Source organism: Bacillus rossius, chromosome 1, assembly GCF_032445375.1.
Source record: "Bacillus rossius redtenbacheri isolate Brsri chromosome 1, Brsri_v3, whole genome shotgun sequence".
Lineage (NCBI taxonomy): Eukaryota > Metazoa > Arthropoda > Insecta > Phasmatodea > Bacillidae > Bacillus > Bacillus rossius.
Genome location: NC_086330.1, coordinates 376596747 through 376710977, shown reverse-complemented (window position 1 = coordinate 376710977; position 114231 = coordinate 376596747). Strand labels below are relative to the sequence as shown.

Genomic DNA, 114231 nt, shown 5'->3' with positions numbered 1-114231 from the left:
GTAATGATCTTATTTGGGTAACAAACAGCTATTGGTGTGGCTGTTCCTCCGTTCTCTACTCCTCCCTACAAATACAACCAATGTAAACAGCTATTGGATGTTGGGCTGTTACATGACGAGTACGTTTCCCCGCTATTTTTACGATTACGTGTCATCAATGTAAGCAAAAACATTGCGTGGTGTGTTAAGTGTTAATTGTATTGTTTTTAAAGATGTCCAGGTTTAACCCCTCTTGGTTAGATGGCAAACTTTTTCAAAATTGGCAGTCGTGGTTACGTCGTGTTGATGGAAAAGAGAACAGCGCTCGTTGCATATTGTGCCGGAAAAATTTTTCGTTGAGTACAATGGGAAGGTAAGCCATCAGAAGTCACGAAGAAGGAAAATACCACAAGCAGTTGCTTACGGAACGTGTGAGGTCAGCGAGCATTACGACATTCCTACCCCAGCCAGAAATAGTACAACAGACTGTCGACGTGCGTAACCTGCGGGACACAATTAGGCCTAGGCCTATGTCCCACATCTCCAAATGTGACCGAAAACCCTTCCCCTGGTACAAGTAAGGATGGACAGATTAGTAAACTAGGTTTTCGTTCAGACACTGACGTAAAAAGTGCAGAAATTCTTTGTGCATTGCATGTTGTAGCGAAAGGTTATAGCTTCAATAGTCAAAAAGGTATAAACACCCTTTTCGCAAAAATGTTTCCTGACAGTCAAGTTGCCAAAGAATTTCATTTGAGTGCTACCAAAACTGCATATTTGATTTGTTATGGTTTGGCACCATATTTTTATCACAAACTTAGTGACAAAGTGCGATTTGCTACACAGATCGTGGTACAGTAGGCGCATTATATCTAGAAGCCTGAGTGACCATTACGGCCAGGGCAAGGAGGCGCTTGGAGGGGGTTAACCTTGTGACTGCGCATGCGCAGAGTGCTTGCAAGGGGCTTGATCACATGACTGCGCATGCGCAGAGCGCTTGGGTTAGACTCATACTATCGGACCAGTGTAGTTTCTGTGCATGATTCAGCCAGATTGGACTGTCCTATTTTGTTTGCGCTTAGAGTAATCTGAATTCGCTACATTATGTGCTTTTGGTGTTGTGATTAATTTATATTAAAAATAATTTTACTGTAATCGGTCCGGACTTTAATACACTTTGTCTTATAATTATTGTTACTAGTGTTAATTTCGTCTTGTGAATACGTGTGTTATGAAATACTTTCGAGTGCATGGTTAAATTAATTAATTTGTTGTGGGTTTTGTTATCACAATGCCACCGATATTATCGACAGTGAAGGAAAAGAAACTGTATTCGCAAGCCCGTGAAATAATTTATAATATATTGTCATTTATGGAGAATGAAGCTAAAACTAAGAACCATCTATTCCAAAAGAAAAGGCACAGTTGAGGACAGCTGCAGCTAGTGCGTGTCTCGTAGCGCAGTGCAGAAAATAAAAGTAGAAGCAAAAAAGTTGAGCATCGAAGGATGTTCTTTTGTTACACCTGATAAGAAGAGACAGAAGACATGTAAATAAGACCTAGGTAATTTTGACCAAGCAGTACTTCGCAGAACTGTATATAATTTTGATGTAACTGAAAAATGTGTCCCCACAGTGGAAAAAATATGAATAAAACTGCAACAGGACATTAATTTCCAAGGTTGCAATGCAACTTTATGGAAAATTTAAAAAAAGTTTGGTTTTCGGTGGCGAATAACTAAGTCGCAACGTCTCATTTTGATTGAAAAATATTTGAGAAATATACGACATTTCAGAAACGAAAATCATAATATTGTGTACATAGACGAGTCTTATGTTTTGTCGCCCAATGTACAACAGAAATCCTGGAGTGATGACTCGATCCACGGCCTGTTGACACCTGTTTCTAAAGGACAAAGACTAATAATGGTTCATGCTGGCGGTGAAAATGGTTTTGTCCCTAATGCCTTAGCGATGTGGAAATCTCAACAGGCTACAGGAGACTACCATCACAACATGAATCAACAAAACTACGAAAAGTGGGTAAAAGAAAAACTTATACCCAATATTCCTGCTAATACTGTTGTTGTTTTAGACAATGCACTGTATCACAATGTCAAGATAAATAAGTCGCCAACATCTAACTCGACTAAACACGACATGCAACAATGGTTGCGAGAGCATGGTATTCCTTTTGCAGATGACATGCTCAAGCCAACACTTTATGCAATTATTAAGTAGCATAAGCTGAAGCAAACACTTTATTCTGTAGATGAAATTTTGAAATGTTACGGGCATACAACACTGCGTTTGCCACCATATCACCCTGACTTAAATCCCATCGAAAATATATGGGCAAAAGTGAAAGGCAAAGTTGCATCACACAATGTAACGTGTAATTTACAGGACGTAAAACAGCTCTGTGAAGAAACATTTAATAGTATGGGGGCAGACGACTGGATACCATACTGCGAGCACGTGAAAAAACTTGAAAACGAGTACTACGACCGGGATGCACATTTCGACATAGAAATTGATCCCATTATTATTAACCTAGGAGGTGTGGACAGTGACAGCGGCAGTGATAGTAGTGATGACGACTGTAATAAGGGTTATTCAAGCGGCGAAATGGAAGGCATCGCTCCATTGCCAGCGAGCAGCGAATAGGTCAGGTGAGAAGTCAATGTTTTTAGTTACAATATAGATTCAATGGTTGCCTCCCCACCTTGTTCCCTCCCTCCTACTGTAAATCTGTGACGTGTCCCAAGCTTTTAGATATCCTGCGCCTACTGTATGTTTCGATGAATCCTCCAATCGCATTGCAAAGCAGCAACAGATGGACATTGCAGTGTGCTTATGGGATGTAAATTGAAACAAGGTTATTACTAGATACTGGAACTCCTCATTTTTGGGTCACTCTACTGCTGCTGATCTTATGGTAGGATTTAAAGAAGGTCTTGAAAATATTGAATTATCTAAGATTATACAAGTATTTATGGATGGGCCCAATATGAATTGGTCATTCCTAAAAGAGTTGAAAGCTGAAATGAAGTGCTTTGAAGAGGATCCAGAGATGTTGGATTTAGGTTCTTGTGACCTCCATGTTATTCATGGTACCTATCAATCAGGCTGTCGCAAAGCAGGTTGGGATGTAATGTTATTTTTGAAGTCCTTGTACAATGTTTTTATGGATTCGCCTGCACGTCGATCTGATTTCACACGAACTACTGGCTGTAGTTTACTTCCTCGCAAATTCTGTAACTGCAGCTGGTTAGATATTGTGCCAGTTTGCGAGACAGTTATCAAAATGTTTCCGCACATCACGACTCTTTTTCAAGTCTTCTGAGTTACCTGCAACATTTTCTGTCCAGAAAGTTAAGGAATGCTTACTGAACCCACTTCTTCTTGCTAAGCTTCACTTGTTTTTGACAACAGCATACACGTTGGAGCCATTTTTAAAAAAATTTCAGACTTGTAAACCAATGGTACCATTTTTACATGAAGCTGTAGAAGATTTGCTGATGATATTGATGGGGCGATTTATTAAATCAGACATTTTAAAATGTGCTACCACTGCATACAAGCTGACACAGGTTGATTTAGAAGATGTAAATAATGGAATCAAATTGTCAAATTTGAATATTGGTTTGGCTGCAAAGCACGAATTGAATGTTTCTCGTGTAAATGCACTACAGAAATAAAAATTCCGGCTACAATGCAAAACGTTCATGGTTTTTACTGTAAAAAAAATTGTGGAGCGAAGTCCTATCAAGTATAAAATGGTAAAATCGGCTTCTTGTTTGGATCCAAGGAAATTGATTAGTAAACTAGAAGAATGCAGGTCAGACATGGATACTTGTCTTCAAATGCTTGTGTCTGCCAAGCATACCACTGCACTTCAATCAGAACGAGCTAGTCTGCAGTTCACTAAATTTAATTGTGAGGTAGAACAAGATAAACTTAAATCATTTAATATAGAGAAACACAGCTTGGGTACATTTTATGCCGAACTTTTAAGTGACAAAGATGCGTTTAGAGATATATGGACTGTGGTTAAGATTTTGTTAATACTCTCCCATGGCAATGCCTTTGCAGAGTCAGGATTTTCTGTTAATAAAGACATGCTTGTCGAACATCTACACGAAGAGTCACTGATTGCCTTGAGAAGAGTATATGATGGTATATGTGATGCTGGTGGGGAAGAAGCTGTGCATGTTGACCAAACAATGGTTAGTTATGCCAGAGGATCTTGTTCTAAATATAGGAGTGCCCTGGAGAAAAAAAGGGAAAAAGATGAGAAATTAGGTGTAGAGAAGGTTACTAAAAAAGAAAAGAAACGAAAGTCAGAAGAACTAAAACAACTGCAAATCAAAAAATCTAATTTAGAAAAATAAAAAAGTTAAAAGCATGAAATGCAATATCTATGATTTAATGTTTGTACATAAATTTTTTACCCTTCAGATTTCAAGTTAAATCTGTGTATAATTTTGAGTGTGGGTGTGAATTCTCGGTTGAATACACAGTGCTGTTACTGGATAATAATCCGTGTGAGTACATACCTGTATCATATTAAGAGCAATAGTTACAATCTAACAAATTATTTTCATATTTAGTCGACTAGCACCAATTTGTTATATTGCCTAGGCTTGTTAAGTTTGTAAATACAGTAAAAGTCCGTTATAACGTAAATTTATAACGGCGCCAAAAGTTTATGTTATAGCGAATTTTCGTTATAGCCAAAATTTAAAAAAAAATCTTATTTTTGTAGCATTTTTAAAATATATTATATTCTCGCTTGTTTTCACTACGGAAATTCACAACAAAAGTAAAGGAAATATACATAAAACTTACTAAAATAACATTTTTAAGCTATATCAGCACTTCCCGACTGCGAAATGAGACCGCGTGGCCGTGATAAGGCCGTCACGCACAGCTGTTTGTTTACATGGCGACGGGCGGGCGAGGTCACGCAAGGTCATGCCGGCCGCTTCCTGCCGCTTTGACCACAGCTTGTTTGGTGGAGACATGTGCACTAAGCTGATGATATCGGGTGCATATTTGCGGAGTTTTGAATACTTGCTAACAATATATAAACTCAAAGATGTAGTGAAATTTGTTTTAAGATTTGTCACATTATTACTCACGTTGACACCTATAAAAAATGTCAAACACAAAAATTTTTTTTTTTTTTAAAAAATCTCAAATTACGTTGGACAACCATACAAATTATATAAAATAATTTTTCCAACAATTGGTCAGTAACACAAAAATAATCACTCGTACAGACCCTTGGAAAATAACACAAAATTAAAAATCATTTTAAAAAACAAATCAATTTTCGTTTGCCTTGATTTCACTAGACTTTCGGACAAAATAAATGACTGGACCTCTTGGAAGTTCATCAAATCTTTCGTCGAAGCATTTGTATGCTGATAAAAATGACTGATTGTGTCAAGTGCCTCCATCATTGACATTTTCAATGGAACAGATACGTCACTCGTCGTCATCATCATCTTCAGACGCCGCTTCGTTTTGATTAGAAGAGACGAGCTCGACAAGTTCCATGATTGTCAACTCCCCGCACACGTCAATATTATCATCAGCCGTGGCAAAGTCGTGGGACGTGCATGGCACATGTAGTTGTTCAGCAACGGTAGGCCAAGTCGGTGTGATTCTAAATAAGTAATGCTCGCAGCGGGGCCCTAACGCTTTCATCGCCGCGAGGCAAGCTATGCTTGCTGTGGGGCCTTACCTTGTGCGGTGTTGCCAAGACGGCCACATCATGCGCGTTGTTTCATTTGCCGGACGCGTGGAATTGTGGAAAGCTGTTTCTCATTTATTAAGGAAATTGTAGATGTTTTCTCATTGTTTTAGAGCAAAATTACAGGTGTGTAATCTATCACTATAGCGAAAATGAGCCCACGCTGCATTCGTTATTTCTGAAATTTTTATCCTATGCAGCATATGCAAAACTGATGGTGCCAATGGCAATTATCGTTATAGCGGACCTTACGTTATAGACCGTATTCGCTACAACGGACTTTCACTGTATATTTAGAGGGTTGTTGTTCATTGAACGTGCTGTGTATCATTATCAAAATGGTTGTCGAGATATGTAATAGTTATATAATAGTTTATGATATACCTAAGTCCTTTTTGTTAGAGAGAGCAAGAGAAAACAGGGAAAACTAAGGGAAATCGGGTGGAAGAAGTGTGTGGGAACCCTGTATTTGTTAGTGGGCTTACTGGAATAGGAGAGTAGAAAATTGTCAGGTGAAGTAAAAAAAAATTTGCCAGTGGGTAACACCATTATATTTACTAGAAAAAATAAGTTTAGTACGTACAATAATGAAATAGTAGTACAAAATCCCATAATGTGGGAATTCTCTAAAACATTATTGATAATTAACAAGCAGTATTCATTGGTTTTGTATGTTTTATGCATTCATTCATATTTATAAACCAAAAATTAGTGCAACTGAATTTTTAGGGGTGGGGGTTAAATTAATAAAAATTATAACCAAAGCACCATTTAAGTTTAATTGAAAATCTACCTTTTTATTTTACCATAAATTAGCTCAAAAATCATTGGGTGTACCAAACTTCAAATTGTAGAAGTAAATGTACAAAACCTTCAAGTGTTTATTGTCATTGCAAAACTCAAGCAAGCAATGAAAACAAAAAGAAATCCAAGTCGGGTGTGTTCGTTACGCCGGAACCAACACACCGTTCGCAAGGGCAGCCTGGCGTGCGGCTAACTTCTCTTTTCTCTTCTGCTTCTTCCTCAGCTTCCTTAGCCTCGCAGCCCTGATGGACTTCAGACTCGCGGCGGGGTTCGTCTTGGTCGCTAGTCGCGGGGTCCTCCTCGGCTCGAGGAACCGGAACCGCCCGCGCGGAGCGTCCGTCGCGCTCTGGGCCCGCTGCCTGGCCCAGCCGTTCGCCACGGGCTGGAACGTCCGCCGGAACAGGTGCTGGTGGTACTTGCCCCCCCACCAGCTCACGTCCGTGTCGCAGTCCTCGAACTTGTGGCCCCGCCTGGTGCAGTGCGGGCAGTTCTGCTCGCCGTCTGGCTTCAGCTGTTCCGCCGGGTGGTCGCCGAGGTTCGCCAGAACCTCCCGCGTCTGCAACCAAGCAACACTTCAGAAACAGCCACTTACAACCGTGGTGCACTTTTACTTTTGTCGACCGACGACATATTCATGTAATTAGTGTTGAAGAAATTGCTTTTCTTGGTTTACAAGACAAACGCTCTCTGCACGTATTAAGCCTGAAGCTGCCAAGTACTTGCTCACACGACAGATTGTCTTGTGGGACAGTTCACCTGCCCTCTCTGTGCGTAGACAACCTCAATGGCATTTGAGTAACACCCAACACGATGCAAACACACAATCAGGAGAACACTGGCTATTTTATTCTTTCATCACGAGCGTGTACAAAGAGAAACAGATCAGTGGGCGATATCCCCCCCCCCCACCCAAAAAAAAAATCTTTATAAAAAAATAGATGTCCCACCCCTTAAAGTGTAATTTTCATGCTTCTTGGTGAAATATTGCACAAATAACATTAAAAATGAGGAATTTTACCATATACACATGACTTTGAACAAAAACTCATCTACATGACATTTTTTGCACAAAACAACTCTACACTCCTCTACCATCCCACTAAACAGAATTTTGTTATGGAAAGAAATTGAAAGCAAACTGCAGGCAAAGTGGTTCTATCTCCCCCTTCTCCCGGGAATGAAATTCTGTCTTCCGTTGCCTATTCACTAAAGCCCAATTAAAATAGTATGTTAACGCACAAATATCTGCGATGCCCACGAATGAACGCACCGTGTGGTGGTAGCAGCGCCACACCTCCGGACACAGCTCGCTGGCGTGCTCCTCCGAACTACAGTGGTCGCACCGCACGTTGCGAGTTCTGCAGGCGCGGCAACCACTCTTGTTGAAGCTAAAGCAACACGCACCACACTGGAAAGAAAAGAAAAAAAAACAAACAAAAATTAGAAATGCCTCGTAAAAATACGTCAATGTGTCGTCCGAACAGCGACAATCTGGTATCAGCTAGACATCTGCGAATTGTGATTTTTCCTTTTGAATCGAATTCCAAAAAAATTCACGAGTTTCGAATTTTTTTTAAATCGAATTTGATGATATAAATAGAAAATTGAAAAAAAAATAAAAAAAAATATTAAAAAAGCGGGAAAGTGAAAATAAAGGGAAGACCATAAAAAGTATCACAGTTTACCATATTAAGCATGTTTGATTTTCCAGGATAAAAATATTAACAAAAATATCACAGCATAAGGAAGTTGTACAAAAAAAATAACAAATTTACCTTTTTTATCACTTAAGCATCGCACATTTTATTCTAAAATCAAGTTTGAAAATTAGGGGTGAGACTGTGGGTGCTACTATTATGGGGAAAAAAAAAAAAAAAAAAAAACCACATGTAAAGTAATCCATAAAAACAAAACCTATTCATGGAAAGTACGTTTATTTAAAAAAATAAAAAGTAGACTTTGCGAGAGCATGCCAAATAATTTAAATCAATGAGTGATGCAATAAAACCATTTTATTCAACGTAAAAAAAAAAAAAAAGAAACCTGTAACAAGAACGTGATTTGTAACTATACGCATAACCAGGGCTGCCACTCTGATATTCATGAAAAACCTAGATAACCTACAAAAAAAACCCAGACACATGGGTAAAAAACCCTGATGCGTCTAAAATGCTATTGTTGAAAATCGATCGCTGCAAAATAGCCAGAAAATAACACATCTGCTTTTGCAATCTTTTCTATCAACCGATGATTCTCTTACTTTGAAGATTGTCTAATTTAATATTCGACTTAGCTTCTTGAAAAACTAGTTTTGTGTTTATATGTATTTTTGTGTGCGAAAAGCATAGACTTGTTTGCATTTTTCAAACAGATATTGCAACAGATACAGTAGCTACTACCTTTATTATTGGTATCCTCACGGAGCCAATTCTTCAGATCTTTATCTTGTAACCATTCTTGTTTAAATTGTTGGCTGTACCACTTTTTTTTTTGCTGGTGGTGAATTCAAGTCGCACATGATGGAAATTGTATGATTGTAAATGCCAGAACACTTCAGAAAACAGCTTATTTTAGGTTATGCAGAGACCATAGAACTGTAATAAATAACAAAACACTACCTTGTGGCTGTAGTGTGAGCCATACAGCCATAAAACCTAGCATTAACTAATGACAAACAATTATTGATACATGATTTGACCAAACTGTAACGCCAAAAATTACCATAAATTGTTTTACGTATAAAAATAATTAAAATTATTAAAAAAACCTAGAATTGTTGGAATTCATTATTTGAAAACCTAGAAACCCAAACACCATCGGAAAAACCCAGATCTGGGTGGAAAAACCCATGAGTTGCAGCCCTGCGCATAACGATCGTTCCTGACACAGCGCGTGCGTGCATGCAGTCTGCGAGCTATCGATATCGATCTTCGACTACGTGCGCGCACTCTATACTGGAATATAGGAATCAACACAACCAAACTGGCGCTGCTTACGTTTTATAAGCTGTATAAAGCGACTCCCGAGACGTTAAAGATTAAGTTTATAACTTCTAAAACCGTTTTTAAAACACGATTTACACATCAGATTACTTTGTAATAGGATTAATTAAGTTAGTATGCAGTTTTATCAGAACAAACGGTGTAAACTGCGTAAAGCAATAGGCGCGTTGTAAACAACGGGAATTTATTGCATTACATCAAATGAGGTTAAAACGGTACAGAAATAAAATGGTTCAAATAACAGGAAAACGTAAATAACGGTAACATAAATAAGGGGTTTCGCTGTATAATTTTTGTAAGTGAAAGATGGCGGGGGGGATGTCTTATATTAGTGTATCCGGGCCAGCTTTTGCAAGTCGAATTATTGTAAAATGAATTCGATTCGAATTGACGAATTGAATATCAAAAAATTTGAACTCGAATTCGGAAATTTCGAATATTCGCAGAACCCTAGTATCAGCTAGATATCATGCTTTCATTGTTCAGCATATGTCCAGGGTCTCCTGTCGGGTCTCCTGTAATGCAAACATATATTGTATCAACTCTCTCAGGCAATATCTGTAGATAATAATATAATGTATCTGGGTGGAATATAAATATGCAACTGTGTCCCACTTTATTGCGGCCTGACCCTGATACAACTGACTTTTACTTATAAACTCAATAAATATATTTCTCCTGGCCATGAAGTCAAACATAAATAAAACCTATTGAAAGAAGCAAAGCAATTTAGTTAAGGTTTTTAATACCCAAAACACAAAGCAAAGTCAGTAAATCCAAATAACCTACCATGTAAATTCAACGTTAATTTGTACTTGTAAATTTGCTTAATTCTGTAACTGACGTAAACTTGTGAAATACTTCTGTCACTAACTACACTAACAGCGCTCTCCATTGGTTCTACGGTGCACTACACCTTGATGATCGTGTCACTGAGGTAAACATCAGAAAACTTCTGCGAGCACCTTATAAAAATCAACTAATGAAGCTCTATCTTTCGACTTTTCTACAAACTGTTCTAAGCTGAGAAGACTCCTAAAACTTTAAATTAAGATTCTTTTTATATATGTTGCCCCAACCTACACTCATTACCTGTGAAAATCTCATGAACACTTGACCAGTAGTTTTGGAGATTGGCTTTGCTACCGCAATGGGAGTTGAAGTGTTTTTCGAAGTTCAGGGCGCCACCACATGTTGCATGTGATTCCCGAAGAAAGGGGCTGACCTTGGCACACACGCCGTTGGGGCAGCGCGAGTATTCGTGCGTGCGCTCGCTGCACAAGCAGCAGGCCCTCACACGCTCGGGGTCGGGGCAGCGCGCGGCCGGGTGACCTCGCTGTCGGCAGTTGCTGCAGCGCACACGCCTGGCCAGCCAGCCCAGGGAGAGGGGGTGCACGTCCGCGAGGCTGGTCGCCCAGCGCAGCCTGTCTTCTGCAAGCACACACAGCGCAGTCTCCAACACATCTACTGTCACAGTCACAATTATTTAGCTCGACACATTCATTGGTTTACCATGCAATATTTAGTAGAAAAATAACACTGTTTATAATTTTATTGTTTGTGTTTTGCAGAATAGCTTTGAGACTTAAATTCAGTGTGGCTTGTAACAACCCAGATTACAGCCTTCCTCATGCAGTCCAGTAATAATCATTGGTTATCAAATTTTTTTTTGTCAAATTTCAGGTTAGATTTAAAAAAAAAAAAATTTCCTTTCAGAAGTCATCGTGAACGTAATTCTCCGGGTTAATGTTTTTAATTTTAAAATTCATTAGTTTATTTTCAAGCATTTTTTTTTGCCGTCTTCTTTGTGTGGGAATACCAAAGAAAACTTAATATACGAGATGTGATCAAAAATTACTATGAATTATTTTATTACGAACTAAGTAAAAAAAATTATCTCCTTCAAAACTCTCTCCTTGGCTAGACTCGAGGATTACTAAAAGAAAAGACTAAATCGGGCTACAGAACTTCAGCACTTAGTAAATCCTCAATGTTTTTTAACTAAAATTTTAACATAATCAACTAGAGCAATTACTTTACAAACTAACTGTGTTATTTTTCCTACACAGGCATTTATCCATCGGCACTTAAAGTAAATTTACTACATGTGGTTCTTCAATATCTTAATAGAAGCGTGGAAAAATTAATATGTAAAATTTGCACCATACACCACATACTTCATACTTAAAGATGCCATCTCACATGAATGTTGATTTTTTTTTTACTACAAGAATTTCTGACAGGAATATGAATTAGTCTTTAATCTCGGGTTGCGTGTCACTTTGGCTGATGATTCTGCACCTCTTAAAACTTGCAAACTATCAAAGCTTGTGATTGTTACATATTACCAAACCCCATTAACATTTGCAATGAAGCGGCTAGTATAAGACTGCAATCCGTTAAACCTCTGCTATATTTGTGATGACACAGCAAAACCACTGGTCTATACTATTCCAATCCTCCATCATTCAAATGAACAGTAATAATGAAAATTATGTTGAATAAATAGTGCAAATGCCAATGCTGTACTAAAATTACGTATGTGAACAATAGTATCAATAGGAGGTGTAGCAGAAATCTTTCCAATATTTGTTATGATTTTTGAGTGCATAGTGTCTTCTATAATACTAATTGCCATGTGGTCAAAAGTTGATGTTATTTTTGTTGCATTTTGTCTGGGATCTTGTATGTTGTACTATCGCTATGATACAAAGACCCAATACGTAAATAGCACATTTTAAAGAAAAGTTTCACTATCTTGTGCATGCCTTGCATAATGCAGCTGCCTTCTGTCAGTGAACTTTCCACGACTACTCTGCGTTTATGTGGAACACGTGCTGTTGCGAATGTAACTTAGGGCTACTGTAGCCAAGGTTTTTAAAAACAAAAAAAATCCCAGACAAAAAACACCCCCCTTTAAATCAATGAGATCCACGCAGGGGAAAAATTAACAGTAAATATTTCAGACCCACTTAATTTTCCCCATCTACAGAAAATGCACTTTTCAACTTTCAAAAGAGTAAATAAAATGTGTTTCTACTGAAATTAATACCACGTTCAAATATCTTTTCCTCTCACCGTGAAACCACAGGCTCAGTACTCACTCGACATGTTCGCCTGCAGGGTCCGGTGTTCAAAGTGCTGGTCGCCCGAGGGCTCGTTGTAGAACTGTATCATCGCAGGTGTCCAGCATTTAGCAACTGCCGAATCTGAGTTGGTGATGGAGGGCACAGCGCTGCTGCCAACTGCAGGAACATCCAAGTTTTCATCCATCACAACAGTGACACCTGTATCCAAGTTTGCCAGCAAAATCCTTGAAGTATCTTCGCTCGTGTCTATCATCACACAATCATCACTAACTGCGTTTTCGAAAGACGTTTTCGAAACGTCCTTGCTTTTATTCATCGTGATGCAGTTACCTGTATCTGGACCGGCCAGAGAAATGTTCGCCGCCTCCTCGGCAGGGATTTCATCTCCAGAATCCAAAAATATCACGGGAGGAGCAGGCTTTTCAGGCTCGGGGAGAATCTCTACGTCTGATTCCAAGCACTCGTTCCTGACACCAGAGTTGCTCGACCTCGGCTCGGAGTCACCAAGCGGCGCTGCTGCAACATCGACGACCGGTGTTTCGTTTCTGCACGCGTCGGAGGGTACCGAAGAGACGTCTCCAGCCTGATGCGAGGTGCAGTCAGACCGTGTCTCCAGAAGCAACAGTTCCGGCACAGTCTTGCCAACACCACCTTCGCAGTCATCGCTATCCGACAGCACTATCACTTCAAGGTCTGGGGCAGGCGTTTTTCCAACACTGCTCTTGCTCGGGGTTACAGCGGAACGCTGCCTACCACATTTCATGACATTCTTGAAAATTTTTTTTTTAGCATCGAAATTTTTACGACGCTTCGAGTTACGCTGCTTTTTCCGAGAACTTATACTCAGAGGAATGAAGTTTTGGGCACTTCCCTTGCCGAAGTCTGTGACCTTGGTCACCAGCGACTGCTTCGCTGCGCCGAACTGATTGAGTATGTGGTGGACGACTCCGAGACGGGACACTTTGTTCCAGCGGCTGGTCGGGTAGAACGACTGGAAGTCGGTGCGGATGTCGGGATCGTCTGCAGACTCGGCGAGGCCGCTCAAGTTGGCGATGCTGTACAACTGTTGCTCCTGCTCCGCCGTGTTGCCCTCGGGAGAGCCTGCTTCCCGTTCTGCGTCTGAACCCTGCAACAACCGTTTCACTACATTCTGAATTTTAAATACCACAAACCTATACATCACAGACCCAGTGTGAAACAAACTACAGGCAAACATGTCTTTACGCATTCATGACTAATTTACTTATTACATTACATAAATATATACAGTAACACAGGTTAATCCTCGTGATGAAACTACAATGTTTCTTTGATGGAATTTCTTTTACAGCAATATGCAAGACCACAGCTAACCATTTTATAAGATCGTCCCTCAAAACAGCTGTCCAATCTTGACATTAGTCCGCACTGTAGAAAGTATTGTCAAAGCTTGTTCTGGAGGCCCAACATCCAAGCTCCATACTTGTATTACAAATAATAACAAACAGAACAATAGTAATCATAAATACATGGTTCGTACTCTCGTGCAATCAAACATTAAGGACGCTTTACGGACCCCTTTACTTTAATGCCTTCTCACTATCAGAGGTCGAAATCTATTTGTAATATCACAACATCCCTCAAGAAAAAAACAATGTTCAATAGTTAATGCAAAATAATTATTTCATTTGTTAGTTCAATTCTTGCAACACATAAAAGACAGTAAACCACATGTTTTCAGTTTAAATAAGAGATACTATATATATATATATATATAACAATGTTCAATAGTTAATGCAAAATAATTATTTCATTTGTTAGTTCAATTCTTGCAACACATAAAAGACAGTAAACCACATGTTTTCAGTTTAAATAAGAGATACTATATATATATATATATATATATATAACAATGTTCAATAGTTAATGCAAAATAATTATTTCATTTGTTAGTTCAATTCTTGCAACACATAAAAGACAGTAAACCACATGTTTTCAGTTTAAATAAGAGATACTATATATATATATATAACAATGTTCAATAGTTAATGCAAAATAATTATTTCATTTGTTAGTTCAATTCTTGCAACACATAAAAGACAGTAAACCACATGTTTTCAGTTTAAATAAGAGATACTATATATATATATATATATATATATATATATATATATATATATATATATATATAACAATGTTCAATAGTTAATGCAAAATAATTATTTCATTTGTTAGTTCAATTCTTGCAACACATAAAAGACAGTAAACCACATGTTTTCAGTTTAAATAAGAGATACTATATATATATATATATATATATATATAACAATGTTCAATAGTTAATGCAAAATAATTATTTCATTTGTTAGTTCAATTCTTGCAACACATAAAAGACAGTAAACCACATGTTTTCAGTTTAAATAAGAGATACTATATATATATATATATAACAATGTTCAATAGTTAATGCAAAATAATTATTTCATTTGTTAGTTCAATTCTTGCAACACATAAAAGACAGTAAACCACATGTTTTCAGTTTAAATAAGAGATACTATATATATATATATATATATATAACAATGTTCAATAGTTAATGCAAAATAATTATTTCATTTGTTAGTTCAATTCTTGCAACACATAAAAGACAGTAAACCACATGTTTTCAGTTTAAATAAGAGATACTATATATATATATATATATAACAATGTTCAATAGTTAATGCAAAATAATTATTTCATTTGTTAGTTCAATTCTTGCAACACATAAAAGACAGTAAACCACATGTTTTCAGTTTAAATAAGAGATACTATATATATATATATATATATATATATATAACAATGTTCAATAGTTAATGCAAAATAATTATTTCATTTGTTAGTTCAATTCTTGCAACACATAAAAGACAGTAAACCACATGTTTTCAGTTTAAATAAGAGATACTATATATATATATATATATATATATATATAACAATGTTCAATAGTTAATGCAAAATAATTATTTCATTTGTTAGTTCAATTCTTGCAACACATAAAAGACAGTAAACCACATGTTTTCAGTTTAAATAAGAGATACTATATATATATATATATAACAATGTTCAATAGTTAATGCAAAATAATTATTTCATTTGTTAGTTCAATTCTTGCAACACATAAAAGACAGTAAACCACATGTTTTCAGTTTAAATAAGAGATACTATATATATATATATAACAATGTTCAATAGTTAATGCAAAATAATTATTTCATTTGTTAGTTCAATTCTTGCAACACATAAAAGACAGTAAACCACATGTTTTCAGTTTAAATAAGAGACACTATATATATATATATATATATATAACAATGTTCAATAGTTAATGCAAAATAATTATTTCATTTGTTAGTTCAATTCTTGCAACACATAAAAGACAGTAAACCACATGTTTTCAGTTTAAATAAGAGATACTATATATATATATATATATAACAATGTTCAATAGTTAATGCAAAATAATTATTTCATTTGTTAGTTCAATTCTTGCAACACATAAAAGACAGTAAACCACATGTTTTCAGTTTAAATAAGAGATACTATATATATATATATATATAACAATGTTCAATAGTTAATGCAAAATAATTATTTCATTTGTTAGTTCAATTCTTGCAACACATAAAAGACAGTAAACCACATGTTTTCAGTTTAAATAAGAGATACTATATATATATATATATATATATAACAATGTTCAATAGTTAATGCAAAATAATTATTTCATTTGTTAGTTCAATTCTTGCAACACATAAAAGACAGTAAACCACATGTTTTCAGTTTAAATAAGAGATACTATATATATATATATATAACAATGTTCAATAGTTAATGCAAAATAATTATTTCATTTGTTAGTTCAATTCTTGCAACACATAAAAGACAGTAAACCACATGTTTTCAGTTTAAATAAGAGATACTATATATATATATATATATATATATATATATATATATATATATATATATATATATAACAATGTTCAATAGTTAATGCAAAATAATTATTTCATTTGTTAGTTCAATTCTTGCAACACATAAAAGACAGTAAACCACATGTTTTCAGTTTAAATAAGAGATACTATATATATATATATATATAACAATGTTCAATAGTTAATGCAAAATAATTATTTCATTTGTTAGTTCAATTCTTGCAACACATAAAAGACAGTAAACCACATGTTTTCAGTTTAAATAAGAGATACTATATATATATATATATATAACAATGTTCAATAGTTAATGCAAAATAATTATTTCATTTGTTAGTTCAATTCTTGCAACACATAAAAGACAGTAAACCACATGTTTTCAGTTTAAATAAGAGATACTATATATATATATATATATATATAACAATGTTCAATAGTTAATGCAAAATAATTATTTCATTTGTTAGTTCAATTCTTGCAACACATAAAAGACAGTAAACCACATGTTTTCAGTTTAAATAAGAGATACTATATATATATATATATATAAAACAATGTTCAATAGTTAATGCAAAATAATTATTTCATTTGTTAGTTCAATTCTTGCAACACATAAAAGACAGTAAACCACATGTTTTCAGTTTAAATAAGAGATACTATATATATATATATATATAACAATGTTCAATAGTTAATGCAAAATAATTATTTCATTTGTTAGTTCAATTCTTGCAACACATAAAAGACAGTAAACCACATGTTTTCAGTTTAAATAAGAGATACTATATATATATATATATATAACAATGTTCAATAGTTAATGCAAAATAATTATTTCATTTGTTAGTTCAATTCTTGCAACACATAAAAGACAGTAAACCACATGTTTTCAGTTTAAATAAGAGATACTATATATATATATATATATATAACAATGTTCAATAGTTAATGCAAAATAATTATTTCATTTGTTAGTTCAATTCTTGCAACACATAAAAGACAGTAAACCACATGTTTTCAGTTTAAATAAGAGATACTATATATATATATATATATAACAATGTTCAATAGTTAATGCAAAATAATTATTTCATTTGTTATATATATAGTATCTCTTATTTAAACTGAAAACATGTGGTTTACTGTCTTTTATGTGTTGCAAGAATTGAACTAACAAATGAAATAATTATTTTGCATTAACTATTGAACATTGTTTTTTTCTTGAGGGATGTTGTGATATTACAAATAGATTTCGACCTCTGATAGTGAGAAGGCATTAAAGTAAAGGGGTCCGTAAAGCGTCCTTAATGTTTGATTGCACGAGAGTACGAACCATGTATTTATGATTACTATTGTTCTGTTTGTTATATATATATATATCTTATAAAGAGATATATATATATATATCTTATAAAGATATATATATATATCTTATAAAGATATATATATATATATATATATCTTTATATATATATCTTTATATATATTTCTTGTGTGCGTGTGTATGTCACTGAACTCCTCCTAGACGGCTGGACCGATTTTGATGAAATTTTGTGTGTGAGTTCATGGGGATTCGAGGATGGTTTAGATTCACAATTGGATATTTTATCTCGATTCTGAGTTAATAAAAACTAAAAAAAAACACGCTTTAAAAGCAAAAATTGCAACGCATTATTAGAAGCCATTAAGTTTTGCTATTGTAAGGAACTAAGTAGAGAGTAAGAAAAAAATAAAGATCCTGACAGTTTATAGTGTCGCCATATTTGTTTCAATTTTCAATACCCTTTTTGTATATTACAATTTAAATTGCAGAAAAAAATCATGTTTCATAGCCACACAAATAGTGAGTGTGTGTCGTTTCTCTATGTCCACGAGGTCTCGCCGCGTCAATTTTCTCCTTGGAGCGAACCCGTCCGCTTAATTAAATAAACAGCTTTTATCATTGAATGATTTCATGATTTATTTAATGAAAATATGCTCTCATAAAAAAATTAGTTAGATAGACATTCAATAGGTGTCTTTCTCTCACTCTCTCTCTCTCTCTCTCTGAAATGTATGTAGCTTGCTCGCGGGTCAGTAATACAGATAATCTTTACATTCTAGCTCAAGACGGAAAAAACAGTAAATGTGGTTTACAAAGACATTTTATGAAGTGTCTTCCCATCATTACATTTGAAAGTAGAAACATATTTACCCAAAATTAAGGTAGTAACATATTTTTATTGCAAAGACTGAAATAGAGGTAAGAAAAATTATCATTTGTGAACATAAGAAAACTACTACAACTGTATCAACTGTTATGTTATAATGTTTAAATTTCTAAATGGTGCAAGATAATACAAAATTCCATGCGGAAAAAGTCGTGGGCAGCAGACACGTATAGTTATAGGTGTGGGGCTATGCATGCTGATTTTTCATATACTGCATGGATGCGAAAATGTAAGAATAATCTATCTATCTTACTATAATAAAACAGTACTTTTTCTGTCTGTCTGTTTGTACGCGATTTTGATGAAATTTTGTGTGTGAGTTCACGGGGATTCGAGGATGGTTTAGATTCACAATTGGATATTTTATCTCGATTCTGAGTTAAGAAAAACTAAAAATACACGCTTTAAAAGCAAAAAAACTAAGCATTATTGATAATTAGCCTCCATGGCAACGGGCTTTTGCATTGTTGTTGCCTTCTGCGTAACCATGGGAAAGGTTTTTGGTAACGGCAGTGGCGTGCCCAAGAGGAGGGGTATGTATAATGAGAAGATACAAAATGTCCAGCGTAGAAATACTTACCGCCATATCCATATCTCACAAAAAGTACATTTGGGCAGGACAATGTCTGTCGGGTCCGCTAGAAAGATATATAGAGAGATAGAGATATTAATAGAAAGATAGAGAGAGTTATAGAGATATACATAGAGAGATAGAGAATTAGAGAGATAAAGAGAGATGCTTAGTATACGTTTAAAAAATTACAAAAAAAAATTGATTGAGGCATTGCAACGCATGCCGGGCATTATCTAGTGTGTGTGTATATATATATACACACACACATGCACACACACACCCACACAACAAAAGAATTCAAAATTTGTTTTATTTATAAAATCTAATCACTTGGCCTGAAATTCGCTATTTGTACTGAGCATGAGCAAAGTGGTTTGCTGCCAAATCGGAAACTAAAACTAAAACTCCCGCATTTATCCATTACCTGCATGCTGTCAGTTTTTATTAAGGAGTTTTTAAGGATTCTTGGAGAAATTTAAGGACTTTTAAGGGCCCTTATGATTTAAAGAAATATTAAGGAATTTTTAAGGCTATTAAGGAGGCGTACAAACCCTGAAATCCACAAGAACAATGTAAGCCAGCCCACTCTTCAGAAATCCTAACTTTTTACCTGTACCATGCATTTACAGACACAATTCTATGCTATTAAAATGTACATATCTCATATAAAACTACTCTACATTCACATATACACACACAATGGAAGGCACAAACAAACTGTACACATCAAACTGATGAACCATACCTTCACTTCTAATGCAATAAATGCTAGAGAAGGAAATCTATTCTATATATTACTGCATAATCTTGAAGAAATAAAAAAAACTTAATTTAAATGGGGTGTTTTATACTTTCTACTTCACAGCAGAATATCTTGCTACATCAACCTCTCACCATAATCGTGTGTAATTTAAAAATGGATATATATATATTTTTTTCCTTTTCAATAATATTTTAATGTTTGTACAATCTCACATCTGTATTACCTTTTCCTACTTTAATTTAATTTATGTATATTTGTATCTTTCAGTTTGTGAAGGCTATATCTGTATCAGTAGGTATTAAGTACTGTTTATAACTTTATCTGTGTATACTTTTATATATATATATTTATTGTAAATGCTATATTTGTATTACTGTTTTAACTTTGTCTATACGTTAGTATTTGTAACAATTAAATTTTGACGATCCGATACCAAACACTTGTATGGTCTAATTGACGATGATGATGATGTGATGATGATGATACACATCTAAATTTGTGTAGTATTCAAACATTGTAAACACTGAACTAACTAGCATTTTAGCTACGGCCACACACAGTGCTATGCTCGTTATGTTCGCTAAGCGAGCAAAATATAGCCAGCTGCATCTCAGGTGTTACTGGCCACACAAAGCTGTGTTTGCTGTGTTTGCTATGTTGGTGATCCTGGCAACATCGCCAGGTGTTTGGCTCTCAGCTATTTTTCTGAACGTAGCTGACTTCGCGCATGCATAGATAAGCAAAAACATCTGTTTTTGCATGGAATTGTACCATACTTCTGCGACAGCTTTTTTAAAGTTTATTTTTTCTCAGTATTGTGCTTTAACTAGTCATGTCGATGGCAAAGGTCATTAAAGGATGACGAAAATATCAATGTTTATGGAAATAAATTGAGGGAAGAATATATAAAACAGGATATACACAACAATGGCTGAGATTTGATTTCAAAGTAATGCTATCAAACTTAGTCGTATTTATTGTGAAATGATCCATAATTTGGTTTTGTCCTCACTAGCAACTGCTTTATCAAATGATTAAATTCTTTAAATTATTTTGTTTCTATATTAACTTCACAAACCCATTTGTTTTTACGTACGTACAAACTGCGAGAGCCAGCAGAATATTACCAACGTCGGAATCATCACTCAAACCCCACGGGATGCGTCTCTCCAACATCTAGAAACTAGACTGATCTGTCAGGCTGCCTGGCGCAGCGAACATAGCATACACAGAGAACATAGCATAGTGTTCTGTGTTCTGTGTGGCCTCAGCTTCAAGCTAAGGCCATTCTGCAATGACAATGGAAGCACACAAGAATCCCAAACACAAATACATAAATCCAGGAAGAAAGCAACTATAATGGCACAGATGCAGACACGGACGCACTCACATTACTGGTAACAAGCTCCTCAACTACCAACCTCTCAATTTACGTTAATCTGTGAATGATACGCGAGACCAATAGGAATCGAGTAATGGACAGCAATGGGGTATCCATTTAAATGTGTTAAAAGAGTTAAAGCCCTACATAACCAGTGTTTTATCAAGTTACGAGGCCATGATATTCAACATTTTGTTTTTGATACAATAACCAAACATGTTCTTCAAACTTTAAACATATGCACATATCTTTTGCTTCGTCACATCATCAAATAAATTTAAACAAAGGTAACTGCTAAGGTTGTGTTGGTCAACAATATATATATATATATATATATAAACATTGGGCAGACAGATAGCAAACTGTAAATATCAAGCACATCTGTGGCCAGCTTCCATGTTCTTAAGAGACTGATTCAATGTATCCAATGACACAAGATCCAATGGTTCGAAAGTACCACAACTGGACTCATGCGGAGGTGGGCTGAACAGTCGCGCTACAAACTGTTCTGATCCACGTGAACAACAGCTCTGTATCTGGCTATCTGTCTATTGTGATAGAGAGATAGGATTATTTTTAGACGAGGCACAGCAGAATAAAAAAAAAAACATACAATCTAAGGTTTTATGTCAAATTCAAATAATGCATTCTATGGTTGTCTAGGAAAGAGGGAGAGACACCTGTTTCCTCCTCTAAATTCACTACTGATGGTAACCAAGTGTGTTTGGGTAAAAGTTGAAAGATCCTTGACATAACAAAAACTTGAGATAAATTAATGATTTAAGATTTTAAGTTGAATACCAATGAAACAATTTACACAACATTAGACATAATTTGTTTGTATTTGAAGAAGGGTGCAGAGGAATGGAGCTAGGTGGATGAATGGAAAGTTAAGGAGAATCGTTAGAAGTTCATGAAGGAAATGGGTTGGGAGAGCCTAAAGGGGAGAAGGCAGAGGGAGAGGCTAGTAAGAGAGAGGGTGGGAAGAGATGAGAATAGTTGTGATGGGGAAGCCTGGAAGTGTGATGGAAAAGCCTAGGAAAGTCTTTAAGGAGAAAAGAAAGACAGGAAGGGGAACAATTCTTAGATCGTGAAAACGATAGGGCAATTGAATGTATTGAAATGTATGTGTTGGCCGGGAATGTAACTCAGAACAAAAGAGAGAGGAAAAGTGACAGAATGGTTGCCACGGGATTTTGGCCAATAGCAGCCTTAATATACAATAATAAACACAAAATTTTCAAGTTTTCATTATGTGCAGGATCTTTCAACGAACTCAAAAACAAGTATCATCATGTACCACAGTAAATGTTTAGAGGATCATGTCCTCAGGATCAAGGGATGAAATTGAATATGTGATATGAAAAAATTTTCCATTGTTACGTTTCCATGCCTTGAGAAACCAGCAGACGGAAAGCAAAAGGCTCGCGTTTCTGTAATACGTGCCGATGTGCTTCCGTATGTGTACTCATAAAAACCCGCCCAAACCTACCACATGAAGTATGCATGATCATCCGCACAAAGAAATTACATAAATAAAATAATAAATTCGTCTATACTCAAGTGGCATAGTGTTGGCTGTATGTGACTGCACTACAGATGAACACGTGTAAAACGCAAAGGAATAATTCAGTATTTTTATATAGCTGTGTTATCACTAACCTCTTCAGACATTGTATTCAAATATTAGCATCTCACAAACTTATCAAAACTAACTTCCAATTAAAATTAGATAACCCTTAAAATATTAAATGCAGAAAACTCAAATAAAAACAAATAAGAATGTAAAATAAAATGTCAGGGCTGCCACTACAGTTTAAAATATTTTGCTTTTAAGTTCGCTTCGATTATAAATAGTATCGAAGAAAATATTTAATGCTATCTACAGTCGGACCTACGATATAAATAAAAATGTATAACACTTAATCAATATTAGATAAAACATTTTATGTTACGTGAATCAAATCAAGGCAGTTTCAAACACATTTTTGAAGTGTTATTGAAAAGTTACAATGTTTCAGTGCTCGTTGGTTTTAGTTTCAGTAAGTGCTCGGTGCTCACCCGGCTCGCATAAGCCCTTATGGATTATTTCTGTTCCTCCAGGGATGTGACCCCTTCTAAAAAATAATTTATCAGCATGCACAGTTCGAATGGATTTTTGACAGGGTTTCTGTGGCAGAAGTTCGGATTGCCCTCACTCACACAGGATTACTAATTAACTTTTAAAATAATATTCTGAAAAAAATTAAAAGGAACATGTTATTTTTTTTAACTATAATTTTCGTACCAATTATATAACTGACACTTTTTTTATCTATGTGTTCTTTCCGCAATAACAAAAAAAAAAAAAGCTGTAGATGCACGAATGCGTTCGACTCGTGCCAGTAATAATAATAATAGGTTTCCCAATTTTTTTATTTTTTTTTTATTTTCCTAACCTAAGTTTAAACTAAGTGTATTGGGAGGGGTCCGGGTTAGGGAGAGACTCTAAGTGCGTCTCAGGCCGAAGCCTATACGCTCTAATCATGCAGGGGGTACCATGCAGAGAAGGGAACATGCATATGTGCTAAGGAGGGGGATTGGCCAGCCATGGCAGCAATTGGCGCCATGACTAACTCCCCTCACTTGACTATACTAGACTATACTAGATAAGTTGGGCCCAGGTAAAACCTGCATAGACACAGGGAAAACCCTGGGCACTGACATGCGGGATGCAAAAAATTCATGCATTAATTTCATGCTGGTTGGTTACGGGAGTAGAAGGATGGCTCAGGAAGAAGAGTTGGAAGAGTAGAAAATGTCTACTAAGCAAGGGCGGGCACTTGGACATTTCTGTCCGCATTTTAGGTTTGGTAGGACTGGTTTTTAGGGGGCGACTTTAGTCGTTTCCCGCCAGGCTGCCAGCCAGCCAGGTTAGCTGAAAAAGAAGTACATATTGCAGCTGTATATATATGACCGCCGCTCCCAGGTTGCCCCAGCTGCCACGGTCATGCATGCCCGACACATTGTGCTGCCAGCCTGGGCATGTCAATCATCGGCCAGTCCAATGTTGCATATTTGCACCGCAGGACGTGGTCAGGCACATGGTCAGACACCTATTATGCTCACTAAATATATTTTAATCTAAAGGACAGTCAGGACATATGTGTGTAGTTCATTAGGGCCCCGATGGGCCAAAAAAAAACGCGGCTGGTTTCATTAGAACCCCGCTGGGTCAAAACGCGACTTGTTTAGCGATCGGCGCAACGAGTGTAGTGGGGTGTGGGGGCCTTAATTCCGACACATGATGCTGCCAGCCTGGGCATGTCAATCATTAGCTAGTCCAATGTTGCATATTTGCACCGCTAGGTTTCCCACTTTGCGACTCAGTATATTATATTGGCCTGCTGCAAATGTTTTGTTTTCTATGATAAAATTTCTAATTATCATTATTGTATAATCTTTGGTTATAATCGTCTAGTGACGGCAAAACTGTCTGCTTTCTGTGGCTGTTATCAAACTATTATTATCAAAATGTCAGATGACGATTGGAAAAGTAAAGTCGGAATTGTAATTAATTTCAGCCCGAAAGATGACGATGACAGGTAATATGGTCATGACAAATTTTTACAAATGTTTAATGTTTGTTTGGTGACGATAAATTTACATTTGTAAACGTAAGCTGTGACCTATCCTGCAGGTCTGTATTCGGTACATGATGATGTGCTGATGGCAGTAAGAATCTTAGGTTATATTTTATTTAATTAATTTATTTATCGAGCACATTAAATGTTATGATTTATAAACATTGAAATAATATGCAGTATGCATAGAGGCTCAAAATTCAGCAACCATGATGACCTTTTAATTAGCTGAAACCAATGCCACCTAATTGATGCATTTATGCTTCTATACACATTCTGCAATTTCTGAAATGAACAAAAAACTAGCTATTGATAAATTTGTCTTTTTTATAAACTATTGTGAGATGTATTCAAGTGCAGCGTTGAGAGGGGTTTTGGGTTGGAATCTTGGATAAGGCATGTTTGTGTGAGTGGTGTTTTAAATCATAAAATTAACCTTAATTAAGACAGCAAGCATCATGTACCACAGGATGTATGTATACAAGGTTAAACTTGAATACATGATATGAAACTTTTATCCTCTCCTGGTTTGTGTGTCACACTGTTGGGTTATCTTTTTTTTTTGTTTTGTTTGAAACAGCGTAATCTTTGGAGATTTCTTAAAGGATGAGAGTGAGGAACCAGTTCCGATGTCGCCCTCATCCCTTGACAGTTTTGAAACGGGTACAGAGTGCGGTAGCGTACCTGCAGAGGAATTGTTGTTTGATGGACTTGGGTGCACACCCCCACGCACCAGAATATCTCGCAAACAGAAGGAAAGGAAGCAGCGGGAGAAAGAGTATGTGTGAGTGTAAATATGTTTGCAATAAAATGTTATTTCCAAAAAAAAATTTTTAAATTAAATTCTCTGAAGTTGGAATAGGAAGAGGTATTATTGAGATTCAACACCAGTAAAAGAACAAATGCATATGCAGCAGTATTGATCAAACTAGATAACGTGGAGGTGAAGAGTTTATTTTTTCGTTAATTTTTAAGTTGTTTGATTTGATTTTTTGAGTTTTTTATTGCATTCAATAGACCATACATAATGGTATAGAATATATCATAAAAAAATATACAAATAAACATAAATACAAACACATAAAAAGCTACAAGAACAGTATTAAAAACATACAAAATTAAAATAATATAACAGCTGCACTTCCATGAATAAGCACCTATTTAGATAATATTATATATAAAAGAAAAGTAATACATAATTACAGTAAACAAAATTAAGTATAGGTATCAACAATTAGAACCCAATTTAACCTATATAGCCCAGGAAACAAAGGTTTCAACCTGTGAAAAATTTGTCCAAAGGTGAATTTTTGCACAGTGGTAGAGTCAACTATACTTAATAACATACCAAAAGTTTACTGCTGTAGACCTTGTGCGTATCACTGAAAATTTTCAGTTAAGTCCTAGATGACAGCGACTTGTAGCAGTTCATTAAAATGCTTCCCATTTACGCACTTTTTACCGTAGACTCTCGATAGCTATATGAAAATAATCTTAAAGCACTACTACTCACATTTATAACGAATAAAGTTCTAAGTGTTAATATTAAAGGTAGGAAACAAATGTTTAATTAATGAAATAAGTTTTTTTACATCAGTCAGGCAACAAAAAAGACAATTCACTTAAAAATAAAGGGTATTACGCAAATATTTCTTTAACAAAAGTTGTTGTATAGTTCTTAAGCTTTACAGGGACATATCTCTCAAAAGTCTAGCTTAATTTATAGGATCACTAGTGACTCCCGAGCTATCAATGTCGTCTACGCACTGCGACAGAGTCACAGCCGCAAGCGCTGTGGCCACTCTCACTTCCCACGAAATCAAAGATTTTTAATCTTTGTAAAATTTGCTCCTAACTGAAATTTAAAACAGTGGTAACATTCAAGTTTTCTAGCAACATTTGAAATGTTTACCTCCGCAAACCTTGCGCGGAACACCGAAAACGAGAAGTTGAGTCCTAAATAATACTTTATTGACCACTCAACAATATGGCACTCAAACGTAATTACTATAGTATACTTTCAGAATAGCAAACCAAAACTTACTCAAAACATTATTCTCAATGATTAAATTTAAAAACCTTTCACTACGTTTGACTAAATATTCTATTTTATTAATTCAATAATATTAGAAGAGAGGTGTTATGAAAAAAAGGCACAAATGGAAATACGTATTACAAAACCACGAAGAGCCCGATGTGAAAACATTAAATAAAAGTAGTTGCAAAGTTCTTAAACTTTAAATTAGTTTATTTGTTGAGAGCCTGGTACAATGTGTCTGACCGCTAAAGCGATCTGAGCCGCGTAGTGTATACTACTGCGAGGTTGTCGAAGTAGGTTCGGGTTGGGACGAATTTCGCTGTAAAGAAACAAAAGGTTTTTAATACATGGAAAATTATCCCAAAGAAGAAACTTTGTACAGTTGTAGAATGAACGTTTCTTAGTAACTTGTCAAAAGTTTACCGATGTAACCCTTGTGATCACACCAATAACGAGCAGTTAAGTCCTAAATGATAATTTCCCAAACGATCCACAAAATTGTGTTTCGTAAATAATTTAATAACTCCATAAATACTTTTTTTAAGTAGGCTCTCAGTATACAGCAAACTTGGTTTTTCCTACAACGCCATACTGCTACGGTAATAGGAATATGAAATCACTACAGACAAGATTTTGTTCCGTTTACTATGGTGAAACCAGAGCTAACCGAGAAATGACAGAACGTCCCGGAAAGTTGTGATATTTGACGATTTTGCGTAAGTTCCACACCTGTACGTGACTACAGAGAATGGATAGTTTCCTTAACCGTTAGGATTTAAGGTACGGTACGAACACCCTCTTACAGGTAGGGTCATAAAATACGGTCAAACTCTTGCAAAAACATCCACCACCGCTCTTTGCCACTAGCAATCCAACAACGTCAGCTAGGCGCAGCACTCAAATACATTAACTTATAAAAAAACTGAATATGTAATGCTACCTATACGTTTTACAACACAACTCGTGTTTTATTTATTTTCTGGAGAAAAAAATAATACCTATTATAATATGATAATTGTGTTATAAAAGTGAAAAACTCAGAGTACATTTAAGATGTATCGTTTTATTCAATTTTTATGTAGTAAACTGATTTTAAAGAAGTAAATATATAATTTTTAATATTTTTGAATACAGGCTACATTAAAATTTTGCATTGTTCTGATCGAAAATAAAACAATGTATCAGAAAAAAAAAATTTTGTTGCTAAAAACAAAATTTTTAGTAATAAAATTATTGAAACAGAATAAATCCATGTTGATATAAAACCAGAAGTCCTCTAGAGTTTTTCATTTACAAGTTCCAAGCAGAAATCGTTTATTGTTAATTTTATTGTATCAAAAAACATTCATGTAAGAAAAAAATGCATATCTCATTACATGTAACATACACCCTCTCATATGAATTAGCTATGTTTTAAGTAATCCCTAAATAAGACCCAGTTGAATGAGTGTCGCAGTACGCAGTGTGTCGCAATGCCGCGCCGGCGCGGCGGTGGCCGTGAGAGATCAGTACGGGCGCAGTACACTGCAACGCTCGGGCCGCTTTAATGAGCCAACTAATTACGTTAGACTCTTTATAAATATACTGTCTTACAGCTAAAGGTATAACCAAAGACATTTATTTGGGCATTTTTCGCATTGGGCTCTTCAAATTGGTGTAAATAGTATTTTTATCTGGGTGGCAAAGATAAAAAAAAATATGTCATGAATTAATCACTTAATATCATATCTTTAATATTAACAATTTGTGCTTTTTACAACATTAATGGCTGTATTAGTGTCTCAAGATTATTTTGGTAATTTTATGGACAGTCTAAATTAAAAACTGTACAAATGGGTAGCATTTTAATGGACTGATGTAAGTCGCTGTCATCTAGGACTTAAATGCAAATTTTCGGTGATACGCACAAGGTCTACAGCGGTAAACTTTTGGTATATTATTAAGCATAGTCAAATCTACAACTGTGCAAAAATTCAGCTTTGGACAAATTTTTCACAGCTTTGTGCCATTTTAAGTCTTGGTTTCCTGGACTAATATCACATAGTACAGTTCATCATAATCATAAATAAACTCACAAAAAAAACGGTAAAAATGTTACGAAGCTACCTCCTGTTCATAATCGTCTATATTATAAAAAGCCTTATGTGATAAAGAAATAATTCTTTTTTAAATAAATAATATTGCTCCATATTTTTTAGAGCTGATGGTAATTTATTAAATAATCTAATACCAACATTTCTAACCTATTATAAAGTTTTTTTCTTATGAACAGTTTGCAGATGAAAATCTGCATTGATTCGTGTGAAATGCTCATGAATATTAGTATTTTTTATATAAATTAATATGTTTTTATAAATAAACAATAATACTTTGTAAATATAAATACAGGGCACAGTAAGAAGACCTAAAGATTTATAAATATCACGACAACTGTCCAAACGTTTCATGTGGTGTATAATTGTGATTAATTTTTTTTTGTATACTAAAAACTGATTGTAGATGATGTCTATTACTCCCCCAATACATAATTCCATAGCTGATTAAAGAATAAACATAGCCAAAGTAGGCAGACCATAGGCATTGTTTGGTAGTTATATGATTTTGATGTAATATAAGTGTAAATATTTAAAATTCAACTTTAAAACTAATTACATTGCAAAATGGTTTTGAATTAATATAACAAGAATAATTCAGGGTCTTGATTATAGTCACTACACAGGTCATGAATATTACCTGTCTTGATTGTGTCTTGTATAGTTAATGTTGGTTTTTTTTTTTTTTTTTAAATAAAAATTGATGAAATTTCAGGATTGACTTCTGGAAAGGAAAACCAGCCAAACCAGACCGTCACCACAATCACCACAATCATCACCATCACCACCATCACCACCATCACGGGCGATCACCACCTGGGTATGCACTTCTTATGTTGTGTGAGGGTGTTTGAATAGGAACTGGGAAGAAAATTATAATTTCGGGTCAAATCATTCCCATTGTAAGGAGCAATAAATATAACCACCTCCTGGTAAGGCCTACTACACAGATATGTTCAGAAAGGCTTGTGAAATTTGGGCAAATACAGCAAAAAAAATACAAACTAAATGTGCACTCATTGGAATCAAACTCGTTTGAATGAAAGTTAGATTAGCAATTGCCTGACCAAAATGTAATTGACCTTGAAACCTTGAAACTGCTCTCATAATTTCAATTATTTTTTTTATCTACATGATTTAATTGCTTTTGGCCAAAATTTTAAATTAAAAAAAAACTGTGAAGTGAATTAAAATATGCTATTTATTGATTTTGGGGGGGGGGAGAGAGAGAGATATTTGAAACTTGTATTTGCTAAACTCGGGGCATTGAACCAGCTGACTGTCAGTGATTAAATAATTATTCACAGTGGATATCGTAGTGGATTGGACACCTAGGTACCCAAGGAAGCAAATGTGGTGTTTGATATCTTGATAAACCTGTGTGATTTCATGTGGAACTTTGGTTTTGAAAACTTCATTTCTTGTGCTGTAATGATGTGGACTCTAATGCGCAACTGTTTTGCCAGCCGTTGTTGGAAAAAGATAAATTAATAAAAATTGAGTAGTGTATGCTTAAGTTCTTTGGATTGTCAAATGTGTTCTTGTCATGACAGTTTGATAATTAGAATACAAGTTTGGTGAAAAACGAAAAAGGAAAGGTTTGGAATTTTTTTTAAATTTGCAGTTTGCTTGTGGGATGTTGGAACCAGCAGTGCATTAGACTATAGTTCTGTGCGAAGCTTTGACTAAGCGAATCGATCAAAGCTCGTTTTAATATTTGATTTGACTTCTTCAGGAAATTTGCCATTTGTTTTATTTGAAGCTTCGGTTGTAATGCAAAGTTTCGCATTTACAAAGCTGTAAAACATTGGAAGCCTAAGATTTGCACATGAAAAAATATTTAGTTTTTGTTTGTGTTGTGTATGTTTTGCTTGAATAAAGTTGTTACTTAAAAAATCAAAAGACGGCACTCCATTTGCATTTATAAATGCCAAAGATTAAAGTTATGTTGTTATGTAATGGTTATTTTATAGTTGTTTCATACTTGATGAATTTGAACATTACAAAATGTTAAATGATTAATTTTTTTCACCTTCAATCCTGTATTTTATAAAATAAGTTTAATACGGCTTCTCCGAGAGCAATATTCACAAAACTGATTTGACTTAGCGAATATTTTAAACATTCAAGTTGATATTTGTTTTGCATCAAAAAGCTAGAGTTAGCACCGGCCTATTAGACTACTTGGTTTTCTTGCATCTGGTTGTTGGTTTGGTAACGAGGTGTGAATGTGGGGGCTGTTTTCACCCGGGGGAATTAGTGAGCCCAGGTTGGAGGCACTGGGCGAGGGGGCGCTACGGTTGGGCCTGGGTTCGAATCCGGGCTCATCCGTCTTGACCTGTGCCTTCCCAGTTCTTCCTGAAATCACTCCGGGCAAACACTAGGATAGTTCCTTACTTTAGTTCCTTTTCCTGTGTCCGTGACTTGTGTGCAATATGCCCGTCTTCAACAGCATGTCCACATCCTAGAAAAACAGGCAGAAGTCAGTAAAGTTTGGAATGGTGAGCGATATAGGATAATCAGGGAAATCACTTGAAATCCTGGAAAAGTAATGGAAATTTCCCAGTGATATTTGTTTGAGGGGGGAAATGTCATAAGTATTGGGCCTGGGAAATTTTATTACAGTTTAATAACCTCATTGACATGATAGAAAAAATAAAGGTTTAAAAAAATATATATGCTTCTGACTTGACATTTTTTTGGTGCTTCTGATTCATAGTCATTTAATGTTCTAATCCATAATGCCATATGTAATTGTTGACAAAATATACAATCCAATTTTTAAAAAAAATTTAGTTTTCAAGGTATAGTATATTTGTAGTTTTAGATTGCACCGAGTTTTTGAGAATTTCAATATCTCTAGTCTAATGCTAGTGAGCTTAGGATTTGGCGTACTAACAAATCATTTGAACCTTGAACCTTTGACCCAGGTTTCATGTCAGGTATGTTGCCCACTTAAACACTGAGTCTGAAATTGCTTCTTAGTATATATACCTCCCTTTAATGTATATAGATTGCCAAAAAATTAACTTACAGAATTTGGATGATGCAATCTTTCATCATTTAATATTTTACCACATAATCAATAAATTTTTACATAGGTTTCTGGTTGTGATTTACTTAGGTAATATTGTAATTTTTCACCTAGCTAAATTGTTCCTAGTTGTTGGCATCACTGTAAAACCATCGTTAATTTCTTGTATATCAGTGCTGTTTGAACAGAGATTAGATAGTGCCTGAGTATGTACTGAGTTAACGTCAGTTGAAGCAACAGCATTTATCACGTGCGTTACATCCCAAGAAAATGTTCCCATAGGTAAACTGCTAATTTGTAATGTTTTATTGTTTTACAGTGTTTAGTTTTACTGTTATTGTAAATGTTATGGCAAGATGAAAGAGAAGAGTATTGCAGTGTGGACACATTGATTGTGATGAAATGTTTGTTTTTACAATCCTTAATTTTTCTGGCTTCTGTGTTTGCAGTGAAGTAGCGGATGGCCCTAAGAATGCACCCACCTTTGCAAACTGCGAGAGTTTTAACAGCATGTATTTGAGTGACGTACTCAACAGTACTGACAAATTTTTTGATACCTCGCAGTTAGATGGTAAGTTTAGTACTCTTTTTGATTGGATTGGTGGTTGTATGACTTTTATCATGGGATTATACCTGGTTTATAACATTCCAAGATCTTGATTCACCAGCCTTCATGCACTGTCTAAACTTCACACATAGCTACTTGTGAAGATCTTGTGAAGAGGAATCCTTTGAAAAGTATGCGAGCTGTGTACTGCAATATTTGGAACGCTTAAAAGATCCTTCTGAAATTGGTTTTAATGCCTTCAGCTTAGTTCTGAAAGCTTCAGTGTTGCACATTACAAGCGCTCACTTCAGGCAAGCGTTAGTGTAGCGATTCTATTGTGTTGTGTTTTTTGTTACGCTAGAATCAATAAAGTTTCCTATTTTAAATCACAATTAGAATTGTTAAAATTTTTGGTAGACATTTGTAATAGTGTGTATGTTTTTGGTAGGTTATTTTTGGAGTGTTTTTGTGTACTTTATTGTTAAGTTGTATCGTTCAAATGAATCATTGAAGCGTGAAGTTTCTCTTCTAGCATGTGGTGGCAGTGTTGCCATTTGTTTTGTTATTTGAAGTTAATTCACGGTCCGTTTAGTTTGAGAGCACTATGGGTTCTTTCTTCTTTTCCCTTATATTTTTTAATCTCGCGTGTTATTTTTGTTTGTGGATTGGTTGTTCAGTAACTAGTTTCACACACTCCTGCAGGCCAGTAGTGGCCAACTGGCAGCCTGCGACATATTTTGTACGGCCCCTTCCAATATCTTTCAGCAAAAAAAAAAGGGGGTTGTCTGCAAAGTCGGTTTACGGACAATAATTTTACGTGATAACGTCATAAGAAAACATTGATGAAAAATTGCATACTTTTATGAATTGAATTGATTTATTATCACTGAATTATCATTATTTTGTATAATACAAAGAAGGAGTTAATTGATAATTACAATTTTTTTCATTGAATACTAAATAAAAGCTGTTGACTTTTTATACGATCATTAATATGAGAGAATAATTTTTTAGTCAAAATTGTAACATAACATATTATTACTGCACTCGCCGACCGATGCTACTTTTTTTTAATAATCAAAGAACATATATATAAGATAATATCACTAATCAAATTCTTAAAATGCAAGAATTAATTACCTTTTTTTGCCGCAGTTGTTGTTGCAATAAACAATGGAAACCACATTAACTTTTCACTTAAATTTATAAACAGTTGACAAAACAGTTCACGTATAGGTTGTGTGCTGCCGCTGTCTCTCTTCTACTCGGACGCATCGGCCGATGGAGCGGAAGAGAGATAGATGCGTCACAAGCCGATCGTGCCTCTCTATCGCTTGTTCCGCGCTCTCGCTTGCACGCTCGGCTCAGGCGGAACGTGACAATGAGTCATGCTTTTTCGTGCGTGCAGCTGGCGTTCATCAATTTATAAGACGTTATCACGTCAAAAATTTTTTTGGTAAACAGTTGTATGTTAGCCATCTTTGTTTGCATGTATGTAAAATAAAATGTCAGACGTCAAAAAAAGTTTGAAAAATATGATTAATATTTTTTTAACCTAGGTATATATGTTTCCTTGGCAACTCTTCTAATAGCCGGTTGAAACATTTGAGCTCAGATGTGATCTTGAGTTGTAAGCTGGTTAGATCATTGTTTGACAACATTTTCTGTTACATCATTGTGCTGTGAGCGCTGAGCGAAGATCTTTGGGAACTTAGATGTCAATTGGCTCTCGGGTCGGTTAAAACATTTAATCAGATGCATATATTAGAGTTTTATTTGCAATATATATCAAAATTTTAATATCAATACCTTCTGTTGTTACAACCTATTCTCACTTTAAATAAACATATTTAACATTTTTGAAATACATGTTATTTTAGTTTAATCTCTTAATATTTTATTTTGTAATGATTACTTTCTATATTAAAATAGCTTTTTTTTTTTTTTTGACAAAACCTGTTCATTTTCCGACTGCTTTGTTTTGTATTAACCTTTTAAATACCAGTAGCGACCCACATCATTCTAGCCCACCAATAGAAATGCACTTAACTTTTCTTCGACACTGTTGCTACCTGTTGTCTCAGAATGTAAATGTGTAAACAAAGGTGGTTTGGCACAATGTTTTATAGGAATCATCCTGAGATCCTTCTTGGGCTGAGATCTCTGGATCACGGATCAAAGAGCAAAATGGTGCAACTGGCCATAAGATTTAAAGTTATTTTTGTAAATACTGACTTGAAGGGAATTTTTTTGTTTCTTATTAATCTCATTCCACACATAGTATTTATTGGTTACTCTACAGAATAATATGACATAAAACAATGTTGAAAGAAATTTGATATTATTTCATATTTCTGGCCCACGGATTAGTTTCGAAAATGATGTCTGACCCTCGAAAAGAGTGGTGTCGGCCGTCACCGCTGTAGGCAGTCTTGAACACCAAAACGCACACTGTGTTTGTGGAGCGTTGCACCTAGTTCCCCCCCCTCCAGACGACCAGGCCCCCGCTGACGCAGCCAGGCGGAACAAGCGGTCCATGAAGCTGCTGCGCTACTCGGAGCGAGACCTGAAGCTGGACCTGTCGTCCGTCAACCACGAGCCGGCCCCGGAGACGCCTCAGGGCGAGTGCTTCGAGGACCGGGTGTGCAGCCTGCCCCTCAACCCCCATCATGGTTACAAGGTGACGCTGCGATCATGCCTTACGGGCCTCCATACACTCACAGTTCTGCCTCCAGTGGGGGCTGACAGGCTGAACAGAGACAGTCCCGCCTTCCCGGCTTTTTCCCCGCACCCACAGCTCACGATCACCAGTCTACATTGCGACAGTGCTTTTCGTCGCACGGCGTGAACTGAAAGACGACCCGGTCAGCGGATGCTCCCCCCCCCCCCCCCCCCCCCCACGCACACACACGCGCGCACGTCAGTTCCGCCCGACAGGCCTGCCGGCCGAACTGCGGGAGTCCACTCAGCAGTCCATCCGTCCCAGTCCCAACGATTTGGAGGCCGACTTCAGTTTTGCCTGATGGTCGATCGGACGTCTGAGCTGTGCGTGTGTGAGGCCCCCAAGGCTTTTAATTTTTTTTTTTTATAAAAGTCAAGTTTTTACTCAAGTTGTATACCATCCTTCTGCCTACGGTTCATTACGTAGTGCTTCAAGAAATTTTACTGCTCTTTCGTGGATCTTTCATAATTCTGCTAAGTTGTTTGAAGTCTTGTATGCTGTAGTGTATTTTCAGTGTGAAGATGACGAGAAAAAAAATTCTTTCTTGCACAGGTGGAGACTTGCAATCATTTCCGAAGCCTCACCTCAAAACCAGTTAACTTCCCCAAGAAGAAGCACAAACATTTTGGCTTCAAGATGGACTGTCCACAGGACAGAATTGACTTCTACAACACGTTTTCGCTGCTCATTCGCATGGGGAGCGGTGAGAAGTCCGGTGACAAATGTTCCCGCAGGCAGGTGAGTGTGTGTCACAAGGATGACTGGCTTCGTTGATAAGATTTGTACAGAACAGATTCATTTCTCTCATTTATTTCTCAGTAGATTTTTCTATCAAACATACCTATCATTACCAGGTCCAAAGTAATCAATTAAAATTTATTTATTGATTAAAAACTACACTATTTCCTAAATTATAACAAATTAAATTAGTGTCCACAAAACTGATCTTAGTTTAATTGGTCCGCTACTCATCCGTCGTGCAGATGTTTCGATCTTCGCACACGGAGCCTGTTTGTCACTCGCCCTCTTGGCTTCGCTCTTGCGAAGAGGATCGGCCAGTATCGCCACCAGCCTTTCTCCTCACCACAGTTCGACCCGGCCTCCAATGCTTGTCGGGTCTTCCTGCGGAAAGATAACACCGGAAGCTGCGAGAACAGTGGTGTCCTGTTTCAAGCCCGCAAACCCCTCCGGACGGTCGGGCGGCCATGTTGTTGGTAGTTAGTCTCTAGCAGCAACCTCGTGACAGTACTAACTAAGCATCTCGACCTGACACAACGGAGTAAACAAGATGCTGGTTCAGCGTCATTCTTCAGTTTGCCATGTTCTGTAATCTGGCACTGATCCAGCCACTTGCGTTGAAATTTTCTCCAAGAGGATTTGGGTGTTGGAAATTGCATAAAAAATGTGAGAACGAGCATGATAATAGATTGAAGGTCTTAGGTCTGTGAGTATTTGAAAAACAAATGAAATATTATGAAAAATTTTGTATTCATTTTCTAATTTTAAAATCTAATTTTGATTTTACATTAGAAATTGAATATATATTTGTTAGATTAATAATATATCAATATGTAATATTAATTATATTTTATTATTAATATTTAATAATATTTGTTCCTAATAGGTACAGTAAGTGAGATTTGTTCACAAAATATTTAAATGTAAAAATGTAATGTTATTGAAAAATTTAGATTTTCTTTTTTACCCACAACATATAGCCCGTCCCACTCTTAGATTGCAGTACACGGCTTATGGCGCGCGCTGTTGCTAATCTCTAACACATTACGAATTTCAGGAGATAATGTGTCTTTGTAATTCAGATCGAACAAGAAGCATTTTAAGAAATCATATCGTAATTTATAATATTTTATACTATTACACAAATAAATTTGTAATAATGCCACTTTTATGTAAATTTCAAATAAAAACTACCTATAGCAGATGAAAAATTCTTATAGTTTTCTTTTATGTTCTAAAAATCCCATATATATATATCACATTTTCATGCGCCTGATAAATGCTGTATTTTTGGACAAGTCATGTCCAAAATGATAAATAAAATACGGTAATTGAAATTTTCGGTCGAGTAAGTTATGGGAAAATCCGAACAATTGGGTCAAAATGGGGAAGAGTTTTTGAAAAACAGAAAAATCGCAACTCCCATAGTATGAATAATATCGCATCCGTTTTAACGTACGATAACTCGGAGTACCTAATGCCAAGTAATGTTTTTTAAATAAATTTTTGATACGACCAGCCATAACTGCATGGGTTCGAAAAAAATTTTCACTGGACAAAACAAACGTAACTGCCTTAGTAGACACCTTATCAAATCTGTTTAAATTGTTCGTAAATATCATAATTATTTTCCAAAACTTTGTCTAAAACAATGTTTGATAAGATGCTTGGTGTTGAGAAGGATAGAAAAATATTTGAAAATTTTGTACCATGATCGCTATTAAATTCCTTCGTATTTATTTAATACATTTTACATATTATGTTCAAGATTCAATTAAAATATTTTTGTAGCAACCATTACTGCAAGGGGAAGAAAAAAATATGGTATTAAGGATATAAAAATCCCTTTTTGTTCTAATGTAAAGAAATATAATCATCAAAATCTTCCTGCGGCCTTAGGCTGTGCTGATAAGGAATTTTTTTTTAACTTTAACTTACAACAAGAATCTGTTCACACACATTTCATTCATAGGAATTTATACGATAAATGTAACGTTATCTTGATTAAGAAATGAATAACATAACATACCTTTTAATCACTATCGCTACTGCTGACCAATGTTGATACCCCTTCCATAAGAGTAGCACAGAGCTGACCAGAAGAATGGGGTTGGGGCGATGGAGATGACTGGGATGAATTGGACGAGGCTAAACTTATCAAAAATCTTTCCTCGTCATCTTGTTCGTCAGCTCTCCACAGCTCTTCTTCCATGTTTTTCACAGTTTGTACATAACTTTTCCAGTTTTTTTGATACGTGGTCATAACCCTTTGTTATTAAGGACTCCATATCATGTGCCTTGAAAGTTGTGTTATGCAGTCTTACGAACGATTTCACTTGTGCCCATACCATTTCAATAGGGTTTAGCTCGCAATGATACGGGGGCAAGCGAAGTACAGTTCGACCTACGCATTTGGCTATTTCTTCAAGTTTGTATTTCTTGTACTTGGGCCTTTCTCGTCCTACTATGTGTAGTGTAATATTCTATCATGTGATTGACTGATATTAAATAAAAGTAAATATGTGGGATCTATTTAACATTGTTTCGTTTATAATAATTAGGTCTCGAAAGAAAATCATCTAATTAAATAATCAATGTAATGGTATTTCTTATATTTATTCTCAAATAATCTTAGAGTAAATTTACGACAACTTTTAATTAATAATCCATTAAGTAGACATATTATAGCAAATAAACAGAAAAAGGAAATAATTATTTTAAATCAAATTACATGCAAATTTAACCATCTCGATGACCCATTGATACTTATGAATTATTCATCATGTAATTGTAAATACGTGAGACTCTAAAATTATTGATATTTTAATTTTGAAGTAATATGCTCCGGCTTAGTTCAGGGGAGGGACAAAGGAGACACCGTTCTCCCAAGACTTCTGGTCTCGTCCTCGACCTCTTCAGGATACTCGTACCGTCTTGCTGCAGAACAAAAACTAACTACGACCCAGGAGGAATACTACTGAAGACCACTCTTCTGGACATCTTTCAGGATGGGCTGAAAAGTCTGTATATTGGTTGTATCTCACCAGCGTCGACAGGAATCGCTGCATGCAGAAGATCGGTCGTCTTGAAGCACACAAATGCAGATTACGATTCCCTATAGCCCGTTTGGGGTAAAGTCGGACTGCCTTTACTGAATAATGACAGAAAAGCTATCTAAATATGCGATCGCAGCGTCTCTTCTGGTCCTTTGCGCACAATTCCCGCATCCAGGAACTGTAGAACGCACGGGGGAATTCCGCTCGCTTATCCAATCCAAATTTCCAGTCTCTACTTTTTTATCACTCTCAAAGAAAAAATGTCTGCCCAGCGAAACATACCAACTAGGAGGAATAAATCAACAAACTCTTTCTTTACCTGACGAGAATGCAAAACTTAAAGACTCTAGCTAATAGCGCCCATATGCTGAATCGGTCATAGACAGAACAATATATGTGAATTAATTTTGATAAAGAAGAATAACATAACAAATATCGCTGACACCTAGTTACTTGTGGCGTATTTCTGGGTCATCGCACTCAGTACTACCATGCATTAAAGACAAAATTTATACATATTCTTAGTTATATAACAAAATATACATGAAGCTAAAACATGATGATGATGATCATAATAATAATAACAACAACAACAACAAACATGTAAACATGCTCCAATGGTTACAGTAGCAATTCCCGCTTAATCATACTGGCATCATAAGGAATGCTTTTCTCCGTGAGCCACTGTCTTATATCCCCCACACACCAACGTTGCACGGGAATCGGTTCCCACATCCTGCTATGGTATGACGCATTATCCAAAACAATAACAGATCCCTCTGGAGTGTTTGGCAAAAGTTGTTCGCAAACCACTTTTCATACCCATCTGCAGTCATTTCATCATGAGCGTCAGCTGTGTTCTTTTTGCACAAGAAAGTAAGGGCAGCATTTTGAACAAAACCGCCTTATTACCTGCATGCACTAATGCAAAATGTGCACCTCGTCCTGTAGTATGTTTAAGGCCTGAACTAAGGCCTTCAATGGCTGCCTGCCGAGTGCTCTTCACTGTTGTATCTTTCCATACCTTTTCCACACTGAGCCCCACATTTACCCAAGATTCATCTGTATAGATAACTGGTTTTCCTAAATCCCTTAATCTTTTTACTTCTCTCAAGTATGTTTGCAGCCACCGAATTATGTCGTCACGTTCTATAAATGCTGCCTTGTTTCCTCTTCTTAAATACTCAAACCCAATGTCGTGAAGGAACCTATGCGGGGTGGTACGAGAGAAATCTGGCAGTGATTCGTCACTATTCGCTTTTGCTAAAATGACATTTAAAGTAGGAGGAATGTTAGCAAACAAAAAAGTGTGAACGATCCGCCGTAGCCTACTCTGCACAATGCCATCGTAAGTTTGTTTTCGGCAATTTTTCTGTTTGTCGTTCCTTTTTGATTTTACCTTACCAGGCGTACTTAGGGCACCATGTCGCTGCAGTTCCGTCCTTATGTTGTAAATGGTTCGTTCGGAACAGCCGGTTGCTTTGGAAGCTTCCTTAATTGCATTGCACACACTCGTATTTTTTGAAAAATACTCAAATACATTCAACACAATCTTGCGCTCCCTTCCGCGTAGCCTACCGATATAGTTTCTTTTCGATGTTCTGTCTTCCATATGTTATATGTACGTAATAAAAATAAATGTAGAAAATAAAATCAGGTATGTTAATATATATTTTGTCAAAATTATAACTGTAACGAGTCACCGGACACAACGCGTTGCTTCGTCGCGAGACGCTATACTAACTGGCAGGCTGGTTTTCAGAAATGCGTGTCTAAGGAAATACATGGTTGACTAAGGAAGCCATGTATTTTAAATTGCTTGCAGGACAGAACCCCACTTATCTAAACACACGACCCTGTTTCCTCTTACGACGGCAGCGCGCGCTCTTGTACTGATAAGACACATCTTTAACAGCTATTTCCACGGAAACTGTAGAAGCAATTGAGATGGAGCTGCTTTTAAAAACTAATTCAATTCATTGTGAACATTTTTCACGCTTTCGTCCCCCATCTATCTTTAATAGAAAAAAAGTTTTCCGCTGGTAAACTTTTTGATGTGTCAGTTTGTGAGAAAATGCATTTCAATATATTAAAAAAATTATTTAAGTGAAACCTGTACAGTTTTTGTCTTAACATTTGTTCGGTGGCGTCCTAAGGCATTAATTTATTATTTAAAAAAATCCGAATGAAATACACATGTAGGTTATTTTTTTTTGATGTGAAACATCTCCGAATACTTCCAAACAGTTCGCAGTGAATAATTTATGTTTTTTATTTTTTTCGGACACTTAAAATATTGTTAAGTATTCAAAATAAGCATTGCCTGGTGCGTATTTCGATGCTATACTATACAATATGAAAAAAAGCTTGGTTCAAAAATTAAAATTTTAGTTTCGTTTGATGTTTGGCAACAACGCACGAAGAAACAAGGACAGCGCTAACGGCAATCGGCGTGTGTTAGAGAGAGAGAGAGTGCGCCCATTTACTTCCACACTGCAATCTAAGAGTGGGATGCTCTATAGCACATACATCCTTTTTATGTGTAGCAATTTATCTGTGATTACAATTAAAAATTATTATAAAAACTCTGTTTTTATTTATATAACTAGTTAGTTCAGGAAAACAATTTTCAAACTTAAAATTTTACTGGTATAAAAATTGCATTGCAATTTTTTCCTCCCCTGCATTTCACACTACTCTAATATGGTCCATATATTTATTTCTCTCTTTTTCATTTAACTGTATTTTGTATCACTTTTTCTTTGACTTCTTTGAAGTTAAAAAAAAATATTTTGTTGTATGTTTGAATTTAATATTCGTGAATAATGTGATATTCTATTCAAAATTTGATTGGAATAAAAAACAATTTTCGCAGAAGCCTAATATTCATGGTAGCTAACGACAGTTGATTGTCAGGGTTTGGATTGTGGCTACCCTTAATTTACATGACCCAGCATGATAGAAAAAAATTGAGGTTGAAAAATAATGAGTTTAAAGAGTGCAGTTACCGTGGTTTTTGAACGTTGCGCAACATGGCTTATTTTGTGTACACTTGTCTCTTCGTTTGGCTCGTGGGTGGAGCGACTTGACTACAGTCGTGTCTCGCACTGGATCGCAGTACCCAGCGCCTGGCTCACACCGTTGCCAGCTTGTTAACATTCAATTTCTTATTTTATATAGAATCAATAATTGTAATGAATTTTAATATATATATTTTTAGGTCTTACTACATATTTGTTGTATTTTCTGAGACTATCTTTTATAAGACTGTCTTTAATTGTATACTTTCGTACTTCCAACCTTGCATAGTTGTATACTTGTGCAACAGCATAATTTATCCCTCTCATACTCAATTTTTTTCTTGTTATCTGTTACCTCAGCCAAAGAGAATTATGTTTCCTGTACCTACTGATGTAATAAGCAAGGGTTTCACTTCTGTCGCGCGTGGATTCCACATGCACACTTTTTTTCATTCTAATCCTGTTTTGTCAGTACATAGTATAAAACAAAGTCGCTTCCCGTTGTCTGTCCCTATGCTTAGATATTTAAGACTACGCAACGGATTTTGATGCAGTTTTTTTTAATAGATAGAGTGATTCAAGAGGAAGGTTTGTATGTATAATACATGCATAATATAGTACAGAAACACTGATAATTTTAGAGGTTTCTAATGTGATGTCGTAAATAAAGACATTTTTTTGCGCTTGCATTGCAAACGCCGGCTGAACCCTACGAGATAGATCAAAATACTGTACTACAGTATTGTACACCTTAAAAAGGTCTACAAAAAAGTACGTGATGGTAAATGTCTATCTCTTAGGGACAACCCACAATAACCAATTTTTATTCTTATCCGATTAAGTACCTTAAATACACTGTGCATTTAATATAGATCAATATGGCCCTTTACAGCATGTAATTCAAATGAATATTTTCGAAAGATATTACAGATTCAAAATGCAGGGACATAGCGGTCGCGGCGGTACCGGCCGGGCGGCCGGTATGTAAAGACATTCTGTAGTGTATTTAGTATCAGCATTGCAGCCGTGCGAAGCCAGGGCGGGTCGCTAGTGTAAGATAAGTGTAATGCAGATTAGCCAAGAATAAGTATTGGCGAGTGGATGAGACTCGGTGAAGGAGTGATGTTGTCTCGGCTGACGGGCGGGGGGCGGCTGGTTGCAGCTGAGCCACGAGGAGGACCTGTGGCAGAACGAGCTGAAGGACCTGCTGTGGCTGGAGCTGCAGGCGCGGCACGCGGGCCGCTCGGTCCACGAGCAGGACGAGCACCTGTGCCGGGAGCGCGGCAAGGTGGACCGCCTGCTCGCCCAGATCATGGAGTACAGGTGCCCCTCTCTTCCGTCGCCTCGCGCCGTGCTTGACACTTCCTTACTTTATACATGTTGATATGTTCTTGTTCCTGTGTGCCACCTCGCCTCTCGCTTCAAGTGTTTCCTCAGTTCACACCGTGCTTGACACGTCCTTACTTTATACATGTTAATATTCTGGTTGTCTGATTTTTTAAAAACACTTTCTAGTAAAAATAAACCTGTATCATTGTACTTGAAATTATTGAAAAAATTGTCTGTACTGGTGGGTGATTCTGGAATCTCTGTTCCGTTGGTTCCAATGTTTTGGAATCTAAGCTGGTTGGTTCTTCTGCTGTAGCACAGTCGTAAAATTTTTATTTTTAATTTAATTGGAATTTAATTAAAATCAAAATTATTAGTACTTGAAATGAGTATTTTCATCTCACTTATCGGGCTGTTCCCCATTAATGGGCAGATCCCGCTTTAATATAACATAGTACGATGCCGTGATAATTGACCGATACCACACTCCTCAGCCGATACACCACTAATTTGGCGGTGTGGGGATGTTTCTGACTAATGGTGTCTTGACAGGCAATTTCTGACTTGTAACACCAGTTTGATTAATCATAAAATTACATTTTTCTTTTGGTCATCAGTTTTTTAACATATTTATCAGGGTACAAAGCCAATTTACCAGTAGTCTTGTTTAATTTAATATGTGTTTTTTTTTTCTTTCAGTTAACAGTGTCACACTGATTTTTTTTTCCATAATTACTGCCAAATTTGGCAGTTACAAGTGTTATTGAAACATTATTTTATTAACTAGGGTTATACCTGTCATTTCGTAATTATGATGTTTCAACAAGCATTTCACCTATTTTTAATTCAAAGTTTAAATACAATTTGCACAATATAAAGTATTTTTTGCTACATTGTAGTCCTTTATATGTGAAATCCAGAAAATTTATCAAATTTAACTATGTAAATACTTTATTAACCCTATTATAGCAGTCCGTATATTAACTAATAAGTGAAAAGAATTTTTGTTCATTGGAGGTTGTGAAAATATTTGAGTACAGTACACTCCCGATTATCCGCTAAATTAAGTGGCAGGGCCACCGCGGATAGTGAAAATCGCGGATAATCCGCAAAAGAGACGAAAATGGGAAACAAAAAAAGGAAGCATTAATTTCAACTTAAAAATCTAAACATTTATGCACTGTAAAAGTTACAATTCACAGTAAAAAAATTTTAAATGATAATAAACTTCTAGTATTTTACTGAATAGTTAACATACAATACATTTCAGTAATGTAATAAACATAAAAGCGCTCAACCATACGACTAGAAACAAAAATAGCAACGCCTGCCAGCCTACTGCGTGAGTTGCGAGAAGGCCTGTGGCATTTTACTGTAGACTGCACACAATACACTCGTCAGTAGAGTTCAAATTTGCTCACTTGTAATAAAATACAGATTTGCATATGTGCTGTATTTGTTCGTAGCATGCGCGCATCATCCACCCGCGTATAATAGGGAGTTTACTGTATGTGTATAAGGGTAGTACATTAGACACGGGCTGGTGAATGTGTCGTGGTGGTCGCAGGTTCGATAGACACAGGGCGTCGGACAGCGGGAGCAGCGACAGCGGCGTGGGCACGGACGACCCCGGGGACCACGCCGGCGAGCGCGCGGACGCCTGCGAGGGCTGCCTGTCCATATTCTGCTGCTCCTGCGTGGAGACCCAGAACCTGGCCCTGCGCGAGGTGGAGCTCCTGCTGCGACGGCTGGACGAGGCGGAGCAGCTCTACTCCTCCAGCAAGGCGTTCGGCCTGCACTACCCGCTCTACGTCAGCCCCGAGTTCACCAGCCGGCTCAAGGTGTGTGGCATTGTGGTTACCTATAGCTGATGTTCCCGGCCTGCACTACCCGCTGTACGTCGGCCGGCTCAAGGTGCGTGGCGTCGTTCTTGCCGTCAGACACCCGCCGTTGTTCCTCTGTCAGCCGATACCGAGGCACAGGTATCGGTCTATCGGACGTATTAGAAAAAAAAAATAACGTCAACTTTGATCTTTTAAATACTTGCTACATTAACTTAATTTTTGAAGTTCAATGATAACAATAATTCTTACTTAAGAACTGTTTAGCTACAAGTAATTATAAATGAAAATTTTTAACCTAATTAAAGAGTGATACACAATTTTTAAATTAATTTGCTTAAAATTTAGATAAAAAAAAAATAACGTTTTTGAAAATACTTTCAAAAATCATGTTTCGATTATTTATTAATGTGTGTCCAGTAATGGTAAATATTGATTGTAGCAAGGTATTGGGTAACCTGCAGCGGTGACGGGGTATTGGCGATTAGTATCAGAACAGTCCTGATCGCGATAAAACTAAAGTAACACCAAAAAGCATGTCAGTGGAATTTATAACACTGAAATGAAAGTTAAATCATGAAATTAAGCAGCATTTACCCATAACGTAGTTTAGAAATAAAAGTAATTTTGTATGTTAGAAGTTCGAGGACTAACGTTATTTCCGTTTGAAGTTTGTATCAAAATTCGTACATAAGAAAACTTAATTCAAGTTTTTTGATTGTGCATTTGTTATTATTGAATCTTAAATTAAAGGTTTAATTCTTCAAATTCGATTATGATTTCTTAAATATTTTTATTACTACGTTCAAGAGAATAATATACTCAGAAAAAAGGATGTTAATGATTTCAAGTATTTAATTACATTACGTTTATTTTTGCAAGCACAAATTAACATTTTATACAGGTTACATAATTCTGAAAAGGATGTACATTACTCTCAGTTACTACTACCCTGACATTCTAGCACAAATTTAGCCTCTTAACATTGCATACAGTTAGCAAAACACATGCTCGGAAACTGCCTACAATCAAAGATGTTTTAAGATGTAAAATGGAACTCATGATATAACTTACAAATTTTACAAGCCTTACATTATCACATCAATGGATTTATTTTATATAATAAAAGGCATGTATGATTAGGATTCTGAATTTTATTTTCAAATTTGACTAAACACTGATCCAAAATAAATCAGGTTATGTTAAAAATTAGAAATAAACATCCATATTTCTTTATATTTTTTTACGTTGCGTAGAAAATGTATTTTGCAAGTTCACAAAAACAAAGAAAGAGTCGGTCACGATTCTAGTGGAATAGATGGAATCTACCTGTTGCTAGTTTTTTTTCTTTTCTTCAAATAAGTGGGTATCTCGTAAACTTTATTGACATAATTTTTACTTGATTTTGGCTTAAATTATAAATGTGCCTGTGTACTTTAGTTTAACCACCAGAGGGGTTAAATGTCGCCATTGTTTTTTGTACATTTTTGCCTGGAATTTCTTCACAAAGTTTGTTGGTCAATTTGAAAACAAGACAAGTGACGTTGACCTGTTTCTCGCAGGCCATGTGCATCTGGTTCAACATGATGCGGCACCAGCGGTTGCGACTGAAAATCATCGGCAGGATGTTGAACCTCGACAACAACAGGAAGACGGTGAACTGGCCGGTGCTCGACGACAATGTGTCGGCGACCGACTCCAGCGACGACCGCTACCTGGACACACACTCCATATCGCGGTAATGCACGTAGCTGTGCTCGTTATTGGCATCATTACGACTCTTAACAGATGGTATCTTTGGATCAACATCCGTGTATTCCAGGTGGTCGCAGACAGGGGAAATCTGGATAACTCAGGGAGTTGAAAAAATGTCTTCTAAACTTCGTGTCTGTTGTTGTGTTTGTGTATTTGTTATCACCGTGTGTTGGCCATGTGTTGTTCTTACCTGCTATGGTACCGCTGGGGAGGGAGTCCGTATGTTTGCGGTGATAACCTCATGTTCGTCCATGTATAATTATCGTGTCCACCACCCAAGTCTAACGACTGTCGGTGGGTATGTCACAATTTTTAATTAATAAATAAATAAATAAAAATAACACAGGAAAATGGACAAAATATTCGTTAACAAACTGGATTAATAATTTTTCCTTTAGCTTCTTAAAAACATTATGTCTTCTACTCATAATTTCATTTGTAGTTGAAAACAAATCTGTTTTCAATAATTAATTAAATTTAACTCAACTGTGTATTGTTTTAACAATTTGAAGTACAGTCAAGTGTTGATAGTCATTCATTTAGTTAGAATCAATGATGTATTGGTTCAAAGGTTGCTCAAATATATAGTGGTCTTATATTATCTAATGTCTGGCAGTTTGGTTCACATGACATTCATGGGAATGGTAACACTGCAAACTGTGTATTGTGTGAGAAAATATTTTATGGTTGATTTAAAGTTATCTGTGATTGAAACATGTTTCGGTAAATATTAGTAGTTTGATGTATTTATGTTGTCTTGCAACCTTGAGAGATTGATTGATAAGGCAAGGAAAAAATGTTTGGTTGGACAGGGTAAACAGGGAAAAATGGTCTACAGTAAGTGTGTGAAAATCCTGTGTACATAACTATTTTTTAAAGTAGCTATTTTCTTGTTTTAAACTTCAACCGTATTTGTAGTGTGACGTTTATCATCTGTATGTCTGCATTAGCTCATTACTCATACGTTTATTAATGTAGAATTAATGCTTTTATAATTTTATAATTTTTTTTGTTTGGATTTTGCCTGTTGTGGTTTTTGTGTTTGTATAGTGCGGACTAGTTTTGAAAGTCTGCGTGGTTGGCATTATGAATAAATAAATAAATAATTAATTAATAATAATTATAGTAAATCACGACATGTAGCTGTATTATGTATCTCTTACAGTAATTAACATTCAGATGCCACAGTGGTTTGATCTCCCACCTCCCCTCAAGGTAATTAATGCAGGTGCAATTCCTAGCAAAGTCAAACCTGAATTTTGGGCTAGTGGGAAACATGTTAGACATGTACGAGTTTGTAGGTATTTCCTTGGGGTGCTTTCATGCCAATGCATTCTTCCTCTGCTTCATCTCGTTAATTTATTTTTAAAACTTTGTATCAGGTGGTGCCACATCAGATGGATTCATTTAGTGCTAAAACATTATATTATTTCAGCATTATTTTTAAATAACAGTAAAAGAAATTGTAACCTTATAAAAAAATCTAACTTTTAAACATTAGCTGTGTGTGTATAAATACACTGCATGAGACCAAATGGGTGTCAGCCAACACAGGCATGCGTGCGCTCTGTCAGGCTGGGTGTCCAAGCTTCTGTTGGTATGCCTGTGGAAACCTTTATAAAGCCATTTTTTCTTAAGTTGAGTGTTTTATAAGTCTGTGCATACCTGAACAGTTATTATTTTACTAATTGACATTTTGCAGGAAACTCCGATCTACATGTACACAAGATAATATAAATATATTTCATACATACTTTGTAATTAGTAGGGACACCTGTATTTCGCGAATACATTTTGTGTCAAGGTATTTTACAAAATACTGTAGCTTTTTCTAAGAGTCATGGCAAATTGTGAGGGTGCAGCAGTACGGTGACCACATTCTCATTGGCCCCGTCAAGAGCGGGACGACACCTCTCACCGACCTCAGCCAATAACCACAGGAGAAAAGCTACAGTATTTTGTGAAATACCTTGACACAAAATGTATTCGCGAAATACAGGTGTCCCTAGTAATTAGGTATCGCCGTTGTAAATCAGTACACTGCATCATGACTCATTCTACGTAACCAAATCAGGCACATATTCTTATTCTGGTTTGTTTATTGTAAAAGAGAGGTTACAGATTAAATTAAAATGTCTAAAATAAATAAATAAATATAGCAGCATATTGATATGTATGGATCAAAGAGAGAGTTAAAAATATTAAAATTACATATATTGTTATAAAAGATATATATTAGTAATTACGTTGAATTAATCATTGTTTTTTCCTTCCTTTTTCTGATACTTAATAAATGAGTATGGTCAGTAAAAGGTCTTAAATCAAGCACATTCGGGACTAGGGCTGTGCTGGATTATCAAACATCAACATAGTTTCAAAGGGAATAACAAAGAAAACTTAATACACGAGGTGTGATCAAAAATTACTGTTCATTATTTTATTACGAAACAAAGTAATAAGCTTACGTCAGATTTGAACTAATCTCTGACAAAATACTCTCCTTGGATAGCGACACACTTATCCCAATGTTGATTCCATGATGGAATCATTTCTGGAAGCTTTCTTTCGGAAGGGCCTTCAGCTGATGCTGATGTCGGGTCCTTTCAGCGTGGTTTTTGTTGTTGGAGAAGAGCCAGAAGTCGCACGGTGCTGTACCCGGAGAGAAAGACGGACGTGGACAGACAGGAACATTTTGTTTAGCCAAAAACTTGCAGATCAGAAGCGAGGTGTGGCATGGTGCATTGTCGTGATAGGCGAAGCAGTTGGCCCATTTTTCTGGTCTTTTATTCCAGTTATGGTTTCGCTCATGTTGCAGTACACCCTTGTAATATTCAGACATTACAGTAGTTGTCCTTGGAACAAATTCTGATTGCACTATGCCATTACTATGGAAAAAAACAATGAGATTGACCCTGACGTTTGACTTGAATGATGTGCCTTCGTAGGGCGAGGAGAGACACTCGTTTTTCTTGGGGAACTCTGAACTTTCGTCACAGGATCGTAGCCATACACCCAACTTCCATCTCCAATTATAATTTTGGCCATGAAGCCCGGATCTGCAAACTTACATACGTGATTTTCCTTCTGTTTGTCAGTCAAAAGTCTGGGAACAGATTTCAAACTCAATCGTCTCATTTGCAAATTATTGGTTAAAATGCTTTGCATGGACCCGTATTGTTTGTTTAGTTCTTTGGTAAGCTCTTGAATAGTTAATTGCCTATTTGAACAAACCATTGTTACCACTTTTTGCACGTTTTTGTCTATTTTTGTGGTTGAAGGACGTCCCGACCACTGCTTGTCTTCAACCAACTCTCATCCCGCTGTTAAACCACTCATACCACTTGTAAACAGTCTTCAGAGTCACCACATTATCGCCATACACAGATTTTAATATTTCATGAGCTTATTTGGTTCTTATTTTTTTTAACTTAAAACAATACTTAATGTAACAAACACTTTGTTTGAGATCCATGATGCGCGACAGTCACGGTGACACGACCTCACTCTTCCGGCTCTGGAGCCCGACTGACAAGTCACAACTTGTTCACACTTGACACTGACTGTCTCAACTGATCAGGCTGTTGGGCTTATTACTTCAAATAGATGTAGCGTCAGCAGCTGCTGCTGTAAAAATCAATTCACCGTGTTATATTGATTACACCTCCTACAATACAATGGTATTTAAAATAAGTTGTATTTAACTACTATATAGTAAGAAAAAAAAGAGATTAACTTTTTTTCTTCAAAAAATATTTACAAAAATGTACTTGTGAAATGTAACCCGCTAGCAAACAGGAAACACTCAAATGAAAATCGACAGTAACAATAAACACCTGCAATGCAATAATCCGAAAAATCTGAATGCCGATAGGCTTCATTGGTTCCGGATTACAAAATGTGCTGTACCATAGAATACTGAATTAAAAGACCTTTCTCTCCGTGCTTGGGTTAGTTTTGAAAACACCACTTGACAGCAGCTCACATTGCAGGAGTACCTCGATAGAAGCCGTGCCACGCGCCCCGAGGCAGCAGAGGGTCCACTTCGAAGTGGATGCGGACTCTGAGTGCTCCAGCCCGTCCGACTCGAACAACTCCTCGTCCACGCAGTCGTCGTGCGCCCAGGCCAACGACCTGTGCCTCATTCCCTTCAAGGAGCTGCAGCACTCCTTGTTCCCGAACGGGCCCGACAAGAAGTACATGGCGCCGTACCGACGCTACATGGAGCACGTGCTGAAGACCCGCGGCCTCAGGAAGTCCATCCAGTTCTTCGACCGCACCCACAAGACGGTCCTGAAGAAAGCCATGCTGACCTTGCTGAACCAGGAGGAGTCGAAGGATTCGTCCACAGCCGAGTCCAAAGCTGACCCGGTAAGTAGCGCACGTGTACGTACGTTCCGCGTAAAATGCTGTAGACATATGTTTTGCAGTTGCTAGTCTGGTGACTCGTTGCTTGTGGCATGGTGTGTGTGCTCGAGTCCCTATCGGGACCGCAGCTGTAATTTGAGAACGGCCCGGCAGACGGAGTGTCGGAGTGTCGTGTGCCGCAGCCCGACAGCTACCCGTCGCCCGACGAGAACGGGGAGTTCCTGTTCGACGACGCGGAGCGCCACGACCTGAAGCGGTACGGCTACTGGAGCGAGGACTCGCGGGCCATGAACCTCCCCTCGTACTGCAGCATGTACCTGTTCCTGGCGAGGGTGCCGGTGGAGCTCACGCACCAGTACCTGCTCATGCGGCTGGAGGAGAAGCCCGACTGCCCGTCCCCGCTGAGCGTCCCCCAGGTGAAACAGTCAGGGGAATTGTGCCAGCTCAGGAAACTCAAATGATCAGGCTAGGCATTGGTTTTTCCTCTTTTGCAAACACGTCATGTTACTCTTGATGGATGCACACTGTTTAGGTTATAAAATCACGTAAAACTTTCTATGTACCCGAGTTTCACTGCAATATTATTAGAGACAAGATTTAATGGTTTTATTTTCAGGCCAACTTACAACAGATTTCAGTGTTATTGGTTTTATTTTTTTTTAAATAAGGTAGCATATTACTGAACAAGATGACACTTAAATTTAGAACAGTTTGACAACCTTTCTCCTCCCCGTCCCCCCTTCCCCCGATCACTATTCGTCAAAATATGCCATTTTTTCGCAACAAGTGTGTGTTCAGTCATCTCTGGTACGTAACTGGCAAGTTTTCAAAATTAAATATAAATTGATTTTGATAGATATCCTCCAAAAAGAAAAGCATATTGAACCAAATCCTGCTGTCGCCAAAACGAGCATAAGCATTGCAGGGTGCAACTATCTCTTAACGAGTGGTGAGACCATTCGACACTGATTTTGTGAGGAAAATGTTAATCTATTTGCTGTGGGCCATAACCATATAGCACGTCAGAGAGGACAAGAAGGTTAAGCTCCTGACATCGCTTTGTTATCGCTGACGCGAGCGAGCGCGGTGAGATGTGGAATGTTTAGAAGGGATGGCAGGGGAGAACGTGCGACAGCCAGCTTTCCCGTGTGTGCCGTGCTCGGAGCGACCTTTTGTTTCGTGTCGACCAGCTGGAGCTGTCAAGATGAACATCTCCTGCTGCAGCTAGTTGCTAGGGGGGTAGGGGCAGGCCTGTACCCGGATGGTCACTGCGTACGTCTGATGGTGGACCCAAGTGAAGCAACACGAACCAGTACACAGTCACTTTTGTAAACATAAGGGGACGTACTTAACACATTGGTGTGCCAAATGAAACTTTATGTAGTGAAACTACCCTGGAATATATTTGGTAAACTAAAATAGTCATAGTCTACCTTGAAAAACGTGTTGTGGCATGTCAGGATAAATGTGCCAGATGTTTTTTTTTTTATTTATCAGATCTATAATAGTTTTCTTCGCCACGTTTTGAACAATTTTAATCACCGAGCGGTACGCACTGTTTTCAGTTACAGACACATTTAAAACCTTAACTGTTTGCTGACATTTATAATTATATAACATATATTTAACTCTCTTCTGTGTAAAATTAAGTAGGCCAATGATGCAGTTATTATGTCTGATCAAACATGTTAAATCAGTCTTTTTCTGCATTAGTTTTTTCTCAGTGAAAATTAAAAACCCTTCTGTGAATAACCCTAAAATATCCTGAAAATATTTTGATTTTTTTGTCTATCAAAAAAAGCCTCATGGCCCTGAAACATTTTCCGCGTTTCGAGATCCTGATCTACACAGTTTACACAAACCAGATGTCCATGTAATATTGAAAACAAAACAAAAATGCAGTTGTCGACAACTGTCGAATCTATTGTAAAGCACGATCAGATCGGACCGGATGAAATGAGTGGGTCGCCTAACATCACACACCAGATCAAACCAAAAACTTTACTGAATCTGAGTTAAGAAGTTATTAGTTGTCTACAGACAGTAATAAATAACCAAAGAGATCCTAAGGCTGGTATTTATAGTCGCATCTTGAGCAATGTCTTGAGACCGTCTTGACGAAGACGGTCTTGTTTCTCAAGGCAGCGATTTCAATCTCCATGTTTCATAGTCCGCGAACAAGACGAGCTTCATGGACTGCATGCTCAAGCAAGAGCTTGTTTGCCGTACTTATGGCTTGACGAAGCACTTACTTGAGACAGCCGAAAAGACACGAGCATACACGACCTTTGCCGATTGAACTGTTTTCGTTAAATATTCTGGTATTATTCACACCAAGCACTGAAACCCCAGAATCTGAGGCTATTTATAGTAACAAGATTTAGTGAGTATATATCACTACATTCGAAGTGCGTTTGTACGTGAGGAATTCGTTTTTTGTTTTAATACTCTTGAATCACACATGGAAAAATTGATGTTTTGCGACCACAAATATGCACACCTTCTAGTACATCTCAACTTGTGTCACTTGAGATGAATGAAATTAAGAAATTTATAGACTTTTGTCTTTCCTGTGTTAGTCTAACATTAAGAAATTATGTATCTAACGATTTAATAATACCCTTTTAAAAAATAATAAAATTAAGTTAGCATCTTCAGAACTGTTAATACTGAATTACTACTTGTTTAAAAGCTACTTGTCTTTACAGAATTATCAAAAAATATTTCAGGTAGTGAAAAACTTTTTTTTTTTTTTTTTTTTTTTTTTTAGAAAATGTCACTCTGCTTCAGCTTCAGGATAAGGTACAGTAAATGTTAGTTTAGTAAAAATATCAGATTTAACTACACAGTAAAATTAAATGTTTAATTTAAGTAAGAAAAATGTATGTTTAGAATTATAACAATAAGTTTGAACAAATCTGATAAGGGTACATAGTAAGGAACTTAAAATTTTGTAAAACCCTTTATAAAGTGTTTGTTCATAAATAATATAAGACATTAATTTCCTCATATAATAGGTTGATTTTTCTTGTTCAAGTTACTTGTGATTCTATAATTTAATCGTATTATAAGTAAAATATATAGACTACAGTGTCTCAAAGCCTACTGCGTATGAAATAACCAAATCAATAAACTGAGCTATGTATTTAAATATATTATAACAATTAGATTTAAAAAAATTAATCTCATAAAATTTTTCTTAAAGCTATATTTGCATTATTCATTAACTGTAACTATAAAAAAAAAGTACTGTCAGTGCCAGGATTTGAACCAAATAAACCTACCTCCCTAACCATTACACTACCAAATCTCTGACGAAAATTAATGGGAAATTAATGTATATTAACAGTTTAATGCCACTTTTTCTTAAATTATTTTTAATGTTTTCTGGGTATCACGAATGTAGAATTAAATTTTCTGATTGTGATGTGTGCCATCAACCATCATTAAACGCATCATTTTCTACATCCATTGTACTCATTGTGTGATCGATATGTAAATAAACGTGTCTGTTTAGCACTTGAAAATGTAACCACTGGTCACAAACAAACACTAAACTCATTTAAAATACATTATCATTGCTTAAGCACTTCATACAGGATTTATTTAAGTTTAAAAATACGAGGTTCACGAGAATCCGCCATTTTCTACATTGCAATCAGAACAAGCAATTGCTTGAGACATCCCTGCAGTGGTCTTGGCAAAGACGATCTTATTCGTGTTCTTAAGCACGGTCTCAGCGACTATGAAACATGCTTCTACGATGGTGTTCTCAAGCAATGACTATGAGACAGGAGAATGCCTTCTCAGAAATAAGAAATATGGGACTATCATAAGATGGTCTTCATCAAGATTGTCTTGTTTGCGATCACTTGAGATCATCTCAAGCAACATCTATGACACACAAATGTTAAATAAGAATGCATATAAGATTTTCTTGACGAAGGAATTGCTCAAGACGTGAATATAAATACCACCCTAAGTCATACAAATCCAAGTCGTAATATCATAGGCAAACAGAGAGGGCAGGCGAGATCACGCTGGTTTCCTGTCGCGAAAAGAAACTTCAAACAAATTTTTGGCTGATTTCCTTGAAATTTGACTTGAAATTATGTTTATCATTATATTTACGGTTCTTTGAAAAGGGGTTGTAATAGAGAGGTGGTCATAATATACGGGATTGTAACAGTGGAGTTTTTTCTGTATCAAGCTATGCCCGAATGTTTCATAATCAAATACTTCTTTCATTTACTAAAAATCCTTTCATTAAAGAATTTTTTTTGGGGTACAAACGTATTACCTACAAATATTGAATTTTTGAAGACTTGCACTGTGAATTATATTCAAAAAGTATTAAACTTTTTTTTCTAAGTTTTTTTATTGTTTATTGGATGTGTTAGAAAAATGTATTAGTAATTGGATTGTTGTCATTTTTATCTGTATCGCCTATCACTATTCATTATTAGGGAATTCTGATCAAATGGTTAAAAAAACAGACATGAGTGAGTTTTCGAAATTTGAGAATTGATTTAATTATAATACAGTTACTTAAAAAAAATAATATTCAAAATAAAGTTTTTAAGTTTGTTTTACCAATTTTGAAACAAACTAGTTTTTAAAATGAGAATTTCATGTCTGATGTAAATATGTAAAGTAAAAATAATGTGTTAAAAAATTCAACTGGCACCACTTTGCATTGAAAAAATAATTGGATACATTTTTTTTTGGAAAACATAACACTTTTATCAAATTCAAAAAATTTTGTTTTTATTTCAGCTTGTGCGGGAGTTCAGAGATGGCATATCAAATGCAGCATACGTCAAACAGCGCTATAAAAATTTGGTGAATGCTGTGATATGGAAAATGGATGAAGCCACTCGGCAGGCGTATGAGGACAGTCTTTGGGAGTTCGAGAAGAGCATACGCTGCATGCTAGAGGTCAGTGCGTCTCCGTGTGTGGACACTCGACGTCTTGTGTTGACTGAATTCGTTAGCTGCAGTAAACTATATAAGTATTCCTGATTTTTCAATATGGTTGCAACATCTTCTGTCCTTCAAAACCTCCACAGGAATGAAGCTACATGGGCCAAAGCATACCCACACTTTGAAAATGTTGCCTGACACTCGTAATTTCAATTTCCATGATATTTTGATAATTGACTTTAAATGTTTAAATATGTTGTATTATGTAGTACTTCAAATTGGAGCTTCAAGTAAATCTTTCACCCCAAAACAAGGCATTTGCAGAAAAAAATAGTATTACACAGTTCATGATAATGCTCACTGGTACTTCTGAGAAATTCTATTCATCATTTTCCCCACACATGCCAAACATTTGATATTAAAATAAAATAATTTGTTTCGAAATTTTAATTACATAAGATAATTTTAAAATGGGAAGTAATAAAAGGGAGTAAATACACCAGGCAGCTTTATTTAATGTAGTAGAATGCTGTTATAACATTCTCCAAGGGTAAATTAAAAACATTCCATGCAGGAAAATGTTATGAGGAACTATAATTTTAGGACCATTATTTTATTCAATATTTTTTAATTAGTAGTTTTACAATTAACTGTTGAAACTCCAAACAGGATTACTATTGTTTGTTATTTAATACATATTTTATTCTTCTGTGCTGCTTTTTAATTCAACAGATGTGTTTAAGTATCACCCATGCACAGAATAAGATTTTGTAGTTTTATTTTTAGTAATATTTCATTTTTAAAACTCATAAAATAAGCATATTATGGAACAAATATGACACGGAAATGTTTGATAACTTTTCTTTTACCAAAACAGTGTCATTTTGATTAATACATGATGGTTTTTTAACAGTTTACTAATCCCAGGTGGTTGTGGTGTGCAGGCTCACTTTTACACTCAACTTTACTCAGCTTTGACAGGTTTTAAAAGTAGTAGTAGTGGTACCTCTTTTCCAACTGCGACTTGCGAATAAACACATGGCTTTAGTTTGCTAACACACAATAATTTTTTTATAAAAAAAAAATTGGTTGTCTGTAAAGTCGGTTTATGGACGATAGTTTAACGTGACAACGTCATTACAAAACATTGATGAAATGATTGAATACTTTTATGAATAAAATTGAATAATTTTTATTGAATTATCACTATTTTGTATGGATACAAAGAAGGAGTGAAATGAAATCTACAATTTAATTGATAAATTTACTTTTATTTGCACTCATTAATTCAAATATGTTTATTACTTTAACGAAGAGATTATTTTAACCATAACTTTTATACATGTTTGCTATTTAACTTCTTCCAATCTGTGTTATTCTGTTAAGGATAGGACGATGATAGGAAAAGTAGGAAACGATTGGGAGTGTTTCAAGTTTAATGTGCCTCGAAAAAGTCAAATCGATGGTTGTTCCAATCGAGTGGAAGAGAGATAGATGCGGCGCAAGCGTACAATGAGTGTAACGGGACACAGCATAACGGAACAATGTGTGTAACGGGACACTTTTTCGTGCGTGCAGCCGGCGTTCATCGATTTATTAGACGTCACGTCAAAAACCAGAAATATGCAAAATTGCAGATATTTGTAAAATAAGCGTATTATTGAACAAATATGATACCTCTCCTTACTAAAACAGGTTCACTTGGACTACTTCAGAGACTGCCTGCAGATGGTCGCCCCAGCGCTGTCGCAGAAGAAGAACTTGCTGGAGGAAGAGTGGGCGTGGTTGAAGGGCTTGTCCCCCATCATCGGCGGGGAGGGGCTCGTGTCGCACAAAGTATCGTAAGTAGCGCGTCTTCCTCTTCTATGTTAACAGAAGATAGTTTCCATAGCGTGTAGATATGGTGCAAGGATTCCCTTCAAAGAGATTTTTTTTTTCTTTTTCAAAATTTATTTTTAGTTCTTTTTTAATTAAAATTTTTTTTAGCGATGTTCGACCACATTTTTCCCGGATGATGTCCATGTTGCATTTTTGATGTCTTTCCGATCTCAATCCAGTATTTCTGTAATTATATTTGCCATCATGTTGACTTTTGAGGGCTCTTGCAAAACTGATGAATACAAAATGGCATCTTTGGTTTATATTCCTTCCCGTTTGTATTAGTTCTAATTTTTTTTGTTTCATAAGTTGAATTTCAAAGTTCAGTTTAGTTTTTTTTTTCCCATTGGAGGCGTACCAGTGGCATACCCTCAAGGTGAGGCATGTATAAGAGTGCGACAGAGTTCTACTTGTAGACTAGTGACGCGTGGGTGCATCAGCTAGCAGACTCTCACATCCCCTCCTTTTCACAATTTTCACAAACGATGCTAGTTTATACTTAAATAATACATCTTACACATGCATATATATTTATGTAGTACTGCTGCTTATGTTTCACAAAAGCAGGTTGTACTTGTGTGTATATTGCAATGAGCATCACGTGATATGCAGAACCAATCATCCCCATCTTTATCATTTGAAATATAAGGTTTCAAGAAAATCAAGACCATACATACTATATGGAGTGCTTTGTGAATGTACTCTAGAATTCTGCTGCTCTGATTTGTGTGAGTTTTATACAGCTGTTAAATAGCTATCAATAGAGCCGAGGTTTTATGGTGTTATTAAAATGTAAATTTTATCATTAAAAATAGGGAATTTCATCTTTATTGTCATTAAAAATTGAAACAGTGCATATCAAGCACAATTACATTGATAAATTGCTTCAAGAATTCATGGTAAAACACTTAATATGAGTACATTAAACAATACTACTACACAATATATTAGTGAAACTAAGCTGAACAAAATTCTGTAACAAAAACATTTAATGAAAAAAATATATATGTATTTGCAATTTTAAAAACCCAAAATATATACACAAAAACATTTTCTTGTGATGTTTTTCTATGGGCCTTTACCCATGACTATATATAGGTAATCATCTATAGACTGCTTTTATTTACTTTGAAAAAAACCATAGATATAACCTAATTAATGTTTTTTACTTCGTTCATAATATTTTAGGTTTTTAAATAAAAACCTAAAATAAAGATTTATGAAGTGAAGGGTATATTTTAATAGCTATAATGAGGCAATTGTGAATTTAGCTGCCTTTCGGTGTTTGATGGTGTATTATCTTCCATTTCAGTGTTTGGCAGTGTAGTGTATTGTAATTTTGCTGTTATTTTGGTTTTATTGCTATTCACTGTATAATCTTGCTTCTATCATCATTTATTTTTATAATCATAGTTTGGAAGTAGCGTACATAGATAGTTTTCTGTAACTCATGGCAATATTTTATTAATTTTGGGCCACACAAAACCTTTAAATTTAAAAGAATTTAATGCTACATGAATAGATGTGCAAACATTTATATTTAGTTCATGAAATGAACAGTTACAACACTATTACTATTTTTTATGTATTTTTATTTTTGACCTAGTTTGGTGTGTGATTAAAATTGAAGATTTATGTTAGGTAAAATAAGGATTGGGGTGATTTGTTGTATCACTAATTCAAATTAGTTTTTTAAAAAGTTGGCGAAGTTTATATTTCCAAAACTGCTAGTTTTATATTTTCCTTACTTTTCCTTTTAGATGATTCATCCACAGTTATTCTGTTTTTAATGTTTATTTGATTCCTGTATGTGTACAATTATTTACCCAGTTTTCACTAAAATAATTGACAGACAGTGAATTTAGTGAATGTGGCATTGTGTTAAGACTGTCATTTTTTTTCCAGTCAAATCACAGTTGGTTTGTTGAGAGGAATCGGACAGCATCTGGAGAAAAGGATGAAAACTATCATGGATAATGTGGAAAATGAGAAGTTCTGGGAGGTTGAAGATGCATCACCGAAGTAAGCACTTTGTGGCAGTCATTTCGATGACAAATCTTGAAATCTATATCCTTACCTACATCTAGGTTTTAATTGATTTGAAATGTTTGGTAAGATATCTTTTATTAATTAATAATGTAATTGCAGTTTCTAAGATATGAAATTTTTTAATACCATATTGCTAGAATTATTTTTAGCAATACTGGCACTTGGGTCTCCATTTAACTTTTTTCCATGTCAGCAATATTGCGCAGGAATTAAATCAGTAATTTAATTACAGTAAATGAGAAAATAAAATTTTTCCAAAAGTTATTAGAACTAATGGAGTACATACAGTAGCCAAAGAATGCTATATTCATGATAAGCTGGCACATTTTTGGATAACAAATGTTGCTAGTGTGATTAAGTCCAGTATGTGTTTTTTGTTATGGTTGAAAAATTCAAAAGTGATTCTGTTTAGTTGGCTACTACAGAACAGATATTAGTGCCCCATATTGTGAACAGTTATTTAGTAATAAAAATTATTTACATTTACAAAAAAAATGTTATAATTAATGAATGTGAAACTTTGTTTCCAAGGAACTATATTCAGATAACTTCTTAGGTGGGAGAAGGAAGCTTTTCTCTCATTCATAGTTTGTTAAAAGTATACATGAATAAATTGACAAATGATAACATTTTATCATGATAACAAAGGCTTAAACCAATAAAAAGAAAAATTTAAAATTAGTATTGAAAAAATGTTGTCTTCCATGCATACATGGTTGAATAAAAATGTACAAAAAAAGTACAAATTGAGATTGTGTTTGAAAACGTTTCCGAAGAGAAGTTACACATTGAATACATATTCTAATTTTGTTGATACCTGATTACGATTACTAGAAAATAAATGCAAAGAAACAAGAACTTATTTTGTATTAATTTTAAATAAATTGACAATAAAAACTGCAGACGAGCGCAAGACTGAAAAATCATAGCATATTGATAACTGTCTTAGTTTTAGAGCAGTTGAAGCAGGAAAGAGTGCAGGCTATCAAGTATAGTGTACTCTGCAAGAGATGCATGACATGCAACCAGCGAGTTATCTGTAGCAGTATTCAACTACGTATGCGCAATCTATGTAGGTATCAACTCAACCAGACATAATGCCAACCAGTGCTAGCTACATTTTCTTATGCGTTACAAAGGGGCAAAGGAACAGATAAAGGTTGTAACATTTGAATCTCTTTGTATATATGTTGATTAAAGAAGTAAACTGTAATTTCCTAACAAAATATGGTTTTAACCTTTTAAAAAAAAACAAAAAAAAATCTTTTATACAGGAAACCAATGTTTTGGGCCACTTATTATATGGGCAATAATAATTTACATCTTATGGAGAAAATGACGGTACCATAACATTTGACCAACTTAAACTGGAAATTGTGTTGTGTTGGAACATCTTAAACAAGTTTTTCTGTATTTACAATGAATTTTGTAGGTGATATTTTCGTAGCAGTTTCATTCATCTCTTAGTGTTAACTTTTGTGTTAAACTGTTTGTGAAATTAATGTTTTGAAAGTCAAAATTTCTAACAGAATATGTAGTAGAAATGTCTGTTTTGTCTGCAGTAATAATGGTGATGGTAATCAAAGCTAGTTTGCACCAAATGCCTTTTTTACAGTGGTTTTATTGTTTTCTTTTTACAGTATGAATTATTATGGTAAAGGCACAACACAGCCCAGTTTTAACCCGGGGAATAAATATTTTCAAACGCAAAAAAAAAAAAAATGGATTTTGTGCTTGGCACTGAATGTGGAAACTTACGAAGCTGCCTGAAATAAAGTTAAGTTAAATAGTTTTTTGGATGGTATAATAGTGAGGACAGTATCCAGAAATGATGGAAGGTTGTGTAGAACCTGTCAGGCAAAATAAAAATGAAAATGATTTTTTTTTTACAGGCACATAATGCTTGGTGTTTGTCGGGAATTCCAAACGCTATTCAACGAAGTGCGGGAAAACACAATAAAGATTGTGACGTTTGCGAAGTCCCTGAAGAACGACCTGGGGATCCGCACGTTTGCCCGGGCCATAGAGAACATCAACCACAGCAAGTGTTACGGAGCCAGCAAACTCACCTGTGGCGAGATGATCCTAGAGGCCATACGGGAGCTGAAGGTACGGCCGTTGACAGACCCACTGCGCGTTTCAAAGGATGCTTTAATAACTCTTGTGTGCATGTCATGCCACGTCATGAAAGTGAAATCGGTAATTTGTAAGCCTGTTTGAGTATTTGAAATTTAAGTCACTGCAAAAAAAAGTGGGGGGGGGGGGGGGGGGGGGGGTTGTGTTTGTCGGGGGTTATCTGTAAAGTCGGTTTACGGACGATAATTTTACGTGATAACATCATAAGAAAACTTTGATGAAAAATCGCATACTTTTTAATTTTCAAATATTATTTACAGTTTTTGCAAATTTAAATCAAATAATTTGTTTAAATATAATCATGAACAATTAGTTATAGAAATAAACTGAAATCAAATCAATGTCAAAAAATTGTTAATTTGAAATGATGAAATTGGACAGTTAAATCAAAATTTTAAAATTGCTGCGTTTAAAAAGCCCACCTTAACCTGTTCAACATTATAGAAGATTTTCTGGCACGGTGGTTGGCCGGTTCTTGCACGCTCGGCTCAAGCGGAACTTGACAATGAGTCATGCTTTTTCGTGCGTGCAGCCGGCGTTCATCGATTTATAAGACGTTATCACGTAACAAAATAATTTGTGAAGTATATATAATTAATAAGTAACTAGAAAAACAGATAACATATTTATCAGTTAACCCAAAAGTTGGATAGTTTACAAAGTAATACCGTATTTGCTCGCGTAAAGGCCCCGCCCGCGTATAAGCCCCCCTCCTTGTTTTGTAAACATTTTTGAGAAAATCTTTAAAAACCTGTTTTTCTGGGTTTATCTGAGGGCAGGGCAGCTTGGCATGCATCAAACAACAAGCCATGTATTGTGAGTGGCGGGAGGTGATTTTGTAAGCGGCAGTGATACAGAGACTTGTATTATAGTTTGTCCGTTCTCAGTAGGCCGTCGTGAGGCATGCCAGACGTAAGCAGTTAGTCCTATCTCAAACGACATAAAGATAAAGAAAGCTGGACTCGCGCGCTGCCGCTGTGTTGATGTCTTGATGTGGAGTGTTGTCGGTGAAGAAGAGGGGAAGTGAAGGAGGAAGGGAAGTGGGTCAAGGATTCTAACACTCCTTTGTCTGGTTGGCTGGCTAGCTGGCAGGAGGGAGGTTAAGCCATGCCTCTGCCTCTCTCCCCTCCTGACTCAGCGCTGCCTCTGCCTCTCTCCCCCTTGTCGTAGCGCTGCCACTCCCCCCTGCGGAGTCGTTGCCTCTCTCACCCTCCTGCCGCGTCGCTGCCTCCCCCGCCCTTCACATTCGAACAAAGACGCACGACTTGAAAAGAAAAATCTATTTTTTCCTCCAAATTCGCGTATAGGCCCCCTCCCCTTTTTTGGAGTCGAAATTTTGGGAAAAAAGGGGGGCCTTTACGCGAGTAAATACTGTTGTGGTTGACAGTATCAAAAACTTTTGCCAGATCAAAATAACAAGAATATACCTGAACACTTGAAACAACCTTAGCATGAGTAGGATTCAGAAAAGTTAGAAAATTAGTAATCGTAGTTAGGCCACTTTGAAAGACATGTTGAATGTTAGAAAGTTTGTTTTTGACATTGAATTCAAGATCTTTGTAAATAATTTAATCCAACACTTTAGCAAATGTGTTTAAAATAGATATAGGCCTATAATTACTAACATTCAATTTGCGGCATTTCTTGTGAATAGACTTTAAATGTTATCCAACAGTAAGGGTAGATACCACTATATATATTGTAATTAAAAGTGAATGTAAGAATAAGAACAAGAAGGTGTGAACAACCTTTAATAATGAAATTAGGAATACCATCAGGACCAGTCGATAGATTGGATTGCAAAGATTTAATGCTCCAAAGTACTAGACTCTTGGTAACATCATTAGTTACAGGAATAGAGTAATTATTTGAGACACATGGTAAAGAGATAAGGTTATTCAATGGAGATACATAAACATTGCAGCCATATTCAGCAAAAGTATTAGCTATAACATCATTTATCTTTGAGGAAAGAGGATTTTGATAACCATCTTTAAAATTTTTGTAATTTTTTTTTTTTTACCTAGGTTGAAATCTTAAGGTTTTGTGACAAGATAACAAAAAGCATAAATGATGCTGAAACAACGTGTGACGTGACGGGCTATGACGGCCTGGATGACAATGAGAAGCTGGCTCTTCTGGCCAGATGCAGGGAGGTTCTGCACACGGGCTACAAGTTTGGCTTCGAGGTGAGTGATATCACTCATATGGGGTCGTCCATTAATCACGTGATGTTTTTTTAGCAAATTTTTAACCCCCCCTCCCCCCTAGTGATTTGTGGTGAGGTTTCAGACTACTACCCCCCCCCCCCTCCCCCCCCTCCCCCCCAATAAATCACGTGTATTTTTTTGGTACAAAATATTTTTAAAATTTTCAGAATATTATCTTTAAATATAGGTATAATCTAATTTAATTCTGGAAAATTAAGCACAGTGATAAAAATGTCCAGACACACATTAAGGTTGCAGGTTTATTCTCACTGGCATAAAATAATAAAGGAAATGCTTATATGTGATTTACGCATGTATTCGGCGCCAAAATCACAGTCTTACTGGCGACTGGCAAGCCGAGCCGGGTGGTTCATGTTGCGGCAGGCGGGGATATTGTTGCCTGGCTACGGCGAGTCAAGGTCACGCGTCCCTTTTCTGTTTAGTAGAAATCGCGCGAAAAAATAAATACACGTGATATCTCTCTACACCCCCCCTCCCCCCTTGTGATATTTCGTGATTTTTCCCGACAACCCCCCCCCCCTCCCCCTCTTCGAACCTCACGTGATTAATGGACGATCCCTTACCAGCGACAAGTTTGTGTGGTGAATGGTGATAAAACCGAAATAACAAGTAAATGCGTGTAATTACACCATAAACACCAAAATGCAAGATAATACTCCATCAAACATCGAAATGCAACTAAATTTATGAAATAATTCAGCATTTTTAATTGAAACATAAACTCAATTCACAAAATCGTAGTTTTATATTTGTATATGTGTGTGTGTGTGTATGCATGTATATGTGTGTGTGTATATACATATATATTAAAATAATGTAATTTATTTAGCATGAAGTTTGTACCAAATAGATACTAAATAGATTGCTAATTTTTATACTTTTTTTTTAACTTGCAACTATTATTAGTAACTCATTTTTACATTATCCAAACACACAAATACTTTCTTAGTTATATTTATTGTTACGAGTTGTTAGACAAGCTTATAACAAATCATTATAGCGTAATAATTGCAAAAGTGTATCATATGTCTGTCAAAATCACACAGTTTTGGCGAAATAAGTATAATGAAACATTTAAGTGTCAAATTTGTTAATATTATTCTGTCTTTATATATAAACAAAATTCATAAAAAATAAAAACAGTAACACGAAAATCTCCTGTTGTAAGAATAAAATTGGTTTAAAAATAAAACCATGAAATCTTGTTTTAACCTATTGCTAATACTATATGGTACTTAAAAAATACATCATTTGGTAGATTCAGATCTTATGTTTACTGTAAATTGAGTCTGTAGCTCATTGCAGCGTGCAGTGTAACAGACATTTACTGTCTCTTTCCAATACACTGTTTCTGCCATTAGTGCAGTCTTTGTTACTGTGTGCACTGTTGCCAGTTGTAGGGCATAGAGCACAAACATTTAAGACACAGCTGTGTAATGTTTCAGGTGAATTACAGTGTTTCAGTGACATCATGAAGCTGAATTGTAACTGAATTTTGACACTTACTTCAATTTCAATCTTACGTTAATATTTTTTAAAGTAGTATTTTGGTTTTGAGAATGGATTCGTTAATGTTGGTGGCCTCTTGTACACTTATTCGTTGTTGTTTCTAGTTCCACAATACGGCTTCACGTCTGATCTGCGCGGGGCCCCTGCGGGAGAAGGTGGTGTCCGGGATGATCAGCTTCGCGCACCAGTGGATGCGCTTCGTGATGGATCGCTGCGAGAGGGGGAGGGGCCTGCGGCCCACGTGGGCCAATCAGGGCCTGGAGTTCCTGACGGTTGTCTGCGAGCCGGACAAGACCAGGTGGCTCAGCGACAAGGAGTTTGAGGTAAGTTGTGTGCGTGAAAAAAAAATTACCTTTTAAATTTTACCTCTATTTTAATCAAGGGACTAAGTTGTTTGTAATTAATTTATGATTGTTTACTAGATAATTTGTAAAGAAATCTAATTATAATGTCGTAGTTTTTTGTCATCGAAGGCACAAAAATACATATATGTATTTGTTTGTGGAGATAAAGAAAAACCTTTAATTTGTGGCTTAAATCAATTAAAGTTTGTTAACTGGTTGTAACACGACATAATTTTAAGACAAAACCACGTGGTTTGGTATCTGTCACTAAAATATCATGTTTGTACATATGTATGTACCTGCTGTAAGTGTGAAGAAAAATTATGTTTAAGTCCTTAGATGCATCAACTAAAACCATATGTGTAAAGTAAGTAGCCGCAGTGCTGGTGAGAAAAGGAGTTGCTGTGAGCTAGTAAGTTTTCTCAGGGTACTCGTGTTTCCTCCAGTAGTGCTCCACTGGCTGTAATGACCCTGATGTCGAGGAGAGGTTAAGCCCTAACATGTTCATTGACAGATAGCTACAGTTGCGGACCAAATTCCTTCAACAGCTGTCTTGTGGGCAGGAAGTGTGTGAGCGCCTGTGTGTGTTTGTTTGCGGAGAACCTGAAGACGAGCATCGACGAGTGCATCTCGCACGTGGTGGGCAGCACGCAGCCCCAGCCCCACCTGGCGTCGCCCCTGCCGCGGTCCCGGGCCGCCTCCCCCTCCCCGGGCCAGCGCAAGGCCTACCTGGCGTCGCGCTCGCTGCAGGAGGGCGGGGCCAACCCCACCGCCACGGCGCCCCAGCGCTCCCTGTCGCTGCAGGTGCAACCGGCCCCCGGCGACCTCGCCGGCAGCTTGGAGTCCCTGGAGGGCTGTCTGCACGGTGTGTGTCGTCGCTCGGCAAACCTCGGCACAGCATAGGTTGTGCGGAGCTTCAGGATAAACCATGTTATTTGCAAATTTGTTTCCACTACCAGAGTTTACGAAAAGCATTTAAGAATATGTTGAAGGGAGATGAGAAGTTCTGTTTCTGTATTTTGTTTTTAAACTGTATTCTGGGAGAGTGAAATGGCTAAAATCCGTGTTTTCAGAATAATGTTTAGACATGAAACACCCGGTACAGATTCTTGAAAGAACTTTTATGGACTTGCATTACACCTTCATCTTCATCTATCCATCATGTACGGTTATGGTTACCGCTCAAATCTCATAGTTGTCCTGTACACGACGAGAAGACCGTACGCTAGTCCGCAGCCTCGCGCGCTAGTGTCACCAGCGAGCGTCGCTCTATCATCCCGCCTCACCAACACAGATACTCCCCTGACTGGGCCTATTGCTTCATGCGAGACTTCAACCTGTATCCCTGGATAATGTGTTTTATACAAAACTTAGAATGATCCTTTTCGCGATGATGTTATGCTGTTATCCTGAAATCTGAAAGTCCTGAAATAACATTTTACATCAAATGATTAGGTTTGTTACCACTCACCACCTCCAGCTAGCTCAATTTAGGTGATGTGTGGAACATACATGTTACAGGTCACGAAGAAAGAAGAAATTAATACACATGGTTTGATGTATTACCTGTTTTTTTTTTTTAATTCATGGAAAATTCACACTATATTTTGTACAACAGAGCACACAAAAAAAAAACAATTAAACTGTACGTCCAGAAAAGAATAACACACAGAGCCATCGCTCGGCCCGCCGCCCGAACAACGACCGTCCGGCACGGTGCTCGGACAATGACTGACCATACAGCCTTCCTTCCCTTTGTGCAGGCAGTGTCCTGGGCTTGCTGGCGTAATTCTCAGCCAATCACGGCGCATGGCAATAGAAGCTCAACGAAATGCTTACTTCTGTTCCCACGACGCAGCGATTTTGTCTCTTTCTCACACACTCCCGTGACCGTGACTCACATGCCTAGCGTGTGAAACAAAGCCTCGGTCGTGGAAAAACGATGGATAATTACGTCAGCACGCCTTCCCACACAAAGAAGACAGCAAAAAAAAAGTTACTAGAAAAATAAACTTACGAATTTTAAAAATAAAAACAATAAATTACATTTACAATAACGTCGAAAAAAGAAAAAAAAACTTTACATCTAACCCGAAATATGAAAAAATTTTATAACAACCGATTATTGCTGGATTGCACGAGGAAGGCTGTAATCATGTGTTGTTACAGGTTTTAAGTTGTCCTGCAGTACTTTGTAACTCAGCTTTTGCAAGTACCTAGACTGTTATTATTTTCTATGTTGTTGTAAATGTGAAAGTAAATATCTTTGGGTACTGCATCAAGCTCAAATAGCTGACAGATTCCAGGAACCTTTATTTTGTTTGGACATATATTATAAGCACTGGAAAAAATATGAAATCATATTATCCTAAAAACTTATAGGGATGTGCGAGTACCCGATATTTTCGGGTACGGTTCGAATCCACAATTACCCGAACCCGGAATCGTTGTACGTACATGGATTCGAACAGTATTGCGAATATTTACAAAAGTTATAAATTAATTTAATACGGCTCAAAAATACTAGCAGTGAAAAATAAAATTGGGCTACTATTACGTAAGTATTTATAATATGATGTAACAAAGAAAGATATGTAAATTAAATAATTAACACAGTGACATTAAAAGAATTTCGAGAGCTTAAACTAGGCATGTGCGAGAAAGACTTTTTTGAATTCGAGACGAGATCGAGAAACCAATTTAAAAATTCTCGAGAATCGAGTCGAGATCGAGAAATCTGTACTTTAGTTAACAGGATAATATGATCCAAAAAAGTAAAACTCAATAATCTGACAAACATACATAATTATTCAATAATTTTATCAAGTATCCACAATTGCAATTGCAATTACAACTTTACCTTTACACTCAACAGTTTATTTGCCTACTGTCGTATGTAAACATACGTTATTGACTCCATAGTCTATACAGTTTCCTTGAGCCATGGACGGTACTTGATCATGAAAGTCTGAACATTCACCACTATCGATATGTCACTATCGATACGGACCGCAATTTAAACATCATGTTGCTTGTTATATACTGCTGGCCGTGTGTATAACCTAAGGCCATAAAACAAAATGCAATCGCGGAAGAATTCTGCAGTCATGTTTATATTTTTATTTTTTACCGTACCGTTTTACGTTGATACTTGATATTGATACTGAAAATGATTTATTTTTAACTTTAATGTTGGTTTTATTAACGGAAAATAATCATTTTCTTCTGTAATTTAATGTGATAACCACAGCACAATTCATTGTTTACGTTTACCGTTTCATGTAGTGACTTGTGAACGGAAGTCGTTCGTTTTTAACTTTTTAATAATTTATCGTGTATACTATTGTAACAAGTATATTTTATTTTATTCGATCTACGTTACGTTGAAGATGTATTAATTATTTCAACACGCAACTCAAAATGCTGCCTCAATATATTATATTACCTAACCTATTTCTTGTTTACAAAATTCTCGAAAATTCCGAGCCAAAAAAATTATCTCGAGACGAGATCGAGAAAATTTCTGTCTCGACTCGTTCTCGATGACGCCGAGACTCGCACATCACTAGCTTAAACTATAATTACGAATTTTGTCGCATAGCAAACTATAAACTAAAAACAATTACATACCTACAAAAAAAAAAGTCTTGGCTATTTATTACAGAAAAAATGGTTTTGTTTGCTGAAACGTTTATAAAACAGATTTTCCTGTGGCGTGCAGTTTATTACGATTGAGTTGGAGAATCGAATATGTTTTGGTTTTCATATTTTAAAGTGTTTATTATTAATTAAGTTTACATAATTATAAACATTTCAATCTCAGTGTAATGAATAATTGCCAGAAGTTACAGTTAGAAAAAGAGAACACTCATTATTTTTAAATTAATCCGTTATTTTTAATTATTCTGTGCTTAATATTCGGAATCGGATTTATATCTCAAATATTGCCAGGGATTCGAATCGGATTCGAACCGAACTGAAAATCAAGGATTCGCACATACCTAAAAACTTAAGTATTTATTTAAAAATAAGTGAAAATATTGGTTCCCCAATAGCTTTGAAAATGTTTTGCAGCAGTGTAGGTAGGCTCTTATAAACCAAAGTTGCACATAAAAACAAATAAATTTCTTAACAATGGGAAACTAACAGCTATGATTAGTGTGACATAAGACCAAATATGGTGATCTTTACACAATGTATAAAAAAATTATCAGTACAAAAATAGTGACTAAATTTACGTTCCTGATCACCTCCAGTGAAAAAGCTTGGTCGTATGTGTTATCGTTTTGTTTGCTTAGCTCACTATTGCATGATTTATTGTTTGTTGTGGGTTTCGAACTCTAATATATTGTTTTTATTTTTTCTTTTGCCTGAGAAGCCATGGGTTTTAGCTGTGTCAATGCAGGTTTTACCTGGGCTCACATAGTTAGTTTTAAGAATAGAGTTGGGATAGGGGCGTTAGTAGTGGGGCAAATCGCTGCCACGGCTGGCCAATCCCCGTGCAGAGCAAACAATTAACGAGACCCTTTCCCTCCACCCCACCCAGCACGACTGGGTGTATTGTCTTCAGCCCTGCACGCCTCCGAAAATACACTGAAGCTTTAGTTAGGTTAGAAAATAATTTCTAAATGTCAAGTTTGGGATAGTATACAATTTTGTTATTTGGCGGTTGTGTTAGATGCTACATGTATGGTGCTTATTTGCAGGTATGACAGTCTCTGAGAGAGTTTACTTGGCCGTTGAGGAATTGGAGAAGGAGCTAGATGAGAAGCTACGCAGCAGAGATCTGATCGGGAGAGTGAAGGAGACGGGCACAAGTGAAGAAGTCCACATTCGCCCTCGCAGTGTCAACTTCAGCTGGCAGAGGGGCATCAAGATAGGTGAGTAGCACTTCGTGATTTGTAGTTCCCAGGGCGTAGCTGTCTGAGAAGAATCAACATGCTGCATCGGAAGAGAAGAAACTATCTGCTGTCTTGTAGTGGAAGGAATTTTATAATGCGTATTGAGAAAATTTAAAATTTGTATCTCTCATCTTGTTCGAGCACACACATCAACATTCGAACCGACGCCATGATGATGCGTAACTGTCCGTTCAGTCAGAAGATCGCAGCACTGTCCCAAGGTCCAACGGGTGGTGCAAGAAGGCACCAAGTCGCACAATAAAAAAAAGTACACAGCAACCCTCAACACATCTTGTGTTGTATAAGTAGAGACCTTAAAAAAGGGATTTTATTTTTTCACGAAATTCGCAACAAAAAGCGAGGTTATTTTATTTTTATGTCCACTTTTACTAACTATAACATAGCTAAAAGTGCATAAAAATTCTAACTGTAATTGTTTAATTTAGTCATCAAAAGACAGCATCTTCACCATACTTCAGGTTCTGTCTTCTGTCTGTGCCGACTAAGTTGTAGTGATTAAGTAACTGTTCATTGGATATTCACTGTTCATTGTCAACATTGTTTAAAGGTCTACAAACAATTTGCAGTACTGCTAGTACAAACTGATTTAATTTATGTTCAGAGAAGTCAGCACTTTCAACATATCTGCTTTTCTTTTGCAGATCTCTTGTGTGTTTTCTTTATAGGCTTTTTAATCCTTGAAAATATCAAAATGATAAACAAGTTCAGGAATAGTTTTCATTAGTGAAATAACATCTTCTGATAAGGATTATGTTCTTTGGGCTGAAACACTTAAAGTTATAAATATCGGTGCAGAAGGTTCATGGTCCAAAATCATTACCACTTGAGTATTTTTGCCTGGTGTTCACTTGTTTGTCACTCTTTATGTGCTTTGCAAAGGAATCTTTTCTTTCAAATGTAATTAGGCATTTGCAATATTTACACATAAACCCACTTTTACAACTCGTCAGCTGTGTTTCCTTGCACTAACTACATTTTTTTGGCATTTTTTATGTGGACTTGTGGAGCCATTAAATTTTAAGACTGGAAATATTGATAACGTTGTTATTCACACCTCCAATGTTAAATCCACAAGCAGACAGTTATAAAAAAAGTTTTGTCGCTGCAGCATAAAGACATCGTTCAGACAACAAACTTATGAACAGTAGTAAAGAGTGCGGGGATAGACCCGCGGAGTGGTTGGGGGGGGGGGGGGTGGTATAGCGGCATGTGCAGGCGAATGAGAAGGGGACGGCCTTCACAGCATTAGCAAGGAGAGGGGAGGAAGGAATCTGCGACAGCTCCATTAGCGCTCTCTCCCCCCTTTCCCATGAAATTCTGAATTGTGATCCCGTGTCCACCCGAGACATTTCACAGGCAGTAAAGAAAAGCAAAAGGTCAAAACGGGCGTAAGTAACACAGTTTAGACACAGCATGTAGTCGTGTAGTTTTCCAACTGAGCTCTTCCAGCCCCCGGCCTGGCGTGTGCCGATACGGCGATGGCTCTGGGTATTGGGGAGAAGAGGTACAAAACACCAGCACAGTAGGACATGTGTAACATTCGTTTACTTGAGTAGGAATTAGTGAAAAAGACTGGAAAAAATTATGTAATCACGTTTTGAGTTCCAAAACAATTTGGGTTACTTATCAAGTTTATCAGTATCACCATTTTTTCAGGTCCCTGTGTATAACAAACAATGTAATTTCAGCATTTAAAATTTAAAACATCTTTATGATTAAGACACATGAAAGGGTAGGTCTTCACTAATAATATTTTAACTGATGTACACCCTTGTACAATAAAATTTTTAGTAAAAAAAACATGTCTAGAACAGAATTATTAAAAAAAAAAAAGTCACTAATGTTAAAAGTGTTACTAATAAGAGATGCAAGATCAAACAATGTAATATTAAATTTTTCTTATTCATTAATTTCAACATTTTGTTACAAAATCTGCTGAATAAACTTCATTCAATGAATTTACCGTAGCAAAAGATAAAAATTTTGTAATTTGAATTAAGTTTAGTCAAATTTGTAATTATTTCATTGTTTTAGTTACATTTCGGTATTAAATGGTGTATTAATTAGCTTTTTGGTGTGATAGATTGTATGGACAACCTTTGCAGTGTTATTTTGGTTTTATATCAATTAACCATATAATCTAGTCCCTGGTTATACTGAATTGCTTGTAAATGTAAAAAATCCTATAGGATAGGTATCTAAAAATTATATTTTAAAATGAGAAAATTTTTTAAAGTGAGGTACTTTATAATGTGTAATGACTAATGAGATCTCACTGTATTACTGAATTTGAGTTCGGGTTGACTCCCCTTTTCTCAAAAATTTGCAGACTTGTTCATCTCTATTCATTATGCATTCAAAATTGAATTAAAACGATGTATGTCCCTGAAAAAAAAATCAACAATATTCTTAAACATGATATAAAATTAGGTAGTTATTAGTTCAGATTAGTTATGAAAATGATGCATACCTTAAAAATAACATTCAACAAAAAATATTCATTGTTTAGTAATTTCCATAAAATCAGACAATTTTCATTGAGAAAAAGAAGTTTGCAAACTCCTCAACATCAAGAAGATACAAACCGTTAGTCTACTTCTTGGACACAATTTAAAAAAATATTTGTTACTTTTTTACCATTTTACCCAGTTGTCTCTACCAAACTTACAGGGATTTAGTTATGTTACGAGTTTTGATGCTGTATTTAAACAAAAAAAAATACACCCATAGAAAATAAAGATAAATTGATCATTGTAAAAGTTTTATTTATACATGTATTTTTTCAGTATGCTTTTTTTTTAAAAATAATATATTTTAACTTCTCTTGAATTCGTACATAATCATACTTATTTAAGTATTGTGTCTGTTGTTTTAAAACAGAAGAATGATTATTTTACATATTTTGAAACAGTTAGCTAGAAGAAACATTTTCTTCCCAGTGTTTAGAACTTTGCTTATGTCATTTTATAAATTTAATGTAATAATATCTGCTGCAAAAAAAAATTTTTGTAATAATTCAAAGTCAAGGTTGAAAAGTAGTGTTTAAAACACCTTTTGTTCTTATAAAATTGCTTAACATGGAGTGCAGTAACTGTTCATAACTACTACTCGTGGTTGTGAGTGTCGTCTGCGTTCGTCACGTGTCCGAGCATGGGGTTGTCTTCAATCTCCGTTGAACCTGCTTCGCCGCTGTCGGCGAGCTGTTTCCCTTTGTCCTTTGTGCTGTGGTTGGTCTGGGAAGCCTCCTTCCCCGCGGCGTGCCGGCCGGTGTACAGGCCCGTCCTGGGTCGCACCAGCATGCGGGACTTCATCAGCGAGTAGCTGGGGCCGTGCCAGTCGTACCAGTACATGCCCTGGTACTCGTAGCTCTCCGGCACCTCCCCGTTGAGGTACCTCCCGTTCAGGTTGCTGCGGGACCCACACTGCGTCACCACTCGCCACCTCTCTTGCACTGCAGCTCAACGAGAATAACACCGAACAGTGTTATCTTTGAAAGATTTGTGCAATGGGAGTGCATGACTTGATGTAAGCTTTTGGACATGCACCATTGCTAAGCACTTTTTCTGTAGAAGAAAACTAAAAAAAATGCCCAAAAGACAAAAAACACAAATTAAACAGCAATTTTTTGCTTAATTTGTTTTTTTTTTTTTTTGTATTTTTTAGTTTTCTTCAACATAAAAAGTGCTTAGCAATGGCGTATGTCCAAAAGCTTACATCAAGTCACCGAAAAGTGTATCAATATAAGGTATAACATAGTATAACACCGAAATGAAAGTTAATAGGTACACAATAAAGCACTAAAATGCAATTAAAATCACAAGATTAATCAGCATTTTTATCACCAAAAATTAACACGTATCACAAAAACCAATTCTTTTAAATAGTAAAGTTTAATAAATAAAATTTGTGTAGCAGAAGTTTGTACCAAAATGTATGTAAAAATTTTTTTTTTTTTTTTTGCAACTCCTATTAGTAACTCAGTTTTACATTATTATGTTGGTATGTTTTCCAAATACATAGTTAAACATGCTTATTAAAAGTTATTATACTGTAAAAGTGCAATATATATTAGTCAGTCATTTAAGTGACCATTTCTGTCACATCTCACTCAAAAAAAAAAGGGGTGGGGTTAGGATAGGCGATCGGTCAAAAGTAAATCCATACGTTGTGTCCAAGTCATTCAAAAACTCGTCTAATAAAAAATTTAAGTGTTCAATTCTGTGGCAATAGCAGTTTTCCATGTTGCGTTTGCATGTGTTCTCATTAGAGGATGAATTGGTTTAATAATGAGTTTTTTAAAAATATTTTTAACAATTGCGGTACGTGACATGTAGACTGTTAGGCCCACACGTGAGGCCAGGTAGAAGTGGTCGGAGAAGCAGTGACCTGGTGTCGCAGCCGTTGTACCACCAGGCCCCTCCGTGGGACTGCGCGCAGTTGCCGTCCGCCCAGTTGTCGTGGTCCACGTCGTGGGTGGAGAACTTCATGCCCGCGTGGTACACCAGCGAGTCCCCTGGAACCAGCCGCGAGGCACTCGTCCCGTTCAGTCCGTGCTGACGCGCAGTGGCGTAGCCAGGATTTGTGTATGGGGGGGTGTTAAGAAGCATCCCCCCCTCCTCCCCCCGGTCTGGGCGTCCTCCCCCGGGAAAATTTGGATTTTAAGGTGTAAAATAGTGCTATTTTAGCAGTTTTCGGTACTTAAATTTAAATATTGTAATGGTAAAAATTTTATTAATTTTAATATGAAATTTGTTTGAGTGGTGAATTAGAAATTAATTAAAGATTTGGTGCTAAGGGGGAGGTTTGAACCCCTAAACCCCCCCCCCCCCCCCTCTCCTGGCTATGCCCCATCTGATGCGTGATCTCAAACAAACCTTGTTACTTCCCGTACCTACTACTTTCAACTGTAGCAAGTAACAAACGGTTTTTCTTACGCTAGTTTTTTTTTTTTGTCTGAGCGAACAATAATATTTCACAGTGAATACAAATCCTGTAATTATGTTTCAATATTTTCTGTTGTAAACTTCCCCCTTTTTTTTTTCACTTATTAACACACTACACAAACGTGATAGTCATATACAAACTAGTACTATCAGCATCTCTAAGCTGCCACATTTAGTTGCATTTACTTAACTTATGTTTTGAAGTAGGCCATGACATATTTTTTTTACTGTGCGTAGCCTACTTTACTTTTTTCAACAGTTTGGTTAGTTTAATTTCTTCTATATTGGAAAGAAAAAATTAATTTTCAGTGTTTTCAACATGTAAGATGTAAAAGTGCTACAGATTAAAGAAAAAAAATGTACTGTGGACATTCTGTGTGATGACTGTCCTCAGTGGTTGGTTGAAATGTAAAAATTTTCTTGGTTTTTAATGTATTTTTGCCTTAAGTGTAGATTTTGCAATTGCAATATTTTCCAAACCACTGCATGAGTGCTGGTGGGTATTGTACCTGCTGTTCCATTGTATTTGCCGAGAACTGATATCGGATAGCCTTCAACTTCTGCACCAATCGCAAATGCGGAGTATTGTGCATTGGCTCTCTCCAGGGTGAAGTCTTCCAACTCTATCAGCAGCTCATTCACCTGTGAATCAAGGAGAAATCTCTCACAAGCCAGTACGAGCCACTCCCCTGTAGTCAGGTTGCCTAATAGTGTAACTGTCTGAATGAGCTACATAATCATGAAACTGCGTTCAACTTTCAAATTACTTCTCGCAGCAGAAGTTATGTAAGCTGCAATTACAAGCTTGTTTCTCAATAAACTACAGTAGAACCCCGATTTAACGAAGTGCTATGGTTACCGAAAATGTTTACTCTAAATCAATGTTTCGTTAAATCTGATTTACCGATTTTCAATGACCCTCACACTCATAATCGCGTCCCTGCGTTTCCATATCGTAGACAGGGTCGACGCTGATATCTTGTGCTGCCGTGCTATCTCAGACTTTGTCAACTTTCCATCTTCAACGTTTTTGATCTCGCTCGTACGGCCCCCGGTTCGTACGCACACCTCGGTCGTACATACAGATTTTCAGAAACCGTGAGAAATGAGGCATAAAATAAAAAAAAAGTTAAAAAATATGAAAAGTGTAAGAAATAAGTTAAAGTTTATTAAAATACAGTCGCAACCTGCAGCGTTTATAACAAATACGAGCTACATACACATTGCGTCACAGTAAAAAATTTAAAAAAAAAATGGCTTCAAATTGATGGAAATTTACCGTCAATAGCGCGCCGTACGCGGAGAAAGGTCATCGTACTCGGTCAGCTGCTATTACGGCACGGCGTAGCCGCCGGCTGGCTCTCTTTGTTCGCTGAGCTGCGCACATGACCTTCCATCAGCAGCCAGCCAATAGACGCGAGCTTAGCGGAAAAAAATAAAAGCTCCACCGCCTGTGTTCCAGTTTTGTCCAGTTCTAATACCAGGTTATTGGTATACGCACCAGTTTTCTCGCTGCCTTGACATGTTCAAATTTACGTTCATCTTGATGTCTTGATACCAATGATTAATTATTTACAATCCCCAGAAAGAAATGGTTAGTAAATAAAGTCATGTACCAATAAAAAAGCTAAGCAGGTCGTCAACAGGCAGCATAGTCAATTCCAATCGCAATCTGTAGTAAAAATCCAAGAAGAAAAGCAAAAAATCGAAGTCCGAACAGCACTTATAAAAAACGTATTCCAAAAACTAAACACGGTGCACAAAGCTCTTACTGAGAATAATAGAGCTGTAGCAAACCGTATGTATTCGGTACTGAGTAACGGGTGCGCCATCTAGTAACGAGTAACGAAACGTTACACACGGCTGCATCTCGTTACTCGCATTTTTCGTATGTTTTAAGCATGCGCGCGTATATTCGATGAATTTGCGTTACAAAGAACGATGTTTGTTTATTAAGTAAATATAATTTGGAAATTCGTCGTTAAAGTTTTTTACTGTTTATTAAAGGTATTGTGTGTGTAGACAAACTTTGAGATTGTAACAGAAACAACGTAAGAAAGTATTGTTTAAAAATTAGAAATATGTATGTTTTTGTTTTTATTATCGCGTATTTTCACGTTTTTTTGTTCTTATCTTAAAAGAGATAATATGAAAAAGCAGCTCTAATGAGATTTAATTGTTTCTTGGTTTACAAAAACTGTTAATTATCAAATATTGTTAATTGTTTATATTCTTTTTATTATTATTATTATTTACGCGACGTCATACTGTACGCGTACGCAATGCGACTCGATTCGTTGCTGCAACATAACATAGCATGTTATGCGGTATCAGAAGTAACGAGTAACGTAACAATACGATAGTAACGAGTACTAATTGTTATAGTAACGAATACATACGGGTACGCTTTTTTTTCGTTACTTTTACACCTCTAGAGAATAATGATATTGGCGTATTGGTGTGACATGGTCACAAGTTGAAAAAACCTGGAGGATGGAAAAGGGAATATTTGGAAACGTGTGATTATAGGCTAGCACTGTTACTATGCGGGCGTGCTTGGAAGATAACGTGGTGAGTCAAGCCAGGGATAGAGGAGGGGGAGGGGGATGCGGACAAAGAAACCCTTCATGACGTCATGTGTCGCGGACAGTCTATCTATCCAGGCGCGCGCAATGGCACACACCTACGCAATTCAGTTACCGCGCCCGGAGTTTTTAAGCAATTTGAACATTTTTTTAAAATTTTTTCGTGTTTGGACAGATGATGCAAAGGCACATATTAATATAAAGTACCTCCATTCTATTACTGACACCACAGAGTGTATTTTTTAATAATATTCCATTACAATTTACTTTCATTTTTTGGAAATCTATATTATTATTTTAATAAATTGGTGTTTTTTGATGGTTCCTGAAAACCTTTACGTTAAATCGCTGTTTTCGTTAAATCCGTGTTCGCAAAATCGGGGTTCTACTGTATAAACCAGCTTTCAAAGTCTCTTCAGTATTTTGATAATGCATTAATTATGTATTCCTTCTTGATAATTAAATTAGCTTCCTTGCTTACTTTTAAAATGAAGTGTCTCAATAAATTATTCTATATAAACTTTATAAAAAAATTAGTTCAGTCTTTATAATAATGTTAGTACGATTAATTTTTCAATGTTTCCATGAAATGGTTTTTCGTTCATGAAAGATTTTTTGAGGATAAGATTTTCTGTTTTACCTTGTAGTTGGTCAGAAGATGGATCTTTTCTAGGCCAATCCAGAACTCTCCTCCAATGTTACCGAATCCATGTTTGTAGTCTTGCCAACCATGGAAAAAGTCTACTGTCCCTTCGCTGCGTTGTTGAAGCACCTAAGAAGTACAAGATATTTACAATTTTAGGAACCAAATTTTAGTTTAAAAAAAAAAAAAAAAAGGATAATTTTTTCAATCAGAAAATGATAAAAATACACAGATTTTTTTTTAAATATGCTTTCCTACATTGATGCTGTATTGAAAATTAAACCAACACATGTTGTTTAGGCAGATTGTGCCTGAGTTTAGCAGGATGTCATGTTATCTCTTTCCCCATAATTTCCTTCACATGAGATAACGCTATTCAGGAATCACTAATGTAGTTTTTTATGAGGAAATAAGTTTACTTAAAGGTTGTTATTTTGGGAAGTAAATATATTTAAAAAAAAAATTTTTTTTGTGCTTTGGAATATTTAATTTATTTGCCAAGCGCCCTTGTTGTGATTGGCAGAGAGCAACCATTTGTGCTTCCGCTAGGTTGACTTCAGTAAAGCCTGCTGGTGTGAAGTTTGGAGAAATCCTTCAGCTCTCTGAACACACGTTAATTAATAATGTTAAACCTAATCGAGTGTCTTAACGTGCATACAGCCATCTTTCCTAAAAAAACATTTCCATGAACACGTGTGTGGAATCAGAGGCCGGGAGACGAGATGCTTCGCGAAGCATCGACCAATGCCGGCCAAGCCGAGGGACCTTTGCCGCGGACGTGGTCGCCTTCAGCAAGGGAGTCTGTCCTGCGATGGAAAGGGGCATGCTATGCTATGTGCATGGTAACGACGAACGTGGTCGCCCCTAGCAAGGGAGTCTGTCCTGCGATGGAAAGGGTAAAGGGGCGTGGAATGCAGACTCACGGTCCAGCCCCCGCCGGCCACCTCCAGGTCGCAGGACACGAAGAAGGGCTGGGAGGCCCCGGGGGGCTGCACCCTGTAGATCCCGGACCGGTTGTGTCCCAGCTCGCGCACCGCGAGGCAGTCCAGGGGCAGGGGCTCGCCCGGCGGGCGGCGGGCGTCGGGGGGCAGTGCGGCGACGGGCAGGGCCGTGTGCTGCCGCGCCTCCAGCACGGCGGCCGTGAAGTGCCGTGTCGTCAGCAGCTCCTTGCTCCGCGAGCTGATGGCGCTATTGGGCAGCCGCATCTCCTCGGTCACAAACACTCCAGCAACAGGGCATTCCATGCGTTAAATCACAATCAAATTTACCTCTTTGCAATCATATAATAAATATTAAAGCCAATAACACATGATTAAGACTTGGATCATTTTTGGGACCGACTTAAAAGATAGCAAATGCACTATTTTTGGTTTATCCAATCAGTGGACAGCCCTTATGTCCCCACTAAAACCTTAAAGGCTATGCAGCAATTAAAGAAATTATTGTAAATATTTAAATAACGATAAGAGTTTGAATACGGCAAGTTTACACAGCCATTGTGCACGTATAGTGATATAAATGTTAGGCAATTGACAAGTGGTAGCTTTTTACTTACATTTTAATATTTGTTTTTGCATGCGTTCAGAAATGAAGGTGATACTAGGAATATGTTACATGTTGCTACTTCTGGTGTTCCCCAAGGTGGGAATTAGTATCCCCCATTCTCTTTAACATTTTCGTAGACGATGCAACCAAGGAGCTGAATTTTTTGTTTCGTGTTCTCTTTGCAGACGATCTTAAAGTTTCTAGAACTATTACTTCCATTAACGACTGTCGTTTTCTGCAGAGTGATATTGTGGCAGTTGTTAGATGGTGTAATTTAAATCTGGTTAAGTTTAACTACAATAAAACCTCTACTAAAACATTTACTACAAATATCATCTTTTCAAGTTTGATTATAAACACTCAAATCTTCCTATTAGGAAATCAAATTATATTATTTAGTTATCAGTCTTGACTCTAAATTATTTTTTATTATCATACACAAACAATTGTATCCTCTGTGAACAAACTCTTGCTCTCATTAAATTTGTTACATATAATGCATCTAATATAGACTTAATACTCAGTCTTTTATTTTTCTTGAGTTAGATCTAAACGCGAACATGGTTTGATTATTTGGAACATTCTTAGTAAAACTGACAGTGACAGACTTGAAAAAGTTCAAAACAAATTAATATTAATTATCAGTCATTAGTGTTAATACATATATATATATTTTTTTCACCTCAGAACAGCTGCATATGGAGTTTCAGGTGTATGGACAGTAAATTTATGTACTCAGTACATAAATAGTTGGAATTAGATTACAATAATGTTTGTTTGTACTCTTTTTATGTTAAATATATTTATATTAATTTTTTTAATGAGTTTTAGATTTCTTGCTTCAGGCTGGAGGAAGTGATAGTGAGTAAAGTTCAGAGTGGTGTTATTTCTCGATTCTTACTGGGTTTGAAACATTATTTTAGGCATATGCCATTGCTAGTTTTCACTGTATGTCATAGAGAAAACCCAAAGAACAAAGAAAATTGAATACACAAGCGCACAGAAAACATGCAAAATTATCTGATTTCAAATGTCTGTCTGCACCTGATGTTGGGAACAGATCTCAACAGATGGCAACTGTTTTATCTTGGTAAGCCTACTTACTGTGTTCATCTGCGCTTTCGTCTTCGTGTTGATGGAATACCTGTTTAATTTCATTGCTGGGTTTTCATGTATGTCGCTGTATTGTCCATATTACCTGTTTGGTATCATCGTTGAATTCCTCTGTCACTGTGTTATCCAAAAAGTTTTAGTTTGCCTTTATTTACTTTTATTTTTGCAACCTTTTCAACATCAGCCCAACTGTGTTTGTCTGTGCAGTGACATTGTTCTAATTCCTTCGAAAGAATTCTCAGTGTTGTCTTTACATTTAACTTTCGACATCAGCTAATTTTGGCTTTTTTTTACTTGTTTTTGTACTCGATTTTCTTTGTCTTTGTGGTTCTCTCCGACATACAGAGTGCAAACTAGCAAGGGCGTGTGTCGACAACGTATGCAAGGGTGCGACTCACTGGGTTGTGTTGGTAAGGACGCTGACGTTCTTCTTGACGGCGGCGATGTCTTCCTGCATGACGCCCAGCGCCCCGCGCACGCTGTAGATGGACACGGCCAGCATCTGCAGCTTGCTGTGTGTCTCCTCCTGGGCCAGGGTGGGGGTCCTCGCATCTGTCGCAACACACGCGCTCTCCCGCACCCTGCTGTCGTACGCCAGTTCCCAGTCAACATCACATTGTATCATCTGTTAGTAATGTGAACGAGGCAGTGTTATTAAATTCAAGTCAGAATTAACAATCAAACTTAACATGGTCCCGGGCTGCGCCCTTCTGAGCCCGATGTGCCACCACCTCCCCCCCTCCTTCCACCACCGCCCGCCAGTGTGACGTCAGTGCTCCACTCCCGAGAGTTGCCGAGCGAGGACGAACGGGCAGTGAGTCGCGAGCGCTGCGAGAGGAAGGAGCTTCACGCACCTGTCAGTGCTACAGGGGGAGACGGGCCTCGCCACACACGGGCTACGTCACGGCCCTGGGAACAGAGCAGCCGGGTCCACATGCCCGTCATACATGTGGTGGTGCCCTAGACTTCGACGAACACTTCAACCCCACATTGCGGTAGCAAACTACGTTTTATTTCCAAATATCACATGCAAAGGTTTTTTTTTTTGTGGTGGCAGTGAATATATGTATATATACACACACATACATACATACACACACGCACACATACATACATACACACACACACACACACATACATATACATATATATATATATATATATATATATATATATATATATATATATATATATATATATATATATATATATATATATATATGCACATTACCTTGCTTAGCTTGGATGGACCAGCAAGGCTTGGTATCAAACGACATTTTGGATTTTTAATTCTCTCATCATTACTGGGCTATTTCTGAAACTTCAACTTGATTCCTCCCTCGTATTTTGTTACTCTGTCACTAATATTTTCAACTTAACATTCATCAAGTGTAATTAAATAGGTGTAAAATGTTGCGCAAGTGTTCCTAATTGCACCACTTATTACACCCACTGTATTACAGTAAGTGAGTACATTTTGGAAATATTGTGACAGAAAACAAGAGAGGTATCGTGTTGAAATTTCAGAAATAGCCTTGAAATAATAGTAATGACGAGAGAATTGAAAAAATCAACAAGGCGTGTGAGACCAGGCCGTAAGCGCACTGAAATTAAATGTACACATTCTTCTGTACTGGGAGGTTTCCACTCCGGTGGAATTAGAATAAAGTGAGGAGTGGTTTTCCGACCACTGATGGGGGGGGAAGGTTGGAAGCTGGCAACGGCCGGAGGGCCGGAAGGACGAGGGAACGGAGGGACGGGGGGACGGAGGGGCCGGAGGGATGGGGCAGACCCACCAGTGCCGTGCATGCCACGCAGCAGGTCCTGGCCGTGCTTGAGGCCCGCCATGTCGGACCGGACGCCCTCCACCGCCCCCTCCATCTTGCTGCTCTGCCAGTCGAGCTGCTGCACGCGCCGCGTCACCTCGCGCAGCTCCGTGCGTACCGCCTCGTGCTTCTCCTGCGTCTGCACCTCCAGCTTCGTGAGCCTGCACGGCACGCCCGCGTTCAATCAGCTGTTCCATCCTCGGCCACTTGTTTGACTCGGATATCAAATATACATTTTTATTTCGGTCATTTAAAATATTAGTGATTTTTCTGATAATCATTTAATTTAAAATTGGAATAAAATATATTTGTGTCTTCAATGTGGCAATAGCAAACATGAAACAATGGAAAAAAAATAACAACCGTAACAGTTCCTAACCTGAAATATTGTTTACGATAAACTGCGTTGTAAATATGTTTGGCTCGTTAATAGTCCCAGCTATGTTAGAACAAAGATTGTGCCACTGAAATTTCACATTATTTTAAAATTATTGTAGTTATATTACATACATTGCTAAAATCTTATTAGTTTCACACCACAAACCGTTACACACATGGTATGTAACATAGCGCCAGTGCGATGTGTGCGTACCGTCCGAAATGTGTTTTCACACTCGAAGAATACGTGATGTACCGTCGGAATGTAATGAGTGGTCGGAGTTTTAACGAAGAATGTTGTGTTGGTAGCCACACAGGTTTTCCCTGCAGGAGTGCCCACGAAGCTTGCCGTGCCGTGTATCGCAGGATGCGTGTGATTGTCGGCCCGCCGGCCGCCGGGGTTGAGGGGTCCTAGCACTGCCCCTTCCAGGATCGAACCCGGACATGTGGCGCACGTCGCAGTCAACTCGCGTTTTCTCCCTCCCCTCCATTCATTCATCACCTCTAATGACCCCTGAAACCCATTCATCTACTTCATCAAACATTATGTTTTTGAGAAATGTTACAATAATGTTTGTGCTGGAAGTTGTACGAATCATGCACAGGTTCAAAAGAATCATGCATAAATTGCACACACACGTAATCGGTATTTAGAGTGACGAACATTTTGTGAGATCGGCTCAATAAAATAAGGGAGGATTGAATTCGCATACGTATGTCTGTGTGGAAAAATTACAGGTTCACAATTTGACAGTTATCTGAACATTTTAAAATTATTTTTTGTATCCATTATTGTTCAGGAGATACGTTAAATGTAACCACATTACGTAGTTAGAAAATTGTTTTGAACTAAAAAAGAAGGTTAAATTGGATTTGCCATACCAAAATAATATATAGTATTTGACAAAAGATGAGTACTTTGAAAATAATAAAGTTTCTAATTATTTTTTTTGTTCTACTGTGGTGTTGTATCCACCAAAAACTTGAATACCAGACCAGACTGCAGGAATGACTGTCGGAAGTGTAGTTGTTACCTGTAGTCTATGGATTCAAGCTTCCGTATCTGTTGTTCGTCCAACGCCTGCAGCGCGGTGAGGCGGTCGTTGAGCCGTTGAAGCATCAGGATCACCTGTTGAGCCGTGTTGTCTTCCTCTTGCTCTTGCTCTGCCTCCGAGCGCGGAGACGACGCCCTCGCAGTCTCATTCTCCGGTGACTGCAATCACATGGAAATCAGTTGGAAAGTTATTGCTGTTAGACAAGGAACCTCTTTTTGTGTCATTCTCAGCATTATTAAATTACACATGAAATTTTAAAGTTTAGTTTGAGCTGTAGTAATTTTGTAGACTGTGATGTAGGTCATACATTTTTATAAATATTTCTAGAGTAAAAACCATTCACCCAGTGACGGTTCAGGTTTGTTTGAATCCGGAAGTGTGGTATTTCCTCCACACATTCGTTCCAACAGTGATCCAGGTAGATATGCCTGTAGGCACCAGTTACCTTCAGGTACATTTAGTATAGCATGTCTCGTCATTAGTTTGCAGTGCGGATTTTATGGACATTTACTCTCTCTCTCTCTTTCTAATGCACGATATCTGCTATTAGCATTGTCTTTGTTAAGTGTTCTCTGTTGCCAGATATAAGCATGGAGCATCAAAGTTTTAGACTTAACTCTATAATATATAATGAAAATTATTTTTTGTGTGCTAAAAATATTACATTTGAAGTGGTCGGTGCGCTGTGATTGAACTTCGCGCCGCGCGGCGGGCTTTGGCACTCCTTCCCTTCCTCCTTTTCCCCCCCTCCCTGCGTCTAGTTCTGTGTTTGACTTCCCCTCTTGAGGTGTCCGCGCATGCGCGTGGCGCCCTCTGTTTTACTTAAAACTGTGTGTATTGCCTTGAAGGCTCTTCTTGTTCGTTAGCTCTCATGTAGATAGATCGTGATAACCAGTCGGTGCTGGTTTCGCACTGAATTAAGCATGTAGGTCAGATAGTTGATTGTAGAGAGAGTGTGACAGCGGGGAGACTGCACGTAAGTGTTTGTAAGGTGGTGACCCTTACAGTCATGTAACTGGTAATAGCTAAACTCTAAATTGTTTATTCGGCCGTCACCTTCTAAATTCCATTTGGCATTTTTACCCTATTCGTTTTTTTTGATTAATTGCTCTCTTTGCTACGTGTAGTTTGTCTGACGTTTCTCCCCGTCATGTCTTCACTCTTCATTAGGACTTGTCTTTCGCTTTTACGTAATGTATGTAATGTGTTAATTTGTTACATTTGGTGGGTTTTCTTTTAATGTCATGCTTTAAAGTAAGTTTCATACTGCCTAGTGTAGGTTAGGCCGCGGTCGCCTGCATGTCCATTTACGGGTTTTGTATTGTCTAATGAGGCATTAGTCTGTGCTAACGACATTCTTGGTCGCTGTGTGTTAACGTTAATTTAACTATAAAGTATTCTTTACTATCCAATACTATCCAATACTATCTGTCTAAAGTAAATACTAATGTATTTGTAATATAAAAATACGTTCACGTATTTTGCCGTGACATTTGTACTAGTGCTTTTCTTGCTAATTAATCAGTATTATTTATATGTGAAAGAATGGTGTAATTGTATGAGGATTTACATGAGGCTTTTGCCCATGATTAAACGAGATGAGTTAATTTAAATACTTGCTAATTTAACCTTTGCATCTATCCTTGGCTATAATTAAGTGGTTTACCCTTTTGAACACTGTATACTCAGCTCATATTATTTTATTAATTTTTAAGGATTGTGTTACATGCGGTTGAAGGTTCTCGTGAAAGTACTTCACCTGTTGACACTTTCCTATGAAGCTCATGGAAGCCTTCACATTTTGTAAAGAAAAAATTTATAATGAAAATTTTGAAAATCCATACATTTTCTTGTTGTCTTTTGTCAATAGCATCGTAAGATAATATTTAATTCTTACTTATTAGGAAATTTAACAGGAAGACTCCATTATGGTTTCAGCTTTTTTTTTTGTTATACCCTTTTATGTTTTAATAGCAATCAATAAATGGTACGCCTTGTTATTATTATTGACCAGCTGCAACAAATAGTTTCTCCCGTGAAATAATAATTGGTAATTAGAATTGATGATTTTTCTTTCAGAATGTATACAACTGTAACTACACTGTCAAAAGATACCAGCTTATGGTCTTAGAAAAATTTAAAAATACGTAGAAAATTTAAAAAAAAATATTTTCGTGGCATCTGGGTGTAGGCCGTGTCAGGTAAATCGTCTCGCGGCGTTTCGGCAGCCATCGCAGCTGCCATCATCGGGTAGACTCAAGTCCGACTCGAAGACAGTCAAGTCAGACTTGGTCCACCTGTTGACTGCCGAAACGTCGCAAGACAAGTCACCTGACACGGCCTGCACCCAGAGGCCGAGAAGATGCAGGCAACGGCCGTGAAAGCCTGCAATCTTTATTTTGAAAATGTATTAAAAGTTGACAGCTTGAAGGAATGAAATGTAACGTTGAGAAGCTGGCGACAGTGGACGTGGTCTAAGGTGACTTGATGTAAGTTTTTGGACATACGCCATTACAAAAACCTTTTCTGTTGAAGAAAAACTAAAAAATAGAAAATAAAGAAAGAAATAAACAAGAATACCCAAAAAAAGACAAAAAAAAACACAAAATTAAGCAAAAAATTGCTGTTGTCAACAAAGATATAAACACCACAAAATATTCCGTAACAGGAATATGGTCAACAAACAAAGAAAGTCAAAGAAAAATGTACTAAGAGAAAGGAAAAAAAAAAAAAAACACAAATGATGACGACACAGAAATGTTGAACCAAAAAAATTCAGCACAACGGTTGAAACGAAACAAAAACACGACAAAACGAAAAGACGAAACGAACACTATAGTTTTACCAAAACAGAAACAAGCGACGTTTCGGGAACTGCTATCTGCTCCCGTCCTCAGGCAGAGACGCACACGGTACGAAAACACAGGTGCGAATTATTTTCTATTTTTTAGTTTTTCTTCAACAGAAAAAGTTCTTGGCAATGGCGTATGTCCAAAAACTTACATCAAGTCATGCACTCCCATTGCACAAATCTTTCAAAGATAACGTGGTCTGTTGTCCCTCACCGCACTGCTGGCGTCGCCACCGCCCGGCTGACCACGGGGCCGCCCGCCCCGCCGGCCGGAGCGTGTCTGCTGAGGGGCGGGGCCCGTCCGGGGGGCCAGCCACGGCCCGGGGGAGGGCTGGGGGTCCGTGCCAGCGCTGCACGCCAGCAGCACGCCTCCCAGCAGGCACAGCCTCAGCAGCGCCCTCGCTCCCGCCATGTCCGCGGCGACACTGCCTCGACGCGCTCCCCGCCCTCCGGTTTTTGTCCCGGCCATGTGCGAGCCCAGGGCTGTCCAACCAGAGTTTTTCCTTTCCCCCCCCCAAACATGTGTTTGTGCCGGTTGACTCTGACAGGCCATTAGCTTGCGGCAGTACGTTCTGCCACTCTCCGACTGGCTCTCCTTCATTTCATTTTGCGAGGACGGCCAATGCGCAGTTGCATTTCGGAACAAATGCTACAAAAGATTCTTGATTGTTTCATTCGTCACTCTTGATTAATCTTATTTCTCTAGACACCTTCCCCCTCAACAAATATACTTCTCAAAACCTGGAGTAAAAATTAAAATTTTTTTTTCCAGTATATATATATATATATATATATATATATATATATATATATATATATATATATATATATATATATATATATATATATATATATATATATATATATATATATATATATATATTACGATTTTAATACCACTGAGTTTCTGAGGTTTTTCATATTTTGCTGTACGTAGGCACAAAAGCTAATTTTAATGCAGATTAAGTTAATAATGAGGTTGTATGCTATAATGCAAAAAATTGAATTTATGTCATGTAAATTGTCATGAAATTAATTTTTCTACAGTTTTCAAGTTGCAGGAAACATGTTACAAGCTGCAAATACATGTGTAATATTAGAATAATTAATATAATTTTAGAATGTATCAAAAATTAGTTTCCTCTGCTTATAGATGCTTATTATATGTATTTTATTATTGGAAAATTTAAGAACAACTGCAATAATCTTTACTGTCAAAACATACGGCAAAATACAGACTTTTGAATTAGCCCTCATGAGTCTCTTTAATGGCAAACATATATATTTAAACAAAAATTTATTTAAGCGGGTGACACAGCGGAGACATCGCATCCTCTTCTTCAAAATGTTAATACAAGAAATTTCTGATTGGTTCCACTAAGAAAAAAAAATTGAAGTCTGTGTTAAAAATTTGTTAAGTATAAAATACCAGTAACAATTATTTCTACAGAGAGGTTAGTATATTTACGTGAATGACTGTTAAGTCATCTTGATGTATAGTTTGGATAGTAAATATGTCGGTAGGTAGCTCGGGTTAAGTCTGTGTGTTGTTTGTGCTGTGAAGTGTTTGGTGCGGTCGCGCTGTGTGCCGTGCAAGGACAAGTGACAGCTGCTATGTTTTTTTCTGCATGCTGCGTTGGTTTTTTGTAAGACCGTCTCATGGAATTATTTTTGGGAGGCAGCTGGCTCTACTCCGTGTGCTGGTAACCACGCATAAAATAATTTTTTCCCCCCCCGTAATATTTACCATTGATCATAATGTCATGTAAAAACAATTTTTCATTTTCACATCTTTCTCCACTGTGTCTGACATTAATTGGTCATGCTGTTTACATAATTTAGGTTTCTATTTTATTTTATAGAATTAGTTAATGTTTGTTTGTTGTAAGTTTGTATGTTCAATTGTAAGCCATTTAATAAAGTTAACTTTTCCTGTACAGAATAAGTGATGAGATATAGGAAGAAGTCGGAATTATCCATTTTTTGTTTTCATGACAGTCCAAAACTCAAAAATTTATATGTATATCTTTGCACTGTTTTTGTAATTGCTTCTCAGTTTTTTTGGGGGACTCTGAGCCTGTAGAAAGAGGTACGGAACCGCGGGCCACACAGTATCCATAGATCCGTGCAGACTCCTACAGATCATTGAATCCGCAAATTTTTTCCACCTCCTACATTAAACTAAAACATGTTTCAGCAACTTGTACTCTGTTCTTAAACATTCACATTAAGAGACCTAAAATGTGTTTAATCAATCATAATATTTTGTTACACGTAACCATTAACCAGGTACTGCCCTCTACAGTATTATTTTAGTAAATTTTAATTTGTTATCCTACTGCTGAATGTTCAGCATTTGTCTTGATCGTAATGTTTTTAAACCTTAGATTATTTTACAGTGATCCATGTTCAACTTCTACAAAGAGCTACACTCCATGCAAATATTTTCCTAATAAGTATTCTTTTCCTTTTAAGTTAAATTTTTGTTCCTAAATTAATGTTATATTTTTTTGTTGACAGCTTTGCACTCTCTTTTATATGTGTTTATGTACTCTCTGTATTTAGTTACACATTTAAAAAAAGTGGGTTGTCTGTAAAGTCGGTTTACGGACGATAATTTTACGTGATAGCGTCATAAGAAAGCATTGATGAAAAAATTGCATTCTTTTTAATTTTCAAAAATATTATTTACAGTTTTTTTTTTGCAAATTTAATTTAAATAATTTGTTTGGATATAATCACGAACAATAAGTTAAAAAAAAGCCCCGCCTTAAACCTGTTTGATGTTATAGAAGGATTTTCCTCGCACGGTGGTCGGCCGGTTCTCGCACGCTCGGCTCGGGCGTAACGCGACAATTTTCCGTGCGTGCAGCCGGCGTTCATCGATTTATAAGACGTCATCACGTCAAAAAAAAATTTTTTTCATGTGTGACTTTGTTACGTACATTATGTGAAATGTCGCTGCATGTAACTGTTGTGTTAGTTTCCTCGGAGGGGTTTGCGTGCACGAGGGATGAGGGGTGAGGGATGATGGTTGTCGCAGGCCAGGGCCGGTTCGGCAAGGTGTACACGGCGGTGAACAACAAGACGGGCGAGCTGATGGCCATGAAGGAGGTGCAACTGCAGCCCAACGACCACCACGCGGTCCGACATGCCACCGAGGAGCTGAGGATCTTCGAGAGCATCCAGCACAACCACCTGGTGCGCTACTACGGCGTGGAGATACACAGGGTAGGTCGTTGGTGTTGTTGGTTTTTTTTTTTTTTTTTTTAAAGAGGAGGGAAAATCTTTCAAAGACACCACCGTGATACATGTTGGTCGGTAGTGTGGGATTTCCACCCACTAAAAACCCTCTTCTCCACTTCCCCCGTAGTTATTGTGGGGGAGACTGGGCCGGAACCGCGCTAGCATTACTTCAACCCGGTCCGTGTTGCGTCAAACGACGTCCGCTCACGTTTCACTGGTCTCTCTCTCTCTCTCTCTGATATTTTTTTCCTTGAGAATGCACCGCACGCAGGCAGCGATTTCATTCCAGTTTTCTTCTCTTTGTACCACAAGGTTCACCAGGCTCTCAGGATTGAGAGTCTCGCCTATTGTTGCTTCGGTGTTTGCCCTGTGGTTCCTCCATCGTTCACACTTGAAAAACGTGTGCTCAGCATCATCGGTTTTGTCCGGGCAGTACATGCACATCGGAGTGCGGTGTAGGCCCAATTTGTGCAGGTATGCGTTGGATGAGCCGTGGCCTGTCAACAGTTGAGCCAGGAAGAAATCTGTCTCGCCGTGATTTCGGTCGATCCAGGTTTCGATGTTCGGAATCAGGCGAGCTGTCCATCTGCCCTTTGTCGCAGATCTTCCATCTGTCTTCCCATTCTTTCAGTGTTTCCGCCTTCAATTTTTCTCCGGCTTCCTTTATGTTGTCGCCAGTAGTTATGATGTCATAGAGTTTCGCCCTCTCGAATGCTAGTAGGTCTATAGGCGCCACCCCTGCTATAGGGGGAAAAGTTAAATCTGAACCGTCTCTCTTATCGCTGCGCGCATGGGCTGCCTCCCCCTTTACCCCCCCTTAGCGCAACGACAGTGTCTGGAGGGGAAGGCGTGGCGACCCCTCCAAATCAAGGCGATGGAGTGTCAGCCCGTCTTACACGAACGCGACACAAGGGTTATAACACATGAACTGCATCATGTAATCACAACTGGAAAATACACTACATCGTTAACCCATGTCCAAATCATTCAAACACATACATATTTACAAAAATAAATCAAGTTAACAGAACATCAGTATGCTAACAGTTACGCTATTTGTTTGCAGTCATAAAAAACCTCTCTGTGAAAAAACTATATTATCATAAACAAAAATGCTGCATGTGTTAAATTACTCTTTCTTTGAAGGCTTGGTTATCAAATTATCATTTGGTTAAGGGTTCTGTAAAAATAGCATTTTCTTTAAGGTAAAATACAGAACATTTGCGTTTTGTCACTACTTTTTGCATCACTAATGTTCGACGCAAAACCGCGTGTTGATTATAGATACATAATTTTAAGATGCGAACCTAATATTTTAATAGTTAGATAGTTATTATAGTATGTTATTTACCTAATCTGAGTCTGATGTGAAGCTGGCATTTTTCCGTTTCACTAGAAGAATCTTCGTCTGTAGATTCTTCAAGATTAACAATAATCTTATCTATTTCAGTATCTAATAACCTATCACTATTCCAGTATTCATTCTCAATTTTTTCCACATGCCGGCAGCATTCTTTCCATTGCTCTTTAGAGTAGCTACTAAACAGCTGTTCACATAATGTCTTCTTGTCTTCGAGTGAGGATGATATTTCTTCGCACACTTTTCCTTTAATATATCCCCACACTAGCTCAATCGGATTGAGGTCCGGATGATAGGCTGGAAGCCTGATTACTTCGTGGGAGTTCATTTTAATGATTTCGTCAATTTTGTAAGTTTTGGAAGTGGGCACTTGTTTCGCAAGTAATAGTAGGTTGGCTTTTGTTAGGTCAGAGGAGAAAGTTACGTTGTTTATTTTTAGCCACTCTTGAATCACTTGTTTGGTGTTAGCGGAAGTCGGCTTCTTATTTGTCTGTACATTGTGATAACTTGCATTGTCGAGAACAATGACGGAGTTTTCAGGCAAATTTGGAAGCAGTTTATGTGTAACCCATTTCGAAAAGTTTTCGAAATTCATGTCATTATGATAATCTCCCGTTTTTTGTTTTGACCGGAATATCAACAATGCATTCTGTACAAATCCCTCCTCTCCTCCTGCATTCACAATTATTAAACGCTGGCCTTTCCCGATTGGCTCTGTAACACCCAGCTCATTGTACGATTGCCAACAAGAACTAACGCTGTGGGTAGCATGGATGTACGTTTCATCTACATAAACAATTGAACGACCATCGCTTCGAAACTTGCGCATTTCTTGTAGGAAACGCCCCCTCCATGCTGCTATATCAGGCTTCTCAATCAAAATCCTTCTCCTTGACTGACACTTCGTCCAACGGAATCCCAGTCTCTTTAACAGTTTTCTCAAAAATTCTTTACTGCAGTCCAAAACACCATCATCTCGCAAAGCCGTCTTTAATTTATTTAAAGTTGAAACAGTTTTCCTGACAGTGTAAAATTCATGCACTTTTCTCCTCACAGCACCACACGTAAAATCGTCGACTTCTAACAGTTTTTTGCGTTCTTTTTTTTTTTTTTGCCAGTAGGTGTTGAAAAGTTCAGACCAATTTTACTTTTTACTTTCCCCTCAGCCAAAATCCTGTTAACCGTTGATTCAGACACACCCGTCGCAGCACTTGATGCTTCAGTAACATTGTATTTTAAACCGTACAGCAACTTCTTTTCTTTTAGATGCGTCGCAACGTTGTATACAATTTCACGCGCCTGTCCTCGCAAGGGTCGTCCTGGAATAAGGTTTGAGGTTGATGGGATAGGCTCGCTTGTTGTACCGTGTAACCCAGGTCCCGGCATGACGCGCTGACGCAATCCTCACGCAGCCGAGTCAAGCGCGGAACTGACCCCCTCCACTTCCCCTGGCGACTATCACGTGACGGTAGTGTGCGTCAGGCCACGAATTGGGGTCTGCGCAGGTTCACAAGTATCTTGCCGGGCTATATAACTAGTATGGCAGCTTCGGAGACCGTGCAATAGGGTACGTGGGGTCCGCACACTTTCACTTTTTCATTGCATTACTTTCTAGCATCTTGTGGTGTATAGGTAATATTTGTTACCTTGTTAGGTACATAGAATTGTGATCATCATGATGATTCTTGTCCTAATAATTGGGACCTCACAGTACCACGGATGTTGAGTATTCACTTGCCCCGCACCAAAATGATCCAGGTTGCATTCACAACTACAGTAAAGTCTGGATTAACAGCATTGGTGTGGACAGGGGCCACCTCGGGTGAGCAAAGACTCGGATAACACTGGTATAATGAGAAAATAGTTCTAGTTTTTTCAGTTAGCCTGAAGGTATAATTCTTCAGAGTGTTGTTTAGATTCTTTCACGTCACTCCATGATTCCCGAGGAAATGTCATCTTTAAGGTTGAAGTTCTTTAGGCGTTGAAAAACAGTTAGATTACTTTCTAGGTCCTCAAGTAAACGTTCTAACAGCGTTTGCCGGCAATGGCGGTTCTTGTAGGCTTGGATAATACGGAAACTCGGTTCATTGAAGCTCGTTTAATGAGACTTGCCTGTGGTGGGAAACACGGCGTATGTAACTGTGAGCCGCTGGGTGTTGTCATTGGCGCACTCTTCCCCCATAAATTAATTCCTTCGCTGCTCCATTCTTACCGTCTCTGATATCCCCAATGTTAATTGTTAATGAAATGTAAAGTGCTACTTCATTAATTCATGAAATTTTGTGCTTTTTTTTTAATATGTATGTTTAGTTTTAAGTTGGTTGACTAACTGCGGTTGATGCAGCATACGAGGACTGCGAAAGAAGTGGCAGCACAGGGACAGGCTCTGCTTCTGAGAGGCAGATCACGGTAGGGTTTGGTGTGGTGTGCAGCACCTCCCAGGTGAATCGGGAGTAATAATGGAATGGCTGATTGTCCTGAGAAGTAGTAGGACGGTCTCGGTGCGTGCTGTTGCAGGAGGAGATGCTGATCTTCATGGAGTTCTGCCCCCAGGGCACGCTGGAGAGCCTGGTGGCCGGCACGGAGAGCGGGCTGCCCGAGGCGCTGGTGCGGCGCTACACGCAGCAGCTGTTGCTGGCCGTGTCGGCGCTGCACCAGTGCGGCGTCGTGCACCGCGACATCAAGCGTGCGTAGTCCCCGCCATCCCGGCCGTTCAGCATTACAAGCACAGGAGAACACTGCGTGTGTTCACAATTACAAGCACAGGAGAACATTGCATGTGTTCAGAATTACAAACACAGGAGAACATTGCATGTGTTCAGAATTACAAACAAAGGAGAACACTGTGTGTGTTCAGAATTACAAGCACAGGAGAACACTGCATGTGTTCAGAATTACAAACACAGGAGAACACTGCATGTGTTCAGAATTACAACACAGGAGAACACTGCATGTGTTCAGAATTACAAACACAGGAGAACACTGCATGTGTTCACAATTAAAAACACAGGAGAACATTGCATGTGTTCAGAATTACAAACACAGGAGAACATTGCATGTGTTCAGAATTACAAACAAAGGAGAACACTGTGTGTGTTCAGAATTACAAGCACAGGAGAACACTGCATGTGTTCAGAATTACAAACACAGGAGAACACTGCATGTGTTCAGAATTACAACACAGGAGAACACTGCATGTGTTCAGAATTACAAACACAGGAGAACACTGCATGTGTTCAGAATTACAACACAGGAGAACACTGCATGTGTTCAGAATTACAAACACAGGAGAACACTGCATGTGTTCACAATTAAAAACACAGGAGAACATTGCATGTGTTCAGAATTACAAACACAGGAGAACATTGCATGTGTTCAGAATTACAAACAAAGGAGAACACTGTGTGTGTTCAGAATTACAAGCACAGGAGAACACTGCATGTGTTCAGAATTACAAACACAGGAGAACATTGCATGTGTTCAGAATTACAAACAAAGGAGAACACTGTGTGTGTTCAGAATTACAACACAGGAGAACACTGCATGTGTTCAGAATTACAAACACAGGAGAACACTGCGTGTGTTCACAATTACAAACACAGGAGAACACTGCATGTGTTCAGAATTACAACACAGGAGAACACTGCATGTGTTCAGAATTACAAACACAGGAGAACACTGCATGTGTTCAGAATTACAAACACAGGAGAACACTGCGTGTGTTCAGAATTACAAACAAAGGAGAACACTGCATGTGTTCAGAATTACAAGCACAGGAGAACACTGCATGTGTTCAGAATTACAAGCACAAGAGAACATTGCATGTGTTCAGAATTACAAGCACAGGAGAACACTGCGTGTGTTCACAATTAAAAACACAGGAGAACATTGCATGTGTTCAGAATTACAAACACAGGAGAACATTGCATGTGTTCAGAATTACAAGCACAGGAGAACACTGCATGTGTTCAGAATTACAAGCACAGGAGAACATTGCATATGTTCAAAAATCCAAATATGAGGGAATATTACTTACATTTAAAATTCGAGTTAATATTGCATATATTCATTATTCGAAATACCAGTTAATAATGACTATATTAGTAATTAAAAATATGAGAGGAAGTATGTATTAAGTTACAAATGGATATGATTTATCTTAATGTTTAATGTAGTAGCACAAACTTTCCAAATATATTATTAGTTGATTTTCGTTAAGTATTATCTAGGTAGCATTCACACACATGAATCATCCAGTTTCAAAATGATGGTGCTCAATGATTGTACAGCAAAATAGGAGCCTGTCGTAATGTGGCTGGTATTGGGACATGATAAAACGATGGAATGAGAGCACATATATCTGTGGACATTATTTTGAGAAATAAAAATAATCTTGAGTGATTACCACACTAAGTTATTTCTTAATTATCTTCTGTTAATTACCTTATGACTTTCTCTTGTACTAAAACAATTACTTTATTATTCATATTAAATATTTGAAATACCTTTACTTAAAAATAAAGAATATTCAATTGTAGTATTTAAAATGTGGAGACGCTCTTGTATTATAACCTTGTGTGTTTCCACATTTAGATTGAGAGTTACTTCTGTACAATATAAATGTATACGTACATACCCAGTTAGAAAGTAATATTTCTTTTCGATATATTCAAAAACAGTTTAAACAAACCCAGTGAAAAGAATGAAGTTCAGAAGTAGAAACATTTTGCACATAAAATTTTCTGAGAAGTTGAAAACAAATAAACTATTTTCAAATCCTGCACAAAAGTGATAAAACCAGAATGATTATTTTTTGTGTAGTTATGTTTTAGTGTATATAACCATTCATTAACATAAAACATCCATTGCAGTTGCATGAAAGCAATCAAGTTATTGATAGAATCTAAAATGTGACTTTCTCTATTCTTATTATTCAAATTAGATACTCATATTCAAGAAAATGTTGATATTTATATATTTTAGTTTCATTTGAACTAAAAAAAAAAAATCGTACAGAGGTGTAAGTGGAAACATACTTCTACAACCACTTTTTTTCGTTGATAAGTAACACATAATGGAAATAAAAACAAATATCTTATTCCCTTCTCATTTCCCGTAATTTACTTTTGATCATACATGTTGACCAAATTTATAACCGCTCTGATGTTTCTGAAACAAACAGAAATTTATGGCTTAAATATTTGAAACCATGTTGGCGTCTTTCAGTTTCTTTGCTAAAAACAGAGTTTTGTGTCTTTTGAATTTGATGCATTTGGCAACATTGTTCATTGCTGCTCTTGTGAAGTTCATTTTCAAACGTAACTTAACAATATTTAAAGATGTTTATGTCGTCAAAAGTAAAAATATTTGATTAAAATTACGTTTGAATATATTGAGTAATATATTTTTATTTAGTCTTAGTTTTTATTTTTAACCACATTTATGAAAGATGGTTGAATTACGTTTCACAGATGTGTGTGTTTTTGGGATATATTTGTGCTTTGTCTGGTCAACACATGTGCAAAGTTGTGGTTTGTTACATGGCATAGATTGTGACGAAAATATAATGTGTTTATAATATAAAAATATAATAAAATATAGAAAATATAAAAATTAGTTTGGCAGAAATTTTTACTATAAAAAAAGTTTTCCTGAAGTATTATCCCGAAGAGAAAAATTATTTCCCAAAGTTAGGGAATGGTCTCTTTCCCAACTTTTATCCTGAGTTTCGGGAATACTTCATTTGTTCCCATTATCCACACTGCTCACCTTGCAATTTTTTTTTATTTAATTTACAGCTGCCAACATCTTCCTGACCGACGAGGGGAATTGTTTGAAGTTGGGCGACTTCGGGTGTGCAGCCAAGATTAAGGCTCATACCACGATGATGGGAGAATTGCAAGGATTTATTGGAACACAAGGTAATGCCTTTAATGTCTTGGAGTTTCAACAGCACGATTTACTATGTGCAGATGTTATGACCATGTGAATGAAGTTTTAGTGAGTTCATTTGTGATTTAAAACATTTTGGTACCGTTGACGTCGCTGGGGCTGATCCTGTCGGTGGTGGTTCAAGTCCCGGCTGCTCAGATGGGTGGTAGAGGGGGTTGGAGCCTCGTGGCCTAGCGCAGGCGTGTCACTGTCCCGGAGAGTACCGCAGGTTCTCGTCGTGGAACGAGAAGACGAACCTGAGAAGTTTCCTCGCCGTGGTTGTGTCCCGCGTCGGCCGAGGCGTCCGTCCGCGAGCGTCCGCCTCGAGCGCGTCTCTCGACTCTGCTGCCTCCAGCTGGCGATCCGCGCGATACTGGCGCTACACGACAATCCGGCTTGCAAGATTCTCTCTGCCCACATTCCCCTCACTGGTGGTGCCATCGGGGCAACGAGGTGGCAGTGTGCAACAACGGTCTGAGCGACTGGGAGGAGCACTTGGGGCGACGTCAAGGCCGTTGTGCCCTTTGACACCTTGGTCACACGCACTACATAACGAAGCACTCGGACACCTCGGTATCACTGATCGAGGGGCTCGGGGAATGAGTGGGGATCGTCTGCTGGCCATGGAAAGTACTGAAGACGGGCTGGGGCCCTGCGCAGGGTGTCCATAAGGATGAAATATTTCATATCAACTTAGGCGAGAAAAAAGTACTAGATTTGAAGAAGAAAAAAAGTACTAAATTATAATTTGTTATGGTTTTAACAATTTAGGAAGTTATTATGACATTGCAATGCTCTAACTGAAATATCACACCACACACACACACGTACATTCCATAGTTTTTAAAAATAAATACGCTTAACAATAAAACATATTGGAGTTGCTGTAATGTTATTATATTAAAGAAAGAAAAAAGTACTAGATCTGAGCGTAAATATACTAGACAACTGAAAAACTTATAAAAGTACTAGATCTAGTAGGAAAGTACTAACTGTGGACACCCTGTGCAGCACAACTGGCTCTTTAATAGTCCCAGCTATGATCAAAAGAAAATTATTAATATTCTTGTAAATAACTTTTGTGTTAAGATGTTTCATTTACAATGATTAAAAAAAAGACAGTAGACAAGTATAAAAACTAGTTAACTATAACCCTGAAAATATAATCAGCTCATCCCACTGAATAAATAAAACATCACATTAATTCCATTGAAATTCTCTTATAAACTGGAGAAACTAATAAAGTCGCGGGGACTACTTGAGCCAGATCAAAGTGGAAAACATGGCAAACCGAAAACACTGGATCCATGTATACGTTGGGAGTGGGTGAGTTTAGTTGTTAGTTGTGAAAATAGTGAAAACGTAGGTATGCCAGTAGCAGCTCTGTTTGGGATGGTTTTTGTGCTGCCGTTCACGGAGGTGCAGCAGCGGACGTGATTGTAGTTTCTCGTTGCTCCCGTGTTGCAGCATACATGGCGCCCGAGATGTTCATGAAGACGACCACGGACGGGCACGGACGAGCCTCTGACGTGTGGTCCGTCGGCTGTGTGGTCGTGGAGATGGCTTCAGGCAAGGTAAACAAGCATTGTGTAACTTGCTATGTTTAAATATTTGAAAAATGTATTTAGCAAGAAAACCTTTACTGGTTTCCTGAGCAAAATTTGGTAAAGTTTGACTGTATCAAAAAGGTACGAGAAAGAAAAATGTTATATTTTGTTTTAATTGACCAAAAAAAAATTTTCTTGTGGATACAAGAAGTTTTATGTTCTGAATTAGGAATGGGTGTGTGTTAAAAATAAAACTCAACATTAAATTTTAATGTATGAAAAGCAATACATTTGTTCTGTACATAAATATTTTTCTTCCCACCATAAATTTCTTAGAGAATTTTTTTTACTATTATTCAAGCTTAAAAGCATCATCACGACATCCTCTACTGCTTCCAGCCTACGACCAGGCTGGCAGTTAGCGTAAGAGCAGGTAATACCGTATGTTTGATTTGAAGACATCTTTTTCATTTTACTAGCCACTCTGTTTATATCATGCAGAGTTTTTTTTACTTGCAAAGGTATTGAACGTTAAGGTTATAATTGTATTTATAAAACTACCGGACTGAGGGGCGTAAGGTGAGGGCCCTCGTAAGGGCATAGCAAGGTGCTTCCTCGTATAATGAATCCTGTGAGAGGCTGGAATACAACCACCCACCCTTGTTATGTTGCCACTTGAAGCAATGCCTTAATGCACACAGCAGCGAGGACCCTTTATAGCACAGTCGTATTAGGTTTTTACCCAAAAAAAAAAAAAACGTTATGTTTGAAGTTGATTGACATAAGAATGTTTCGGGAATAGTGTGTATTGTGTTGGGAAAAGGAAGGACGAGAGAGAGATGCGCAACTCAGCGGCACCAATTTTTTGGACCTTTTTTTCTTTTGTGCTGAGAATTTCTGGTGTGTTGTGTATGTAATTCTTATAATGGGAAAATCAGCTAATGTTCTTTCCCAAGAGAGATAAAGTTCGTCAAATAATTGTAAATGACTTTCTCATGTTCACATCCTTTTTTTTTTTAGGCCCTTAAAGTTTTCACGGCCATGCAATTGACATAGTTTTACTCATTTTCATGCTGTGACACATCCGATTAAGCTCAGATTGATCTTAAATGAAAGAGATGATAAGAAACACACATACTAAAAATAATGATACTTCGTATTTCTAGAATACAAATAATCACACAAATTGAAATTTTTTTTACAATCCATAACTACAATTACCACAATTTTTAAATATTAAAATTAGACCCAAAATAGTTTCATGTATATTTCAACTGTATTCCTAGTTGCTCTGTGTGACACATGGTTCTAGTTATGTGCATGTCTCAAGTTTTTGGTTACAGTTTGAGATCCATGTTGTAACGTTGCAAAACTCTTGCAACCACTGCAGAGTGTTCTTACGCCATGACATTTCTCAGTAAGTCAGATTGTCAGCTGGTTAATAAAATTTCAATGTCATGGGGACCTAGTTTTGTGTTTAATTTGTATCATTTGGAATGTTCGTGTAATTAATTTTGATATTTAATTATTTTATTTAGAAAAGAATTTTAACTTTATTTTTACTGTTTTTGACTTTGTGGCTAAGATACTATTTATGAAAGTGTGAATTTCAATATTTTATTTTATTTAAATGTTCTTTTTGTAATTATTATTTTTCGTATGTGTTTCATAGTGTGTTAGTGATGTTTTTAGAACATAAAACAGTGGTTTAAGAGAAAGATAGAGAGAAGCATGATGCCAAGGGGCAGAAATAACGGACAATAATTTATTACTTCCCTTATTAGAGAGATACAGGGACGTTTGCCAGATCCGTGGGATAGCTCTCTGACCGGAGAATCACATGATTTTAATTGTAAAAGTAATCGTCGTAGCCAATAGGAAGGCAGGTTTCCTAGGGAAGTCACCAGTTTTTACTGTTCTGTGTGATCTTGTACAGTGCTTTGTTTCGTCAGTCGTTTTTCAAGTACTGTGCCAAAAGGACGTGTGGGTTCAGCGCTCACGAATAACAGTAAATATGAATCAAGGCGGATAATTTCACGTCTGGGTGCTGAGGCAGTGCCCCTAAGTGTTTAACCAGTTTTATTATGCCAGTTTCGAACATTTATAGGCCCCAGATGTGTGTGGCGTAGGCCCGGGTGGTCCACTGGCCCTGCGGAGTTTATTTCCAGTGTATCTTCGTACCTAGGCGACGGAGTCGCTAGGGACATTATTTTGTGAATTAACAGAACTGTAAGTAACGATCGGCGAAAGTGAATTAGTATTTTCGTTAGCAGCTATATTGTAAAGGACACGTAAGTTTTATCGTCGTAAGAAGGATAAATTTCAAAATTCATTTAAAACTCTTTTATTTAAATGGAAGTAGTAACGGTCTAAACTGTCACAATTGTTTTCTGTATTCAACAAAAAAATATAATTTTATGTGATTGTTTTCTAGAATATGAAGTATTATTTTTCATTTTGACTGTACATGCATGTTTCGTACCATTTCCTTTTTCATTTTAGACCAATCAGCTTTATCGGATTGAACTAGTAAAACAATGCAAATTGTAGGCCATGAAACATTTAAGGGCCTTAAAAAAACAAGGATGCTAACATGAGGAAGATAAGAGTATTTTAATCTGTTGTTCACCAAGGTCAACAGTAACACTGTGCCAAAACTAAGATTTACTTTTTTTTTCCGGGTTCAGGTAATTTTTAATATAGGTACTTGACTGTGTTATTAATGGATTTTAGTTTGTTGACATAATAATAGGCATTTTGTAAATGTGTGTTTGTTCAGCAGAATTATTTTTTTCCAGCGACCTTGGGCAGAGTACGACTCGAACTTCCAGATTATGTTCAAAGTCGGAATGGGCCAGACTCCGTCGGTGCCCGACACCCTCAGCAAGGAAGGACATAACTTCCTGAGCCAGTGCTTCCAACACGACCCAAAAGAGCGAGCCTTTGCGTGCGAGTTGCTGCAGCATCCTTTTGTCAGGGTAACCATCTCTTCTGTTTCTGTTGTTGTGCGTGTATCTTTGTCTTTGGGATATTGTTACTTGCGGGGTAGCCCTGAATCAACCCTTGTTCAACTCTAATGACCTTGATATGACAAGACCTTGAGCTGTAATCCTTTATTATTTGTTTGGTCATTATTCAGGCTTCAATAGCATAAATACTATTTATAAAATAAGTGACTTACAGTGCAGTTACAAATGCTATGACTATGCACATGGGTGACTTTCATCATTCAAATATTTGAACATCATAGTTTGTTTTGTTTATAAACATTGTGTTGGTAACACATTAAAGTTTTACAGGTAACCATTTCAGTGAACATTCACCTCTACTGGTCTCTTGCCGATACATAAGACAAATCATAAGCAAATAATAAATTAATATTTATTTGTGTGTATGTGTATGATGTTGTATTTGTTACTATTATTAAATACATTTGGTTTTCTTTATAGGTTATAAATAGACACACACTTTTTTTGTTGCAGGTGGACGCTGATGATTCTGGAGTATTTTTACTTTTTAGTAATAAAAGAAATAAAGTGTGAAAATGATATAATTAATTGAGGTAAGTTTTTTTAAAATTGTACAATGATAATTTTTTAGTAAGTTTCTGTTGAGAAAAAGCAGTACTGCAGTATTAAGGGTTGTGTTGTTTTGTTGTTATGTAATGCTAATGCTCTTGGAGATGTTGGGTCCAGAGGAGCTGGGAACTTGAAGAGGGGGAGATTAGTGAGAGATGAGAGGGGTGCAGTCAATTAGTCCGTCAGAGCTAATGAAGCACGTGGAGTGAAAGTCTCCCCGGACAAGGAAGGGGGGGATGTTGGTAAGACTGGTGATAGTGTTCACAGGTATTGATTAGTGTGGGCGGGTGGGGGAAAGCCAGGACGCGATAAGAGAGAGGGCGTAGCTAGAGAAGTGAGTGAGCGAGCGAGTTGTGTGTAGTCGGCTAGGAGTGTGAGATGGTTCAGCGAAGAAATAGAGATGATTATGGTTGCTTGCAACAGAAAGTTAGCTCAACTGTGGAGTTGCAGTGTGAGCAGTGTTGTTTCCTATTTTCGTGGAGGAAATGTCTCTCTGCTAACTGATGTAAAGTTTGCATAACCATGGCCAAAAAATATTTTATTGTATGAATAATATATACTATGGGAAACGTTTAATTATATTTATTGATAAGTTTATAACATATTTTAAATTCTCATTTTTATTTATCAATTCAAAAAATACCTCAGTTCTGTAATTTTATTTTCTGTTTGCAGAACTTCTGTTTGGAATACAATCCACGAGGCATTCATCAGTTTTGATTGAAGGAATGCTTGCGTGTAAAACGCGTGCGTTAAGCTACTGAGAGTGTTCTGCATGGCTGTGGACTGCTACTTGACGGAGTTCTGTTACTTCCCTGGAGTGTTGGTCGCATGTTCCGTGTGTTTCCAGGCTGCTTGCTGTCAGTGTACGTTATGAACAGAGTCGATGAGCAATATTTAGTCTAAAATGTTGGCGGTAAATATTTTATGTGAAATGTATTTACCGTGAAGGATCACATATTCATTTTTGTTATCATGTATTTCATTTTAGTGGCTTTTTTTAAAGTGCCTTCATTATCACTTTTTTTGACAATTTTATTAAGAACTGTGATGGTTTTATATGTCTTGGTGTTCTGTCATGTCTGGTGTAAGTTGTAAGGAGCCATAGTGTCGGTGGTCAACACTTTTAAGTTGAATTAACATTGTATTTTACCTTAGGTGATCCTGTGCATCACACAGTTTTCTAGTCAGTAGTATATATTGGTACATGAAGTTTAACAATATATATATATATAGTTTTAGATTTAAAAATTTGTAATGAAAAATTTTTAATGACTAACTAATTTGAAGATAAAAACAAATCATTCATAAACTGTTAAATATTTATAAATTTTTAATAGTGCTGCCAACTATGTGTGATGATATTTAAATACGGTACAATGAGAAAAGAGTTTTGTTGGACAAATATCTGTTATATTTTTTTGATATGGATGAATGTAGTGTTCGGGGCTGTTTGTGCTTATATGTACGTATTTTATGCATACTATGTAATTTTTAGACATCATAACAGTATAAGTCAGTATATTAATCGTGACTATTTTCTGTGATTAAATATTATTTAGAGAGATGATATTTTGATTTCAGTTCATTGAATAAATTGTATGTATGTAGAATCAAATCTCATTAATTCAGAGAGCTAGGGGCCAAATTATTCTAACTTTTCTATTATCTTTATATTTTCACATCATGTATACACTTTCCACTGCTTTTAAAATTTTCATAGATACATTTTTATTAATTGATAGCCACTTCTATTTCTTATATAACTTATTAGCTCTGCTGTTGCATTTGTTGAGAGTAATTTGATGAATACGACGATAGTCAGGGAATGAAAATTTGTAACAATATTGGTGCTGCCATCTGTGGCGGAAGGGGTGAACCAAAGTTCACATTGAAGAGAAACTTTATAGTATTAACTGTGTAAATTACTTTAACAAATGGGCAGTATTTCAATAAAATACTTTGTCAAAATCACATCCAAAGCCGGGGTTTAGTATTTTTTTCAATTATTTTTCACTTTTAACAGAACAGTTTCATTTATAGTTAAAAGTTTTGGTCTGAAATTGAGTGAGTCGATATTCGAAGTAGCTGCTCTGGCAGTGAATTCTTGCGGCGGTTGCAGGAACTGTGTGAGATTCGCTTTCAGAAATGTAGTTGAAAACACAATTTGTGTAAATTTATCACTCTTGGCATGACCAAGGGACCCAGTGCCAGGCTACTTATTTAAAATAAAGCTGATGCAAGTAGTTAGACATCAAGTATGCTTAAAGAAGTGTGGACACAAAGCCAGAAAAAGACAGTTGATTTGTTTGTGACTTTTAATGTGAACAGAATTTTAGAGAATTCAAGTCACTGAAACTATAAGCATGTTCAAACAAAATTCATCAATGTGCTTGGCTTTTCATTACCATATTGACGACAATGTAAACATGCAATGACATAATTTCAAAAGTCAGATGTCATATATATATATATATATATATATATATATATATATATATATATATATATATATATATATAAACTCATTTCATGTTTCTTGGCTGTCAAAATCGTAACAAATTTGAAAATTTTAAAATGCCATGTAAAATTAATTAATATTTTCTAAAAGAAATTCAAACCATTTCTTGAAGTAGGCAGTGGCATTGCAGTTAAACCTAAAAAGCTTCAGTTCTGCAATAAATTACATTCTCCTTATTTGTACAACCCAAAAACGTTAAAATTGTAACTTTCGCAGCTAATCATGCGAAAAGTATGCGCTGTATATATTTTTCATTTTGTGCAAGTTAAACAATTGGAAAAGTCTAAAAGTTAATCAGCGATAATATAAATATAAAATCATGACCTGAAATGGGAGGCACCACCTTAACACCTATGTCTTGTCAAACGCAGAGCTCGTCGAAGGAGGACAATTTACGAAACTGACCCCAACACGTAACCTACTCGACAGCTCGTACGCGTGTGCGGAGGGGAAGGAAGCTACTCGGGAGGGTGGGGAAGGGGAAAGGCAGTTGTCCCATGGCCCCCTCTCCTGGCTCCCGGCTCAGTTTTAAACAATTGTGTGGAAAATTTATGTCAGAGTTTCTTAATATAAGTTAAGTTGCAACATGAGAACACATGAATCTGCTCGTTACCGAGGTTAGATTTTTACACATCTCTGGCCAGTACTGAAAGACTACCTCTCATTAAAAATTTTTTTTAAATTATAAACCACCAATTGGCTGAAGCCAGACACTTGAACACCGGAGTTAAGACTTGTCTCTTGTGCTGGCTCACTTCTTACTCTTTTAATAAATATCTGTCCAGTGGGTGGTTACTGGCTTGGAACTAAAGAAGCCACTCGAAGATCATTTTCTCCCTCAGAATTTTTAGCTCCAGGAATTTGTTTTCTTTTTAAGGCCTAGAATTGTAAGCGAGATCCCATAGAACGTTTGCTATTTTCATATTGTCTTGCATTCTTCCTCTTCCACGATTAGTTCTAGTTTCTACGACATCATCCGTGCTATGTACTTTTGATTTCTTGTGGCTTGGGAAAGATTTTTAATCAAAGATCATAAAAAACAAATGATATTTATGTACACTAGAATAAAAAAAAATTAAATACTTTTTTTGCAAGTTGAAACAAATTAAACTACATACCACAAAAGAAAAGTGTGTACATGATAATTTTTTTTTTAACTAAATTCAGAAAAATGTACAAAATTTTTCACTTTTTTTGGCAGCTTTGATGCAATAGAATGCACAAGAAAGCAGCAAAGAATAATAATTTTTCTTTTTGTGAGTATCAATTTTTTTTGTGTTGATGTACTTGCTGGTTTTGTAGGTCATATGTAATAATTTTTTGTAAAAACAGTCTTATTTTAAATTCCAAACATATTTTCATCTGCTGTACTTAAGTTTCAACACTGATGTATGTTTTCAGTATCAGCATTATGTCTATTTAAAAGTCTGATTAATATGGAGAATATGACTTATGTGAATTAATTGTGAAGATTATTATTCATAGTACGTAATCAGTTTTGAGTAGTAGTTAAGATGTGTAACAGGGTTTTTTTTTTTTTTTTGTACTGTGTGCATGTTGAGTATATGACTTCAATGTGTAATGAACTAGTCTGGTGCAAAACATTGCAGAAAGAATGAAAGAAAAAAGATGCATAAGGTGTTAAACTGATGTTTTGTGAAAGGCGTGGTAGGAAATACAAATAAATGTTTCAGGGCAGAGGAAGTGTATCGGAGGGTGTTTGCTTGAATGGCACAGTATCCTGTAATTGGCATGAGCATAGCCACGGGTTATTAGCTAGGATAATAGATAATGGTTTATGTTAAGTTATTTAACAACTACAAAATTTTGTCAGAAAAATATTACACACAATCACAATTAAAGTTATAATTATCTATAAATTCTTTGGTATTATAATAACTGTTTACTTTGCATGAAGTACATATTTTAATGTTAAAATGTATTTTAAACAATGTTTTCTTAAGTTAGGACCTTGGCTAGATCGACTTCTTGGCCCTGAAAACATATATTCGTTACATTTAATCAAAATTGTTATAGCCATTTTATATCAATTTTGATTATTAAGGAGGATTAATCTGTATTGTTACAGGTTTAAAAAATATTAGCGGGAGACTGCAACACAGTTTATATTACTCCATATTCATGGCCTGGCTAACCACAAGATTCAGCTGTGGAAATTAGTTGAAAACAACATTCATAATTAGCAATATCCTGTAGGTGGTTACATGCTTCAGCCTGGTAATTAATACTGAACTAAAATGATGATAAATGATGTCAACTTGCAATATATTATAATGCTCTATCATGCCAATTATTTGAGTAAAAGTTTCAAAAAAAACTGCAGGAGAAAGTTGTAAACATGAAGTATTCCCGGGATTAATTCTCCTGTAAGGGGCCATGGTGCTTTCTTGCAGTTTTGTGGTTTCAGCCTCTGAAACTTCATCAGTCTTTTTCCTAATCCTTGGAATTCTTCAACCTAGCCTTCGACTGTCATCCGATCAGTTATTTCTTTGTCGTGACATTTCACATCCTGTTGGTGCTCTTTCATATACTGAGAGAGGACCAAGGTCGCATAATTATGTACTTAAATATTCTTTTCAAAGCTCAGACTACTGCTATTACTGCTACAATAATCCATTTAAGTATAATGTTGCATTGTCTCTCTCAAAAAATGTTTTATATTCACTTGAATAGTATTTTAACCTACGGAAATTAATATACCCAGTAGTCTGAGAGTGTGCATTCTATTGTAAGTAGTCTGTTAATAATTTTCTAGTGTAGAAATATAAATTACAATAACTTCTTAAGTATTTTATGTTTCTGTTTTACAATCATGTTATTCCCGATTCGTTGTCTTACATGGGATTCATCAGAACCGTGAAAAAATAAAATACTATAAGAATTGTTAAGTTTGGTTAAAAGGGTAAATTTTGAATTTAATTTTTTGAAATATGTTAATATAATAGTTAACATCCTCGCATAACTAGGGTAGCTTCAGGCTTCGTAGTATGGTGTTTTCTGTATCAATTTAGCATGTTTTGATAGTGTTTGTAGTTCATGGGAGAAATGCCTCAAATCATCACTATAATCACATAATCAGAATAAAAAGTGAATGTAAATTTTTATGAAAAGATATTTGCTTTTAAGGAATAGTCATTTAATTTATTTTTTTTGTTTTAAATTTATAATATGTGTCTTTGTTTAATATCGTAGTGAGACTTCAAACAGTCTCAGCATTTCACCATTTTAAAGCCATAGCAAAATCGAGAGCAGTTCAAATTTCTCTGTAAGTGATGTAACCATGTAAAATTCAGAAGTAGCTTGGTGCTACATGTTAAGCAAATATAAATACTAACAAGAGTTTTATGTCATAATGTAGCATGGTTAGATAGGTAGAAAATATTTGTTTTATTTTATTTCAAATGCCCAAATGCTATAGTTTTCATTCTGCTTGTTATATTTTTAAATAATTATATTGTTGTTATCCAGTAATTCTATTATTTATGTAAATGTGCATTTAATCAGTAGACATATTATTAATTTTATTTGGACACACATCCTTTTGTTTTGAGACTTGCATCAAAATACCCCATGCATATGGACATCAATTTAGAATGTTCTGTTTATCATACATTATAATGATAAAAATAGTACATATGTGTTTTTTTATATCCCATATTATACCATTTTCTATATATTGTGCATTCCATAAATGTCTTAGGGGTGAAGTATCGTAGCATTTTGTGTGTTTTATTTCTGCATTTGACTGTCTTATGATGTGCTAATGTGTCTGTTTCTCATTTTTAGTATTGCATTTATAAAGAGTTAATAGTTTTATAGAAAAAATCTATATGACTGAGCTTTGTTCATAAGAATTAATTTAAGTCACTGTGTTCATAGAAATATGTACAGTTTCATTTAAAATCAAAAATTTAATACTACAATTTTGACTGAAAAATGTAACATCTTCAAACACACTAAACATGATTTTACTAAAAACTGTTTGTTTGCCTCAATTTTAAATCTGTTTTAGAGCAGTTTAAAAAGTTTTTCAGTTCAATTACAATGATTTGCAGACTGATGTTCATTTTGTTGCATTATACAACTTTATCCATGTCAAATATCTTCATGACAACTCAATCACAGTAAACAATGTTACACCATAGATAGGTACATGGATACATCCAGACAGTGTGGTCAGAAGTAGAGGTGTGTTGTAGGGTTAAGGTGAAACACATTGTACCCAGACTTCCGTATTATTTTGTTCTTCCATGATATGCCTGTCACCAAGATATAAACATATATTTTTGTTGGTATAATATTTGTGTACTGTTTAGTGTAGATGTTTTAATATTAAAAATGTACATTACAAATCCCCCCCTTCTTTTGGGAACCAGCTAAAAGATTTCTCATCCCTGAAAACATGTGTTCTGTACTTTTAATCAAAATCGTTAGAGCCATTTTGGAGAAGGCCAGTACATACATTTGCAAACATTCTTGTTAAATAGTGTAGGATAAATTGTTAAAATTTTTAAAATGTGGTTGAGCAATGTACCTAGTGAATTGTAGGGGTGAATATTATTTAATGTAACCTGAATATTTTTGTGTATTTAAATTGGATGTTATTAAATAATATTTTGTTACTTTGTCTGTTTTTTTTTTCTTTTGTGTATCCTCCTTTCATATCCAATCATCCTTCTCTGACGCCCGCACCAGCCGAATGTTGGGATAAGGATTTACATGTTAAAACTTAAATGCACTTGATTCAGTCAGTTTTTATTATAGAACTTTCAAATAAATTTCCAATTGTAGATATTGTAAGCACGCAGGTTGCTTCGTTCACAAACTTTAACTTTTGTAATTATTTTTTTATAATTGATAATTTAATGTTTAGGTTCGTTTCTTCAAAATTTTCAGGCAGTATGTTTTTCCACCTAAAATATCATATAGCTACCTTGGTCGTATCTTAATCTTAAGAAAAGTCGGCGGTGACAACATTATATATCTTTAAATATACAAGTAAAAACTAATTTTTGAAATGTATATATTGGCAGTCCCTGGTGTCTAGGCTGCAACTCTGGTAATATAAGCTCCTCGCGCCTGTCCACACACATTCTCGCGCCACTCAGTCGCACTCTCTCGATCCCGTCACTCCGCATCACTCTTCTCTCAAGGTGGGGGGGGGGGGGGTCTCTCACCCTCCTCGCCGATGTCGCACTTCCCTTCACTCCCGGAACTCCCGCAGAGACCGGCGTCGCTGCTTGTATACTTGTGGTGCCCTTCTCGAACCGACGAGAGCAGCAGTGACACGTCGCGTCATCCCGAGCCGACGCGACGCCCGAAAAGTCCAGAAAGGCGGCGTTTATTCGTGCCACTCCGCGCGGCGGCCCGCGGAATTCCCAAGGCCGCTCAGCGATAGATAACAGCGCCGAGGAAAGATTATGCTTGGGAAGGTGGGTAGGGGTTGTGAGGTCAAGCCGCGCTAATGCACGCATGACGTCAGTGGCCGTGTGAGACACGCCTGGGTATGTGGCACGTGTCGGGCGCAGCTCTGCTTCCCAGTTCCGAACAATATGTATGTTGCTACCGCATTGGGGGGTTGAAGTGTTGGTCGAATCCTAGGACGCCACCACATGTATGACGGGCATGTGGACCCGGCTGCTCTGTAACCAGGGCCGTGACGTAGCCCGTGTGTGGCGAGGCCCGTCTCCCCCTGTAGCACTGTAGCACTGACAGGTGCGTGAAGCTCCTTCCTCTCGCAGCGCTCGCGACTCACTGCCCGTTCGTCCTCGCTCGGCAACTCTCGGGAGCGGAGCACTGACGTCACACTGGCGGGCGGTGGTGGAAGTAGGGGGGGAGGTGGTGGCACATCGGGCTCAGAAGGGCGCAGCCCGGGACGATGCCAGTGTAGTAGGTAATATTATAAAACACATGTGCAGTGCTTATACTGATCAATGCTGAACACCATTAGGTAACCCAGGTTGAGTGCGTAAGTTCGTTGTGTTGTCTCATTGATACGAAACTGAAGTGGAGATGGTACTGTGCGTGATCCCGACAGGAAGTTAGATTTTGATCAATTCATCGTAATACTTTCTGTTTACTTCACACTTAGAATTAAATTAATTTCTCTCTACTACGTGTGTATTTTGAGGGTTTTTTTTTTATCTTAAAAAGTAAAGTGCATAAACATAATATAGAATCTGCATAATATGAAATCAGACTGATATAGATCAATTCTTTTCGATTAGCAGCATTAAGTTTAATTCAGGAATCAGCGAATATTTTGTTTGGTTGTAGTAGACCTAATAAAATTTTGTATCACAATTTGTATTAAAGTTTTGTTCCATACTTGAATATTGGTGAAATAAATACATACTGAAAGCATCCAAAATCAAGCCAAGTAACCATACCCAGCTAATTAAACCTTTGATTTTCTGGTTAATCTAAGCTAAATGAAAAGTTTCCTCTTCTTTTTCCTTGCATGTGCGTAGTTGAATGGCTGTGGCTCGAAACTCACCACTTAATGCACTAGAAAAAAGTGGCGTGTGAGCGAAAGTAGGCCCTGAGCCATGCGTTATAGAGGATCCGATGGAATTCAAATTTTTTCAGAGTGAAACAGTGTGTCGTAGGTTACATTTAATGGAAGCAGTTTTTTTTAGTGTTTCAAGCATTTTGACAAGTTTTGTCAGATGAAGATGAAATGTGAAGGAGTGGAATGATCAAGTGAAATCAGTGTGGAAGTTTCATGACTAGTGATCTGCATCAGCCAAGACAAGTGGGTATCTATCCAACACGAGACACGGAGGAGTAGGTATTATTTGAGCGGATGTGAAAACAGGCATCACGCTGAAAGAAGGAAAGCTTCGGGGCCGATGGCTGGAGTCACTGGGCCATGCAGTGCCCACTCGAAAGTCTGCATTGCTGGGTTCGTGGGTCACGTTAGTTAAGTCCCTCCCGAGTATTGCCCAGAGGAAGGCGAGCGATGCGTGGTGGCAGAAGCCTCGCTCGACACAGCAGTGACTTTTCGTGTGTGTCTGCTGTCTCGTCGTCCACCCCCCCCCCTCCCACGGCTTAGTGGTCGTCGGCGACCTTCTGGCCCAGGGCGTGAATCTGGGCCGCAGCCAGAAGGGCCTCCGCCTCCTCCCCCCTTCATGAATATCTTTCCTCCCCTCCCCTGATGTTTTAACCTTGCTTTCTAAGTAAAGAGCTACGAAGTGTCAGGAGACGACATGCTTTGACTTGCTTGAAGTCACTTTCTTACCTCACCATCGCCATATTGTCACGCCCAGCACATTGCGGAAAAAGTGGTTGAGCACGTATGATAATGGTTAGTAAGTATGAATTAGAATATCTCGTTCGTTACACAGTCATTTGTTTCCACAATGCTAAACATTACACGTCAATGTTTTGGGCGTCTAAATATGGCGTAGATCAT

The 114231-nt window shown here is 36.9% G+C and overlaps 3 protein-coding genes across 7 annotated transcripts; 1 reads left to right on the top strand and 2 right to left on the bottom strand.

The window, feature by feature from the left end:
* Positions 1 to 6267: 6267 nt before the first annotated feature.
* LOC134528549 (uncharacterized) lies at positions 6268 to 23569 on the bottom strand. Of its 2 annotated transcripts, none has more exons than XM_063362273.1 (5): positions 23184 to 23569; positions 12650 to 13760; positions 10771 to 10976; positions 7814 to 7951; positions 6268 to 7099 (listed from the first exon to the last, which is right to left on the bottom strand). In XM_063362273.1, the coding sequence occupies exons 1-5, from the start codon at positions 23193 to 23195 to the stop codon at positions 6686 to 6688; spliced, it is 1881 nt and encodes a 626-aa protein (XP_063218343.1). In that variant the 5' UTR covers positions 23196 to 23569; the 3' UTR covers positions 6268 to 6685. The 2 variants fall into 2 exon arrangements, with proteins under 2 accessions (XP_063218343.1, XP_063218344.1); XM_063362274.1 differs by lacking the exon at positions 23184 to 23569 and adding an exon at positions 19384 to 19923.
* A 1401-nt stretch (positions 23570 to 24970) lies between these two features.
* On the top strand, positions 24971 to 111439 carry LOC134528547 (mitogen-activated protein kinase kinase kinase 4). 4 transcript variants are annotated; one of them, XM_063362270.1, is made up of 27 exons: positions 24971 to 25105; positions 25725 to 25928; positions 29991 to 30095; positions 32759 to 32880; positions 35349 to 35536; positions 36131 to 36316; positions 43555 to 43715; positions 45289 to 45562; positions 47125 to 47300; positions 51307 to 51685; positions 51865 to 52098; positions 56459 to 56620; positions 58301 to 58446; positions 60389 to 60505; positions 62425 to 62641; positions 64696 to 64857; positions 66513 to 66731; positions 67353 to 67617; positions 71459 to 71632; positions 91657 to 91844; positions 95737 to 95815; positions 95873 to 95905; positions 99018 to 99140; positions 100618 to 100724; positions 103496 to 103675; positions 104180 to 104259; positions 104951 to 111439. In XM_063362270.1, the coding sequence occupies exons 1-26, from the start codon at positions 25035 to 25037 to the stop codon at positions 104237 to 104239; spliced, it is 4332 nt and encodes a 1443-aa protein (XP_063218340.1). In that variant the 5' UTR covers positions 24971 to 25034; the 3' UTR covers positions 104240 to 104259; positions 104951 to 111439. The 4 variants fall into 4 exon arrangements, with proteins under 4 accessions (XP_063218340.1, XP_063218339.1, XP_063218338.1 ...); XM_063362269.1 differs by having other exon boundaries at positions 25725 to 25922; positions 95737 to 95905; XM_063362268.1 differs by having other exon boundaries at positions 95737 to 95905.
* On the bottom strand, positions 74422 to 89040 carry LOC134528548 (angiopoietin-related protein 2-like). Its single transcript, XM_063362272.1, has 9 exons — positions 88828 to 89040; positions 85742 to 85920; positions 84300 to 84490; positions 82902 to 83055; positions 80769 to 81033; positions 79843 to 79974; positions 77127 to 77259; positions 76061 to 76187; positions 74422 to 75082 (listed from the first exon to the last, which is right to left on the bottom strand). Exons 1-9 carry the CDS (start codon positions 89023 to 89025, stop codon positions 74779 to 74781), a joined length of 1683 nt encoding a protein of 560 aa, XP_063218342.1. The 5' UTR covers positions 89026 to 89040; the 3' UTR covers positions 74422 to 74778.
* Positions 111440 to 114231: the final 2792 nt, after the last annotated feature.

What these genes read in the sequence shown, in the direction of transcription:
- LOC134528549 (XM_063362273.1), bottom strand. An exon ending in CCAACGGCGTGTGTGCCAAG is followed by an intron (nt 7,952 to 10,770) that starts GTCAGCCCCTTT and finishes TTTTCTTTCCAG; the next exon opens with TGTGGTGCGTGTTGCTTTAG. An exon ending in GGCGCTGCTACCACCACACG is followed by an intron (nt 7,100 to 7,813) that starts GTGCGTTCATTC and finishes GCTTGGTTGCAG; the next exon opens with ACGCGGGAGGTTCTGGCGAA.
- LOC134528547 (XM_063362268.1), top strand. Translation starts at nt 25,035, where the DNA reads ATGTCAGATGACGATTGGAAAAGTAAAGTCGGAATTGTAATTAATTTC. An exon ending in CCGAGTCCAAAGCTGACCCG is followed by an intron (nt 51,686 to 51,864) that starts GTAAGTAGCGCA and finishes CGTGTGCCGCAG; the next exon opens with CCCGACAGCTACCCGTCGCC. An exon ending in AGGCCATACGGGAGCTGAAG is followed by an intron (nt 62,642 to 64,695) that starts GTACGGCCGTTG and finishes TTTTTTACCTAG; the next exon opens with GTTGAAATCTTAAGGTTTTG.
- LOC134528548 (XM_063362272.1), bottom strand. Translation starts at nt 89,025, where the DNA reads ATGGCGGGAGCGAGGGCGCTGCTGAGGCTGTGCCTGCTGGGAGGCGTG. An exon ending in GCGTGGCATGCACGGCACTG is followed by an intron (nt 83,056 to 84,299) that starts GTGGGTCTGCCC and finishes GTGTTGCGACAG; the next exon opens with ATGCGAGGACCCCCACCCTG. An exon ending in TGGCCGGCGGGGGCTGGACC is followed by an intron (nt 79,975 to 80,768) that starts GTGAGTCTGCAT and finishes TGTACTTCTTAG; the next exon opens with GTGCTTCAACAACGCAGCGA.